The sequence below is a fragment of the Aplidium turbinatum genome, chromosome 2 (assembly GCF_918807975.1).
Source record: "Aplidium turbinatum chromosome 2, kaAplTurb1.1, whole genome shotgun sequence".
Taxonomy (NCBI): domain Eukaryota; kingdom Metazoa; phylum Chordata; class Ascidiacea; order Aplousobranchia; family Polyclinidae; genus Aplidium; species Aplidium turbinatum.
Window position 1 is genome coordinate 51363885 of NC_137473.1, and position 144179 is coordinate 51508063.

General features: G+C 39.2%; 4 protein-coding genes across 6 annotated transcripts; 2 read left to right on the forward strand and 2 right to left on the reverse strand.

Moving 5' to 3' along the window:
* The first annotated feature begins 13908 nt into the window (after positions 1-13908).
* LOC145764391 (uncharacterized) lies at positions 13909-41132 on the forward strand. Its single transcript, XM_082576008.1, has 23 exons — positions 13909-15420; positions 19802-19913; positions 24535-24624; positions 26654-26825; positions 27115-27251; positions 27949-28052; positions 29183-29344; positions 30189-30323; positions 30756-31013; positions 31267-31385; positions 32250-32282; positions 33165-33358; positions 34048-34274; positions 34906-35011; positions 35349-35542; positions 36165-36243; positions 36583-36715; positions 36923-37001; positions 37372-37539; positions 38102-38300; positions 38521-38792; positions 39083-39134; positions 39302-41132. Exons 1-23 carry the CDS (start codon positions 13909-13911, stop codon positions 39817-39819), a joined length of 5055 nt encoding a protein of 1684 aa, XP_082432134.1. The 3' UTR covers positions 39820-41132.
* Positions 41133-42657: 1525 nt separating this feature from the next.
* Positions 42658-58653, reverse strand: LOC145765244 (uncharacterized). 3 transcript variants are annotated; one of them, XM_082577033.1, is made up of 20 exons: positions 58542-58641; positions 55196-55290; positions 54270-54406; positions 53867-53970; positions 53643-53766; positions 52899-53081; positions 52255-52386; positions 51871-51947; positions 51229-51454; positions 50834-50992; positions 50271-50474; positions 49728-49825; positions 48100-48278; positions 47559-47730; positions 47250-47378; positions 46552-46716; positions 45675-45832; positions 44315-44401; positions 43213-43372; positions 42658-42871 (listed from the first exon to the last, which is right to left on the reverse strand). In XM_082577033.1, exons 1-20 carry the CDS (start codon positions 58590-58592, stop codon positions 42749-42751), a joined length of 2763 nt encoding a protein of 920 aa, XP_082433159.1. In that variant the 5' UTR covers positions 58593-58641; the 3' UTR covers positions 42658-42748. The 3 variants fall into 3 exon arrangements, with proteins under 3 accessions (XP_082433159.1, XP_082433161.1, XP_082433160.1); XM_082577035.1 differs by lacking the exons at positions 55196-55290; positions 58542-58641 and having other exon boundaries at positions 54286-54350; XM_082577034.1 differs by lacking the exons at positions 42658-42871; positions 43213-43372; positions 44315-44401 and adding an exon at positions 44409-44739 and having other exon boundaries at positions 58542-58653.
* A 27383-nt stretch (positions 58654-86036) lies between these two features.
* Positions 86037-93262, reverse strand: LOC145765251 (L-rhamnose-binding lectin CSL3-like). The gene is made up of 5 exons (XM_082577043.1): positions 93181-93262; positions 92472-92595; positions 89891-90139; positions 89412-89584; positions 86037-86626 (listed from the first exon to the last, which is right to left on the reverse strand). Exons 1-5 carry the CDS (start codon positions 93224-93226, stop codon positions 86622-86624), a joined length of 597 nt encoding a protein of 198 aa, XP_082433169.1. The 5' UTR covers positions 93227-93262; the 3' UTR covers positions 86037-86621.
* A 17412-nt stretch (positions 93263-110674) lies between these two features.
* LOC145765250 (uncharacterized) lies at positions 110675-118188 on the forward strand. Its single transcript, XM_082577042.1, has 5 exons — positions 110675-110854; positions 113230-113309; positions 116315-116469; positions 117088-117139; positions 117807-118188. Exons 1-5 carry the CDS (start codon positions 110777-110779, stop codon positions 118063-118065), a joined length of 624 nt encoding a protein of 207 aa, XP_082433168.1. The 5' UTR covers positions 110675-110776; the 3' UTR covers positions 118066-118188.
* The last annotated feature ends 25991 nt before the right edge of the window (positions 118189-144179 follow it).

The following is a 144179-nucleotide window of genomic DNA, read 5'->3' on the forward strand; positions in this document are numbered from 1 at the left end:
CCAGTTATAAAATCAAATTAAAATTAGTGGTACATTTATTAGTTTTCTTTATCCTAATTTAAAAGCGATTTTCAAAACCTTAAAGTGAAAGCTGAAACATAAAACCTTGTTTGTTTTGATTGTTGAAAATAAGTTTGGAAAATCCAAAATACGGATTCAAAATGGTGACAAGCGGATCTATTGCAGATCATGAAAACACTTGAGATTCTTCAAAGTTGCCGCGTTTGGTAATGGCTCCAGCCAAACTCAGAGGTCTAGGCTTAGATTTGGGTAGGGCAAGGATGGATGGTCATTTTATTTTTGTTTGGATGCGAAATGTACATAAAACAAAAACGTACAGTGTGCATCCAATGAGAGAGTGCGAAAGACTGTAGCTCTGGAGGCGTAGGAGGTTGTCGAGTCTGCACTCTCTCATTCAAATAGCAACGCTTAAATTCGTCCAGTAAAATGATTGAACAAGTATTATTGTCGTAAATTAGGTTGTATTAGTTACAGAAAAAGTGGTTATAAAATATTATTGACATACAATGGCACTGAAGGAGAAAACAATCTGAAAAAGTGTTTGCTGAACATGAGTTTTAATATCTACCGTACATTTTGGGCACTTTATTTTTTCATTCATTGTTTACATTGCTCAAGAATAAATTAGATTCATCTTAGTTGATTTGAATTATTTTATAAAAGTTTTTGTGTTGGTACCGACACCGTACGGTACCGTACTGGTATTCTTTAGGCTAAAAATAGGCAGTGGCTATTTGACCGGCGCCGGTCTTTGAATCTGAAACACTATTTGACCGGTCATGACGTCACTTTATAGGCACTTCTTTCTTTTTCTCTTTCAAAGCAAAAGACGAGAAGAGTGCGTATATAACTTGTAAACTTGACGATTATCTTCAACTGATTGGATGGCGCGTGGGTTACGTCTCTGGTTGGTGTTCCAGAGGGTATGAGTTCGATACTTCGCGGAAGCGTTTTTTTTTTTAATTTTTAACTAAATTTTGACCCGAAGTGACTCAATCGTTAGGCTGCTGCATTTTCGTAGTCAATTTTTATTTTCGGAAGCCTACAGCCCAATTTTTTATGTCTTTTCAACTATGAGTAATAAAGTCAGAGTTTTTTAATTTTCTTGAATTTGAGAATTTCTCTGGATAATTTTCCGATCGTCATAAGAGGATGTGACCGTGTTTGCCGAACGACGCAAAAATGTAATGCGTCGTTCGGAAAAACGATGTTTTCCGAACACGATGTTTTCCGTGATCGGAAAACACGGTCATATCCTCTTATGACGATCGGAAAATTATCCAGAGAAATTCTCAAATTCAAGAAAATTAAAAAACTCTGACTTTATTACTCATAGTTGAAAAGACATAAAAAATTGGGCTGTAGGCTTCCGAAAATAAAAATTGACCACAAAAATGCAGCAGCCTAACGATTGAGTCACTTCGGGTTAAAATTTAGTTAAAAATTAAAAAAAAAATGCTTCCGCGAAGTATCGAACTCATATCCTCTGGAACACCAACCAGAGATGTAACCCACGCGCCATCCAATCAGTTGAAGATAATCGTCAAGTTTACAAGTTATATACGCACTCTTCTCGTCTTTTGCTTTGAAAGAGAAAAAGAAAGAAGTGCCTATAGAGTGACGTCATGACCGGTCAAATAGTGTTTCTGATTCAAAGACCGGCGCCGGTCAAATAGCCACTGCCCTAAAAATACTGGTATTGAATTAGTTTATCATTAAGAGTTATTAAAATAAAGCAACCATAAGACCACTAATCAGGTTTTTAATTTTTGTTGTGTTATTGTAATTTTAATACTCACGACAATACCACCAAATTATTACTTGCTTAAGAATAGGAGCTATGAATATATCTTTTTAACAAAAAAAAGAGTAGCTTTTAACTGTTTAAGTTAAGGCAGTGGCTGTTTAAAACTGTTTAAACTCTTTAAGGCAGTGGCTATTTGACTGGCGCCGGTCTTTTAATCTAAAACACTATTTGACCTGCATGACGTAACGTATTTTTTTCTTTTACTTTCTCTACCAAAGCAAAAGACCAGAAAACAAATGAAAAAAATGCATGTACAATTGTACATAACTTCTAAATTCAACAGTTTTTTTAACTGAATCAGTGGCGTGCACGATATTTGTCCGCCTGATATTCCCAAGGATATGAGTTCGATACTAACCGGAAGCGCTTTTTGTGAAAGAAAAAATAAATTACACCATGCTGGTCAAATTGTGTTTTAGATTGAAAGATTGGTGCCGGTCAAATAGTCACTGCCTTTAAATTAACAAAAACTATTTTAAGAGGTCCATCAAAAACAGTGGCTATTCTTATATGTTGTGCATATAGTCTCTGAGGCCTCATCAATGCAGAAGGTACGGTATCGTACACTGGTGGGTATGACCATGGAACTATAAATCGGCAACCTTGCCAAAGTGTTCAAAAACTGCAAGCAGTGAGTGATGCACAGTGCAACAGCAAAGTGTTTCCAACAAAGTGCTCAGTCAGCATAGCCTAAACCAAGAGCGTCCATAACTGCAGCAGTAGGTAGCCTACACTGGGTATGACTATAGGGCTATAATTCTGCAATCTGCATGGCCATTTTCCAATTACAAATATAACTGTAAAGACTAATAAAGCAATAAAGTATATTTTAGTTTTCACATTATATTTGCTCAACGCTCTATTAAACTTCAAAAGTTGTGCAGGCACTCTAAACTGCTTAGCTATACAAATACTATAGGTGAAGTTAAAGTACCATGCTATTAAATGTGTTTGTGTTCAGTAGAGAGAAATGGCTATGATGCGTAAGTGTAACCAAATATATGATAACCAATTATATATGCATTGAAACAAACCAAGTAAATTGCATAATTTGGTTAATTTTATTTGTTTTATGTATGCATATATGGTTGTTGATCTGCCAGTGCAACTGTATATATGCTTGACAGCTTAAACAATTGTGGCTTGCGCAAACTTGGTTGCAGTTAAACAAATTTCTATTCCACTATTTTGCTTTTAATCAATTCAAACATCCTTAGAAAACGTTCTAAAAGCAAGAGAATTATTGGATTCGTTGCTATAGAGTTCCTGGAACTTAATATGTTTGCCTGTGCCAGTGAATCATGTTCTTTATTTTTGAATGCAGGATAGAATAACTTTTAGGTGTAACTGTAATAGAAATCTGATTTCAGGTTTGTGTATCGCAGTTTTTTCCTGCCCCTGATTGACTTCTCATCAATTTAGGTATGTGCATTTTTGATTGCATTGTATGTTATATGTGGGTCTGCTACTATTCGGTGAGTCCGATTCGGTGAGTTCCTAAACTCTAACCCTTAACCCCCTAACCCTAAAACGGCAATGATAATTAGGCTACGGTACCAAATAATTCAAAAAAAAAAAAATTGAAAAAATCACCAAATAGGGATCGGACTCACCGAAACGGGCCATTCCGGTTATTTGTAGGGGTGCAACCTAATTCGTACCATGAACAATTTGTACCGTCAGTTCGTACCTTGAAAACATCAACAGAAAAAAATTTAAAAAAGCCGAAGTCGCTGATCGCAGTTTCCGCGAGGCTAGGGTATCGGTAGTTGGGGTATCGGAGTATCGGTATCCGCAAACAAACAAATTGAAAAGTTTGAGAGAAAAAAATAGAACATCGCTGATCGCAGTTTTAACAAACATTTTAAAATTTCTGGTAATGATCCTAAGAATTTGCCGAAGTCGCTAATCGGAGTTTCCGCAACTATTTTAAAAAGGGTTTAGGGTTAAGGTGTTTCCGCAAACAAACAAACTGAAAAGATCGAGAGAAAAAAATAGAACAAAGCCGAAGTCGCTGATTGCAGTTTCCGTTTTTCGCAAACATTCTAAAATTTCCGGTAATGATCTTAAGAGTTTGCCGAAGTCGCTGATCGCAGTTTCCACAAACATTTTAAAAGGGTTAGGGTTGATCGGAGTTTCTGCAAACATTTTAAAAGGGTTAGGGTTGATCGGAGTTTCCGCAAACATTTTAAAATTTCTGGTAATGATCCTAAGAGTTTTTGTTTGTTTGCGGAAAACTTTAAAATGTTTGCGGAAACTGCGATCAGCAACTTCGGCTTTTTTTAATTTTCTCTCGATCTTTTCAAGGTACGAACTGACGGTACGAATTGTTCATGGTACGAATTAGATTGCATCCATTTGTAGCATGGATGCCTTTTCTGTAATATTGTAAATGTTGTAGAATAATTTTTTAGCAATGAATTTTTACTTGCTTACAAAATAGGGTTTCATCGGTTGAAATATAAATATTTTTGTGTTGTCTACTTAAATGCTGGACCTTTTGATGCTGACACAATCTGTCAAGGTGGAATAAAGCACAGATTTGTCACTACTTCATCTGGACAGCAAACCCTATTTTAGATGTGCTCAGCCAATAAAAGGCTTAAAATCTTGACAAATTTTTATTCTGTTGATAGTCGTTATACATTAGTTTATTTTGAATTACTTGTATATATCTATTTCCTTTTCTTCGTTGTTATCATGTATTCTACAGCAGTCTCAGACTTTTATATGCTAATATGTCGAAATGAGTCCTTGGTGTAATGACGTTTGACCTAATTGATGGTACTGCTATTTTGCATTCATCAAATGCTGGCATTTGCACAACAATCTAACCTCTTAGTGTTATTTATTAAGTAAGAATCGATTTCGCTATAGTAATAGCATCTTCAGCTACACTAATTGACACTTGTCACTGTTTTGCATCTGGATACACGATGCTGTATTAATCACTTTAGGATACAACAGTATATTTTTAAGACCCTTGGTAAATAAAATTGTAAAAATTTTATTCTCAGCTCATCCCTTTTCATCTTGCTGTCTATTTTATCTGCTGGTTTCAGTTTAATCACGGAAATCGACTTGCCCCTAAAGCCCCCTATGCTTCTGCGACTTCCCCTCCCTTTGCTGACTATGCTTCTGCTGTAACAACCAATTGAAACCTCAGGCTGATAACTACTGCTCAAAATGCTTCAATGGCAATATTGAGTGTAAAGTTGTTGTGGGCCTAATGGATGCCTTGGATGGTTGTTGAGGAAAGATAATTGTAGGGAAAGCTCTATCAAAAGGACACTAGACAATGCACCAATACGGTACTGTGATGTGAACTTTGAGAAGGTCTTTCCTTAAATCCTTTCAATGCACTCCAGGCAACCTACCATATTGTTTTTGAATTGGAGAATAAGCTAGGCCTATTACAAACTTTAACAATAACATGTTACCTTCAGAGACTTTAACCTGGAGTAAATTTTACATAAAATTATATTTGCACGCAAACAATACAGAAAAATTCATGCACTTCACAGTAGAAAGAGCAGTTTCAAAAATAAATTTTAAGTAAGCTCAATAGCTCTGTTGGTTAGCGTGTGACTTCTGGAACAAAGAAACTTCAAAAACAAGCTGCGCTGGTTCGACTCTCGGTTTGTGCGCTTGAGCAACGCACGTTAAGGATTGCTCTCCATTCAGCGGCTTTTACTGGATGGAATAATTCCCCGGCAACAAGACTTCAACAATGGGAAACTTCACTCTGTCAATCTCGGTGACCGGGCCTGGGTCAGTGATTCAAAGCCTCTACAAGTATGCGAAACTACCAGGATTAAGCTCTGCAAGAAGCTTTCCCAGTCCAAGGATAAAGATTCAATCAATCGAGTTATATTTAGGATTAGGTTTCATGTCATTTAACTTCTCAGAAGAAGGTTTAACGCTATGTGTTAGTAAGAATCTTCTGTAGCCTACTGACGAAGTCATTGTTGTGTGGCAAAAGCTGTGCAATACCCTTGTATCAATTTATTGTGATAACCTACTCTATATTTTCGGTACAGTGTTGCACATGCGAGTAATTACGTGCACAATTTAAACTGACCGCTTTGTCGTGTTTTACGATGAAACCAAAACCAGAAAAAAACTGTTTACGGCTGCCTGCAACATTTGTAACGTGTTTTAGTACAGTAGCAAACAATATTTGAACTTTAAATGCCATTAAAAAAAATGATGTCCACGCAATACAAGGCAATTTTACGCAAAAAGTAATTTTCAGGGTATTTTTTTTTTTTTTTTTTTAGAAAAGAATTTCAAAAAAATTATACCAGAGGCCTTAGAATGTCCTATTGTACGGTCGGTACGGTATCCTAAAATCAGAGTTTAATCTGAAATTAGAATTAATCCCCTCCCCGTATATATCATATATCTTTTTGAAATGATAGTTTTGAGATTCCAAATTGCCAAAGTGTGAACACTGAATTTCAGTTACTACAAAAACTCTTAGTTTCACTTAACAATTACAATTTTTTCCTGGTTTACCACTGTTGCCTGATGCTCTTTACATTTTCGGCAAAAGTTTTAATTCTTACTCCATTATTTGCATGGTAACAATACTGTAGTACCAATATATACACATAGAAGACTATACTTTTTAACTACTGCCCAAACTATCAATTTATACTAATAATTTTGACTGTTATCAAGCATAGTGGATTGACTTCCAATCACATTTTAAGCTTGCATGTTGGCCTGTGTATATAGGTTGCCATGTGTCGAACATTGGCTGCAATCGACAACACAATTTGTCGAAATAAGATTATTGCATATACCAAAGTTTTGTTTTCTGAGTTTAATTAACCAAAATCATTTAATATTTAGCTTCTTCTAATGACCCTGTCCTGTGGAGTGACCGCTCAATTGGTTTTAGACAAACAAGCTTTGCGTGTGAGTATTACATTAATTCAACAAGTTTTAGGAAAGCTGCCCAAAAGAATCTGATCTTTTTTTATGTTTTGGCCGATTGGAAATTTGTTTCTATTACCCATACAAATAATCGGCAATTGGTTTATGACAGAATAGATTATATTATTATCGGATATTCATGTATCTGTGTTTTAAAAGTCGGTATAACGTAATTGTTATAATCATCATCACCTAAATCCCCAGTAGTAGGGGTGGCCAATTCTTTCCTTGCAGGGATTGCTTTCACTCCTATTCTCCATCTCATTTTATCCATCGCATCCTTTTCCTTCAGTGCAACTAAATTTTTTTAACAGGTGGCAAGACAGAATAGTGTGTATCATAATCATTACTGCGTATCATAACGCACGAAAAATCTTTTTCAACAAACTATTTTGTTGTGATGTTAAACTTCACTTATGTATTATTGATGTAAAAACCGACACTATAAAATGTGATTAACTAATTGCGATAAATTCGTTGTGATAAATGTTATAACCAGTGAGAGTTTATTTGTTTCTTTTTGCTGTTATTTTTGCCTACATTTGAATTTTTGTGTCAGATCTATTGATATTAATCTAGTTCTTAAATGGGTTTGGCTATCCCTGTTCTTAGCCTTGGTCTATAAAGGAAGAATTCAGCTAGCTAAATTCCTCCTCTATGCATTGCTTCGACGTGTACACAGATTTGCCAGTTACGAAACGTCATGTTGCTAATCTGCTGACTCATCAGTGGAGATGAACCAAATTTTGTCGAAAATCGCGTTTGCATATTGAAATATCAACTAATGAATATCTTTCACTCGCTTTTATTCATTTTAAACGTTTGTACAGTTAGTACAGTATTACCAATCTTTCATTTGCCCAAGAAGATTTGAATTACTGTAGTTATATTTGGCTATGCCTGCCATGGCACTCATTTGTCACTCTCTTCCGTGTTTGGCATGCGTTAAGGCAGAAAATAAATTAAGCGATCGGTTAATGATCGTACAAGTTGTGCGTACAATTTATTGGTTCAGTCAGTTTTGCCTTGTCATTATTTGCTCTTTTTATTGTTTTTTTTAATCAAAGTGTGCATTGTAGTTTCTTGACCCGGCAAACGCTTTACATTATTGGTTTAATTTTGTGACATGCTTTTTGTTTTATTTTTGAGCTAAAGTTATTCTGATAAACAGTCTCAGTCTATTTTTAGTAAAAATTATCAAATAATGTTTGGCTTGCCTTTCTTCATATCGAGTAATGTCTTATTCCTCCTCAAGCCATAGCTTGGTTGCACGTACGCGTGCTTGCATTAAATTTTAGTAGGCCTATGTCGAATTGGTAACTGGATGGGGGTCGCTTACTGCAGAGTGCAGCCTACAATTTCTTCTTTATTTTTCTTAATGTTGCCAATGCAAATACAATGCGCAAGGATGGCGTGTACTTTGCGTGTTTGCCGGCGTGCGCTCCTTTCAACTCTATACATTGGTTACGTTGTGTGTGTGCACTCTTTCGATGCGCACAAAGAGTGTGGAGTTCTTTGTTTCTTTTTAGCTCTTCGTCATCGCTTGACAACGGGCAACGGTTGTCTGGATGAAGTTTTAAAATGAATGGCGCAAGGCTATTCACGTGACAACCAAACACCACGTGTTCACGTTATGCCATCTGGCGACTGGTTGTAATTAAACCAGCGCTTTACCAGTGACTCGTTGCTTTTTTTCCTTTGTTTCCAATTCCAAGCCAACAAATCGCTCGAAAGATGGCTGGATTTGCACACTATTTTACAAATGTGTTTGAATTGTCTCAAAAAGTTTGGTAGTTAATCAACGCATTTATTTCACCAGCACTTTCATTTCTGTGCGAACTACATCGTTTTACAATATATATTAGATGATTGGTACACGGTCTCATTCAATGTTTAATTAATACGTATCTGGGCAAAACTGTGTGTGAAATTGTGTTAAAATTACCACTTTGTGCCATTGGTAGAGGTATGTGGCTCTTCAAGTTAGATTTGTAGTCAAGCTTGTTCTGTCGCGCATGCGGCTCAAATGACACATCGATTTATAAGCATCGCTTTGTGGACGATATTAATGAGTAATTTCTTGATTGGGCCGTTCAATAGCCTTTTAATTAAAAATGAAAAGGTCTAACCAGGCTGGTGGTGAACATGAAACTTGGCAATGTTAGTAGAGCTGTTCGAAAAAAATGTTTTGATTTCACTATTCTGAAACAAAAGCGATTTCGTTTTGTTCGTTGTGAATTCGACACTATTGGTCTGTTACTGCATTTAGATTCACGAGTGTTCGATGACTGTTTCATTTAGATTCACAATTTGTTGTGTTGATTTCATTATATTTTGAATTTATTAACTTTATTGCGAAAAATTTCGTTTTAAACAGCCCGAAATGTTAACTGTCATTTACAATGAGCTGCTCGTTCAGAACAGAGTACAGAGATTCGCATGAAACATTGCGTGCAGCCTTATATATATCGCATCACTTCTGAAAGTGTAGCATTTTATTTTATTTTAGAGGGCTGCTTGCAATGTTCATTTCCATGAATTAGCTCACCACACCGTCGGCTTGAAATTGATTGTTTTGCTCGTTTAAATCACAAGGCACAAATACGCTGACGATATTGTACTTTCAAGAATGTTGTTTGACTACGGTAATTTTATTATCCTCCTGGACATTGAACATAGCTATACTGTAGTTGGCAGAACACTTTTTTATCTGATCTTATAAGTAAATTGGTTGACAAGAAAGGCTGTCTTCGTTGCTTATTAACCATGAAACGTATCATTAAGTGTCTTCTCTCGGTTGTCCCAGCCAGCAAATCAGTCTTTTTCACAATGATTCAACGTCAGAAGACGTTAAATCCATATTTTTTTTTTGAATGCTTGAATCATCAAGCAATTTAAACTTAATGCATAAAAGATGCATGCAACTTAACTATAAAAGTTTTCCAAGTTATCGTTTTGGTAGCATCAGTTTGGAATTTAATCTTTCCTTTGCTTTTCCAAGAAAAATTCAAGACAGATGTATGCAGAATTGCAGAAAAATATATATAACTACAGAAAAAATTTAGTCGTAAGTTCGTCTTTTCAGAAACATGGTTATCGACTATACTTTTGCGGTTACTTACATCGTATCAAATAGTTATTTTCCTACTGCCACTAATTTCAACAGAGTGCTGTCAGCTGGGCCGTTTTTAGAAGATAAGAAGCCTGGTACTAATTAGAAAGAAAGTCTCTAAAACTTGCAATTGCATCACAGAGAAAAGAGTGACGCAGTGTTCGCCTTCAACACTTCAAAAAGCAAGTTAGGTCCGAAATGTTCAGCGTCATAGAGCTTTCTTGCAGCAGCAGGTCCCCCTAAAAAGTTTTGGGCCAGTAAAATCATGCCTGGTTCTAAAGTATGCATTGAACCCCGCCTGTCAATGCAGCTGGCTGCCAATATCAAACATCTTCGCCATTTCACAAAGTTTAAAGGTTGAAAATGGCCTATTTTACCATTTATTGAATTAGACTTTAAAAGAAAAAAAGAGTATATATATAGTACTATTTGCTCTTGCATAAACCCTAATAAACTAGTAGATTTACTGGTTGCGTTGACTTGAAATAGTTATACCAAATGATAACCAACAATACAAAACTCCATGATGCTATGTAAGCTAGGCCAACAAAGAGTTGATTAGTGGTGCAGAACTTGAAAATTGCGAGAAGTTTGCACATAGCTCGAAGATGCAAGTTTTTTTGTCTGACTCTTTTCAGGAGCTAACCTCTGCATAAAATAAACCTAAATGTGGTAAAGTATTTGTAGTAGAAGAAAAACCAAATTTAAATTTGGCTAATCAGAAGAGTTCAAATTAACGAAGGAGTTTTAAGTCATAAACGAATTCCTTTTGGCGACATAAGACGTGATCGAGGGATTTTATAAAGATTGCTTCCTGTGCTGCAAGGTGGAACGAAGAACGGCCTTGAACAAGAATTGAAAAGATTTCGAGTCTAAAGTTCAAAGCACATTTCTTTTATTCAGCAGGTGTTGCCCAATTGCAGTCACTAACTAAATTTTTGTCATTTACAGTTTTTGCATGCGCGATTTGGTTGGGTTTTGGTTGTATTGTTTCGGTAATTATTTTTGTGACATTGTTTGGTTCGTTCCATAAAATTACTTTTTAGACTCTGTGAAAAGTTTAATGACAAGATCCGTTGTAGCCTAGGTCATGTCTTGGATTAGGCGTAATGTACAGTCTGTAAATTAGTGATAGTTGCTATTATTGCTGGTGGCGGTTTTAATGAAAACAATCACTTCATCCAAATGTTATTAGCTAAGAAAACATTTGCATACCAAGCACATTTATCCAAACCCACTGTTAAAGCTGTGGCAAACTTCAAAGCGAACTCGGAAGGATCAAAAACATTTGGTGGACAAACTTAGCAAAGAAAATACAACTCTCAGGCAACACTGGAAACATCAAAGAGTTCTACACCATGTTAAAATTTGTATACGGCCCATCTTATCAAACCCTTAGCCCTTTGTGTAGTTCTGATGGCCACACCCTTATAACGGATAAAACATTCATTCTGAATCGATGGTCAGAACACTTCCAATCCCTGTTTCATACTGACCGCATAGTTGAGGACACAGTTATCTGTCGTATTTCTCCCTGACCAATTAGAATTGAGCTGGACAATGTCATCAAGTTAGAAGAAACAATCAAAGCGATAAATCAGTTAAAATGTGGAATTGTTGTTTTTGCCTTGCCACAAGCGTCTGTACTGCAAAGTGGTCAAAAGACTTTGGCTGAAACAATTACAAGTGCTTCATTGAAATAATCATCAGCTCAGAAACACGTGTGCGCTCAGGCTAAGTCTGGCTGGTGTTTCGTTGTTTTTAGAAGAAAAAAGTTGGATAGGCAAACAAGACGATCGATATGTATATATCTTGCTCAACTGTTATGTTGGCAGTAGTTTCATGCTTTTACTAACACGGAAATGCTTTTCCGCTCTAGAAACGCTGTGGTTTTAAGTTTTACTCATAAATTAACGTGGATAGACAGGTTAATTTGCAATGAAATCCTTTACTTGGTTACAAGCGATGCGTCAGGAAATGCGAACCAAGAAAGGTGAATTTACATGCGCGTAATTTTCCAGCTAAGGCGTGAAGTGGGCGTTTTCACTTTTTACGTAAGAGCCCATGTTAAGTGTAACCGGCTGATGAAATTTCTTGAAACTGTACTTCTGCCCTAACATCCAGTTAAGAATCAAACTACTGTATGTTTGGTTGGGTAATGTCACATTGCAGCAGCGTAAAAAGTAGTTTTGATTAATCGTAGCTGGATGTGTAAAAGGTCTTTTGTTTCAAAGGCGACTTAGCGTTTTTCTTTTTCCTAGCAAACTCAGTTTGTTACATAACAACTTCTATTCGGCATTTGATTTATTTTGTTTGGCAAATCATTTTGCTCCTTGAGGTGTTGATAGCAACACGTGCTGTTTTCGGTTGCTAATCGATTCGATTAAGCAACCGAACCGCAGGGTTAGAATTACTAAGTGTCTGAGTAACGCCAGAACTTTTGTGGCTTCATTTCGTGATTGAGTTAGGCAGACCTTTCACTGCTCTTCGAAAATAAAATACCTATGCATAAGCACACGGTGTATTTTCAAGGCTCAGCGTTAGATATTTATAGGGTGAGATCTCGGTTAACGTTCAAGCATTGGTCAGTTTGTAGTAGTGGATTTTTCGCTATTGCCATATTACGTTTGTGTTTTGTAGTTTCCCATTCAAATTGAAAAGAGCTTGGGTTTTTTTGTTGTATTGAGCAAAATTTTCTTGAACTTTATAAGAAACGCAAAAAAGGCAATCAGATATCAAAATATTAAGCCTATTCAAAGAGTCATGATGACTATTATATTCACAGTTAGTATTACAGACAAATCTTAGTTGAATGCAAAGTCAACAAACCAGAAGTGGTGGCAAAATAACCAGATGAGACCAAGACCATATCAGAAAGTGCCATTGGTCTGCTTTGTGTTCACATGCCAAGCTGCCAGGAGCAAATTTTCGCATTCTAACGTGTATGTAATGTTTACAGACGTGATTTTTTAGTTGACACAATGTAGTCTGAAATAAAAGATGTTAAGTAATTTGAGATTTTGTCCAAACGGCGGCATTGTATAACACCACCATCTTCCCTTTCATTATTGCTTTTTCTGCCGCTTAGGCTATTCCTTTTTGAACTTTTGCCAGCGTCCTGTTGTCACGTCAGCTTGTAGTCTATTGTTCAGTGGAAGACTTGGTTACTTGAGCAAGCATAGGTGGTGGAATTAAAAATTATTGCGATAAAAGTTTGAAAGCATACGATAAAAGTTAAGAAAGCGCTCGCATTCAATCAGTTTTTTTTTTAGGTTGTTTGCTAACCAGAAAGCAACTTTTTCCACAAGGGATTAATGGTCGTAGTTGCATTAACACTTTTGAAAGGTAAATTGATTTGTTACAAGCACAGAAATCACGTGTTTTTTGAACGATTGTGGCTGTTCTTAGAATTCAGCTGACTTTATAAGGACGAAGTTATGATATTGTGCTACAATTCTCACAAAGAACATCGACAAACTTGTAAAAAATGGTTATCAGAGATATTTCTGAGTATATCTCTTAAAAACCTGTGACTGGAGTATGACAAGGTTCTATAGAATTCTTTTCAATTGTGTCTCAGAACATTAGCATATAAGACTTGTTTTGTTTTTTTTATTAGATAAGATTCACTATTATTTTTGTGGTGGCCATAGTAGGTTGTGTACTGCATCTAAGCAATTAGATCTAGTTAAGTGAATTATAACGTGGTTTGTGCAACTTATGTGCGGCTAATGACAAGAAGCAAGCATTCCAGTTATTTATTAACCACATTGGTCTGGATGTCATTGGCGGCTCGACCTCTACGCCACTTAATCCAACTCGTTGTGCGAGCAGAGAACGCGGTAGCCAGTAAGTAACATTGAATAGCTCGTTGAAGGTTGCTACGCAGTTGGACGTCTCTGTTCGAGTAAGTTTGCTGTTGTCTGTGCACGCTGCAGCTGCGCCTGTTCTCACCTAGAAAGGAAAGGTGCTTCTGGAATGCTGTACTAGTCAGAATTCAAGAACAGAAGAACTTTGTTAAGTTAACATGCCAGGACTGAAAGAAACTAAGGTCGCCATGTGTTCGAAAGAGAACGCTAAAAATGATCAAAGTGAACTAAAACAGAGTTGTGTATCAGATACGGGAGATCATGTAGAAGCATTAGATAAAGAACTAACCAACGGTCATTCAAGTATTGAGAGTGTAGTTAACAGCAACGGAGATGCTTTGTCAAATTTGGGTTTACTACGTACAGAAAATCAAGGACCTTTTGAGAACAGCATTGCCGTTTCTTCGTCACCTGAAGATATTCTTTCCGACGTATGCTCTATGCTTGGCACTTCTTCCTACTCATTATCACGTCGATCAGACCACTTATTGGGAGATGATGCTAGAATGACGAATTTACGGAAGCAGCTATCACTTGTAATGACTGGTACGTACAACTCAGTGGTAAATACTTCTAGTACTAATCCTCACAACTTTAAATGGCCGTCTACCTGTTCTAACGGGATCGACGCATTGAAAAGCCCGACCTTCTCAATGGCCGACATTGCTGTTGTAGTTCCTTCGAATATATCAGCTCAAGAAATACCGAATACCCATTCCTATTATGATTCAGTAGACGGTGAACCACTTGATGAGGAAGGCAAAGTAAGCAATATTGAAAGCGAAACAGTTCAGTCGAATAAACAGTCAACTGACTTGTTCTTAAAGAATCGGTTGGAAAGTGGCTCGTCGCCAAAAAACAAAAGAAATAAATCACATGTGACCAAGCCATCATCTGTAGAGAAAAAAGTCAAATCGCCAAGTAGTAAAGAGTCCTTTTTCACCAATTCTCAAGCAACAGAAAAAGACGATTTTTCTCAGTCCAATGATACGAAACATGGCAATAATGAACTAACTGATAAACGCCTGCAGAGCAATGAAACTAATAAGTCGATTGATTCAGCAATAGCGCTTACGTCAAGTCAAGCGAAAACAAGTAATGCTTCCTCTGCATCTGTTGAATTAGCACAGAATAAATTAACGAAAGATAGTCCTGCTGGATTTGACAGCGCTGCGAAAATCGCTGCTGCTGAGCAACAGATGGCTTGCAATGCTAACAACGGCGTAAACTCGAATCAGCTGCATGATTTGGCCGATGGCGTAATTGACGAGTTTTCGCTTCCAGACTATGCGGATGATTCCGAATGGCAGTATGTTGGCCGAAACAAACCGAAACGTCGTCAGAATCAAACTCAAAAAACACCTGCTCCGTCCAACACCCGACAAGTTCGTTATTCTGCAGCACCAAATTTTCAGCGAAAGAAAGCGTTTCCAGAAAGAAAGTGGGCTCAGAACAGAACCTCCCAAACCCCAAAACCGCGTACTTTGATCAGTCGTCCAACTGTGCGGCCGGCACTGACACAACAGTCTACACATAATGTTAAATCCGCCTATCCCTTGCGTACTTCCACCACTAATGTTAATTCCTTAGTCAAAACCTATACTGCAAAGTCCGCCACTGATATAGAAGGAGTATCTGCTGTTTCAACCAGTGACACATCATTAATACAGGTAATGCCTACATGGTTAAATATTCTTCTTCGGTGGCTGACTGCCTCAGCTCATCATTTTTATTACGTTTGAGCTCTTGCAAAATAGATCAGCCAAGTTGTCCTTGGGTGTTTCTATGTCTGCAGTTGAGTAATTATTCCTATGTTTTGGATTGTAAATATTTCAAGCTCACTTTATTACTACGTTTATTGTATGCTATTATGAAGAGAGAGAAAATAGTCCACTTTACATAAATAGTTTTAATTTTTTTTAAATCTTATCCATTTGTCAAGACTAATCTGGCAATTTGTCGCGTGACCACGAGTATATGCGTGTCGATCCTACTCGTGTTGCACAATTGCAAGCTTTAAAATAATGCATGGATTTACATGAAAAGTACCTGAGTTTCAAATTTCATGGAACTTTCTCTTGGGATCGCTTTGCTATTGATCTTGGAGTAGCAAGTTGTCCCTCTTTGCGCTAATGTTACGCCAGTTGATGTTGAATCAGCAATGTTATTCAATCGAAGTTTCAGCGGTCTGATGTATTTGAACGTAATGTGGACGAATAGTCACACAGGCCGATCGTCCTATGGAGGACCACTTGCCATCTGTTCACAGCCGCAATATTTATACATTGCAATCGATGTAATGATTATTGCTGACATGCGTTGGCAAAGCAATGCGAAAGGAACGTCGTAAATTGTGTCAGCCGCACATGTGTTAGTGCAGTAATGAAATGCGCAGTATATATTGTGTGTTTACTTTTATTAGGTGCGTTTTAGCACATTAAAACCGGGTAACTACCTTCTCCCTACGGTCGAAACCTCAGCCTGTTTCATTTTAAGAACATCCAACGGTATTAAAATAGAAGATTCGACTTCAGACTTAATAGACAAATTCAAGTCTATTTTTTTAAACTTTGAAATGGACTTATTAGATAAGTTACTTCTTTTGTTATCTATTTTATTTGTGTCATCTTTCATGTCGTTATATATCATGTCAACCGTCAGTTAGCCACTGCCTTTTGTCTTGGTCAATGGAGATTAGATCTGAAAATTGAATGAGGCTGTTCAGTGTTCACCAGGCATTTAGTCAAGGGACTTTTACTTGCTTAATCGGACTGCAAGTCCATGCCAATGCCATAATTTCTACAAACTTTTCTGGAAATCTGCCTTATATTTCTGAACTTTTCATGCCGAAGTATAACTTTATAAGGATTATGTATAACCGCACGTTTTGGTGAGCGCAATAAAATGCTACAAATCCTTGATGTATAAATGACTGGCGGTGTTTGGGTCAGAGTTATCACTAGGGCAACCAATTTTTTGACCTAAAAACTTGAAATTTTGACTTTATAATTTACAAATTTTGACATAACTTTGCCCAATAACTTTCTGCGTTGCAACCCAAATGCGAAATACAAAGCACATTAGAAATCAAACCGTTAGGTAAGGATATCTTCTTTTTCTAATGAAATAAAAGAAAAATGTGGAAGACTCAACGACACCACAGCTAACGAACATGTAATGAAAGTAACTCGAAAAACTGCAAAAGATAAATATGGAGTGTCTTTAAATATAAATCGAATCTACTAAGAGAATTCTGCAGTATTATACTTCAACATCAAGTAATCGCCTTATTACGTCAGAATAGCAACAGAAATTGCAACAAAAAATCAGTATCTGTGTAGCTTTAATAAAATATCAATGAAGAGAAGAAAAACTAAGTTAAATAAAAAATTTGACCTAACCATGAAATTTAACTTTTTTTTATAATACTTAATAACTTTGAAACCTCTCTTCGTGTCAGCCTGAAATTTAGTTTATGGACGTTTTATAAACTTTGAACAAAGCAGAAAAATTTTGACTTTATATTGACTTTTGGTTGCCCTACTGTAGTTATCACAAATATCTCGACTGCTTTCAGAATAGCGTCTTGTTTCAGTGACTGCTCCATAGCGAACTGCTGCGGTCGTTAGAGTACTACTTTGGCTTAGCCGTTGGTTTTTGTCGTTTAACTTTTGTTTAAGTTTTAAAAGGTTTTTTTTCTTCAAAACCACTACGTCTTCGCTCCATGTGAGCATGCAATGGAATCTTTCTAATGAATAATATATGGCATGGCTGCTATGTAGCGAGAGTGGCCTGCCTGTGATTTGCCTTACAATAAATCGCTCAATTAGCTCTGTTTTTACTTTTCTATTTTGGAACAGCTCCAACGGTTTTTCTTGGCTTACGAGTTGATTTTCCGGCCTAACTTTTTATTGCATTTGATAAATGGATGAGACCCAGTTAACAAAATACATCCATTTTATATTGATCCAACGTCTTGCAGCTTTGAATCAATGCAACAGACGAAATTTTCTTTTCTTGCGCTAAAATTATGATTTAGCGCCGTATAGTAGAGTTTGTCAACTTTTCGGTTACTGGATATTCGTTATGACGTTTTATTTGAGCACTTAACCGGATGCGTACTGATACCGGATGCTCAAATATTGTAGTAGCATGCCTTTTGTGGAATACACAATTACACATCTGATTGCAACTTATTCTAACAAAAAGCTCTTAGGTTTATTTCCATATCTTTAAAATAATAACTTAGGGTTACTTGATGGTTTAACTGAAGTGTTTTTTGACCTACGTCCTACTTTGCGTACCATTATTTAAGCAAACAAAAATGGAATTGTTAGTGAGATCATAATTGCGCAATGGTACAATGCGCATAGCTAGCCGTGATGATTGTTTTGCTCCCTATGCAATTGACTTAAGTGATTAACTGATTAGTGACTGTAAATTGTTTACGCTACAAAGCTTGTTTCAATTCAATGTATTTAAAATATATATGTGTTTTGTACTGTTCGTCGTCACATTACGTTATCTATTGAAAGGAGACCTTTTTCCAGTTGCAAAATATTGAGTTTCTAGCTTTCACATTGAGCCTATGCTACGCTGACTCCAGTCGTGTGCTACTCAAACTGTATCACAGGGAACAATATTATTCTGAAAGTTTGTTGAACAAAACAACTTCCCTGTGCTGACAAATGGAATAGGCCATTTATGACATGTGAAATAGTACAAGTAGTCGTTGTTAGTTTCAGTTGGCTGCTTTTGTGTTGTGTTATGCATGTTGTCTAGCCTCTTTAACAGATTTATGACGATGTTAAAATACGTTGAAGTGACATAAAAATGCAGGCTTTGCTTTATGAGGGTGGTTTGTTTGGCTTCATTGAGACTGAAGAAGGGACAGCACAGTTATTTTGTGAAATGTACAACAGTTATTGTGCTTTTAGAAGTCTAAAAGTGGCTGATTATTTGTAAACTGTTGGTGCTAATTCTAATGCAATTGACTGATGAATGGGGATGCATGAAATGATATTTTATTGCGTATTTCATTGTATGGATTTTAAACCTTAATTTAATGTAGAAATGTCCAGACTTTTGGATAGCAACCTACAAATTTTTGACAACATTAAAAAATCCTGAAAATGAAAGCAACTCGTGTTCTGTGAGCCAAAGAGTGGTACACCGGACAGTCCACATGCACGAAATCATGATGCAAGTAAAACATTGTCAAAAATATCGACGTCTCAAAAGCGAACAGGCGTGCGTTTTCGACCTTCTTTGTTCTCCAACGCTTCCTTTTGCTGTGTGTTGTGTGTGTGCGTGCTCGCATCATCGGCCTGGCTTTCCCGTTCTGTAACTACGCTCTGTCCAAGCGATAGTTTGTAAAACAAGGTTCAGAACGGTGTTTGGATGGCGTGATGGGTGTCTTATTCATTGTGTAAGATTTGAAATATTTTGAAACAGTTGGCATAGAAGGTTACCCTCAAACTGGAAGTTAAGATTATGGTTGATTCTGCTCAAGTAAGTAAAAGGTTATGTGACGTATGCAGCAGTTTGACATGTTTCTCTATTCAAAGGTTTGAACTAATCCTCTAAATGTCTTTAATGTGTGTAACCATGTTTTGTGGTGACTTAATTTATTCCCCTGTACTTTACAGTACAAGTTGGTATGATTTTACAGAGTACAACATACGATCAGCTTCTGTAGTACTGTGTACGGTATTAGTTAGGCTTTGTCACTCATTTGTCATTTTGTGTGATTTGATCTGTTTGTCTTTTGATATAAAAATCCCATGTTTTTCAATTAGCTTAGTGTTTGTTGAACACTTGTCATAACTACTTGGCATTTATCTCCATGTGGTTTATTGGGTGTGTGCAGTGTGCACTTATGTTGTAAATTATATCAAAGTTATGCATTTTTCAAGCGTATTACCTGATTTGGTGTAGTTAAACCAGGTATATATGTTATATAGAAAACAATGCAACAGATTACACATACGGGTTTTTCCACTAGTTACCACTTACCACCCATAACTTATCAGAGTTAAATCTTGTTTTTAGAATGACAATGTGAGCTCTCCTTGTGACACAGTAGTACAACCCGGACTTCAACAATCTTTAGCAGATAAAACTATAAACCATTCAATGCAACAACATCAAGGATCCAACACAGGTATTCAATTTAAACAATTTTAAAGTATCTCTAAAGGTAGAGGCCCCATACTCAGTTACTGAGCTTTGGGGAATGAGAAGATAAGGTTCTCATTATACTCAGCCTCGGCACTAACGAGAGTAAGGTGGCCAGTTCTTTTCTCTCGGCCCCTTTTCCTTCAGCAACTATGCTCATCCAATTTAGTACGCCCTGGGTAGATGACAGATGTGAGACATGTTTAGCAACAACTACCTTGAGCCGGAGTCAAATCAGCTTTGCATAATGGAAAGCCGATGTCTTGTATGCTGTGCCATCCCACTGCAAAGTACTGCAACAATATTTGTCACAGAATTGTTGCTTTCATGAATCACTATGGGCAAATATAAGCGTATTCATGAAATAAGTGCTTTAAATATGTTTTCAAGTGACTTTTACTCTTATATGAAGTATAGACTTAACATCTTAACTTAACAAGTGTATTGTAAAGCAAGGTAACACTTGGTCAAATACTTCATTCCAAGCGCTGGGAAATGAAATATGTGGTCTCATTGCACTAGACTTCCGATGCAATTAGAGTGAAATGGCCAGCAGGTTTTTTCTGTTGGCCACTTTTTTCAGTAACTACATCCAGTCATCCACTCAACTTATTAGATCAGGGGTAGAGATGAGCATTGCTTTTTTAAGAACCAGCCTAAGCCAGAAATTAAACATGGATTGCATTGGAAATGAACCTCTTGAATATTAGTCTGTTTTTGGAAGCCTTTGTTGCAAGCTTATCTTACCTATTTTTCTTGATTCCTAGATTGGGATGTTAAACTGTTTACATCTGGAGAGCAGCTTGCAAAGCTTTCCAGGGGCATAACTAAAAAAACCACGGAGGGCAAGAATTTATGAAAAGACTTTTCTGATCATTGTTTCTGGGCAGGCCACACCCTCAACATGAAGATTAGTTCATGGCCTGTATGATTAAAATTGGTTGATGGCATTTTAAGCAATATATTAGGGTGGCCCTTAAAAATCATTTTTCTGAAATTTACTGCTCCTAACCCTTAAAAAGTTTCGTCCTTACAAAAAATGAGATCTTGCAAAAAAATTTTAAATTTGAAGATAATTTAAAGGGTGCACAAGACCCCTCAAGTTCCGCATCCCCCTAAAAATGCAAAATTTGGATATCTCAAAAACCGCTTGAGTTAGAGATGTGCTTTTGGTGTCTAAAGATGCAGAAGACAAGGTTTTCTATATGCTTTCTGAACATTGAATATGCCCATCTTGAGTAGAAAAGCAGTAATTTTGAAAAAACTACTTTTTAGGGGTTTTGCATGTAAGATTCATAGTTAAACAATAGTGCAGACCAAAAACCACAATTTTACAATTTACCTTTCTAACCTGTTAAACTGTGATGTTACAAGTAAACAAATAGCATTGTTTAAAGCAGTGATTCCCAACCGCGGCTCTTAGAGCCGCATGCGGCTCCAAGCTAGCCTTCTTGCGGCTCTCATTGACCCCTGAAAATCCCACAAGACATATAAAAAATCTATTTATAATAATTAAGGCGATTATTTTTTGACTTGTCAAAATAGTTTACGAAGTCAAAATTGTTTACAAACTGTGCATTGTCGTTGAGTCGTAGAGGTTGGACTGTCAGTGAACTTTTCATTTTACATCTTACATCAGGGGTTCTTTACCAGGGGTACGTGTACCGTTTGGGGGTACGAAGTACCAAAGCAGGGGGTACGACATGTGAAATTATAAATCAAATCCTATTGCAGTTAATGTGGCTACTGCTCCTGATAATTTACAATTGGAGTTGCTACTTGAATTTTGGAGTCGAATTCTAGAGGAAAAGTATCTCAACTTGAAAACCAATGCCCAGAAAAACGCCTCTGTATTTGGATCAACTTACGCATATGAAGCACTTTTCAGCAAAATGATCAGAATCAAAAATAAATATCGCAATCGGTTGACCGATGAGCACCTCAAGCAGCTACTGCATCCTCTGCAATTGCGCCTCGCTTTGACAAACTTGGCTCAAAGCCAATGCCAAGTTGGACATTAAATTGATTTGTGATATTTTTCTTGTTAGTGTCGCTATTCGTTGGTACATGCTTTCATGCTTTAAAATTTTCGCTATATTTACTTGAGTGTTTTCATGCGGCTCCATACGCACTCTGAAGTTTGAAATTCGGCCCCGACACCAAAAAAGGTTGGGAACCACTGGACTTTAAAGTGACTAGAAATCCAGCGACCTGGGCATCAGATACACAATGTTCATAACCTTTAACAACCTGTAAGTACTGTTTTCATGTCCCTAAGTCTAGCTGAGTTCCGAGCTAATGTAAAACTTCATAAAATTCATGTAAAACTTAAAGCTGAGTTCCGAGCTAATGTTCCTGCGGTTGTCAACTGGGATGGAAAGCTTCTCAGAGACTTAACAACCAAACAGCATGTCGACCGCTTGCCGATTATTGTAACTGGTAATGGGGTTTCTCAGCTGTTGCAAGTAGCAAAATAGCCAAACGGAACGGGATCAAAACAAGCAAAAGCTGCTGTAGAGGCTCTCAATGAATGGGGCCTAATAGAACAAGTGATTGTATTATCATTTGACACTACTGCTTCCAACACAGGGCGAAAGCTTGGCTCATGTGTCCTCATTGAACAAGAGCTGCGAAAAGATCTATTTTATCTAGCATGCTGCCATCATATTCATGAGCTGCTACTACAAACAGCTTTTACCACAATCATGGGAAGCACTGTTTCACTAGATGTTCTGGTATTTAAAAGATTTCAAACACGCTGGGAGTTGATAGGCAAGACGAGGTTCACCACAATAGCTGAAAACAAAGAAATAGCTGATACAGTCATCGATGTGGCTTTATAATAGCTTGGGCTGAAAAATCTTTGAAGGAAAGAAAAGATTTACGTGATGATGATGATAACAGAGAATTTATAGAGCTCTCATTAATTTTTATGGGAGCTATTCCTCCGAGAGGTGTTCATTTTATAATTCCTGGCCCAATGCATCATGCTAGATGGATGTCGAAGATTTTGTACTCATTAAAAGTTTGGATGTTTTATGACCAGTTTAAACTTGCAAAAAGAGAAAGGACTGGGCTCTTGCAGATGTGTATTTTTGCTACAAAATTGTACCTTAAGGCATAGATAGAATCTCCTGCCGCAGCCCCGAATAACGATCTAAATCTTTGAAGTCTTTTAAAACATATTCCAGCATTAACACTGCAGTGTCGAATGCTGTATTATCCACGTTTTCCTCCCACCTGTGGTATCTGTCTGAAGAACTAGCTGCCCTTGCCTTTTTTGATTGTTCTGTATCGGCCCAAACCTAAAGACTCATGGTTAAAGCAATACAAGAGCGGGAAGAAACTGAGGATGCCCCTTAACGACGGACAATCAATTCTGCAATGACTGATCGACTGGAGTTGTCTGACCAGGTCATTAAGAGGTCATTGTCACTGTTCAAAAAACTGGACATATCAACTGAGTTTATGGAACAGGATACAGAAACCTGGGCAATCTGTGATGGTTACTGTGAGGCATCAAACATAGTAGACACTCTAACTGTCACAGATGACCACGCTGAGCGAGGTGTAGCTCTCATAGAGGAATAATAACCAAAGCCTCACTCACAATGAATAACAGGTTCAGTATCTGATGCAGGTGGTTGCAGACCTTCGGAAACGATTTCCAAACTGCAATAAAGCCACTTTAGCTGACAAGCATGTGTTGGCAAACAATTAACAATGCGAACAGAAAAAATATGTGATTTTTATGCCAAGGCAATGCGAAAAGCTGGTTAATTTTGCCGTCAGTGACTGATATTCTGATAAAGCCCAATAATTTGTCATAATGCTAAGCTTATGCTTTGTATCATATAGTTTATTGCGCATTGTTTTCCTATTTTTGATTACAAGAAGTGCTTTTGTAGCCTTTTTCAAAAACAAATTATCGAATCTCAGAATTTACATGCATTTTCTCGCAAGGACCACCTTACCCGACCTTGTTATTTGTGTAAGGACCACCCTACTACCCTACAACACATGTTTGCAATGTTCTATTTGTTTACTTGTAACATCACAATTTAACAGGTTAGAAAGGTAAATTGTAAAATTGTGGTTTTTGGTCTGCACTATTGTTTAACTATGAATCTTACATGCAAAACCCCTAAAAAGTAGTTTTTTCAAAATTACTGCTTTTCTACTCAAGATGGGCATAATCAATGTTCAGAAAGCATATAGAAAACCTTGTCTTCTGCATCTTTAGACACCAAAAGCACATCTTTAGCTCAAGCGGTTTCCGAGATATCCAAAATTTGCATTTTTAGGGGGATGCGGAACTTGAGGGGTCGTGTGCACCCTCTAAATTATCTTCAAATTTAAAATTTTTTTACAAGACCTCATTTTTTGTAAGGAGGACGAAACTTTTTAAGGGTTAGGAGCAGTAAATTTCAGAAAAATAATTTTTAAGGGCCACCCTACAATATATATTTAATTAAAGAGAGACCTATTTTCCTGAACAAATGAAGCAATGCATTACTAATTGTTTGAGGATTTAGTCAAGTGAATATTTTAACTTATTTACATTTGCTTAAAAGTTATGCTAAAATATGTTTTTTGTTCATTGTTAGATGGTGATAACATGAACAGTGCCATGAACAATTCTAGCGAGACTGTTTCAAAATCGACATATCCAAATGCTTCCGTTGAACTTTCTAAAGGTATGTATGTGCTCATTGGCCTTCAGTTTTTATTTCGAAGCTTTGCAGTGGACCACAAAATGTCATATTCATGGTTAGTCTGGACTTTCCTGTGTTACTAAGGCGCCTCTGCATAACGTTAGAAACCTAGTCATGATTGAAAAGCAAGTTTTGCGATTGTTGTGACCGTGACCCGACAGTTTATCGAAAGACAATTTATCGAACGACAGTTCATCGAACGACAGTTTATCGAACGACAGTTTATCGAAAGACAGTTTATCGAACGACAATTCATCGAAACGACAGTTTATCGAAACGACAGTTCATCGAAACGACAGTTCATCGAAACGACAGTTCATCGAAACGACAGTTCATCGAAACGACAGCTCATCGAACGACAGTTTATCGAAACGACAGTTTATCGAACGACAATTCATCGAAGAGGCTAGAGGCTAGGAGTTAGGGGCTAGGGGCTAGAGGTTAAGAGTTAAGGTTAGAATTAGGGGTTAGTGGTTGGGAGTTGGAGTTTAAGGGTTAGGGGTAGGGGTTAAGGGTAGGGGTAGGGGTTAAGGGTAGGGTTAGGGGTTGGGGGTTAAGGGGTAGGGTTAAGGTTAGGGATTAGTGGTTAGGAGTTAGGGGTTGGGGTTAGGGGTAGGGTTACGGTTAGGGGTTAGGGGTTAGTGGTTAGTGGTTGGGGGTTAGGGTTAGGTTTTGGGGGTTAGGTTTTCGATTAACTGTTGTTCCAGGCCCCTAGCCAGCAGGGAGCCAGGGAGGCCTCGCCCCCCTTAAAAACAAATCCGCCCCCCCCCCCCCCTGGCAAAATCCAAACATTCAAGAGCAACAGCTACATTTATAATGATTTTGCCCATTTAAATTTTTTCGGCCCCCTTAAAAAAAGTTGGCCCCCCTTGCTCTGCGGTCTGGCTACGGCCCTGTGTCGTTCGATAAATTGTCGTTCGATAAACTGTCGTTCGATAAACTGTCGTTTCGATAAACTGTCGTTTCGATAAACTGTCGTTCGATGAATTGTCGTTCGATAAACTGTCGTTTCGATAAACTGTCGTTCGATGAACTGTCGTTCGATAAACTGTCGTAGTACCTGTTGTGACATGAATGCTCTGCTGCTAGTCATCATTTGACATATAAATAACTAACACTATTTTTTTGTTTAAAGTGTGAAACATCACCACGACATCATGCATCTTATCAGGATTGTCATCCCTTTACTACTTCATCCTTTGTCTGTTATTTCCACGTTTATGTTAGCCTTTGTTAGGCATCTATATTTCCTTTTCCTCTCCGCCTTTTGATCTAGTAGTGGTGCTTTCTCATAAAATTTTTTCATCTTTGTATACATGCTCATCTCTTATAAAATCTTACTTCAATTGCTGAGAAAGTTTAATCCACAAAGAAAGTTGTTACATCACCAATCCCATTGCTGTATAAATATTTAATCGCCTTTGGTTAGTTCAGTCGCTTTTTGTAAGTTATTAAAATCAATGGTTTCGGATGTACATCTTTTACACAGCGATACCTGCACGAGCTGATGTCTTTTTTTCCCATTGTACTTTTAACCGTTATTGTTTGTCAAAAGGCTTGGCAATTATTAATAGGAATTACCCAGCAGACTGACTTCTCTCTCACTCAGAAAGGGATAGCCAGTGATGCTAGTCAATGACAATTTGTATGTCGTTTTTTAATACCGTCAGTTTGGCTGTACAATTGAAGTGTTTTCACTTTAGAAACATAATTTCACTCAGCAATGCAGGCACCATAAACCTGCAATACTTTGAGTTTGTCAATCAATCAAGTTTATTTTAGGTGTAGGTTGAATTTAGACAGAAATGTAAAAAAGTAAGTTTGGTGAGTTTCAAGTAAACCTGAAGTCGTTCATAGTCGGTCTCTATAAACTTTTTGACCCAGTGGTTGTGTCTCAAAGATGAAATGTGCCAGACTTAACCAAGGGTGGCACGTCGCTAATGAAAGACTGTCTCAATAACAGCATATTGTCTGTGTTCAGTATTTGCACAATGTATTTTCGTATTTTAAGTTGACGAGAACGGAAACATAGCTGGTCCAACTTCAACAGAACAAACCACAGAAAAAGTTAACATGACGGCAGCAGCTGATAGTCTACCAGCTCCTGTATCAGCTCTACCCAAGCTGGAAGGCGAAGAGCTGATTAAACAGCTAAAACATCAGTTAGAATATTACTTCTCAAGGTATGGGCATTTCAAAGTTCTTTCTGTGTTTTTAAGAAAACCATGCATTGCTTCTGCAATTGAAAAAAAACTGCTAATCAAGATAATCAGATAGTTTGCTAATCAGATAATTTGCTAACTGAGTTGTTTTTTCTATTTCTGTATGTAGCCGTGAACATTGACAACTCTCGTGATTTGCAAGCTGTGTTGAAAAACTTAAAATAGCTGTAAAGATTCGCATAACAAAGCACATTTGTCACATGACATGACTACAAGTTTAAATGTCTTTACGACCGTTTTCGCTTGACAGGGAGAATCTCGCCCAAGATCCATATCTGGTGTCACAAATGGACAGCCAACAATATGTTTCAATCTGGACCATTGCCAACTTCAACGCTATTAAGAAACTCACATCTGACGTCAGCATGGTTGTAGAAGCATTGAGAGGTATTAGCAACACAACATATTAACTATCGGCGTCAAGATGGGAGTGATGATATAGTTCGATAAATATATTGTCTCATGCGATCAGAGATACCATGCAAAGTTAATTAAATTCTTGTTTGGCTGAAGTACATTTTCAGCATGAGTTTTACATGATTTTATTTTCTGAAATATTGTCGTATGAAAATCTAAATTTCATTACTTAACTAACCGGATTTAATTTGTTTGTTTTTTTATTCAACTCAATATGAACGTCGTATCAGTTCGGGATTTTTAACCCTGGCACACGCCCCATCGGCCTAACACTACCTAGACAGGCATGGGTGCGCCTCAACCGTCTCCGTACGGGCGTCGGGCTTTTCTGCTCAACCATGCACCAATGGGGAATGGCCTCTTCCTCCTCCTGTGAATGTGGTGCCGAGGAACAGATCGCAGACCACATCATCAACGACTGCTCCATCTTGAAGCCACCTAATGGAGTGGAAGGTCTGCGTGTCATGGATGATGAAACCAAAGACTGGCTGCTCTCTAGTAGCCTTCCAGCGTAGTCCGGGAACATCGTGAATCTGGGATGGTAAAAGGATAGACCCTCGGCCCCAGAGGCTCACACGACGACGACGAACCCTGAATGAACAGACCTTTTTGCTCATTTGCTACGTTGAAGCTTAAAATTAGCGTTTTATCATCATATTTTTTCCAGACTCGACGTTGGTGCAGGTGGACGAGGCAGGAGAGCGAGTGCGGCCCAATCAAAGTCGATGCATTGTCATTCTTCGTGAGATACCGGAGGGCGTGAAGCGTTCGGTGGGTTGTGGGACTATGAAACTATCCATCCAGAAAATCAGTCTTTTTTACTTTGTTTTTACTACTCTGGACGTCAAAAGTGTAAAAAAGGCAAATTTTATAGTTGGGCATTAGGATGTTTCATTTTTTCACGATTTTTGAAATAAAAAGTGCTTGAGTTCTAATCAGAGCGGACTTTCGGGAGTCACATACAGCCGATGCAAATATTTTGTTGGATCAGACGGCTTTAAGAGGGTGCGCAGCCCCCCCCCCCCAAAGTAGCTCCGTTGCAGATAAGGTAGCCAAATGTATTAAGCGCAGATTGGAAGTTAACCATTCCGCACAAGCTGACACCTTAGTACCTTACACGTCTTTTTATCTCCTTCTGTTTCCGAGACATCGCATACTTCCGGAAAATTTTCCCACGCTTTAGTATTTCAAACTTTGGAAGGGCTGTGCACCCTTTAAAAGTCATTCGATCGAAAACATATTTTGGATTGGCTGTATGTGATCAAAATCGGATCTGATTAGATCCCAAGCATTTTTAATTTTAAAAATCGTGAAAAAATGAAACACCCTACTGGGCATGTATGCGAATGGTCCTGCTTGAATCGTAGCATTTGTCATTAGTATATTGATTTAGTCGTTTATGCTTCACAGCTCCACTGCTTCACAGAAGTTTTTTCTGTGCTTTTCTACGTATTTCAATTGGTATTCAGTAAAGCCGCTTGGCAGTTTAGTTAGCAACGGTTATTTACCCACCCAGCAAATCACGTTGTTTTACATGGCACAATTTTGTCTCATTTTTGTAAAATAGAGACTAATTTGCAGGCAAAGGGTATGGTTTTACAGCTAGTGAACAACGTTCGGTAGACCTTCATGATTTCTACGTTAAATCGTAGTTGTATTTGATATTTTTATACTGTCCAGGCTTAAAAAAGCTGTTCAAAGTGATTATTTTAAGAAACATTGCATGAAAATTTGGTGTTTTTTTTTTACTGAGTTTGAATGAGTTTTTCACGGATCGTGAACAAGTCTTTCACGGATCGTGAATGAATTTTTGACGGATTGTGAATGAGTTTTTCATGGATCGTGAACAAGTTATTGTGTCATCATGAACAAATCTTATGAAATCTTGCAATTGATTTTAGCAAATTGAGGCTCTCTTTGTTGGTGCTCAAAGCAAGTTTTCTTCGTGCGAGTTTGAAGGCAACGGCAACTGGTTTGTGCTTTTTGAGACCGAGAATGACGCCCAAGTGGCGTACCGTCATTTGAGAGAGACCACCCGAGAGTTCATGGGAAAGCCGATCATGGTAAATCCACATTCGTCGTGAAGTATTTACTCGTTCTTTGTCGTAACTAGGCTGTTTGCCCGGTCGTTGAAGATCCAGACCAAGCTGACGAGAAGGCAAGATACCAATCTTCATCGTGTCTATCTTCAGGCATGCCTTCATGTGTTAGGCCAAAGACACAGCCGCATGCTCTTTAGCAGTGTCGAACCTGCGCCCCTTCGAACGTTGTACCAGGATTTTAAACAGTAGAAAATTTTATCGTTAACCAAGTTGAATAGGGTGTATCTTTGATTTCTAGATGTTGTTTGAATTAGTTGTCATAAAAACACCTTATGTCGCTTGAGAGTCATTAATCTGCCCTGTGCATTCCTACTGTACCTTTAAGTCATGGCGACCTATATTCACATGCTATGCCAATGTGCAAGCTTGAACCCTGGCAGGCTATGCTTAAAACAAGTCAGAATCGCTAGTGTAAAGATAATAGTTTGAGTAGCAGTTGACAAATATAGGCTTTGTGTATTTTGAGCTGCGTTTGTACTATTATTACCATACGAATAATGGACTAGATTTTGGTATTTGCTCTTGAAATCCGAAGAGCATCTGGCAACAGGAAAGATTTGTCTTTTTTAAACGTAAAATTAAAAGTTTTGCAGTGATTTGAGATTCAGTGATCACACTTTGGTAATTTGGATTCTCAAAACTCTTTTCAAAGAGATATAAGTTCAAAATCAAAACTATATCGGCCTCCAGTCATTACTATTGTTTCGCACATTGGCAACGCCTGTGTATATAGGTCGCTATGGTTCAAGCGTTCGGTGTCTGGTTTCCAGAATTAATTTTAGTTCACTTTTGTTTCCACTTTCAGGCGCGCATCAAATCGAAAACCCACCACCTGAACACGTACAGCTGCCAATCGCTGTCTCAAAGCCAAGATGTACGTAAGGTCAACATGGAACAGCAGTTGCCCACTGTCACAGCTGCTCCCCAAGTCCCACAACAGGTAAATTGTGTATTTTTACTCCGAGACACTCTGTCCAACCGACAGAACTTGACCCAAAGAATTCGGCAATCGACGTGTAAACACTGAAAACAAACGTGTTGTATTTTGAAGCAGGATGTTTTCAAACATCCGCTGGCCTATTGACCAGTGCAACTTAACCAAGGATGTCCGCAAATGGATAAATTTTGTTTTATCACTAGACGAGTTAGTCAAATGCGGAAGAGTTTTCATTTCAGTTTTCAGTTGCAACTTTTGTGTCTTGTCTTTGAATGCTTAGGACCTTTATGGAAACAGAAAATGTGTAGTTCTGTTTTTGCCCATTGAAAAGTAACGCTGAACTTCTCGGTTATTTCACTTTGAATGCGTTTGGCAGAACTCGGAGCAAAATTTCCATCGAAACTCAATCATGCATTTTGCGTTTAAATCTTTTAGGTTGCTTCCACCCCACTGGAATATTTGCACCCACAACAGGTTCTCTTCTGCCCCCAGCCCCATTTTTCCACCACTGCACATCCTGGGACTCATGTTGCTGCTCCCCCATTTATAGCTCGTGTGGCCGCCCCTAACCCTGCCACTGTCCCCACTAGTGGCCACGCCCAGGTCTCCCCTGTTGCACTGAACCCTCCGTTCAACAACTTCATGATGCCATGGCAAGCGACCGGCATCTACTCCGACCCATCTGTAGTGATGGTAAGTGTGTTGGAATGGAATAAATCTGAAGTGCTCGCCATAGACTATCACCAAATGATTTGAATCGGTACAATCGAATTTCTTCATCAATTGAATTTTAGTCATCCCTGATAATCTCATGTCAGAGTTTCACTCAACAATTTTCTGAAATAAACTTTGTTGTTCTGTATTCTTTAGTATATACTATTATACTTTGTCGTAATTCAATGTGAAGTTGCAATTAAGAAGTATAAATAATTAAATATCATTCCAGAGTTCCCAATTTGCCGCTACCCCTTTTCTCCAACCGACCTACAAACCAGGACAGGTTCCCCAACATCACTATCCCCACAGCTCATCCAGTCACAAATCCATGAACTCTAGTGGACACAGGTATGCTTGCATTTTCTTGCTTTGATTTCCTAAAAAAGATAATAACAATAAGTCCCCCTGTGTATGAATCCCTTCATAGCTGGGCGGCCTATGTACACAGCTCATACCAATGTACAAGCTTGAAGTTTGACTGTGGGGCGATCTGATGTATATTTTGATTCCAAGTTACTTTTGTGCTGTTACCGTACACGGTTCGCATCTTGACAAGGCTTCTGTACATAGGTCGCTGTGCTTCATAGATGTCAATCATTACTTGCATGTAACATCTTGGTAGGTACTTTAACATGCCGATATCCAATTCAACCATGAACCATCAGATGTTACGTTGTCTGTCCAATTGTGACCATTCCAGCATTCAGCCAGAGAGTTGATTATTACTTTGAACTTTGTTTGGTAATTACAGAAGAAAAAAGAGCAATAGCAGTGGTGGGAAGTTGCGTTTTTCCTTTGCTCCGAGAAACGCAACCTTGATGACGTCATGAGCAGCGTAGCTTCTTATTGGTTGATAGTTCGCGGTTGAATTGGATATCGGCATGTTAAAGTGCTTATCAACATCTTTGTGCAGTCATACGATAACGTTCATGTCTGCCATGTTTACGTTTCCAGATTTTGGGTTCTCACTACGCATTCTAAGGTTGTCTTTGTGAACAAGAGCCGATTTACATTTTGAAAATGACAAATGACAACTTCCATTTTTGCTACAACGCTCCTGATATGGTCCCCCAGTTTTGCTTGTGTTGATCTTTTCTAATCTCAGTTCGCTTTCAATAATGCATCACTTACATTTTATGGAATGTCTTGCTTGTCACATTTGCTGCGCAAACTTTTCAATGGGTTTCTTTACTTTTCTATTTCTTTGTGTAGGTTCACCGACTTTCACAGGGGAGTGAACCAAAGGTACATTTAATATAAATTAACAAGAAACTAACATTTTCCCTCTTCAACCTTCCGCCCACTAAATCGAAGCAACTATCTTTCGCTGGTATTCTTGCTACAGCCGACTGTCGTTTCTCAGTCTGTTCTCACAGAACGTTATGCATGTGCATTGTGCAGTCAGACCTTGTTGAATCACACAAATCTGGTAAAACTATTTGATTGCAATGTGGATCATCTTGTTTTTACTTTGGTGATGCTAAACATCGTTAATGCCTCATTATTTTGGTCGGATAGGCAAGGTCTGGCTGTGTTTTATCCCTTTTTGCTTTCCTATTCAGCGATTTTCTTATATAAGCAAGCTTATTATACAACAGTAGGTGTGTTTATTTTTAATAATTCTCTTCGATTTGTAGATAAACTCAGGGCTGTGGAGTCCGGCGAAAAATATACGACTCCGATTCCTCGATTTATAACTGACTCCGGCTTCAGTGTTGCCATATTATTGAGAGTTGCCAGATTTGTTTTTAATTTTTGTCCTTTTTCATTTAAAAAAAATTTAATTTCTATTAAGCTTTGATCGAAATTGAAACGGCAACTTTCACAAAACTTACAAGAACAAACACTTTCATGTTCTGGAAACGTTTTGAAGAGCAATACGGAGAAAAAGAAACAAAATTTAAAAAAAAAGATTGCGCACGAAATTTATTGTTGTTTATCGTTTTGTATCAATGCGGAATCGCCCTTTTTTCAACGACTTCGGACACGCCAAAATCCCTCCGACTCTACAGCCCTGGATAAGTTTGTGTGATGAGCTTCCCTTGCCTCACCTTTGGTGCATTGTGCATGGGTGCCTTCAACAATGACCGGCCAACAACGTACATTTTAAACCGATGTTTCTTGCAGGAATTCGTACAGCCAACGTAAGTTGTCTGGAGGCCATCACCCTGCTCAACCTCAGCAGCAACAGCAGCAGCATGGCGCCTCCGCTCAAACAATGCCCCAGTCGCGGTATATTCTATCCACTGACCCTAACCCACCGAATCTCGTTTCCGACATGATCGGTCAATATGTCCAGTCCGACCAGGCCCCCACGCATGGTATGTAAAATTCACTAATTTTTGTTTATTTTTTTTATCCATTACTACATGACGTTGTAATTTTTAAATACAAGTATAAGACTTAAACTGACTGGAATGGCGGTGATCGAATACCCTTGTGGCATGAAATAGTGGTGCGATACTGACGAGCCCAGCCTCGTGGGCGGAACACGTGTCTATTGCTGTCAATTCTTGCTTCAATCGGCTGCCGAGAAACATTTGAACAGAAAGTCGTTTCTACTCTGATTTTGTATTTTTCTCGTGATCCACAGTTGACTGCCACTGACAAGCATCATCGCAAGTATCGCCTAATGGGCAGTGGTCACTTCGCCTTACAAGCTAGCAAGTTGCTATTTTCGTTTTAACGTCACTCGATTCCCACTGACGCATAAATACATCTCTCTCTGACTTGAAAAGTTGTGGTAATGAATATAGGCCTGCTGGCTTTGCCTTTTTATTTTTGTATATTTGCAACTTCTGACAGATTTTATTTTTATGTTGGAACTGTACTGCAGCAAGGAAGTTACCTTTTTTGGCGGCAAAAGCTGTTTTCGTAAAATTATATTAGATTACCGAACATGATCGATTTTGAATGTCATCATTCTCTTTTTACACCGAAGAGCCTGCTGAACAAGAGGTGATGTCACCATTCTTTATTGTTCTGATTGTTTTAAGCTGTTCTTTTTCAGTCGCTCACTCCATACAAAGCCACCACCCAACTCACTATCTACCAGCTGTTCCTGCACCTTTCGTCACTCCCAACGCCAATGACCCGAATCTCGTTGCTATCTCTCAGCAGCAGATGAGCGTCATACCTCACGGCAATCTTCACAGTCGTACCGCGCCACGACGCCCACCTTCACAGTCATTGCACCATCCCTCCAATAGATCACAAGCACATCCTATTCCTCATCAGGTATAAGAAAATGGTTCTGCTTAATTTCAAACCAGTCTCTGAAGCATAAGCAGATGAAACCAAGCAACTACACGGCAGTTAACCTCCTACTGTACACAGAAGTCAAGTAGTGATCGCAAACGTTTCCCGCTATACAGCATGTGATGTACCTTATTTCCTTTGCAATGTTAGTTCTTTTTTGTATGTTTCTTCAATCTTATTTTATTTTATATAAGTATAGATCAGTTGTTCACATACCTGATAAGGTTAACATGTTAGGTAACCGAAAATCTTTTCAATTTTTAGCCTAATTCTTTATATTGCGTTAAATGTCTTGTAATTGCTGGTTTTATCTGCTTGTGGTTTAACAACAAAATTTCAAAATTGTACTTCTCTAAATATCCGTTTATTGAGTAGGCCTAATGGGCCGAACCCGGTCAGCAACAGTTGCTCTAGTTCCCTCATTCACCAGACGTATACCATGTACCGGTGTCGACTGCTGCGTTATATCATCTTGAAATTGCGTTGTTTCAATGTATACGAAAGGTGTGTTGCACCTTTTTCTCCGCATACCTCTTTATGGTGTGAAAAATCTCAATCAACAAAGACCTTTCCAAACGGAACAATTAACGTTGCATCGATGGCTTTGCAGGGCAACAACAGTGTCGCTTCAAGCGGGAACAGGAGCAGGTATTCACATTCCTCTCGTTCATCTGCACACTACCAGCCGGATGTTGGTCCGCGCTTTTTTCAGAAAGGTACGTACTTGACTCTGGTTTCTGTCTTGACCTTGTGAAAGACCTCTGCAGGATCTCTAAACGTTTGTATTCAAACCTCATTCTAAGGAAGAAGAAGTGCCAGATACAATATGCTGTGCAGCAACACTTTCGTGCATAGGAAAAGATGTCAAAGCTGTTTTAGGTTGAAAACGTGCACGGAACAGTTGGTCCAGCGGGAAGGTTGTTTTGGCAGTAGCATTACCCCAAGTCACCAAACCTTTTCATGTCGATTTAACGTTTCTAGACGTCTTTTTTGTTGATTCAACGTCTGCAGAGCAACTTGATTGATGTGTGTCTGATGGTAATCTTTTTCCAGGCATGAACCAACAGCAACAACCTCAAGGCTCCGATTCCGGGTCATACAGTTACCAAACTAGTGGCACGTACACACAAAAACCACCCACATCGTCCACCAGTGACCCACCGTTGCATGGCAGCAGCCAAGAGTACAGGTTATCCTACAACAGCAAGCCGGCCGGCTCCTATCCCATGAACGAACAACATTCTTCGGTATGTGATTTCACTATGCTGATGATTTTATTGCCAAAAAATATATATTTTAATTGTTTAACTATCAAAGTGTCTTTTGTTTGAAGTAGGCGTGGGTAAGATTAAGAAACAAGATATTTTATTGCGAAACCGATTTTAAGGTTGCAAGTGTTTTTGGGGGTCAGTACATTTTTCTTTAGTTCTAACGTCGGACGACACTATGTCGTGCCTAGGAAGGTAAAATTGGCAAAAAGGGTATTTTTGATGTGAGGTCTACGCGGCTAATACAACGTTCAAGGGCTGATAGAACGAAAAGCAACACAGATTGCTCAATAAGCACAGCTTGAAGGTCACGTTTATCATCGTCGGGTTTTGCTTTTGAACGTGCAAGTTTTGTGGAGCATTTCTACACTTGCAGATTATTACTATTATTACGTAAGGTTACGTTATTGTATAGCCACCTTATAGTGTGGTCATGATTATTATTGTTTACACACCAGTTCATTCGTTGCCGATGCGCGGAGTAACATCCAATCGATCAACAGGTGTAAACAACTAGTAGCACTGTTTTGATGGTGGAATTATCTTTCTGTTTTGCTTTGATCACTTGTGGTCGGCATAACAATAAATTACGTTGTTTTAGCAGAGACCAAGAAGTCCTCAGTCTACCGTTGAGAAAGGTTACTCCTCTCCAGATGGCCAACGCCCGCATGGCACAACGGGTGAGTGGTGTTTGCAGGCTGTGAGACTTTATCTGATTGGTTGCTGCAGTTACGTTTGTTTAGCCTTCATGGGCACTAGTTCGATTCTCACTGCAGACGCTTTTTTATGTGTTGAAACATGTGTTTTACCAGCAATAATAAAAGGCTCAGTACCAAATTTTACTTGTCACTGATCAATTAAACATAACAAAATGTATAATCGCAAAAAAAATATCTTGCCTTGTGCGGAAATTTCAATTGTTGATCTAGATTCTAGGCTAAGATATAAAGTAAACCTGCGTACTCAGTAAACGTAACTTCGATGTGTGGATTGTAATTGCTCAATTTGTTTCTCATCAGACGAAGCCTTTTCCAACGTGAGTGGCGATCCGAACAATAATTATGTCAAACGTAACAATCTAATGAGAGCCAACAGCAACAACGGACAATCAACGACTGCATCTAACACTGCTGCAGCTACTGGCGACCAACGGTAAGTTACTGTTGTTGAGAATACGAATATAGCAACGAGAACGTTTTTCATTGCTCGAAGCTGCAGTGCTTTTCGTTTGACTTTCTTAAAACCTTGTAAAGCTCTTAAAGAGAGTCGGACAAAAATTTGAGTTTGCTGATTCAGCGTCCGTAGAATTTGAATCATTTTGAGAAGGACTGACTTTTTAAGCTGCTGCTTCCTCTGCAGGGGCCTCCAAGGTGGAATGGAACAGCGAAGGAACTCGAGACCACGCCGGTCTCGAAGGAACGACGATGACCGCTCTTCTGTGAGTATCTTACGCTTTCTATTGTCGATTCTGCTGACAATTTTGTGACTTGACAATTTTTTAAATTGTCTCAAATGTCAGATGCGGAAATAGGCTGTACCGTACATTGTACATAATGTACAAGATGCGTGTAACCTCAATCTGACTTTCTGGAGTATTAGTGCAAATCTCGCCATGTTCATCGCAAATTGAAATTTATATGCAATCATACAAATGTTAAAACTTTATAAAACCATCCTTTTTTTCATTTTTAGTTGCCTTTTATCAGTTGCTGAATAGTGAATATATTTTGTTAAACTTACTGTTGCATAGCTTTTTATCCCGGTTGCACGCGTCGTTCTTATTCACATCGATTTTCGCTTTTGTGCAGTTCACCACACCACCTCTTATGGCACCTGGCAACCCTTCCTTTAACCTAGAAAGCAACTCATTCCCACCACTACCGGGCGCACCAGAAACAAGTACGCCGACAAACGGACAGAGCGGTGAGCTCCGTCCAGTAGCCGCAGATGTGGTAAAAGGATTGGATACCACCAAGGTATGATGACTAAGTGGATTTGTTAGCAACGAATAACTTATGTGGTAATTTTACGGCATTGTAATGTATGTGAGCGATCCGGGTAAGAAAGACATTGTAGCTTTTGTAAAGTTGCGGTAAATAATGTGTTGCATGATATTGTTTAGGAAAATGTGAGAAAAGCATTTTATTTATTTTATTACCTGGAAACATGTTTTTCCACCATAATACCATTTTTGCGAGAGCTTTGAATTTGAAATCTTGTGGTGGTTAAAATTCAGAGCTAGGTTTTCTTATCGAATATTCTTGCAGTTATGTGCTCTCTGGACGTAGTTGATTCAACTAACGTAGGCTTTGTGTGAACAGAACAAGATTGTACAATGTACATCGTTATTCGTTTTGAACAAACATGCAAATGTGGCGCGGATAATAGGAACAGTTCCCCAGTTGTGGTTGTTGCTTTCAAAGAAAGCAGTACTGATTTGTCGATAAGATTTATAAATAAACAACTTTTATGATTCGTTTAATTTTTGTATTTTTTGTTTAAAATCTGTTGGCTTCCAATTATAAAATTGTTTTACAGCCCTCCGTTCAAGAAACTATTCCTTCTGTCCCCCCACCAAAGAAGTATTCCGAAGTGTCTAGTGCCTCCCCTGTTACCAAGAACCCCCCACAAGTGAAACCTCACCCGGTAACAACAGACCCTGCCAAGGTGGTAAAAAAACCCGAAAGCAAACCCAAGGCCCCCTCGGCGGTTAATACTCAGCCTGTGGCTGATAAACGTAAGTTACATTTTGCATTTGTTAGTCGTGAGGTCGGTTGCCTTATTGATTCGAATAGTAATGAGCTGCCTGTTCTTCAGCATTCTTTTTGTGGTATTAATACCACTTATCCTATAAGCATTTTAAAAGAAAGCTTGTTCGGTCTGAAGTTAAAACTTTGTGTAACGTGAAAAGAACCTGCCAAGCTTGACTGATGCCACGCTCTTTGCTTCCATTCTAGACCCACCTCTGGTGAACAAGAAACCAACACATCACGCTAAAGCAAGCCATGCAGAAAAAGAACACGGTGAAGTAACGAAACCGGCCCAGGCGCCCCGGGCCAGCACCACTCCCGCCACCCACACAACAACAACTCCTCCGACAACAAAGAAGTCAACTCGCGCCACGCCTGCCCCTGTTGCGCGGAAAGACTCTAGAAAGAGCGCACCCCCCTCCACTGTACAGAAATCGGAATCTTCCAACGCCAAGGTTGAAACAAACGCTGACGCAAAGGTAACACCTTGTTAAGGGCAATTATCTTGAACAAACTGTGTATGGTTTTAGTTTTAATACAATTTGAGTAGAGAGGTTACTTTTTTTAACCAAAAACAGATATAAGTGGGCAGCAACAAGCTCAGTCATGTCTGTTTATAGTTGGTTTTGTCAAACAAAAACGTTATCAAAGGTTCCGGTGATAAAGAATTCGTGATATTCAATTGCTGTGCTGAGTTACGAGTTGCAGTAAGTTGTCACTGAATAACGAAGAAACAACGTAATAAATTGCAAATTAAATCGATTTTCAGGCGAAAGAAACAGCTGACCCAGAGCATGCACACGGAGAAGACGATTCTGCAGGTATATATCATCATGTGTTACGGTATGTTAAAACCTCGAGACTGCTTTGCTTGTTTGGCCAAGGGTTTCGTTGAAAAAATGGTCTCGATTATGCAAAGTTCCATTTGAAATGGTTTAGTTTTATATATGAGCATTCAAGATGTGATAGCGTTTTTTTTATTTTTCAGATGCCAGTGATCGTAAACCCACATACGCGGAAATGCTGAAAATTAAAAATGCCGCTGCTGCAGCTCAAATGAACGGCAAAGCCATGTCTGATTCCGGCAAATCGGATTCAGGCGACGACCGAAAATCTGGCAATGATGCCCCGGAAACAGACGCTAGAGTTCCCGCAGAAACAAAATCCGAACACGTGGTTCAGCAGAAGCGACATGAAGGCAACTCGGAAGCTCCAGACAAGCGCGAGGGAGCGATGAGCGGAAATTCCCGTCGCGGCGATCACGAGCCATTCCGTCGCGGCTCTTTTCACCGCTACAGCCACCGTGACAGAAACGATGACTACCGAGGAAACCGACCTCGCGACTGGAATGGCGAGAGAGGCAACGGATCGCGGGAATACAGAAATCGTGGCGGCGGTAACTTCAGGGGTCGCCACGGGGGGGGCTACCGGGATCCAAGAGATCGATTTTTTCGTCCCGCTAGTGGCCGACAAATGCCGAACGGACAAGTGGCATCTGAAAGATGATGACGGCAGCAAGCTTATTGACGTCACCATCTCGCAACCTATGACGTCACCATCTCACAACCTATGCATTGCATAAAGACTTTGTTCGACTCTGCTAACTTGCCAAGCGCAGTTGAAACTGTGACCTCTTCCCGTTCTGTTGGCATTTAACTGCTATGCAAAGAAACCTCCAAGCTAAACTGACCGATGGCTGCGTTTGTCAGCAAGGTCCAATTCAAAGAAAATCGCTTCAATTTCTCCAGGCCCAGTTGGAGTTTCTCAGAGAGCAGCTCTTTAAAAACTTCTACTGCCCAGCTGCATTATAGCAGGCAGTAAAATCCGCCATTGACGGATTTTTACTGTCCGGAATGTGGTTGCGTCTGGGAAGAAGTTTAAACAAACCTGTCAACATTCCTTCCACTTAAATCCGTGATACAACGTCTGCAGACGTTGTATCGATGCAAAATGGACGGATAGTGTTGGATGGAACAATGTTTCTGTTTTGAGTGAAATTGGATTTAAGGTGAAGCCCCTGTCCTTGAAACGATTAATCCCAACTGCTCTTTGCCACCGCACCTCAATCAGCAGATGTCAAAGGTGAACACCCCTCATTTGCGACAATTAACGTAAATCCACGCAATTGATGACCCCCCTCTCCAATTCAGCTTTGATTTTGGTTGATCTATCACGAATTAAAATTTTCCTCAGTTTTTCAAAAGACATGAATTCAACATCAATTGATCGTCACTAAATGTTGGTCTTTACGTGAAACTTGTCGATTTTGTTAAAAACTTGACAACACTATGGTTGCAACCGGCATCTGCTGTGCCGGGCATCTGTTTGGGCGATATTTCATTCGTCTCTTCGTATCGTGTGGGCGCTGCTTATTTGTTTTGTTAGAATAATATCTTGTTAATATTTTGTTGGTTTTTCCCCTTTCTGTTGGCTCTACTTTGGCATTCTGTTGCTGACTCGAGGCTAGATTGTTGTGGTGCTAATTGGACAACAAGGTCTGGTGCTTGTCAGCATACAAGCACATTTACACGCTTTTTACGTGCATATTATGTTGAAGTGATGTGAAAAGTGGTAAGGTTGCCAGCTTTGAGAGCACGATCCTTCATTTCTGTTGCTCGATCAAAGATTTTTGTCTTTGAATTTCCTTCACACCATGATATGCTGGGTAGCAATAATCTTCAGAAAAATCGCGGTTATTTATCCAAGCACAGTCTCAATTTAGCGACAATCATTTAATATTTTATATTAATCGAACATCTGCTAAAGATAATTGTAGGTCGGGCTACACTTTATTGGACGTTCAGTGATTTAAAAATAAACACTGCGTCTGGTCGGGAAATGTTCATGGACGAAAACTTCGATTTGGACAAAATGAATTCGTTGGCTTTTTGGTCTTCACCTGGAGATTTTCTTCAAAGAAGTTGTTGTCACGTGATGTCAAAACATCCCAACCGTGACGGATATTTTAGCCGTTTCGTTTATTTTCCTCTTAAAAAATATCTTATAAAAACAGCGAAACCTTTTATTTTGTTACGTTATTTTTGTTTTATTATTTTTGTAGTAATTTAATTTCGCGCGGGGACCTCAGTCGCAACCCGACAACAAACCAATCCTTTTTTACATTGATTTAACGTCTGTTGACGTTGAACCAATGTAAAAACGGTTGCTTTGCTGTCGGGCAAAATTGAATGTTTAGTTCTGACGTTGAGGATTCGTAATTTGCGACACGATCCTCCGCCTAGCACCAGCAAACACAATTAGTCGGGCCAAAAAAGAGAATTAATTTCGTTTGCTGGATAGAGAACAATGAATTGATGATCAACCAAAGGGCTCACAACAATGCAACGAAACGTGATTTAGGAATCTTTAAACCTCAACAAACACCGTTGGAAAATGTGGCAATATTGTTTCCAAAACGGTACGTATTTGTGGCATTGTGTGAATCAGCTATTGTAGGTCGTCAGTCTGTGGAGGCCTTTTCTTGACACCGAGCGCAATGCGACGAAAGTATATAACTGTTTTTTCGTTGCTGGAAATTTGGTTCTCTGCGTTCAACTATGTCCTCGCAATAACCATCCGTTTTCTGATTTGCAGTTGGCATAGTAATTTTTCATTTTTGAAATGAAAAACGTTTACAAAAAAAAACTACTTGTTTTTTACGCATATTTTACTTTCGTTCTCCACCGTTGTTTCAAGCGTTCATCATGGCTTCCGGGAAAGTTGAAAATCTGCAGCTATCTGTCAAGTGAGTTTGTTTCGCTGATGCAGCCACCATCTTGATGTTTTGTTGCCCCAGTCGGTTTTGAAAACCGATGTCGGATAACCGCAGGCATTGCTTGTCATGTCGATTGGCTTTTCGTATTGTTATTAATTGTTTAGCTTTTGAATCCCTACGTCATAATGCTCGTTGCCACAAGCAACGATCGGATGAACTCATTGACAGCGATATTGCGTCATCAACCTGTCGTTGCTCGGGCAACGATTTGACTGGTTATTGGCAACCCAGGATAAACTCCCATTTGATTCGAAACGGCCAGCTCGAAGAAATGCTTCAAGCCTTATCGCGTATGTACCATCAGAATCCTTTTGCCAACTCGAATTTCGATTTGTTTCTCAACTGTGCTCACCAACTATCTCAGCACTGTTAAATCGATTTAAATTTTTTGTCGATAAGGAAAACCCACAAGCCTTCGCCCTGGCCACTACAGGCCGGTGTCCTATTTATTATCTTCTCTGCTTTCTGCTGTTGCATCTGTGTTGAAGTTTTCGACCTTGCATGGTCGTTTCATTTCCACAGCTTTGCTTCCTGCTTGGCAAGTCTCAGACTTGCCACCAGGGCCGCTAAACATTTCGTTCATTCGATCGTGACGAATTTACAATGTGCAGAAATAAAACATCGGAGAAAAAGTGTTGTGTATATTTCGTCAAGTAACATTTAATTGGCGTTGAGAGCAAACAGTACGTCATCAATACTGACGTTGAGCCGGATCCTGGCGTAGATGTCGTGTCTTCCCATCTCGAGCAGAACAATGTGGGAGGAAGATAAGTGGTTGCACACCTGCATCAGAAATACAAGTCAGCAAAAGGTGGTTTCAGTTTGTTTTTTTATTTCTGACCATCACACCGACAAACAATATATGCCAAACATAGCAAGGTCTAGAAAAAGTAGCAGCGACAAAACGCGGATGTTATAACCTGCATGATACCAAAGCAATCAGTTTAAAATATGGCACGTCGCAACACCTTATGTGGTCACGATAACAAATGCAGTCTGACAGTTTAGTTATGTATATGAGCAGCACTATATTCAGTTAGTCGCCCCCTGATATGTTGTTCGAGCAAGCCCAGAACGAAGAAACTATTCATTCACCAAACATTTCACCCTATTCGCAGCCATACCTGTAGAAGTGATGTCACAGTGATGGGTGGTAGTCCTTCAATTTTAGCCAACACGGTATGATGCTCTATGACCTGGCCCACTGTCGCTTCTTCCAAACCAGATCGGCGAAATTCCGCCACGATGGCGCGTAAAATTAGCTTTTCGTGAACTGAAGAATTGCTGAAACAAAAGTCTTTGTGTAAGGCAACATTGTAGGTCAGGTAACGGAATGGTGATATCGGTTCGATACCAGTTAAGAGCGTGGCTACATCTCTGACAAGCCAATTAAAGATGGGCTGCCTTGCATTTCCATTCACTTAATTTAATCTGAAAACCACAGCACATCAGGGATGGTAAAACAATAAAAACGCACAGAAAGATGAAAGAGTTTAGAGATGCTATCCTATTGCCTGGGTGGTTATGAAAAGTTGTTTCGAATGTATGACTGAACCAAGAGTAAATGCTTGGTCTAGCCATGGCTTGATACGTCACATTGGCTCTGGTTCAATGACTAACGTTTGGCTGTGAACGAGACAATACCTGGCCACATTCAAAATGGTTATGGTGGTCTAGCATAAAGGTTTAATTTCTGTGGAGGGAAAGCGGAAAAGCTAATCTCTGTGTCCATGTTGTTGCATGTTTCCAAGACACAGCTGTGTGCTCACAATGACCGTCAAACCACAAAACCATCATACGACCATCAATCGCACTCAGCATGAAAACGATAGACATGTTTGATATTTCGGTGCAAATGGTTGGAAGGTCCGGTCAATGTGATCGAGCAAATATCAAGAGCTCGAAATGTTCAAACTAAACTTATGTTCAGTCAACGTTGGGAAATGTTTTCATCTTCAGTGCTGATGATGAAAACAGTTTAGTTTTCGAAATGTTTGCTGCACACGAGATTAGTTTCAGCATGTTGGGCTCTTTATTTTTTTTATGGGATGTTCACTGTTCAGTTCAATGCTATTAGGAAAAAAAATATCAGGAATTTCAAAGTTTTTGCCAAACTCTGTTGCGATTTTGGATACGCGACAATGAAGCGAGTAGCCCACCAGGGGCACGATGAACAAGCAACTAGAGCTCGTTATTCATTGTCAAAACCAACACAATTGTACTCACCTGATCATCATAATCATTGGCGATGAAAACATCTCCTGCAGGGCCAGATGGACGTGGTCAATGGTGGCTCGATCCAGCTTGGTCTCTCTGGAATATAGAACTTAACTGTAACAAATCTTGATGACATATCAGACTCGTTTCAAGTGTACGGCTGCCTGGCTGGAGTGATGAAACCCTGGTAAGACGCTCGCCGGTTCGACACCACTCAAGAGCATGCAGCTTTGTATGGGCACTAATTACAAGCCTAAAGGTGAACACGAAGATTGACTTCCTTGAATTCCTGTCCACTTCATCAAAATCTTTAACCACAGCTTGATCCAATTGATTACGTAAATTCAAAAAGGGCTCAATTCCACTTTTTTTCAAATTGCACTTTTTGTGTTTTTCCGATTCCTTTCGGTGTCTTCTTAGTCATATCTGAAATTCTGCCAAAAAGTTTTAAGTCAAAACATGAAAAATACCCCCTCAATGTTTCCATTGATTTCAAGAAGGGCCCAACTCTACCAATTGGGCTGTCAGTTTGTAGGGACCCGTGATGAATATCCTTTGTTTTCAACCATGTGAAAATGTTTTTCTCCTATAATATTTGCGTTCCTTAAAAAACTCACTTGTGAACAAAAATCTGCAAGTTGAACAAATCAGGCCGAGGCGTATAACCAAAATACATAACACGTTCAATCACTGGCACGATATCTTGAAGAAGCATGATAGCATATGACAGCCTTGAATACACGCGTGCTCCATGGTGGAAGCGAAGAAGACTCTGACTATGAGGAGCAAATATTTGATTTTGAAACGCCTTGGACATTGCTGCATTATAGTTTTGCCTTGTTCTGTGTATTTTAGTCAATCTTTTTGTGCTCTGTGCCTATTTTCTCATTAATAAAACCAGTTGAAAAAAAGTTTGCAACACATGCATTCCCGTGGGGTTGCAAAAGGGCCGTATTTTGGGGGATTAACTTCTCCATAGTTTCTCCGCAGAATCATCACCGAGTGACAGTTTCAGGCATAATACTTCTTCTCAGCATAATAGGCTAATCAATATCGAAGTACCACCACAAAAATAAATGACCGAAATGTTTAAAACGCATATATCTCGAAAACAACTTTGTGGAAATTGGGCCTTCTTGAATTCACGTATTCAATTGTTTCAGAGCATTAACAACATGTCTCATATATCTTAGCCGTAAAGCAAGCAATAGCCTGTCAAATACATCATAACAGTAGCCACGATAATGTTAACATCTACTCCATTAATTTCACATCGTCTATTTCGCCAGATGACGTGGAAACGAAGAAAATAGCAACCTGTGTACCCTGGGCAGTGGACACTCCGATACTTTTAAAACAGATTCCTCACCGTCTTTCTTTATCGGCAATCTCAACGGCCCTTCTGCAAACGTCCAGGCAACGTCTAGCATCGCCTGATATGGCCGCGACTTTCCTCGCCACCAGCTGGACCGCGTCAGGCTCGAATACAGGGATGCCCCGCAAACGTGAACTGACAATCTCCTGGAGCTGAGCGATAAAAGGAAATTCTTGTTTATTAAAAAATTATCAGCTACACAGCCGAATGGTGAGAACCAAAGTACGGCACTCGAGATGGCGCCGGTTCGACACCGCTCATGAGCATGTGCTTGTGTCTTTGGGCTAGACATTTAAAGGCATGCCTGAAGGTGGACACGAAGATTAACTTCTCTTCCCGTGCACATGATATAAAACTTCAACTACTGGACGTCAGCCTGGATACGACAAAAATTCAATTGACAGCCGCCTCACTATGAGTTGGCCATGGTGAAAAGCGAAATATAGCGAGATGTTATATGCAGTCAATTTGCTCTACATTTTTAAAGATATTTTGACATACTCTGACAACAATAATTCTTTCAAAAGCATTCAACAAACAGCTTTCGCACTAATTTTGGAAGATTGACTAAATCCATTTAAAAATGTGTTGCTTTGACATAATTTGCTTTGCTGAATGAACAATCGGCTGCGTAGCCGAGTAGTGAGAACGTCTGCGCGACGTTCGAAAGGACGTGGGTTCGACACCGCTCCAGAGCACGCGGCTGTGTCTCGGCAAAGACACTTAATGGCAAGCCAAAATAAGGGGAGCAGCTGACTCGAAGACTATATGTCACTTCGCTGCTTCCTGTCGTCTGTTGTATCGCATCTGTGATCGCAGTGTACTGTATGTTATCGCAATGGGCGCAAATAAAAACATGATTAAAATCAACCTGTTTGTAATTATACGGCGAGAAGGAAAGCCTTGTTAAACCAAGTCTGCTCGAAACGCGATTCATCATGATACGCTCTGGTAAGTCCATTGTGTTGGCAATGGCAATCACAATCAATCGAGCGTGACGGTAAGACGGCCAGTCAAACAAATGGTACATGACATCCTGAAATAAAAATAATAAGTACAAAACCAAATTATTTTGTCAAACTGAAAGGCAGTCCCTCAAATTCAATCACAAAGCGATTCTGCTGAACACAGTGGGGGGACAAAGAACTGTAACGCATTCCACACAGGGCGTCTGAAGACAAATCGAAGACCTGAGTTAAAGAACTACAGTAGTTAAGTCCAAAATATCACGATAAAGGAAGTTAAAGTTGTTTCAATGTTGTTAAATCTTTTATTTCCACACAAACACTAGCGTGTCTTATAGCGAAATTATGTCGTTGTTTAAATCAAATTTTGCACGGAGACAGCCATTGACAGTAAACAACACACTTTTGGTGATAACGCAATTTCCACAAAAATGTGACTCAGGTAGTTCTACAACTCAGGTCTTGAATTGCTTGATATCAAAAAGCACACAACTCATGCAAAAAAAATTCCAGTGCTGAAAAAGGCGAAGTCAGACTTAAAATCAAGCGAAAGTACCAAATCCTTCCCAAAAACAACTATTTCAATGTTTGAGTGGTAACTCGCCTGCTTTCTGGTCCATAGCAAGTCGAGTTCGTCCACAACCAGCACGGTGCTTCTTCGACATTTTGTGCTGAAATGTTTCGTCAGTATCTGTGCAGCATGTTCCGAAGTGGCTTTGGTGGCTTTCAGTTGCTGAAAGAGATTGCGCATAGTTTAACTATCTTTGGACTTACGAAGAAAAATAATACATTACCGAAATGAAAAACAACTTTTAGTTAAAATCGACCGACAAATAAGAGGTGTTTGAAGAAACGTAAAATCACTCAAGAAAGATAAAATGTGTGCTGAAAAGATTCTACATAAATAGCCAACCTGCAGTATACTGACATAGGCCTGATGTGGCCCTGTGAGTTTCATTCCATTGATTTCAACGTAATCGAAATCTTCGATGAGACCTTCCTCCACAGATTGCCTCAGGGAAGACAAAACCTCCATGACTGTGGCTGTTTTGCCTGTCCCAGGAACACCGCTAACGTACAGGCAACTGCAATACATACCGCGTTTACCAACATGATTCTCAGATAAGAACTGCACGTACAGCTTTTCTACAAAAGCGGATCACGTATTGCAAAATCTTCATTTTTAACAACTTCATAACGATAACTTTTAACAACATTTTAAGGGAAAAGAACAATATATCTACATTAACGTCACATCAAAACATGCAAACAATTCAAACGAAACGTGGCCCGACAGCTTATTTCAGCAACAGAAGGCTTTGGAAATTATGGGACTTGTGATTTTGGGAAATTATTTCTGGAGAAAAAATTCCTGGCAAAAATGACAATCTCCTTGTCGTCCCATAAGTAATCATTCGGTTGGTCGGAAGTGACGCAGTAAAGAAACTACCTACCCCCCGGATGCCGATGACAACCTCCGCTCGATGAAGGAGTAGATGGATTGGAATTGGTCTTCCCGGCAAGGAAGGGAATCAGGAACAGCAGAAACATGGAGATTCCCACAAGCTCTTTCGAAATCGTTGGACCGACATTTGGCAGGCGCGCCCCTCTCTGGAATGAAGGCTTTTCGGTTCTGCGCAAGATATTAGTCGAAAAGTTAATTTGTGTTAGAACTTGAATATTGCGAAAGGTTTTTTCATAGCTCGAAGCTGCAGCTATTTTTGTCTGACTCTCTTCAGAAGCTTGCCGTGGACTATTTATAAACAGAAGGAAAGAAGAAAACAGAAAGTAAATTTTGGCTAATCAACATAGAGTAATTTCAGATAAACGAAAAAGATTTAAAACATAGACGAGTTCGTTTCAGGGCATTAAAAAAGATAAATATCTCACCACACTTAGGTTTACTTTATTCTCACTGTCACGATTTCTTTCTATCTCTTACCAGGGAAAAGACTTGGAAAGGTTCAATGACGTAGTTTAATGGGTTAAACCGAAAAGCAGTCAATTAAATTCACGGATAGTTCTACTAGTGAAATGATATATATATATGAAAACGCTTGAAGGACTCCAACGAATGGTTCACCACTTCCAGCAATCAATCAAAGTAACAGTAAACAGCAATAGATTCCAACGCTTTCGGCTTTTGATCGAGTTTAATGTGATCCACTCACAGCTTCTCATACGATTCTAATTTCAATCAGAAATTATATTAGCATCAACTTTGCTTTACAGTACTCGTATTCAATACTTCAACTCTCGATCAACAATAATCTTTGCGTCTATGAACAACTGCTACTACTACAACAATGATCTCTCATCACCAACTCATCACAATAACCAACTCATCATAATACAACTCCCATCATAATAATGTTTACGCAAATTACACCACTATTTATAGCAGGTTTAAAGAAGCTTCTAGATATTCACGTAAGAGTAGAAGGTTCTAGAAAACACGTTACATAATAAAGATTTCGCAATCACAGATCTACTGGTAAACATCCTTATGACGTCATGACAAACGTCACTCGGCAATTGTGAAAAACAACAAAACAATCCAGATTTGTTCTGAATGAATGTCCCGAATGCTCTGGACACACATTACATAATAGAGACCTGCAATCAAAGGTTACTTCAGGTCAATAACCGATGATAACCTATAGCATAAGAATTTTACAATCAAAACAACACGCTCGTTGAAGACACAAAGCAGTCCATCGCGAGGCCTTGCACATTGATTGTGACACTCACGACAAGCACCTAAAAAGAATCACACAAAAGGAACTCCATTTTCGAGCTATGAATAAAGATCTTCTCTTAATATTCAAGATATTAGCCCTCCATTGAATGCTACGTCACCAATCCATAGGTGAACAACTTTTCCCAGCAAACAGAAAGAGTTCGTAAGAACACGTTACAACTGAGCATGCAAACGGACGGGAGCGCAGAGAAAGTGAGAGAAAATGGCGTGTGCATATCACACGCCGGTGTATCGGGCCCATGACTACAGGCTATTTCAAAATAAAAGACGAACCATAAACATAGGCTACACATCTTCTGTTGTTAGAACATATTCTCTTACCTTTGTTTTAACAGGAACTTGGACATCCCCATTTCTTTTCCTAGGGGCACGAGAAGCAGAAGTTGCCTTTTTTGAAAACGCAATTTTACTTTTTCTTTCTGAACAAAAAAAGAAAATGACAATTCTATTAGTTATTTCCACGTTTTAAGCTTCTATTTTTACTAAGCCAATATTAGACTTTCTATTGCAAAAGAAGTTTCCAAACTGCAAAACTAATCGTTTCTCCAACGGTTTTCTTCCAACCGCTTCAGTGTAAAATGTTAACTCATACCGCCACATCCGGATGCGAGTTATAGAACTGAACTACTGAAAGGCAACTTCAGAGAGAGCAAACGAGCTCAATACCTTCATCACAAAAAGTACTTTCGCCTAAACAAAAAATTGCAACAGCAATGCACTCAGCCATTGCAACAGCCACTTTTACACAGTAATTTTTTCATCTTTTTATATGAAAGTGCCAAATGACAAGTTTTCTAGTTTAGTTCCAAAGCAACATGCATTGTCATGTTGCTGCAGTGGCTTACAAATGCAATGATGACGTACTAGGGGTAGGTTGAACCGCTTTCTTCGTTGGTCTGACTTCAAAATCGCTATCACTGCTTTCTTGATCCATTATTTTACCATAAGCAACATCCCTGTCTTTGATGTCGTCGTCAAAATCCGATTCATCGTCTGTACTTTCGTCGCTAGATGACAGTGGTGATTTATGACGCAACAATCGGATGGGGGATTTCGACGATTTTATGACTGCAAAATAATGTACAATGCATATTCACTATCGAAAGGTACTTTTCCCATATACTTTCTACTGTTGCAGTTTAACGGCACAAGAAAACTGGTTACATTATGGCAAACAAAAATACAACATAAACTTACTTCCCTGTCAGTTATTAGACGAAACTAACATATATTTGCGCAGTGTGCGATGCATATATAGGACTACAATACCGCTTCCCCTACTGACCTACATTGTATTAACATATGATTTACAGTTAAAATACTTTCCATCCATTCTAATCTAAACAAACTCTGATAAAAATCTAATTTAAACAAAAAAACAAAGAATGATAGTGCAATAATAAGTTGTAGACTTAAAGATCTGTTACCTTTTTTTCGATGTGATAACCGAAGAGAGCGACGGACACTGTCTTTCAATTTGTCTATTTCTGCTTCCAAGACTTGATGAAGCTCCTTTTCAACGCTAGGTGGCAGTGACGATTTATTACGAGTATGCTTGGTTGATTTCGAGTGTCGGCTATTCCCAACTGGTAAAACACGTGTTCAAAATAATGTGACAAAAATACACATGCAAGGTATCGGAACTTATAAGAAAACTATCTTTGATGTGGTGAAAGTTTTCGAGTATTAAAAATACCCCAATCAATCAAGGCCTGTTTGCTGAAGATGCACATACTTCATATCAGAGAAAGATACTCAACACAGCTTCAAAGTCTAATTATTTTGCTAATTTCTAACAGAACAGTTAGAGACGCAAATCTACCTTTCTTGATGGACAAACGGAGGGATGAACGGACTGTGTCTGTGATGTTGTTTTCTTTCTCACAGCTGCTCTTCTTATCAAATTGTGCCTTTGGTGTGGTAGACTGAGACTTGGTTGTTTCAAGATTTATGTTGAGAGTATTGTTGTCAGTCCGAAGAGCTTTTGTTTTACCAACATCAGCTTTCTCAGTCGTCGAAGATACCATCACTTTAGAGGTGGTGGAAATCTAAACAATGACACTGAAAATTCTTTGTATTCGAAGTGACGTCATAAAAACTTTGGTATTAATTTAACTTCTCATGAGAAAGACTTCTTCCAGGATTGAAATCAAACAAAGTAGAGTTTCGGTAAGCTAATTAAAAAGGTATGGCTTTTGAAAATTTTTATTTAAAAACAGGAACTAGTGTTATGTTTGAGAAGTGGAAAGAATAAGCTGGAAAAACAACTACAAGAAAACCAAGGGCGTCCCATCACTACTTTGATGTATATCATCATCAATCCATGAAAAAGTTATGAAGAGTGTTCTATTTTGACAATTCGCCAAAGCAGAGAACTTGAATGGCATTACTAGAGAAAGATGCTTGCCAGGCTAGGCACAATGGCACATCTAACGCAAATATGGGTAAAGTGAGAATGAATCACCTTAGATGCTCGATCGGTTGCTCCATGAATTTTCTTTTTTCGTAAAACTTTGTTTTGCAAAATAGAATCACTCGAATCTACAAAACGAAATAGTTCCTTTGTCAAAATAATAATTTAGCGTCTGGTCAAAAAGTTTCAACAAATTTAGAATGTTATCCATACATAAACAGATGCTATTCAACAACTGTATAATCGTGTTTGCTACTTATGCAGTGTAAAATAAAGCAAAGCATAAAAACGAAAATTTTGAGCAACTTGATTGCTACACGAGATCCCGTAGCCTTAAACAACGATGTTTATGAAAGTAGTAAAGGAAATTTCTTGAAAACACCATGACGTCTGAGGCACAATGTGCATAAAAACTACAGTTGTCCAAAATGTCACCTGAGTTATCACTCCCAGAATCCAATATATCGCGGGCAACAGCGCTGGCATCGTACCTCCGAACACTTGATGCGGCAACAGGGGAGGTTATAATGGCCTTGGTGATGCAGTCAGTGTGCTTAGTGGATTTGTCTAGAATGAAACATGGTGTCCTTGTATTGTTGCTAAGTACATGTTGTGTCCCAGACAGCAAATTAATCGTTTTTTAATGTAAAATTGCTGTCTGGGGTGACCAAGCTGTGCAGCAGATTAAATTACCATCATCACGGACTTGTTTGCACAGTACAAATACAAATAGTACGTCTGTAACGGTAGCTATTACATACACTGGACCAAAATGAACCAACTTAGCTAAGATTCCAAGATTTAATGAGAAAAACAAAGCAAATTAAATTGGACAAGCCCAAGACATGACATAGTGTCGTTTTACAACACACACCATAAATGATTTTATCCCTACATGAGGCGACGACGTGCCTATTTCTGCATTGCCCATTTTATTAGTAGGTAAACAACAGAAAATAAACAATCTGGATCTACTCTACCCCACACAGAAAAATTCGTCATTTTTACATTGATTCAACGTCTGCAGAAGTGTAAATGATGGATTTTCCTGCCTGGACATCACTGAGTTAAAGACTAACTGGAAACTGGAATTTTTTTTTTGGTTGTTGACAACGTTGATGCAATAGATCTTTGAGACACTTCGGTTTTGGGCTTTTGCTCTGCTGGTTGAGAGTTAACTTTCTCGTCACTGGCGGAAGAAAGTTCCATGAAATAGCGACCGTTAAAACTTTTTCGATAAAAATACTGTTCTTGCCCGTTTTCTGAAAAATAAAATAAAAACAGAAATGAAAAGTGATTGTTGTTTTTTATAACCACTTGAAACTGTTATTGATGATTTGATTCTCCAGAGTAGTTTAATGCAAATCGTGCAATAAATGACGTAAGTTCTCATTTTCTTAAACTTCTAATACAAATCTCAACATTTAAAAAAAAACATATTTGACGGCGCCTTGCTTCATTTTTGCTTTACAAGTCACGTTATCTTGTTTCAATAGCGCCACATATAAACAAATAAACAGAGTACATGAAAAGCAAAAGCAATGCATTGTAAGTTACAGGCTCTGTTGGTTGGAATATCGTGCAATCAGGATGGTACGGTAGCGAAAGACCATAAGCGGTAATCTAGTCATCCACAAACCCCGTAACAATGAATCTAACACATTCGTACACACAGGCAGGCATACTACTTCAGTAAATAAAAAGGGTTTAGCTACTGACATTAAAAAAACAACAACGGCTGTTGGTTTGAATCTCCATCCTCAGACTGAGAAAACCAAGAATAAAGATTCAAAAATTTACAAAATTATTAATGTTATTTTTACCTTCATGATCGCGTGTAGCTGTATCATTCGATTTTCCATATTCAGGTAAATAACTAATAGAACAGGTATCTACTATTGTTTCTGCATCGATTTCATTTCCAGCCTTTGCTGTGCATAAAAACACCTGTGAAAAAATAACAACCGAAGCTTTGAAATTGACTTTCAAAATTATTTTAAAAAGCAATAATGACATCATTTTGTAGCAAAAATTGAATTCTCCTAACCTCATTGTGCAAGGAGTTGCCGGGCAACATGCTTCGTGCAATTTCATTTTGCTTGAAAAACCAAGTGACAATAGCAAATTTGTTACTAGTCATCACATCTGTACCTGTAACATATGTTCCACTTTATCGACTTTGTAATGTTTAATAACAATTTTAACTTGAGATTTAATAAAACCTGTACATTTACTTACATCTATAATACATCAAGAATAAAAAAGAATACACATGATGGCTGATGGGACTAAATCGAACGACATGTTCAAAGACATTTTAGAATCTAACTAATATAATGTTTAAACAATTAAAACCATGGGAAAGTAAGAAAAGTTTCTAAAAATTTATTTAAACATGTTTGTAAACAAACAGCATGTTACTGCACAGTTGCGATTAAATTAAGAGTTACCAGTATCGAAAAACACCTTGACTCTGCCAATGTAATAACCATCAAAGGCTTCACAGGCCACCAACACTCCATCTCCAACTGATACGACTTTGCTGTGACTCGAGTCAACCTCAGTAAGTATCAGGGAACGAAAGAACCTACAAAATAGTGCACTTAAGAATAAGTAGATTTTGAATAAAAAAAAAACACTCAATAATCATCATCATCGGGTTTTGTTTTTTAACATGCAGGTCTTGCGAGGCATTTCTACACTTGTAAGCCCCACTCCAGTTGCACGAATGGTAGCTTGCACATATTGGCTCTCCACTTCTCATGGTTACAAGGGTCGGATCCCAATAAATTCCATTCACTAAGATCTTTTAGTGTTATCGCATTCCAAGTTAATCTCATAATCACTAGGCTAACTAAATTCCCAATTACACAAAAATGACAGAAACATTACATAACCTCATCAATCTTGTATTGTACAATAACAGGGTACGTATCATCAAAAATTGAACTTAATCCAGCAATTCTGTATCTAATTTAAGCTGCGAAATGAGGAGCAGTGAAAAATGCACAAACTTTTGCAAACCAATAATATGTAAACGTTACAAAGGACCAAAAAGTTTTATCAATCGGTAGTCATTGATAAAAGATTGAATAGGTTTATATATAACATCTGATATGGACAAAATACAATGTTCAGCACCAGATTTTACTAGCAGCTAAGAATAACTGCTTTAATAATATCAGATAGTAATGTTTGAGAATTGCCAACAAGTTGCAATCAGCAATCACATCGAAGTCACATCCTTGTCCAAAGAATGTAACAATAATTTGAAATAAAACACTAGAAGCAGCATGTACTGATTATATCAGCAGTTTTTTCTTGACTTTCAGCTGACAGGGACAAAGTTTTGTTAAAGTGTATTGAGCGAACATACCGAACACAGAGTGAGCTTGTTTTGATGCAACTTTTACATTCTTCTATATCTGAAGACTTTTTCACTTCGGATTGAGGATCCCAATTGTAGAGAATCTGAAATAGTATTGATAAGAGTATATATAATTTAGAATCATGTCAAATAGATTTCGTTACTACAAAACTAAGCCGCAGGTGCTTGTTAGATTTACACTACTTTCAAATATTAGTAATTATATGTTTCAGCCTCCAGCCTATGTGAAATTAATGTAGTCCAGAGCTTCTCAAATCTTTTTAGCCACATGCCGCATTGCACCTGTCGTGAGTTTTGGGCTGCCGCATTAAAACTAACATTCATTCTTGAAATTCAGCGTAAGCTTTGAGATGTACATTTTAGAGCTCAGATGAACTTCAGATAGTGTTCCCACATATCGCCTGCACTTTGGGCACCGCTAATGAAGGCCATTACTCAATTATACACGCCATGAATCCATGATTATCACATATATATACTATCATATGACCTTGCTTTGTACTTTTTTCTTTTTGAAAGCAGATTGTGCATCTATTACTGCCTATCGACGCTCATAGGCGTCGAAATAGGGTGGGCCGGGTGGGCGACGCCCACCCTGCCGTGAAACGAGGGTGGGCAAAATATGTTTCGCCCACCCTGTTTTCATGACACTTATTGAAGTGTTCGTTACAATTATTTCCGTTTTTCTTAAACGCTGGACTATCCAACCAACTGCAGCGCAACTTCTTGTTTTACGCTATGTCTCTCGCTAGGTATCCGACAGAACAAAGCAATTTCGCAACAACGCTGCGTGGAAAAAATGCGGTCCTCACTGCATTGTTGTTGCTACGGCAACTGCCACAGCTGGCAATTCATGGTGAGAGAAAGCCACGTTCGATTTTTTCTCCGAATTTGCGTCGGCAATTTGATTTTTTCTCGGAATGGTCCCACTTTGGTTACGTTACAATGAAACTTCAGTTCCCGGTCAGCGTAAGGGAATGTGAATAAGACATCATAATGAACATGACAATAAAATAACCGATACAAACTAAAGACGTACTAAAACAGTCGCTTTTGCTAATCAAAATCCGGCTAATCCGAAGGCGCCACTTTAAAGATAACAGGTCACGAGTCACGCGCTTTTTAGGTCGCAACGGAAAACATAAAAGAAGTTTGTTTAGTTTAGCAGCGCTCATAAGATCGCAAGATGCAAGAAAGAAAACATCCAACCTATTAAAGCTTAATTGCTGCAGCGACGCTAAACGCAGTCTTTGTGAGAAAGACTAACCACACTTTTCGAAATTAGCGTCGGCAATTGCCGAGGTGATTGTAAGGACCACAAGATTACAAGAAAAAACTAATTTTCTTAAGACTACACCAGACTAAGAGATTGATTCAATCTTACTATTGCTGGATGTTTTATTTGGGTTACTTCCTACTTCGCCGGCGCTTAGACACGTGCCCAGCTGGGAGATTCTTTTATAAAAAAAAATGTCACCCTATTTGCATTGATTTAACTCCAGTAGACGTCAAATTATTGTAAGCAACTACTCCTTGTTGCGCCTCGCTTTCCGTTATCTCGTCCAGCTGATAGAGCATCTAATGATACCGATTCTGACTATAGTTCATCAAACAGACTTTGTGTTGCTCGCAGTGTCCCAATTGTGCCGAAATTATGTTGGTTTATAAGCTTACATATATCGAGGCGATCTTCTCGCAGGGAGCTATTAATATGTTACCTGTACCTGGTTGAGCAATTAACGTTATTTTATGATAATTCAACGTTGCTAGATGTCGAATTATTGTAAAACAAACGTAAATTTCTTATTGGGCATTGTTGTTACGCAATATTACCCGCCGGAAAAATTATATCGATTTGTGCTGACTCGAACGTTGAATCAACCCAAAATTAACTTACTTTCCCCTCCCCGTTAGTTTTTTAACGTGAATTACCGTAACAGCGTGCGCATCTTGTTGCTCGCTTTATCGCTACTTTTGGTATTATTACATCACAACAAATCAAACAATGCGTTCGTAATAGACTACTCTAGTATATTTTTCGCTTCTCGTTTTACTTGTTTTAGTACAATCTTTTCCTAATAAATATTCACAGTAATTGCCGAGGCAATTTCAAATTTTGCCGTTTGGCCTCGGCAACGTTTTTGCCGAAGTAAAAATAATTATGCTCATTTCGAAGACTGAACCATTGCGAATTTGCAAACATACACATTCAATGAAATCTGTTTGAAAACTCTCGCCCACCCAGAATTCCTCTCTTCTAAGAAAAAATCGACGCCTATGTCGACGCTTATTTAGAAATGTTTGAATTAATTAGAAAGTCTGCTTCAATTGGTGCTGAGATTCAAGTTTAATTAATATTTACCTTTGAGCTGTTTCAGCAATGCAGTTATTTTACAAATAAATTAAAAAAGTCTGAGCCAGTAGCGGATCTAGAACAAAATTTTGGGGGCACCAAAGTTATTTATAAGGCAAAGTGGACAATGTAGAATTTGTGGTCAAAAAATAAAACAGTGTGGTAAGGGTCAGAGGGGCTTTCTCCTAGTAAATTGTAATAAATTTAACTTTGTTTGGTGCCACCTTTGAGAATTTGTAGGTCCCATTATGATTTTTGATAAAAATATATATATAGACACTTTGTATTTGATAAAATTCATTAAAACTGGAATTCTGTAGAAAATAGAGTTACAAGGTTTGGTTTAAACTTGAAATATCTTTTTAATTCTTTTTTACCACCATGAAAAATTTCAACAATTCACTTGTTGAATTTGTTATTATTAAAGGTTTGTATATTGTTGCACAATCTCATAAAAATTTGCTGAGGTTGCCCTACCTTACTAACATTTCACAAGGCACCTTTCACCTCATATCTCATTCACTGAAATAAATCAATATAATTGTTAACTAGTTGAGTACCTAAACAATGTATTTACTTCAGAATAGTGCAATATTTTATTAGTTTTTGGGGGCTTGCAATAATTTTCTAGCTCTTAAATCCACTGTTGAAACCCTGCGTGCTTAGCATCAGATTAAGTTAATGAATTAGGATTGTACAAATAAAAAACAAAATGGAAAAAGAGAAAAACTACATGTTTTTTTCTCAATGTTGAGTTGGCACATAATCAAGTGCTCCTCTCGATCCGATACTTGTCAGAGCTACTAAAGCTGAGGAGGCTGCACTCTTTTTCAGCTTTTCCATAAGAATTCTGCACGAGCAGAGAAGTTTAAAATTACAAAACTACTTTTAAAGTAGGTAGATTGAATGTTGTAAGGTACAATAGCTAATACATGTACTGCATGATACAGTACCATCTGGTGAAAATAATGAGATACAAACCTTCACATCAAAATCTTCGTCGTTGATGGCATCATATGACACTGTAGTCATCTTTATATTTAAAACATATGTAATGTCAAATTTATGAATAAAAACTGCCTTATTTTGTCATTACTAAGACCTAGCAACACAATGTTAGTTTAAATTCAAAATCCATCAATCAAATTTATTTTCCATCCAGTAGGCTTAAATACAGCCAAGTTACAAATAGTAAAGAAATAGTCACCAACAGTTTCTATAGAACGAAAAGGAGAAAGCAAAAGACCACCACGAGTCATAAAGTCATCTGCCACCTTCAATACAGAGAAGAAATTAAAAAACAACACATATATACAGTAGGGTGGAGTGAAAACAAAAACAGTAGTGCAAAATTAGAATGCAATCTGATGACATCTTGATCTGCCACCAGCCACTTGAAAATTTACTATTTCCTTCTACATTAGGGTGGATCAATTTAAGAGGGTGGAAAACTTTTTTCCTCATTTTGCTTAGCTTGGTTAGCCATAACTTGCCATTGGGTATATAGAACACTGTGCTAAAATTATATTTCAATCGAACAAACTTTTGATCTGCAACCAGGCTGTTACGTACCAACTAAAAACGCAAAAATACATGCAAATGTATTTGAATTTGACATTAGCATAGAGGTTCATTACAATGCCATGGAAATGATAATATGCATCAAACTTCCTCGCTTTAGATGAACTAGTCACGTTTCGATTCAAACTTGGGCATTTCTTATCGTGATTCAATGCGTGAGCGTATTAATCCATCTCGCAAATTAACCCCGCACACCGCTGCTGAAGCTTCTGTCGCCAACTTGAAGCACCTTTCCACCACCTGTGTGTGACACGGAAATCGAGGGAATAAAAGTTCTGGAGTGTCCTTAGCTGCAATCATGTCTCACAGTTTTTTGTCCCTCATGTTTCTTGTTACAGGAGGCTTGGTGAGATTGAGAGCCTGCCAGTCAACCATATCGTAGGATTCGTTGGCGTCAAACTTTAAAGGGCGGAATGCAGAATCGTCGCACTGTTCTCTATTCGCGATGGCTTGATCGAGCTTTTGTTCTCTTACGTTAATATTCTGTTACGCATTGAATCACGACAAGAAATGCCCAAGTTCGAATCGAAACGTGACTATTTCATCTAAAGTGAGGAAGTTTGATGCATATTATCATTTCCGTTGCATTGCAATAAGTCTCTATGCTAACGTCAAATCCAAATACATATGTATAATATTTTTGCATTTTTAGTCGATAAGTAATGGCCTGGTTGCAGATCAAAAATTTGTTCGATCGAAATATACTTTTAGCACAGTGTTCTATATACTCAATGGCAAGTTTTGGCTAACCAAGCTAAGCAAAATAAGGAAAAAAGTTTTACATCCCCCTAAATTGATCCACCCTAATGTAGAAGGAAATAGTAAATTTTCAAGTGGCTGGTGGCAGATCAAAAATTTGTTCGATCGAAATAAACTTTTTACAGAGTGTTCTAATCACCCAATGGCAAGTTTTCCAACCCCAAGCTAAGCAAAATGAGGAAAAAACTTTTTCACCCACCTAAATCGATCCACCCTAATATACAGGCCTCGAAATTCAAAGCCGGACATGTCCGCCGTCACAGCATATGATGTCTGCGGGAAGTACCATCTAGATCGGTCATATTTGTCCGCCAAGAAATAACACAGAAACTAGCGATACAAATCATCACTGCATAGCATGAGCAATTGTTGTTGTGAGAATATAATTTCCCGCGCGTTCTAGCGCGCATCTAGAAAATGTAAATACTGTATCCCATAGCTTTCATTCAAGCTGAAAATCTTTCAATTTTTACGTTGCTTCAACAATTGATGACATTGAATCAGCGTAACAAAGGTGAATTCTTCATTCGTCAATACTTCACACAATCATATCTTCGGTACCCGGTCATTTGGTCGACAGACTTGACTTGACTTAGTGTGTCATTGGTATCTGATAAAGAATAGTTGATATGGACACCCAAACACTTAATGTTTTCAATAAAGAGAATCGATTCCTCGCCAATACAGATTTTAGGCATGGCAGACAGGTCGAAACTTTTAGGTTTGAACAACATACCAAATGACTTTCTACAATTAAAAGTAATGTCATCTTCAGCAAACTCCTTGCAGATTTCAACCAATTCACATAAACCAACAACATTGGAACAAAAGCAACACAGGTCATCAGCAAACATAATGTGATTCAAAAATGGATTCCTTATATAGCAACCAGGTTTTGAAGTATTCAACTTTTTGACAAATCATCAACATACCGTATAGAGAAAAAAGATAAAAACTCAAAACCCTTCACTGTCTTGCAGTAATGCAGTCTTGCACCATTTGTAGCATGGAAGAGAGAGAGAGAAAAACCTTTTATTTTGTCTGTTGCGACAATAGTACGGTACAATTATACACAATACGAACAAAATAGTACCATAGCTATCTAAATACCACAACAGACAGGAAGCAGCGAAAGACTATATCAGTCATCGAGTCAGCTGCTTCCCAGTTCTTAATGTGACAAATGTCAAGCATTGGCAAATTACGTTGAAACAAGATAGGCTGATGTTCAGTAATATTAATGAAAGAAAAGAAATCATGTGCTGCTGCGATCCTCAAGTGAAGTCCTGAGGTTTTATTCAAATATAAACTTTATTCCGGGTGATTAAAAATAGGAAAAACTTTTGAAATGAATAGGCTAAACTCTTGTAGCAAGGGCGTTTAAACTTCAGTGCAACCAAGAAAAGTTGAAGCCAATAAATAGTACAAGGCTACAAGTAAAAACATTTTCAGTAACAATATTACAATATAAAAATAATCACAGTTTAAAAAAGGTATATATAGGCCTATTGTTCTGTCATAAAAGAAATGGCTGAGTGACTCTCAGTGTGACCTGTTAGGCTGAATGAAACTAGCGCAATGTGACCGTATAATTTGACAAACAAATTGAATAGAATGTAAATGAGAAATAATTGAATGTAACCGAATAACACAATAGGTCAATAATGTTTTCTTCAGATGAAATTTAACAAATCAAATCCAGGCGACGTATTATTACAAAGTTTGAGCCCAAAATAACAATTTATGACACTTTTTGTCACTTTTCCACTGACATAAAGCAACAAAATTTAAATTCAATTAAAAAAATCAAACACTTCGCATTGAAATAAAAGCAAGAAAAAAAACAATTTTTGTCGATTTAGGCTAATATGGAATATGGAAATATAGAATATATGGCTAATAATATGGCTAATATGGAAGGTTGAGAGAGGTGACTTCCTACATTTCACCTGAATGGTTATGGAGGTGACTTCCCACATTTCCCTGACCTTGCTATGTTGACGTGCATTGTTTTCACTGAAATGGTCAGAAATTAAAACAACTGAACTGACCCCTGCATGGATACATGACCATTGTGCTATTGCTGTACTGTAGGCCTAAACCCTAATCTAATTAATGTTGTCTATCTAATTCTAATCTAATCAATGTTGTCCAACTAATTCTAATCTAATCAATGTGCAACAATTGCCATTTCACTCTCTCCAATCTTAAATATCGCTGCATGAAATAATTTAGTTTGGTGCATAACTTCATTCAGTTTTCACAAAACTACTTTGCAAAAACAAAACTACAGTACGTATTTCAGGTTAACTGGTCCGATTTCGATTTCGCGGGAAAACTATGAAACTGGCAACTCTGCACAGCTGACTTTTGCATGCTTAAAAGCATTAGACCATGACTTAGTGCAAAATCAAGGTAGTCGGATTAGATGCGTCGGACCACTCGGCATGCTACAACTCAGTATGTGCTTCAACTCAGCAAGTCCATTTCAGCTACTGCCCAAATCAGCAAGTAAAATGTTTATTTAGCATCGGACTTGCTTGGTTATCGCTTCCTATACTGAATTTGCTCAGCCTACCCTACTTGTTACATGTCAAGTAGGCTATATGCTTAATCGCTCAGTGTTTACTTGTTTCGGTTTATTATTTACCAATTTTAGCCACTTGCTAAAATGTTCCTAGCTCAGTTGTGTTTAGCTCAACTGCAATGTGCTGAGTTTACAACTGCTGAGTTGCAGGAGACTCCAAAATCAAGTCAAGTCCATTTTGCAAAAGTTTTATTTGTAAAAATTGTAGATAGAGAGGGACAAACAATTTATTAGAATACTTTCCAGTCAGATTCTAGTACCTTTACAATAAGCTTAGATCACAATAACAAACAAATAATAACATTGAGAAACGCATAAGTAGCCCTAGGTCGCTCAGTGGTGAATAATTCAATCTGATTAGCTTTGAGCAGCGAAAGACCATTCGGTTATAGGCCTGCAGGTTGGTTGGTTGGTTTTGAATCTTTATCCTTGGACTGACAAAGCCTTGATTGGTTATTCCTGGTAGTTTCGCATACTTGTAGAGGCTCTTGACGCAAGGCCGGTTACCGAGACTGGCAGAGTGAAGTTTTCGGATTGTTGAATTGAAGTGTACTTGTTGCCGGGAAATTATTCCATTCACTAGGTAGGCCTACTGCTGAATGGAGAGCAGTCCTGCAAGTGCGTTACTCAAGCGCACACCCCGAAAGTCGAACCAGCGCCGCGTGATCTTGAGCCGGGCGCTAACCCACTGAGCTAACGGGGCAGCCTAGTCAGCTGCTCTCAAGAGAATGACAGTTATTGTTTGATCGATATGATTGAGAGAATTTTTATCTTCTGACTGAGAAAGCTTTCTTTGATAGCTTAATCCTGGCAATTTTGCTTAGCCACTTTACACAATAGCCTAAATCAGCCACAAAACTGGTGAAGATGTTCTAATTCAAACCAGAACCCTCTTGAAAAACATCATCAAGCGACAAATGCAAAAAAATGTTGTCGAGCGCTATCAACTCTTGCTACAACACTTTATCAATCGTGTTGCTAATAACAGTAACCACTGTTCCAGACAATTGTTCACCAAATCAAGCGTCATATAAAACCGTTCAGGTCTACTGAATCTTAGCGTAGCCTATTACGTAATGGAATATTCCTAAAAAATGAGCAGATTGCATTATCGCTTGCAAGACCTGTAAAACATTACAGCTGCAGCATAACATTACATCATCGTTAAATCTTTAATTACTTGAACAGGTGTAAGCCAAACACAGGTGTAAGCCAAACTTGAACAGGTGTAAGCCAAACTTGAACAGGTGCTTGAATAACTCATCATTGGTTATCATTATTACGTCACAGTAGCTGCCTACGTGCGTTTGAGATATTGCAATGCAGGCTTGCCAGATTGGCCCTTTTTAGAGGTAGTTGCTGGCATGGGCTCTATCCAAGGGGGGGTGAGGGGGGTGATCACCCCCCCACTAATTGGAGTGGGGGGGTGATCAATGCAAAATCACCCCCCCACTCATTTGGCTTTGAAAAGGTTTTGTGCTATTTTATTAATCAAATTTTGAAAAATATATTTTCGCTGTTGGCACATTTTGAATTTTTTATCAATATGAATATATATTTCATTTCAATATGATTTTTTGGTTTGGCAACCCTGAACTACAAGCCAGGCGTTTACATTGTGTTTTAACTTAGCTTGCTTGGTAGCCACTTTAACAAGAAAAAATTCTGCCACTGCAAATGACTAGAATGACACCGCCAACCAATCAGAACATGTTATAAGAGGCTACCGTCCAATTGTGACTTCCTCGCACTTAGCCAGAGAGTTAATCTTTGCTTTGAAATTTATTTGGTAATTACAGAAGAAAAAAGAGCAATAGCAGTCGAACCCACGTCAATGAAATGACTACTTTCTAACCCTAACCCCTAAAAAGCCAACCAGTTGCCAACTTAGTCGGCAGCAGTGGCCGAGTGGTTAGCGCGTTGGGCTCGCAGTCGAGAGCCTGCATGTTCGACTCCACCCCCCCGCCCTTTTTCACGTCACGAAAAACGTAGTTTATGATTGGTTCGAGTTTTCATTTGCAGTGCGAGAAATATTTCTTGTTAAGTGACTACCAGTTTGCTTACCCAAAAATGCCCTTTCCGAAACATACTTTGTGAAACGATTTGGAAACCCTATGTTTCGATCAGAAAGGAGCTGATGCTGCAATGGGGGGTCTGGGGGGCGTAGCCCCCCAGAAGTTGAAATGACTAGCCTATGACGATTTTAGCCCACTGTCCAAAAATCACCCCCCCGAATTCTAAAAGTGGATAGAGCCCCTGGTTGCTGGCCCCCAAAAAATTTGTTTGGCCCCTTGGCCCTTTGCTTTCAATATTTGGCTCTTTTTGAAAGCAGTTGGCACATACTATCAAACTAGCTATTTAAATAAATGTCTTTCGGAAATTGAGACTGAAAAGTGTTATTACGATTTTTTAGACAGTGTTTAGCTGACAATGTTTATGCCAATGCCAAAGATTCGAGTGGAAACACTGTAGAAGATAAAGATTTGGAATTGTTCTTGTAGAATGTAGACTGTGTTGTTGCAATGCTGTAACGTTATTGACGTTGTTAACGTTATTATGTTTTATGAGCATTGTTATTAACATTATTGAACAATTTGGCTCTTTTTTACCCAGTTTGGCCCTTTTTTCGACATTGTTTGGCTCTTTTTCTCAAAAGCTGTCTGACAACCCTGTTGCAATGTATTCTCGTCATTCTTAAAATTGTTACTTGAGAGTTGATCGTATATTTAACTGTTTTGCTTAGTGCTTGCCAGCAGGACGAAATTTCCGTCTTTATCCAAGCAATTTGCATTGTAGTGACAAGTTTAGTGGTGTATCGCGCGTTGCACCCCAATTTCGACAGCCAGTGAGGCTAATTTTACAGAAATACACTTTTTGAATAGACGTTTTCAAAAGAGTGTTTCTTTCGGTCATTGCATACAGACGAACGGATCCGAAAATCTTATGTTACAATTTTCCCCACGAAGAGATTATGGTTTACCGTTAATTGTGAGTTGTGACCAACCACCGAACGGCAGTAAACACGAGAACGTCTCCTCCACAGTCAGTATCAATATCTGCCAGAAGTTGCTTAAACTTGCGATGATCAAGGGCATTTGCACAAATCCTATTTACTGTTTATCTTACGATTTCTATCACATTAGACATCTTCAGTGACTTAATAATGATAGCCTACCGTACCATATTTTCTTCGTGTAAAATGCAGTGGTGTCACATCGCAGGGGTAACCTCATTCTCTTCACGCCATGTGCGAGTCCATGAAGACCTTGATTCTTCCCTAGTCGGCTGCGTAGCCGAGTAGTGAGAACGTCTGCGCGACGTTCGAAAGGACGTGGGTTCGACACCGCTCCAGATCACGCGGCTGTGTCTCGGCAAAGACACTTAATGGCAAGCCAAAAATAAATGGAGCAGCTGACTCGAAGGCTATATGTCACTTCGCTGCTTCTGTCGTCAGTCGTCATTTTTTGATTCACAGGCAGAGTATCGCATCTGTGATCGCAGTGTAGGCTACTGTAGGCCTATGTTATCGCAATGGGCACTAATAAGAACATGATTATTAAAAAATTATTAATCCCTGTAACATGAAAAGGACACTCATCTGTTGCAACTGTACACAGCTTTTACGGGACCAAATCTGCTTCTAGAAGACTTGAACTACACTCATGAAACATATAGGCTAGCCTTTTGTTGTGCTGAGAACGGAACACAAAGTATTAAAGTCTGGGGTAACTCCCCTGATGAACACAGCTAGTTGCTCTGTAACCGTAGTGTGATGAAAGTAGCCTACGTTATTATCAGGCATTTTTTTGCTAACACGTAGGCCTAAGCAGGCCCGGATTTAGGGGAGCAGAGGGTGCAGGTGCCCCGCCCCCCCCCCGACTTTTGAAGGGCCTTCCTACTTGAAAAAAATGTGATTTTATGTTTGTTTGTTTTTTTCTTTCAGCCTTTGAAGTTTCTGCAAAATGCTGTGCAGTGCAATGCTGGATTAATGCTACTGTAGACGTACAGGTGGTTTTTCGAAAAAAAAAATTGCGCGGCCTACCGATCTCAAAGTGCCCCAGGCCTCCCATCAGCTAAATCCGGCTTTGGGCCTAAGTGCTCTTTTTTGCTATGAGATAAACGCATCAAGATGTGTTCTCCTCACGACCAGCACTCTTGATAACGCACCATGGCCGATCTTCATAGCAAAAGTTTATTTATAAGTTAGTCCACAACCTGAATAGGCTATCGAGTTGAAACTGTGGTAGCCTATAAACTCAACAGTTTGTGACACAAAACCTGTGAAGTAGGCTAGGCCTGTATTTATGCGAATAGGCCTAATATCAAGACAGTGTAGGCCTATAACTGCCGCATTAAATCGTAGTAGCTTATCCGACACGGGATAGAAAAATCTTTATTTGCACACACAACTCTGGTTAAAGTAATTTGAAACATTATAGGTTACAAATTATTTTGAAACAAACTCAAAAGTCAAAAAATATTCACACAATTAAATAACCCATATAGTCTTATATTCAATAATTAAATAATCTATGGTCTCATTAGAAGACTATGGTCTCATAATTATTTTACTTTTTTATTAATAACAATAATAATTTATTTCGCACCAGTTGGGTGCAAAATAGCGTTATTAAAAAGTCTCCACAGGCTAATTGAGGATTTTCAGCCAAAAGTCGCAGTTCTTTTGGGCTGTGGCCTGGCTTCTATTTTAGTATTGAAAAGTTTAAAAGTGTTATGTAACAAGTTTTGCCAAGTTGCTAAACAAACAGAGATGTACGTATACGCCGCAAATTCTACGCCGCATACTTGCGGCGTAGACTTTTTGTTTGCGCTAACGCTTGCGGCCACATTATTTTGGATAGTTTGTGCTTGAGGCTACGCCGTAAAGTTTTCGCGGTTTTTTAGTGCATAGCGTCAACGCATACTTTTTAATGTATTTTTTTCGCTACAACACGCCAATACCTTCCAGCGCTGCAGTTGAAAGAATGTTTTCAATGGGCAAAGACATATTGGAACCAAAACACAGCAAAATGTCAGATAAACACTTTCAGATGCTTGTGTTTCTTTGTGGAAATTCAAAATAAAACTTGTTTGTTTCGAGTGGTTTATACCGTGTGAATGCTTGGCACCTAGCAAACAAAATTAGTTTGCGCTAGTGTATGCACTGACGCTGACGCCGCCAACTTTTTTTACAAGTTGCGTTGACGCATACGGCGTATGGTTTTTCGAACGTTTGCGTTAACGCTGACGGCGTCAATATTTTTTGTATGCGCGTACATCACTGTAAACAAATACGACTGTATTTTAAACAACATTGATGATACAAACGAATTTATTTCCATACGAGTCAGTTTAATCATAAACAGCTAAACATCGATTTCGATCGGCTAGCAGCTAGATCATCTTCAGTTCAACTTACAGCACAAATAATATCAAATGATGAAGGTACGAAAGAGTGGAAAAGGGTTTCACTCTTGCTCGGTTAAAGAATTGATGGATTTGTTTCTAAATCTTGCGTTTTTAATCTGCAAACTTTTTTGTGTAGGTAGTTGTCAGGTTAGCCTACCTCATGGTCATGGATATCATTTGATGTGGATAATTCATTTTGTCGCTATATATGCAAGAACAGGCCCCTTACGGGATAGGCTATGCAGATTTGTTCTTTTTGTTGCAATTTAACTAATAATTTTGAGTGTTGTTGATGTTTTCTGGTTAGGCTTATGACGGTACAATTTTATACCATAGGCTACTCTTTCGTGGCACTTTTCATTTTATTTCGCTTTTGGTTGTTAGTCATTTCCATGGGCTCCGTTAGAGGGGGGGCCGGGGGGTGATTACCCCCCCCCCACCAATCGGAGTGGGGGGTTAACTAATGCAAAATTACCCCCCCCCCCCCCCCCCAATAATGTAGAGATAAAAATTTCATTTTTAATATATTTTTTACTTTTGTGTTTTATTTTTATGTTTTTATTTTTTTTGCACAACTTTTGAGGTTTTTGCTTGGAAACTCCGACTCGCAAGACAACGCCAAGTCAGCTATGGCCAAACTATGAATCCTGTCAAAAATATACGCATCACAATGCGCTGTGTGTGACGTCATAGTTTCTCACTGCTACAAACTGTTTAATTTCGCTTTTACCACTCACGAACGAAACCCACTGCAGTTACACTGTTTCAATGTCTTTATACTTTTAGTTGTTGTAAAAGTTAATGCATTTTAGCTTTTATTTTTTTGTGAATTGAATGTAGGTCTAGACGAGGGTTGCACAACCTTTTTGCTATTGCCGGCCGCATTCAGATTAATTCTACAAAGCACGGCCGCTAGTGAGTTTTAAATGATTTTTTTTTAATTTGCGTTATTAAAGAGAAGAATTTATTCGTTAATATCTACTAAACTTATCATACTTATACCTAATAGCGCCATAACACTTTTTGAAATGAATTTATTCCGTCTGCGACATTGCAACAAGTGACTCCCTTGATTTTGCATACGAGCAGATAAAATTGCTAAGTTGAGAACCTCTCGAGATACAGTCTTAGTTGAGACTCCAGGTTTCCGTCCAACAATCGCGTTCGGTAAGCTACTCGTTTTTCAGGTAGGCTACTTCATTTGTGAAAAGGCAGACTCGCACACGTAGCCTAAGGGCTTCCGAAAAGAACAAGAGTTTCTCTTGCCAATTCTCGGAACATTGGATAATCAAGTGCACTTTTCCACATTTTCTACACAGATTTTCCTCGACTTGCCTAATTTTGCGTAGGCTAATTGTGTGACATATGACGACGAAAATGCTGCTTTGCATTATCTCCTTTAACAGTTTTAACTACTTGACTGCATATTAGACACATCATAGCATGCGCTGCCGTCTCGATCATGAAATAATCCCACTCCCATTTGGAACTGAATACCCTTTTCTCCTCTGCTAGTGTTCTTTTTTTTTTTAAGGACATAATGCAATGTATAGGCTAATGTTACAATGAAATTGGGTCGAGGAAAAAGTTTTGTCTCTAAACGATTTTAACAATACAGTCTAGCCTACAAAAAGTTACGATGAAAATGTTTTTCAAGCTCTAAAATTTGAAGGTATCCAGTGGTTCTAGATATCCTTGTAGCCTGTAATATTTAAAATACATTTCAATTTTTTAATGAAATAATTTTTTCATTTCAACCGGGGACATAGTGAGTATCGGGCTCACTATATCCACTATCTACGGTTTTAGATCCACTATATCCACTATTTATATCCACTATCTACGGATTGATCAAAAACTTCATTATTTTTCAAGTACACAAAAAGTGATCTTGAAAGTGATCTTGATCTTCAAGATCACCTATTCTTGGTGATCTTGATCTTGATCTTCAAAATCACCAATACTGGTGATCTTGCCCATCTCTGGCTGCACCTATATACTCCAGAAATTGTTTCATATTGACACTTGCCAATGAGAGAATTACCTTTGAAATCTTCTCGTCACGTTTTTTAAACGTTGAGTTTTTACCACAATTGTGCAGGCTAGTTTATCATGTTTATGTTATGATTAACCTTCAACGTTTCACTCTTGCTACGCCAAATATTGATGGAAATGACCAGGGGCTCCGGACACTTCCTGAGAGTGGGGGGGTAATTTAAGCAGAGCGGAACGATGTTTTGACATCGACAGGGGGCTTATTGGATTATCGCATCACATATACTTCTGGGAGGTCGCTTCCCAGACCCTCCTTCGCATTACTGAAAGCTTCAGTTTCTTATACAGCGTCTTAGGCGACATATTTCGCGCCAAAGGCGCAAAATTTTTGCCTTTCAGCACGATTTAAGGTCGAAAAATTATTTCAACAAATCTAAAATCGCGAGCAAAAGCTCTTTAATATTTGCCACATTTTTTGAGGTTTTTAGACAAATTTGACTGGAAGAGGGGACGTAGGCCTACGCAAAAATTATTCTCTGTATTCTTCCTTGGTTCAAGTCTTCCAAACTTTGCGCTTCAGACGCTAAATGGTTAGATTTAAAAGATCAAAAGCGTTAAGGTCCAAGCTTTCTATAACTTAATTTACAATTGCATGAATACAACACGATAACCTGTGCCATAACATCCACAGTGAAAGAAAAAGTTTCGGCATCTAGGGTCTAGGCCAACGGTGTTTAACCTGCGGCCGTATGGCCGCATGCGGCGTCGATGAATAATTATGCGGCCGTTAACACGTAGCCTAATTTCATAAGCATGTGTTGGCGACCGTGTTCTAAATTGTTGAAATCGGGGATATAGTGAGCCTGTACCAATCAGGCCCACCCGGTAGATCCGCCCTTGGTCCTCTGGCCAAGTAGTTGAATCAACTATTTTGCAGCTGTTAATAAATGACAAATCTGTAGAATTCAACAAGCGATCTTGGATGGAATTTCTTAAGTGATGATAGAAGATGCGGAGAATGATTAGCGGTTTTTTTCTGCAATTTTTTACATGCAATTCCACACCTTTGAACTCTAAGTTTTCTTTAGCATCCTTGGCAATGCGATAATGTTGCCCGGGTTCGTTCATGCGTGTTTCAAATAATTTTGCAAGATTATTAATTTTGTTATCTACATCCCAAATAGTAGGCTACATGCTCTGTTTTGCAGTTCGAGGCTTAGGCTACTTTGGATAATTCTTTCGAGGATTCGTATATCAAAGCCAAGTCCAACAAGAAATCCGTGGATGTTATCTTCGACAAGAGTCCTTGATATTTCGCAGGTTCTCGGAAATCTCTTGTGTCGCTACTAGCTACCTTTTTGAAATGTTCGACAAGTGCTGGAAAATCATTCCAGACGGCATTAACTGTGCGGAAACTCGAGGCTACCCAACGTGTGTCCAATAGGCTACCCTTTTGATTTTCAACAATTGCACTTCAACAGCCGCTGCACATTCACCCAATTTTCTGCTTTTGTTAGGAGTATAGCGTGGTAAAGGCTATAGCGCTTGTCCATAAAAGATCGAAATCGATTCACATTACTGAATGATCAGTAAGATCGATCTTACAACACCACGAACCGATAGTTCCAATCTAAATGGTTTGCACAATACCACACCACAATGTTTGAAAATTCATCACGAAGCAGTTTTGCCACACCATTTTTGCGACCTAACATCACAGCCGCGCCATCACATACAACACCAATCAAACAAGAAGATAAATATGTTGTTGACATGCCATATGATGTTAGGCAGCTCTTCAGGGAATCAAAGATGCCATTCGCTGTAAGACTAGCGAGCTCAACAAGATCCACAAATACATTCACAGGTTCGCTTCCGTCAAGACTGGTACGAAAATATATTATCATAGTGGATGCGCGATTTTACGTGGTCGACTCAAGAAGAATTATAGATATACTTTTACTGAATAGGGCAAAGCATAATAAGAGTATAAAATATTTGAGCTTCCGGAACGCCGTTCCGGACAAGCCAACTTTTTGATCGAGCTTCCAGAGCGGCGCTCCGGACCGTTCCGGCTGAAATCCAGCCCTGGTTACATCTAAACTAACTAATAGGAGAACACGCAACCTCTAGCACATTCACCCATTCATCATCATCAGCCTAAATCAATTCATTTTATCCCGGGATTTTATCACATTAGAAGTTGTTTTCTTGCAACCCAGCATTTACAAGTCTCATACGCTGTAACAATTTCTCAACATCTGCTTCTCAGCCAGTAAAAGTGGCTGTTTTTACATCATTTCAATGACTAGCAGCAACGTTGTCACTTGTCAGTCGTTGAAATGATGTAAAAATGGCAACTTTTACTAGTTGGGTTATCGCCTATCTTCAGCAAGTTATATTTAAATCTACATATTTTTACGAATATAAACCCACAACTAAATTTTACACTTTAATCTATTGCTTGGTGGAAGCGCACAAGCGGATCTTGGAGCTAAAATTATTTTGTACTAGTTCTTAGGTGCACTGCAACGAAAATACATGGCTTTTGTATTTGTAGATCTTTCTGAAATAAAACGTTTTTCAACAACTTTTCTATTTTTTGTGTTACCATTAACTAAAAAAAACTTTTTTAAATTGAATGATTCTGATTGGTCAAAATTTTTGATGACGTCTTTGGCCGGCAACGCCGTATCCAAGGTCTACCGTTTTGCATGCAAACACAAGGAACAAATCGCGTAGGCTACCGAAACAACGAACAATTTTGTGCTAAGGGAGTTTTTACGCCCATAAAAGGGTGGCTTCTTGTATGGCTCCCGGTTGTACTAACCGGGGAATCGTCAAAGAGGTATTCTTTCATCGTTTACCTCTGAATAATGACGACAAGCTAAAGAAATGGATCTCGGCGATGAAACTCAAAGACCCACCTGTAAACAAGCACTGCCGTGTGTGCAGCAATCATTTTCTGACCAGCGATTACCAACGTGATCTACAGGCAGAGCTACAAGGCATCAAGTCCAGACACATGCTCATCCCTGAAGCTGTTCCTTCTGTTTTTGATTTTTCAAGATATGTGGAAGCCACTGTCAATGCAGTACCCACAAAACTCGATCGACCTAGGTACAAGACTTCTTTATTAAGGCACATCTTTTCGAAGCTGACCTGAGTTATGCATTGGCGAGTTATGTTGGTTTTGGCAAACACAGAGTCATTCTCCTGGCAACATTCGCCTTCGATTATTGTCGGCATGGTGGCACAATTACCACACAATAGGCCTACACCAATGCAAATTTTCCATCCGACTGTTGTTATTTAAAATAGTAAAGTTATGGATAATCATTACACAGGACAACTATTTGAAACCGACTTTTTGGGGCATAAACAAAAAAAATTGGTTTTAGGGTAAATTTGGGTCGCTGAGTTCAACAATGAAGTCCGTTTTCGCGTATCAAATCTGTTTTTTTCACTGCAGCCATCGCACTTTTTACACTTTAAACTGTGATGGCTGCAGTGAATAAACTAGATTTGATACACGAAAACGGACTTTATTTTCGGATTCTCCACCCTCGAAAACTCCCAAAACCCTTCTTATTTTTGTTGCACCAAAAATTGTGTTGACCTGTGCTATCTTTTCAGATAAATTGTAGGCTATACACGGAATAGGAAGAGAGTGCATAAGTAGGCTAATCTAAATCGCTCAAAATGAATGTGAAATTAAATTAATAAAAATCACTGTACTGTGAGTAGGCTACCGGTTACTGCTAATTTAAAGACAGAACGCAAATTGAAAGAAATAGCGCTCATTTCTACGCACCACTTTAATGCTGAGCTTCAAAAGGAATAACTGCTATATTTTGACACAATCAAGAGTTGAAACTCAATTTTCCGACATGAAAACGGACTTTGTGAGCAGGCAGCCAACTCATAATACTGATTTTAAGAATCTCGTTTTTTTTTCCAGGATCCCGGAAATGGGTTAAATCTTTCACAGTTTTCCTGAATTCTTCTAAAACCGGGTTTTGAAAACTTTAGATCAAGGGTCTCTTGTAAATTTTACCCTGCATGAGCTTGTTACTGTGAGCGTATTTGCAATTTGCAGGTCGCTGCAGCAGACCTGTTGTTTTGACCGGTAGACACTTCACATAGGCCACTTTTATGAACCAGCTGACTGCAGTCATTGTAACTATTCTCGTTCTCAGCCAGAGAGTTGATTTTAGCTTTTGAACTTTACTTGAAAATTACAGAAGAAAAAAGAATAATGGCAATTGTGAGAATCGAACCCACGTCGTCGAAATGACTATTTCCCTAACCCTAACCCTCAAACTGCTAGGCCACGCTGCCGAAGGCGAAACGTTTACTTAATTTACGTACTGCAATGACTGCAATCAGCTGATTCAAATCTTTCCTTCTGATTGGTTAATAAACCTCATCTGCTGCAGACACCTGCGTATTTCAAATACCGCTTACCGTGGACACTTGAGTAGGATTGCTATCGTGGAGGCCTGAGGGTTGATATTTTGGTAGGATAGGTCATCCTTCGTCAACTACTCTCCAGGTAGTTAACGGTGGTTGAAGGTGGTTTTTGCACAAACTTTCAATGTTTTTTTACAACGCGTGAAAATTTTCTAATCCTCTTCCAGGATTTATCACCAAATCTGTGGCAAGCACTAACAGGTTTAGTAGTCCATAACTATTATACTGTATAATAAACTGGGTATGTCCGCCCGGTTAGCTCAGTGGTTACACGCCCGGCTCAAGATCACGCGGCGCTGGTTCGGCTCTCGGAGTGTGCGCTTGAGCAACGCATTTCAGGACTGTTCTCCATTTAGTGGCACCTAGTGAGTGGAATAATTCCCCGGCAACAATACTTCAACAATCGGAAAACTTCACTCTGTCAATCTCGGTAGCAGGCCCTGCGTCAAAAGCCTCTACAAGTATGCGAAACTACCAGGAATAACATATCAAGGCTTTCTCAGTCCGAGGATAAAGATTCAAAAACCAAAAAAAAAAGCAGGGTACACTTTTAATTTTTCCAATAAATCTCTCAAGTCTAGCAGCCTTCCAGTGTAGTCCGGGAACATCGTGAATCTGGGGTGGTAAAAGAATAGACCCTCGGCCCCAGAAGCTCAGACGACGACGACGACGAAGTCGATGTTTAAATATTCTTACCCAACATTGTCCACATCTCTCAATATTACTACCCTATCCGTTTGTAGCACCTGACCTACGGGACACTGAATAATTTCGGGATTTTGTGGGCACATAATCATCCTTTGGATTCCTGAAGCATCTGCGTTGAAAATAAAATCACAATTAATGAATTTAAAATATAATTACCACCACTTTTAGAGGGGCACCGAAAAAATATCTTTCGATGAAAAATATCTGTTTTATACACAATGTGGCTATTAAAGTACAGTATAAGCCATGCGACGTTGATGATGGCGTATGAGCGATCTTTCCAGGCTAGATTGGAAGGCAGGAAATCTTCAACCACTCAGCAGTTTCGTCGTCCAGGACCCTCAGACCATGCGCACCGTGTGGAGGCCGGTGGGTTAGGCAGTGGTGGATGACATGGTCTGCGGTCTGTTCCGTGGCACCACACTCGCATTCTGATGAAAGAGCCAGGCCCCACTTGTGCATGTCCGAACGAAAGCGGCCGACGCCAGTTCGCAGGCGGTTAAGCCTGACCCACGCAAGCCTTGCGAGGGACATCCCTGATGGACGGGGATCGGCGTCGGGTATGAAGTCACGAAGCGTGGAGGTGTGATTTTGCCACTCCGTGTTCCACATGTGGTTCGTCCAGTGTGCCGCACTTAAACCAAGTTCTTCTGCGTTCTTAAGGAGTTGTTGTGCGGCAGGCACAAAGGGGCGTCTTGATTTCAGCCGCTGCTTTATAGGTGGTGGTCTCTTGAATGCTGCATGGAGGAGATGGTCGGGATCCAAAGCGCGGCGAGCGAGAGAAATCGTGGCTCCTTTACGGCGTAGCTCAGCGGGTTGGATGCCTGCTAGGATGGGTAGGCAGTCCGTTGGAGTGGGACGCAGGCATCCAGTCACAGTACGCAGTGCGTCGTTGATGGCGGTATCAATCTGGTGGGTGTGACAACTACGACACCAGACCGGCGCGCAGTACTCAGCGGTGGAAGGAACAAGGGCTAGGGTAGCTGTACGAAGAGTTTTAGCACCAGCTCCCCAGCCGGAACCCGCCAATCGCCTCAAAAGTGCGACGCGTGTAGATAGTTTTTTGCGCAGTGACTTCAAGTGCCGGCGGTACGTGAGTGACCTGTCCAGGGTTATGCAGAGGTATGTAGGTTCGACACAGTAGGGCAGGCGTTCCCCATCAATCTTGATGTTTATCTCACGCTGTGCCTCCCTGTTGTTAAGGTGGAAGGCCGCCGACACTGTCTTTGACTTGCTGAGCTGTAGCTTCCATTTCTGGAGGTATGCTGATAGTATTTGCATGTCTTGGCTGAGGTTCCTCTCCACTGACTGCCAGTTTCCTGCTGAGTGTAGGAGTGCCAGGTCGTCTTCGTGAGCATATTTCCTGGAGATGGTGGGAGGCAAGTCGTAGGTGTATATATTGAACAGGAGAGGAGCCAAGACTGAGCCCTGTGGGACGCCGTTTTTAAGCCGGCGTAGTCTGCTTCGACAACCGCTACCGGTTGTGAGGGTAAAACTGCGGTTTTGCACAAGTTCCATCATCATATGAACCATGTGTCTGTCAGGGAGCAGACGGAGTAACTTGCAGGTAAGGCCGCTATGCCATACGGTATCATAGGCAGCCGTGAGATCAACAAACACGGCGCCAGCCTTCTTCTTAGCCGAGAAGCTGTCCTCAATGTCTTGGGTCATAAGTGTGACCTGATCTACGGTTGATCGTCCGTGTCGGAAACCAACTTATTCACAGGGGAGCTGCGGGTCTATTATTGGTTCGACACGGGCGTAAATGAGTCTCTCGAGGATCTTGAAGGGGATGCAGAGCAGTGAGATTGGACGGTAACTCTTCGGGTCTCCTGGGGGCTTCTTCGGCTTAGGAACTGCAACCACAAGGGCTCTTCTCCAGATTCTGGGAATTTTCAGGTGGCGCAAACAGCAGGAAAGGAAATCTTGTAACCAGGACTTCAAGGAGGCAGAAGCATGGAGTATCAACTCCGGGCATAGGTGGTCAGGCCCCGGGGCTTTACCTGGCTTTATGTGCTGGAGGGCGGCGGAAAATTCTTCCGGGGTGAACTCACCCGAGATGTTGTCCCCGTCTGGGGTTGTTACCCTCCAGAGGTCCGTCATTTCTTGCAAGACGGATCTATCTGATTCACGGTCTCTCGATCTGTATTTCCCGTTCTCCACAAGTTGTGAGGCGATGGAATTTGATGAAACGGGACATTGTTGACGAGAGGCACGTGATCTGCCAGTTAGGTTGTTCAGTGTACACCATGCTATGCGGCTGGAGTGCGTGAAGTCGATTGATTCAACGGCTTCTGTCCAGCGCTCCTTCCTCTTTAAGTCCAGCCTTGCCAGCAGAGCTGTGGCTGAGCTGTTGGTGTCATTGCCCTGAGGGGCGTGGAGGAAGTCGGAGTAGAGGCTTTCGCACTCCTTTTCCCAGCACGGTATGTAGGTCTTTCGTCGGCCGCGGGGGATAGATTGTTTTGCCGCTAATGTTATTGCATCACAAAAGTCCTGGTAGGCTTCTTCCACGTTGTTGGTGTGAGGGGATGGGAGATACTGTGTGGCTTCATTGGTGAGGAGGCTATAGTACTCCCAGTTAGCCATTCTGAAGTTTCCTCGCTTAACAGGCTTGCTCGGGACAGGCATTATGAGCGTTGGAGCCGTGATAATCGAGGGTCGATGTTGGGAACTGGGGAACTTCTCTAGCACACGTCTGTCCGGTTGGCAATTATCGTGGTCATCACTTGCGAAAGCCAGATCGGGGTTTGTACCAGTGTTCCAGCGTCCGGAGAAAAAGCTCGCTGCGCCCTTGGGATCGTGCAGTAAGGTGTTATTGGCTGACCATGAGGCCAGGCTTTCTCCGTCGGTGTTGGTGGTGTTGTATCCCCAGTCAACGTGGTGGCAATTAAAATCGCCAGCATAGAGGCTGGGTTGGAGGAACACTGGGATGGCTGTTGGTGTTAAGCGTGAGGGTGGTGGCTTATAGACATTGATGATGTGATAGCCTGATATGTCTATGCATAACCACTCCATCTCCGATTGGGCACTGGACTGGTCTATTGGCGTCCAGCTCAGTTGCTCATGGACAAACGTGGCGAGGCCGTGTTTCCTGCTAATGGTTGCGCCTGCGAATGTGAAGTTGGGTAATACCAACTTATCCAAAGATGTGCAGTGGATCTCCTGGAGGAGAATAACGAGGGCCTGATGTTTTGTGGCCAGATACTCGATGATGCTGAGCTTGCTGGCCGTAATGCCCTCGGTGTTCAGCTGCAGTACGGTGGGTCGTCGGTACTTTTCGACAGAGGAGCTGCCGCGCCCTGAGGGCGTTTCCCTATCCACCCTGCGCTGAACCTGAGCCTGTTTTGCTCGAGTGTGACAAGCTTCGCTTCGCATATCTTTTTTCTTAAAGATTTTGCTGTTTTGGTACAACTTTGAGAATTGATATTGTCATTTGTAAATGTATGCATTCAAGGTGTTTACTTATTCTATTGTTGGGATTTAGGGATCACAAAATACACTTTTAGTGACCTTGTTTGCATTGAGTATTAAGTGAGATTGCAAAATAGAAATATTCAAGACAAAAATATTCAAAACACTCAGGAAAATGAAATATCTTCTGACAGGTGTCAAACCCACAATAATATTCAAAACACAATTTTATTTTATTGAACTACTGTATCGATTCAAATCTAAAATAAGTTTCCTGTTGAGCTGCAAACAACTCACCGACGCCTAGCATATCACTGATGAAATAGTCAAAAACAGAAACAATTGCATAGTGTCTTTAATAGTTAGCAACAACCTTAAACCTTGAAAACAAGACAACAATATGTGTTTTGAAAAATGGTTTTAACTGATTGTTTGCTTTTAGCTTAATTTTTCACGGAAACTCACGAGTTTTTGAAATTCCACCGCACACTAAAACTAAAATATAAAATAGGGTAACAAGAAAAAAGTTAAAACACAATTAAAAATTCAAAGTAGGCTGCTTATTGAGGTAATTGATCGGTCCACATCAATGGTTATCAATCGTGGGGGGTTTGTGTACTACGTGTTTCTCAAACTGCACGTCCCACGCACTGGTGCGTCGTTTAAAATTTTAAAGGATATCGCACAAAGATTTGGTTTCTTGACTAAAAAAATCATATAAATGAGTTAAAACTTTTTAATAAGGCTATGTTGACTTTGTTCAACCATCCCTGGTTCAACCTGATTCTTTTGAAAGAACGGAATGGTGAGCAATGCTTAACTTAGAATTGCAAATGTTACTCAGGAGTCTATCAGCACTCACAGTTATGAATTCTTAAGTCACAATTGAATACCTGAAAATGAGAATGGCCCAAGTCCAAGTGATACTATTTCGAGAAAATAAAAAAAAACTTTACAATTTTTTTGTTTGTTAAAGATATCAAAGCCTGGTTAATGTGGGTAGTTACTCATGGGAATAGACAAAAAAAAAGCTGTATTGTGTGTTGCTGTGCGTTATAGTTTATGCGGTGCAGATCGTCAAACTCACTGGATTTAGACCCTTCTTATATTCAGGACCTCACAAATTTGAAATGCACTGCGCTTTGCTTGGATGTATTGATAGATAGCACCTTGTCCACTGGCGTAGTAACCCCCTGCAATACCTGCAGTCGCAGGGGGACCCACACCTATAGAGCCCCACGTTTAAGGGCTCCCTCTCGAGGTTGAAGACCTTTTTTGTTTTGAAAAACAACTTTTTGGGACAAAAAACGGAGCGTTTCTTAGCTGAAGATGCAGTGACAAAAGCCACGCAGGGGAGGGGGCGCTTTCGCTAGGTACGCTACTGACCTTGCCCCATTGTCATATCAAAATACATTCATCATGAAAGAAATCTGAGACTTTTATTATGTACAGTAAAAGCAGTTTTTCAGTTCATTGCGTAAGATAAAAGCAGTTTGTGTAAAAAGTAACTCTCTAGTTTTCATAGTCTGAGTTTTGTGCATTAAAGAATGCATCGTCCGTTGTAACGAGTTGGTCTATCATGTCTCTTGTTTCTTGGCGCAAGTATTTTTTCAGTTTGATAACATCTTGCTTCTTCACAGCCTTAATCGGTACTTGGCTAGTAAAGTAACTTATAGCACTGACTAGCTTCTAAGGTAGGAAGAGCGTTAGGCTTATGGATCCGAAATTTAGTTCGAACGAGTCCCATCATATTCTTTGAAACGTCAATTTATGAAAGAATGGCCTAAGCATAAGAATGTATATTGCCTAAGAATGTAAGATATAAAAAAAATTATTATGAAAGAATGGCCGAAGTCCTGGACTTGGGCCATTCTGCTAATCATACAAATTTATTTGCCTTCGATAGCACGTTTCAAAGCGTGGATTTGGACCTTTCATTTGCTGATAAGGTAGCGCTAGGCGTTAGTATTACGATGGTAGGTATAACTCATTTTGCCAAAAATGTGGACTTGGGCCCTTCTCATTTTCAGGTATTCAATTATTCTACGGCAAAACTCTTTGTCCGAATTTGGTGGATAAAGTTTATTTCCATTTATTTTCTTTCAAATGAAAGTCGTTTCGACTAGAAAAATTGTTTTAAAAGTAGCCTAGGCTATAATTAATAGCAAGTAACTTAGTTCATCTAAAGCCAAATTCTTGCACAAGTCGTATTGTATAGAAAAGTAAAAATTCTCAAGAACTTATCAAAAATCTCAAAAACTTTTCTGTGTTAACCATAATACAGCCAGAGCCAGGCTTCAACAAACCTAGAAATTTAAAGTCGTCGGCCATACGTTCACATTATGATCCCGGTGTTGCAGTAGTGCACATTTTTTAACTAGAAGGAAGGATGCAGCGCCCTTTTTCTAACGCCACATTTAAAATAGCCGATAAGTATATGTGCTAGTTCTGAGAAACTGACACGTGGCGGGAATTAGGGTGGAGCAATACGAAACTATGAAACAAGACAAATTTTCAATTTTAAGATATTGCAAACCCAAGTAGCAAAATCATCTCCAGACCATGGGCGCCGATCGCTCTCTAAAGTTGGTGGGGACATTTACTAGAAAAGGTAGGAAGGGGCAACGAGCAAAACGAGCTAGAAAGATCGGGGGTATGTTCTAACAAACAAACAAATAATAGCCTAGGCCTACAGTAGGTACAAGTCAAACGCGATGTATATATATTTTAATTGTCAGTGTCAGCATTGGACAGAAGACGTCCAAACACTCGGCAACAAGTCTCCGGCGAATTAAAAACGAAGTCCTTGGAGAGGTCATGGAGGTTGATCGAATTCCAAACTTTGGTGTGCAATGGCAGATCATTCCATGATTTAGCCGTTTCTGTGTCATGGTAGATTGTAACCAAGTTTTGACATGTCGCAAAATTGAAAATGACCGTTCAGCTGAACACGAGCTGGCTGGTGATATGCAGTGGCGTAGCTAGGGGGGCGGACCGCCCGAGTGGCACGTCTGGGGGGCGGCACTTTCAGACAGGACGTTTTGTTTTTTTGTTGATAATGCAAAAGTACACGGAAAATAAAAGCAAACAGAATGGCAACGTTCAAAACAGTGGCGTAGCCAAGGGGGAGGAGGGGTTTGGGGGTTACAACCCCCCCTTTGGCACGCATGTGACGTCACGATATTGAGAATGATGCTTTCAGTCTCTATGTCTCTAAAACAAAGTTTGCCTAATTTTAAACGAAACTCCATTAAAAGAGCGAGTTTTGCCAATACCAAACATTCAAATATCTCAGCCAGAAATTAGCAACAAGAAAACATAGAGACTTAGCTTTATTAAGTTACCGAAAAATTCCCAAGAAAACATGATCTTATCCTTTTATTATGCCACCGGACAGCACCATTTTAAAGGAATATTTATACTAGTGGATTTATGCTCACATTTTTGTTGAAAATGCTCTCAGAATGCACCAAATCCAAAGTAACTTTTTAAAATTTTGTGGGGGAGGCCCCCCAGACCCCCGCCGCTGGGTGTCGTTTTTGGTGAGGACGCCGTCGGGCTTTGCCCGCCGGCCCTTAAACCTCCCCCCCTTTCAAAATTACTGGCTACGCTACTGATTCAAAACATACAATAATTCCACTTCAAGTCAATTTAAAAAAATATCATTTTCACATGCTTTTTCTTGAAGGGGCGTCAAAATCTGAATCCGCCCCGGGCGGCACATTCCCTAGCTACGCCACTGGTGATATGAGATAGCATCTTCTTGAATATCATTCGAAAATCTTCCAACGACTTTCCGTTGTCCTGCTTTCGAAAGAAGCATAGGCTAGTTCTTGTGCCAGAGACTCTGTGTCAGAGAACTCAGGATAATCGTCTACCACATGTAATTGTAGCTTTCCACTAAAGAGTGATTCTTCCAGAATTTTGTAGTGCTCAAGATCGGTCGACTTGATATAGTCAGTAGGGTGGCTCGTTTTTGAACTTTTTTTTTGAATTCTCTTGGGGTAGTGGGGAAATGGTGCCAATGAGTGAGAAAACGCTCATGACAGAATTTGAGATTCGTAACAAATTGTCTTCAGCCTTCTCATGGGGCCCAAAAATGGGGTCAAAAACGTAATTTTTTTTTAAAATATTTTTAGTTTGGGTAGATACAATATTGTTTAGATATATCTAATTAACCTAAGAAGAAAAATCGGAGTCATTTAAACTATTCCTTCAGCTTCCTCACAGCTTCTGAAAATTTTCATTTTGCTAAAAATTTTGCATTTATGCGTGTGGTTACATAATACATGATTGCGTTGGACATTTTGCCAACTATAAAACGTCATTGTATTTCTCTTTATAGACCTATCCTGAGCTGTTGCGTCATTTTTTAATGAAATTGGGTTAATTTGGTAGAAAAAGTGACCTCTTTTATTTGAATTTACGTCACTGACGAAGTTTGTAGTTATGCAACCACAAACAAAAATGCGAAATTTTTAGAAAAATGGAAATTTTCAGAAGCTGTGAGGAAGCTGAAGGAATAGTTTAAATGACTCCAATTTTTCTTCTTAGGTTAATTAGATATATCTAAACAATATTGTATCTACCCAAACTAAAAATATTTTTGAAAAAAATTACGTTTTTGACCCCATTTTTTGATTTTTGAGCCCCATGAAGAGGCTGAAGACAATTTGTTACGAATCTTAAATTTTGTCATGATTGTTTTCTCACTCATTGGCACCATTTCCCCACTACCCCAAGAGAATTTAAAAAAAAAGTTCAAAAACGAGCCACCCAGTCAGTAAGTCAGTAAGTACACAGTCAGTAAGATTTCGCTGCGACCTGTCAATGACTGCAAAAGATTCTGACCGATATTTCGTCTCTGGTGTTTGAAGTTGAGGAGGGAAACGATTATGCGGGGAAAGTTTCCCCGCATAATAAAACATTTCTACTACGGTCGGGGTTTCCTCGCATAAAACAAAAATGCTGTCCACTCCTTTCAATACATTTTAAAATTGTGACATTTGGTTAATATTTTCCCTTTTAAGTTATAAAAAATAATGTAAAAAGATGGTGGGGACATGTAAAAAGATGGTGGGGACATGTCCCCGCTGTCCTATAGGGATCGGCGCCCATGCTCCAGACCAGTTGTTTCTGAATTGCAATGTCACAGTGAGTTCCCATTTATTTTTAAATCTTTATTCTCGAACTGAGAAAGCCTCTGCTCGGTTATTCTTAGCAGTTATAAGATAAATATGAGGAATAAACTAAAGGCCTCTTTATCACCTTTGTCAGTCTCACCAAAGCTTTCAACATAGTGATTAGAAATATGACATGACAAGCACAAGGCAAGCAATCATCCTTTGCTTTGAAAACACAAGGTTTCTCAATAAACGTTTCTCAAGTTTTATGAAGCTGCACGTGATTAGGCTCATGTCCTGTATTTTGTGTCAATTTGCTATTTAAAAACGCAATGGTTGGTTTTGAATCTTTATCCTCGGACTGACAAAGCTTTGATAGGTTATTTCTGATAGTTTCGCATACTTGTAGAGGCTCTTGACGCAGAGCCGGTTACCGAGATTGGCAGAGTGAAGTTTTCCGATTGTTGAAATGTATTTGCAGGGGAATTATTCCATTCACTAGGTGCCGTTGAACGGAGAACAGTCCTGAAATGCGTTGCTCAAGCGCACACCCCGAGAGTCAAACCAGCGCCGCGTGATCTTGAGCTGGGCGCGTAACCGCTGAGCTAACGGGGAGGACAATACTTTCTTCGTATAACTGTTTGAATGAGAGAGTGCAGACTCGACGACCTCCTACGCCTTCAGGGCTATGGTCTTTCGCACTCTCTCATTAGATGCACGCTGTACGTTTTTGTGTTATGTACGTTTCGCATCCAAACAAAAATAAAATGACCATCCATCCGTATTAAAGCTACATTAGCCGCTATAGACAGCAGCAAAAGTATTGGGTAATATTTCTGTGATGTTCTTGATCAATACTTCCAAATAATAACAATCCCTCAGCATTAGGCCTCTTTGCATTACCGAATCAAGAGTTTGGGTGGATAATTGCTCACGATTGTTTTTCCAAAAAGGAGATGGAAATGTTTGATTGTGGGGGTAGGTTTCTTAGTGTTGTCTTGACTGCGTATGCAAGATGTCCGTCTGTAACTTAATTATAAAGATAGGTTTCATACGCTCTACTACAATGACACAGGTGGTGGGATGATGCAGCAGATAAGGCGTTATCTATCCACTCATAGAGGCCTGGTTCGACATCCGGCTTAAACTGGTTGTTGAAAAACACCTCTGTGTAATAAATTAGGAAGTTCATTTGAGGTATAGAGTTTAAAAATAGCGAATAAAAGGTTGCTAGAAGCTGGCGACTCTCCAACAAATTGAAGGAGAGCGTAGTTGCTGTAGGAAAGGAACTGGCCTCTCTACTCTATAGTTGGTGCTGAAGGCTTAGTGTGATGAGTTTTATATTCTCATTCTCCGAAATTGATTAACCTATATTTATCTTTAACACTGGCATACTGACTTTGCTATATCTCAAGCCATTTCTGTTGGTCTGTTTGTTTAGTTTGCAAGTCAAAGACGATGCTGGCTCAAGTCATCATTGTCAAAACTACTATTATAAAGTATAAGCCGTCCTGATACCTAATACGTAACAAAACGAGATTTTAACCTTCAACCACTACAATGTAAAAACAAACACACATTAAACTTGTTTGCGTGCACCGCTAAAACAACTATAAATATTAGCTACAGCCCATGCCTGCTTTCTATTTTGCCGCAGAAACATGTTAACATAGTATGATTTTAGTGTAATGTAACCTCACACAACATTTTGAAATCTTTACGAGACGGATTGCAATCTTTTGTGTAAAGTTACAACCCTCTCTACTGCCATTTAGCCTACCCTACAGTATGAGGTGTTGCGACCATGCTACATTTTAAACTGATTGTTCTGCTTTAGCATCATGCACGTTATAACGTCCGCGTTTTGTCGCTTCCACCTTTTTCTAGACCTCTGCTATGTTTGGCATATATTGTTTTTTCTTTGTGAGTGTCAGAAATAAAAACATACTGAACTATATAAAAAAGTTCTTTATTGTCAGACGTAAGTAGGCCTATATAAGCATTGATGTAGGCTATAGTGCTGACGGAGAGTGCTAATGCTCCGAAACTTCTACACTGAAAATCTGAAGAAAAAAAACTGACTATAACTGTTGGCCTACTGGTGAGATTTTGGTTACTTTATTAACGATGAAGTCTAGCAGAGCTTCAGTAGCTGTGAAGTTGCAACTACACTTTTGCTTATGAGCCCAATCAGGGATATCTATAACTACGGGATTGGAAACTCCATGGAACTGAAAACACTTTTATGCACCAGTAGGGTCACTGTTCTTTGCGTCGCTGTTATAAAGGTTTACATAAGATGACCTTAAATAATAGCAAGTAGTAGTAGTAGTAGTAGTTATTAAAATCCCTGGCCCAATTGTTTTCTAGTCTTGAACTTTTTGGAACTTAGGTATAACCTCAACAACTTGTAACACAAAACAAGTACAATAAAGTACATGTGAAATATATTTCTGTGTATAATATCAAGACTCTCTGCAACTGTGACATTGTGACATAATCACTGCAAATCGTAATAGCTTAGCCTCACGACACTCGTGATAGAAAACTCTTGATTTGTACACACAACTCTGGTGATTTTAACTTATAACATCACAAATTATTTTCAACAAACTAAAACGTCAAAAAAAATGTCACACCATCTAATAACTTATACAGTCTCATAGCTAGTTTACTTTTGTATTAAAAGGAAATCTAACTTTTACCAAGTTGCAAAAAATACATTTGGGTATCAAACGATAAATTTTGGATGATGTGACAAAATTAAGAAAGCTATATAAAAAAGGAACTTTTGACACGGGTGATTGATTATAACATCAGGATAAATTACACAGTTTTAGTAGGCCTATCAATTGGAAATTTTAAAAATGGAACTTGAGTAGTTTTTAAAGCTACGTATAGTTCTTTCATTGGCAAACGCCAATATGGAACAATTTCTGGAGTATATAGGTGCAGCACATTTAGGAATAGGCCTTGATGATAACTTTCTTTCAGTTGAAGAGAAACTTTTCTTGACTAAGCTGTAATAAAGAGTAAACTGTTTAGATCTGACGTAATTAAAAGAGTTGTTTGTGATATATACATCTGTTTGTATTATCCACCCCGTTAGCTCAGTGGTTGCGCGCCCGGCTCAAGATCACGCGGTGCTGGTTCGACTCTCGGAGTGTGCGTTTGAGCAACGCATTTCAGGACAGGAGATTCAGCAGTAGGCTACCTAATGAATGGAATAATTCCCCTACAACAACACTTCAACAATCGGAAAACTTCACTCTGCCAATCTCGGTAACCGGCGCTGGGTCAAGAGCCTCTACAAGTATGCGAAACTACCAGGAATAATCTATCAAGGCTTTGTCAGTCCGAAGATAAAGATTCAACACCAACCAACCATATAACGGTTTTTGAAACATAATTTTTGTTTTATGAAGATGCAAGATTTTTCTCCGTTTGCATATTTTGAAATCTCAGCATTTTTTTTTGTTGTGCACTAAAAATAAAAATAAAGTATATGAGTGTATATGCTAAATCATCAGGCTAAGGTTAGCTTTAAAATGACAAAGAAAGCTATGCTAACTTGTTCATCAGGCTTTTAAACCAACATCTGAATTGTAGACGACTATTGCTTTACAGATTCAGCCAACCTTGAGTAGAATGCTGGGTTGCAAGAACCAGGCGCGGATCTAGGATTTTTTTGGGGGGGGGGCTAGAAAATTAAAAAATGAATTAAAAAGTAAAAAAAAGATAAAACAGATATGAACAATCAGTGGCGTAGCCAGGAATTTGGGGGTTCGACGGCCGGCGAGCGAAGCCCCACGGCGTGTTCGCCAAAGGCGACACCCAGCGACGGGGGGTCTGGGGTCCTCCCCCCAGAAAATTTTGAAAAATTACTTTGAATTTGGTGCATTCTGAGAGCATTTTCAACAAAAATATGAGTAAATAAATATTCCTGTAAAATGGTGCTGTTCGGTGGCATAGCAAAAGGATAAGATCATGTTTTCTTCGGCGTTTTTTCGGTAATAAAGCTAAGTCTCTATGTTTTCTTGTTGCTAATTCCTGGCTGAGATGTTTGAATGTTTGGTATTGGCAAAACTCGCTCTTTAATGGAGTTTCGTTTAAAATTAGGCAAACTTTGTTTTAGAGACATAGAGACTGAAAGCATCATTCTCAATATCGTGACGTCACACGCATGCCAAAAGGGGGGGGTTGTAAGTCCGCTGTGGGACTAATATCAGCTGTTTAGAAGCATATCAAACCATTCAACAATTTTTCACAAAATTTCGGGGGGGCCCGGGCCCCTTGGCCCCCCCCATAGATCCGCGCCTGGCAAGAACTGTTTGGTAATTTCAATGTATGGTGCCAATAAGGAAAAAAGTTAAAGACCATTAGGTCAGTATGTGTTTGTTTGTTGTGTGATGGTCAGAAAACAATGAACAAAACATTGGCTGAAACGTTATTTTCAATGAATCCGCGAAAAATAGATATTGACTTACTATCGCATTGGTTGTTTTAAGGTCCTGCGAAGTGTAGTTTAAAAATTAGCTTACATAGTTATGAATCATTTATGAAAAAATGCTTGGGAACATTTTGCTCGCAGCTAGTGTCGTACTCACGGGGAGAACCACTTGGAAACTGTTTCAAAAAAACAAAACTTGAAAGCAATGCTGCAACTATGTAGCATCACGTGTGCAGGTCATGCAGTAGCGTTGGCAGGGGGGGGTGTCTCAGGCCCTGGTACTTTTTGACCAGGGCCCGAGATAATTTTAGGGGCTTGTAACCTTTTCAAGGAGCCCTGGAACATGAAGAAACTACAGCACATTGTTTACTGAAAAGTTTGGGTGTTCATCAGGACAATTATCGTTTCTAGCACTAGTTGCTACGTTCATCTGATGAAATTGAAAGTAAAATTAACAACAAACAAGATGGTTTATTGCTTCACTGACGTTTCGCACCCTGTAGGCATTGTTTAGGTAAAGTGCGTTTTTCTTACCAAAAATCTTGATTTGGAGCCCAAAGACCCCATTGGTATCGGATCCAAAATATCGTCTCAACGGTCATGTGCCTAATTTCAAATTAATTTGTAATTTGTATGTCATTTTTGTTGGCCATCGCAAGATTAAGTCCTAACTTTCATGGCTATATTTTGGTGTCAGAAAAATATATTTTGTGCACGGATTGAAACTTTTAAATACATCTGCAAAACGCCTTGTTGTTTCAACGTTTTTATGTCTACAAACAAAATGTGTAGGACTACCGTAACTGACCAAAATAACTTTTCCAATATTGTACTATGATGCTTTTTTTGCTCACTGGACCTTGTGTAATGTGTAGCCCTGTAGGCTTCTTACTTTTTTCATATTTTTTATGTTGTTAGCAAATTTAAAAAAAAAAAATGCAGCCATTTCACCATTTATCGGTCACTTGATTGGTAGGATGGTAGTTTTAGGTATATTTACTATTTTTACAAAAGGTTTTTGTCTAAAGCGATTATCTTCGTAGAGTACGTAGCCTAGTTCATACCTAACTCGAGGATTAGACGGAATATCAGCTGAATGATCACTAATGATCACTTACAGAAAATATCGCAAAGCCAAAATGCCTTGTCGGTCAATTGACAGGTAGGCCTATGGTAGTTCTAGGATGAAAAATATTTATTTGAAACATAAACTTTTCCCAAGCAAGTCAGGAAGAAAACCATTAGCCAATTTCAGATTGTTTTTTTTTTTTGACGATTGTGAAAGGTGAATGCTTAAGTAGTCTAATAAGGACTAAGCTAAAAAGATTAACAAAAACTGATAAAAAATTACTTACGTTTGCATGCATACTGCACAGCTACGTATTTGGTTGTTCCTACACAAGGGTCGCCAAATACAGAGTTACTGGCATGAATTTCGCAGGACTGCTCCCCCTTACAGTTTGCACTCATTTTTATTCCAGAACCCCGAGCGTAACAATGCGTCTTAAGAATGGGCTTCTTCGGGCATCTGTAATGAAATATTCCAACGGTTGCCCTTGCAGTTGTAACAGCTACTCATTTCTTGAAACCTAAGCCACACATAACTGACTGCAAATAAGAGCATGCGGTCATGCGTTTAAGTCTTGTAGGCTACTTGTGCAAAATAAGGTGGAATTATTTCAGGTAGGCCTACCCTGTGTGTACGATCTTTTCGATATTTTTTTAAGACACAAATCATTTTAAAATTGTATTGGGCACTAAAGAGTTAGGATTTCCACTTTGTACATGCAGTAAACCAATAAGCTACAGAACTTTCGACTTCTTATAGACTTACATTTTTTTTGTATTACCTCGACCATAGAACCCCCTGAAGTCGTGTATCACTAGACCCTTTGGACAGGTGAGAGTTTTTTTTTTACCCTCGCATATGTACGCTTGTCGTCTTGGGTAGAAACAGGAATATTTCACCTCCACGAAATTAGTAGTACACAAAGCGACATCTTTCAAGCGATTTGCCGGAAGAGAACAAGAACGTTCTGTATCACATGCTCCTCTTACTCTTTGTAAAAGTTGTTTGTCGTTTCTAAAATGTAGCCAGAAAATTGCTATAGGCCTATAGGCCGACAACATATTAGGCTAAATATTGTAATAGCTATATAAAAAACAATCTTTATCAGATTTATATTCATTCCGTAGCTTTTCAGCGTAATCAATCAAAGTAAATAATGCTCACTCAAACAGCCTAGTTAATTAATGACAATTAAATTGACAAGTTTCAATGTGAATCGTGAAAATGCTTTTGGTGAAGGTGAGAACACTTAAGGTAAATTTTCAAAGTTTTGGCCTGCTGAAAGGCTGCACCACACTACAAGCTATACAAACTTTCAAGAAATAAATTGTTGAAACCTTTCTGTAGTTGTAAATAAATAAAAAATTGAAATGGTAGGTTAACTTAAATCTTAAACCAAAAAAACTTTTATCCCAATCCTATTTTAATTTGATGAGTTTGATTACATAGCCTACGAAGTGTGCATCTTGATCAAAATAATTAAAACTTCTAAAATTGTCTAAAAAGTGAACAACACAAGATTATATTTGTTCCACCTTGCAATAGCTTAGTGAAAGCAATCTTTATAAAAACTCTTGATCCTGCCGCCAAAAGGAATCGGGTTACGCTTAAAAGCTTCTTCGTTAATTTGAATTCTTCTGATTAGCCAAACTGACATTTCGAAATTCTTCTACCATAATAATTCATCATATATTTAGGTTTATTTTATTCCAACGTTAGCTCCTAAAGAGAGTCAGCGCTGCGAAAGTATGTGCATTGTGCAACCTTCTTCTCGCAATTTTAAAATCATCATCATTATGTTCCTTCCTTTCGTCGAGGGTTGGAGACAATGAGGAGCAAAAGTTCTCTGTTGTGAAATTTTTCTACTGCAGTTTTGTAATTAAGTCCTGACCAATCTTCAATATCATTTGTCCAAATTCTTCGTGGTCTGCCCCTATTTCGTTTGCCGTTTATTTTTCATTCTAGTAGTTGTCTTTGAATAGAATTATTGCGAATCATGTGGCCAAGATACTCAATTTTCTTGATTTAATTCTTTGTAGAATTTCTATGTTGGTTTGTATTTTAGATAGAACATCTTTGTTTGTGATTTTATCCTTCCATAAAATTTTAATCACTCTTCTATAAATCCACATTTCAAATGCCTCAAGTTGTTTAACCATTCGTGATGTGCCCTTTGATATGTCTGAGGTTTTTTTTTGCAGACATACAGTAGCATTGTCGATACCTTTGTAAACATTACCGATATATTATTTTTGCATATTTTTCAGAACCTTCTGGTGATCCCAAACAAGGGTTACCCAGGCTGTAAGGGTTTTAGAGATTAGAGATTAACTGCATTTGATGTAATTTGCTCTGCTTGGCTTTTTGTTTGGCATTGAGCACCTTTTTGTAGTATTAATAGTATTTATTGATTGTTCTGAATTCAGTGGCGTAGCCAGAAAAAAACTTGGGGGGGGGGGAAATATTTAATGAGTTGAAGAGAACGACAAAGTGTTTGATTTGAGCCATCGCTACCTGATGTGTAGTGGCGGATTCTGGTGGGTTGAGCAAGGGAAGCAATAAAGCTGGTGGGGTGTTAGAGTGTGCCGAAGGCACGCGTATTCTAGGGGGGTCCGGGGGCATGCTCCCCCGGCAAATTTTTGCAAAATTACACTCAAATAAAGGATTATAGCGCTTTCTGGAAACACTTTTAAGGTAATATTTGTATGAAATTTATTAGCATATAAACAGCTATTAACTTATTAAAGGTAGCTCTTACACACGAACAGGCAAAAACTGCGGCTAAAATTAGAGAACACCAAAAACTCAGCTACACAAAAACCCAACGAAGTAACCCATTCTGAAATTGCTTCAACAAATTAGTTAAAAGAAACGTAAGTCGCTTAAATTTTGCGCGATTTACGATTTGCAAAATTTATTGGTGTCTTTCTGTGTGTCTAAAATAAGTCCTTGGGGGTGTTAATAGCCAGATCTCTTGGAAAACGTTACATGTTTCTACAAATTTTATTATATTTTCAACAAAGGGCTCAACTTTGGAATCTAAACTTTGAAAATTTGGGGGGGCATGGCCCCTTTCGCCCCCCCCCCCTGGCTACGCCTATGTCTGAATTTTGTCCAGATGTAGATAAAATTACAGCATGTTTTTATTCCTGAAGAGGACATCATGTGATGTTGAAAACGTTCGATTTGAGATTTGATTTTAATGTAGGTTTTGTGTTCTGTAAATGTGAAAATAAACCTAAATGTATTAAATCTGGTTGCATTATTCGGCTTCGTGTGCTTATAGCAATATTCTTCCACTGGATTCTTCCAATAAACACCCAATTCAATGTTTAAATATTCTTACTTGGCATAATTAAAACTGCTTCTCGTTATTACTCTATGCGTTCGTAGCACCTGGCCTTTGGGACAGCTGATACTTTTGGCCATTTGTGGGCAAATAATCGTCGAGTGGTAAGTGATCGATATGCCTGCGTTGAAGATAGAATCACAAATGATAAATTTGGAATAACCTAAGCCGCTATGTTTATTAAGGTACCCAAAGAATATCTTTGCATGAAAACAAATCGTTTATCTATAAAAATATAAGCCAGGGAATTTGGAGGGAGATTTTTGGGTTTGGACGGAAATTTCAAAATTTTTTTCAAAGATTTTAGAATGTCTGTTGTATTTTAAAACCAGGGTTAAAGTTGAAATTAGAATTAAACCTCCCCCCTATTTTAGAGTCGCCCAAACAAGTAGGATAAACTATACGTCATACGACGTTAAACAAACTAAAAATAAAAAATCCGTTATGCATGGAAGCGATTTGTCTTGTTTTACACAATATTAAGAATCATTATCATTTCAAAATGTAAGTTTTCAAGGTGTTCACTTATTCTACATGTATTATTGGGGTTTAGGGATAATACAAAACATATTTTTCGTGACCTTGTTCGCATTGAAGATTAAGTAAGATTGAGAAAAACAAGACAAGACATAATTTTAACTTATTGAACTACAGCATATTGATAAAGAACTAAAATAATTTTTATGTTGCAATGCGAAGAACTCACCGACACCAATCAAGGAAGAAATAGCCAGAAACAGAAGCAACTTCATATTGTCTTTGATATTTAGAAAGAAATCTTAAACCTTGAGAACAAAATCAAATTTGTTTTTTTAAGATGATTTTAACTGATATAATGGTTCGGAGGTTCGGAGGCAAACTAAAATTAAATATATAAAAACATAAGAAAAAAGAAATAAGACAACACAATTAAAACTTTAAAGTATCACTAGAAAAATAGCGCGGCTTAGCCTATATCATCATCATTTTCAGCCTGTGAGAGCCCACTGCAGAGCGTAAGCCTTCCCCTTTTCATGCCAATTTACATGATTATGTGGTAGTTGGTACCAATTGGTTGTATTGTATTGTTTGTCAATGTCGTCCCTCCATCTTACTTTTGGTTTTCCTTTTTTTCTTTTGGTTTCTCGTGGTGTCCAAAAGAAAGTAAGGAAAACCAAAAGTAAGATGGAGGAACGACATATATAGCCTATATAGTTTATATAAATGCGCGTCGGTTTTTTGCTTTAAATGAATAAAACATTATTTCTCACGATTTTCCTTTTCAAAACTCGTTGATTTAGTTCAGGGGTCACCAAACTTTTTTCTCTGAGGGCCGGATTGCTGCGAGATTAACAGCTGCGGACCGGATGCAAATTACGAAAAGATATACATCTATTTACAATCTCCATTGACTTGAATTGAGCACAATAAATAACAAAGTCAGCGGTGGAATAGCAGAGTTGTGATGAAAATCGAAAGGTTGCTGGAAAAGTTATCCCCTGCTGTGATACACTACAGGGCATCGTGCTCTTGAAAAAACATTACATCTTTCCAAATTTGGCCTAGGCTCTCCCCATTAGTGGTGACCAATGATAAAGGTGCAATGTGATGGTAGCTCAACAGCAACGTCAGTCTTTTACAAAAAGTTTGATAACTTTTTTCCTTAACAGTTGTAGTGCAGCTGATATTTACGCAGCACGTGGCGGGCCAGATGAAATCAGTTTGCAGGCCGGTTCCGGCCCGCGGGCCTTAGTTTGGTGACCTCTGATTTAGTTGATTAAGTTTTATTTCCAATTAACTTTTTTGAAATGAAAGCCGTACTGAGCACAAAAATTGTTTCCAAAATACATAAACATCAACAACCTACTTAGTATCAAATCTTTGCACAAATTGTAGCCTATTGTAGGCTACACAAATTTTCAAACAACCCCCAAGAAAAATTTTCTGCTAAAGTTAATGCAGCCAAATCTCAACAAACCTAGAAATTTAGAATGCTTGATCATGAGCTCAAGTTATGAGCCTGGTGTTGCGGTGGCGCACATTCTTTAATTAGAAGGGAGGATGCAGTGCCTTTTTTCCAACGCATGTTTAAAACAATGTTTAACAAAGTGTGAATGTTCCAGTTCTGCGAAACTGACACAGGTGGCGGGAAGGGCGTGGCAATTCAAAAATACGAAATCCACCCCGTTAGCTCAGTGATTAAGCGCCCTACTTTAGATAAAGTGGCGCTGGTTCAGCTATCGGGGTATGCGCTTGGGCAACGCATTTCAGAAATACTAAACACTCAGCAGCACTTAGTGAATGGAATAATTTACAGACCACAAGGCTTCAACAAACGTCTGAAACTTTACTTTGTCATTTTCGGTGACTGACCCTGCGTCAGTGGTTCAAAGCCTCTATAAGTATGCGACACTGCCCGGAATAACCTATCAAAGACCTTGTCAGTCCGAGAATAACGATTTAAAGTCAACCAACAAATGTACAATTTCAAGATATTGCAAACCAACTCACAAAATACTTTTCACATCAGATGTTTTTGAATCTAAACTATGTCACATTAAGTGCCACGTTATTTTTACCTTTGGTTGGTTTGGTTTTTAAATATTTAGCAAAATAACGTGAATACTACGTAATTGATATGTGCATGACAACAGTACAACAGTAGCGTAACCAAGAGGGGCAACAGGAGGCAATTCGTTCCCTGTAAAAATTTTTTCGTCCCTCTTGCCCTTCTGTAAAAATACAGCTAATAAGATGTTAATTAGGGAGGAGAGTTTTCGATTAGAATTCCTTATCTCATAGTGCAGTGCAGTTGCTCGCCCAATTAAACCAGATTCGGTCAAATACATCCATTTTCCTTAATCCAGTTAATAACAATATGTCACAATTGACGTGTTTTGTCTTGATTCATCGTGTTCGTTCTATAGAAAGTATCATTTGTGTCGCTTTTCCTTTAACCACAGTAGGCTATATAACCACACCAGAATCAGCAAGTTCAATCCGTATGGCCAGGATTGTAGTCAGAAAGGGCAATTATTCCTCTCTTCCAAGCAAAAAAAAAAGTTTTTGTATAGGCTATGCAACCGCCTAACAGACTTGCAAGCTATAGAAAAATTGCAAAACAAAGTTTGTTGAAAAAATATGTCTTTCTTTGATTTAAGTGGCATGTAGTCATGTAACACTTTAGCTATTAACAGTAGTCAGAACTCAAAAGAGGTAGAGACAGATTATGCAATTTTGTTGTTTGACGTTTTGCTTACCAGTTGCCTACTGCAATGTCGAAAGTTTCTTTCTGCGTACGACGCAGTGAACGCACATCTCCAATCGAATACGATTATTACATAACTATACTGTGTTGTATTTAGTGAAGAATTTATTGACATCGGCTACTGAAGCCCACCATTGAACCAACCATTTCCGGGCCTATAGGCTACTCCACTTATAGCTGTTTGGGTTTTATGTAACTCCAACAAACTTTTCGTCCTTTGTTACAGTATTATTTTTTAGCAAAGTTTGTTATTGTTGTTGACTTTTGGCTTGGCAGAAAATACTCTCAGAATGCGCAATTTCAAGGGTTTTTTTCAAAGTTTTCTGGGGAGTGGCCCCCTACACTTCCCGCTTGGATCTGTTATAATAGGATACTTAGACTATTTGTTTTTTACGAAATTCTGTGCTAGATGCGCTAGCCCTGCGTATGACTAGTCCAAAAGCTTTCCAAAGGCAGAAAGTTGATCTTTCATCGTCAATGAATGTTACACTAACGAAATCATATCGCCCTGTTTATGACGTCACTGAAAGTGTTGTCCCTCTTTCACTTTTCCTTCTCCTCCTGTAAAAGCAATCTGGTTATGCCACTGAACGACAACGACACCATTCGTTGTCGGAAGATCACATTGAAATCACAATGACAAAATATCGTCCGTATTTCGTCCGTATTTCGTTCTAACGTGCAGGTGCAAAAAAATAGTGTTTTGACCGCCTCATTGTAGTATCATGGCTTCGTAACAAAAATAGTACACTTGGGCTAATACAGTAGACCAGTGGTTCTCAACCTAATTGCATTCACGGAACTCTTTGGTACCCTCGAAACAGGCTTGGAGCACTAACAAAATTATCTGACATTTTGGTATACCGTGTCTCTTATGACGGAAAAAGCGACACACTGAAAAGAATTCGTTGAAATTGCGACGCGCTTATGACGATTAATGACATTGACGAAGCTATGTTATGAGTTTATACATGTTGGCATACAAGATCAAAAATCAGAAATCTTTATGCTGATTTAATGTTTTTCTAACAACTGTACTAAATTTGATTTGCAGAACATATTTCTAGTTCTTTCAGTATTTTCGTGCTATTTTGCTTGTAGTGCTTTTATGCCAAACGTATTTCATGTCTACCAAAATAGGTAGGACTATATACCAATTCAATGGTTGGTTAGTTCTTATCAGGGCCGTTGAGTGGATACGGTAGCTTTGGCCAGGAACAAATAAGATCCTAGAGCCCTAAATTGAGGCACTTCTAAGAAAAACGCACTACATTCAAAGAACATGCCGTAGTGTTTCAAGTTCCAGATATATTGGAGTGGTTGCTGGCACCTAAATTCATCCCGGGCCTAGGTCCAAAAGTACCACCTAGGCCCTCCTGTCAACGCTGCTGGTTGTTATACACTACTTTGATAGGCCGTTTGGTTTCAGGTAGGGTCATCTTATTGCTGTTTTGATACCGATTTTACTTTTTAGAGTCATAAAGTGGAGTCAACTCAAGTGAGTCAACTGCAGAAATGCAGCTGGCAATATTATTGCGTACGAAGCTGCTACAGCAGAAGCTAGCATATACTGTACTTCTGCGGACAAACACTGTGCTACAGTCACCGTCTAAAAATTTTAATGTAAGCTCATTTTAATAGAAACGCCACAACATTTTCAGTTAATTCCATTTTAGGAGGAAATCAAATATCTTTTGCAACCTGACTAGTCATTGAATTAATTTGTAAAACTTGCACAACGTGGCTGTTGTGTTGGAGGTTTGATTTGTACCTTTTTTACGAAACGATAGCTCAATGTAGAAGCATATGGCTCAGTAAACGACTGAAGAAAAATTAAGATCAACAAACCATGATTCAGATCTCGGCATGCGTAATTGAACAGTGAAACAGCGCTTGTGGATAGCTTTCAGGCCACTGTTTCCCAACTCTTTTCGAGTAGAATAAAAGTAGGGATTATAGCGTATTACCCTCAATATTGCACTTGGTAAAATAACTCAAGCCTTATATTCATGTTTATATCGTTTTATGCATCATCTTTTAAAAATTTTTAGATAACATGCAAGAAAAAATATCGGTTTCAGTGTGACGGTTGCGAGTTACGACTGCATTCTACTGTGAGGTGGACAACGACATATATTTTTAACGTGGTTGTGGTGCCGTGTTACTTCCGAATAATCGCATATATTACCTCCCCAGGGTAATTAACTCTCAGGTTGGGAACCACTGTTTTAAAGATAGGCTACACTCGTCAACATACGTTGCGGCGATATGGTACCCATCGACATCCCTTTACCTTTTTCTAGAACTCTGCTCTATTGACGGGAAGCCACTTTCACATGACGAATTTCTGCCAGATCTCAATGGCACCGCCAACCAATCAGAACATGTTATAAGAAGCTAGCGTCCAGTTGTGACCCTTCTAGCACTCAGCCGGAGAAGTGACCCTTGCTTTGAAATTTGTTTGGTAATTACAGAAGAAAAAAAGCCTAATGGTCGGTGTGGGAATCGAACTTAGGTTGTTGAAATGAGTACTCCCTAGCCTTTACCCTAACAATGAAGGCAAGCAGCTAACGATGAAAGCATCACTTAATTTGCTTTGTATCCTCTGCTTTTCACACTTTTCACGTCAAGGAAAACGTCGTTTATGATTGGTTGATTGATTCTTGAATTCAGTGACTGTGGCAGAATTTTCAGTTCAGTTCAGTTGTTTTTATTTCTGACCATCATATCAAAACAATACACGTCAACATAGCAAAGGTCGAGAAAAGGGTAGAAGTCATGTTAGTCATAGAAGTCATTTTGTCATGTTAAAGTGGTTACCATGTAATGTTGACGCTTATAGTTTTCACTGTGATGGTCAGAAATAAAAACCTCTGCACTGAATTGTTTTTTTGAAATATATTTCCAGTCCTTTCAGTATATTCGTGTTATTTTGCTTGTTGTGCTTTTATGCTAAAACGTCTTTCATGCCTTTCAAAATAGGTAGGACTATATGCCAACTTAATGGCTGGTTAGTTCTTTCTTCTTATCAGGGCCGTTGAGTAGATACGGTAACTTCGGTCAGGGACAAGTAAGATCCTAGAGCCCTATATTGAGGCACTTCTAAGAAAACGCACTACATCCAAAGAGCATACCGCACTGTTTCAAGTTCTAGATATATTGGAATGGTTACTGGCACCTAAATTCATCTCGGGATCGGGTCCAAAAGTACCACCTACGCCTCCCTTTCAACGCTGCTGGTTATTATACACCGTTTTGAAAGGGCGTTTGGTTCCAGGTCAGGTTATCGTATAATCTAAGGTTTGCCGATTAATCTACAATTATGCCATTGTTTTTTGATACCGATTTTACATTTTAGAGTCATAAAATGGAATCAACTCATATGAGTCAACTACAGAAATGCAGCTAGCAATATTATAGCATACGAAGCTGATACAACAGAAGCTAGCATGTACTGTACTTCTGCGGAAACACACTGTGCTACAGTAATCGTCTAAAAGCTTTAATGGAAGCTCATGGAATTTCCGCTTTGGGAGGAAATCCAATATTTTTTGCAACCTGATTAGTCATTGATTTAAATTGTAAAACTTGCACAACGTGGCTGTTGTGTTGGAGGTTTTGATTTCACCTTTTTTATGAAACGATAGCTCAATGTAGAAGCATATGGCTCAGCAAACGACTAATTAAACGGCCATAATTTAGATCTCGGAATGCGCAATGGAACAGTGAAACAGCGCTTGCTGTGGATAGCTTTCAGGCCAGTGTTTCCCAACTATTTTTGAGTAGAATAAAAGTAAGGATTATAGCGTATTATCCTCAATATTTCACTTGGTAAAATAACTCAAGCAATTTATTCATGTTAAGGCTATATCGTTTTATGCATCACTTTTTCCAAAGTTTTTAGAAGTGTACGGTAATCACTGTAAGAAAAAATATCGTTTTCAGAGTGACTTCTTCTTCTTCGTTTGAACCTTGTTCTTCGCCACTTCAAGGGTCGAGGGGCTCTGCCTTTTACCACCCTTGGGCAGTGGCGGCGACGCGGTTTAAATGTTTGGGCAGGCGTCGAGCAGCCATTGAATTGATTCGTCATCCAGTTCACGCAGTCCACGCACACCATTTGGCGCATGGTAGATGGCGCAGTTACAGATGGTGTGGTCTGCGGTTTGTTCCTCCATGCCACACTCACAGATCGCGGATGGAGCCATCCCCCATTTGTGCATGTTGAAGCGAAATAGTCCGACGCCAGTACGAAGGCGGTTGAGCCGCACCCAGGCCTTCCTGGGCAAATGCATTCCGGTTGGATGGTGGCTGGTGTCGGAGATGAAACTTTGGAGTCTTGAGGAGTTCTTCTTCCACTCCGAGCTCCATTGGTGGTCCGCCCAGGTTGCCGCACTGATGGATTGGTCTTCAGCACTTTTCATCAGGAGTTGTGCGGCACGTACAAATGGGTGTCTCGATTTCAGTCGCCGAGGTTTCTCGTTCACAGACTCGTAGAGACTTGAGTAGAGTAAGTGGTTGGGGTTCGTAGCTCGACGAGAGAGAGACAGGATGGCTTCTTCACGACGAAGCTCAGCTGGTTGGATGCCTGCAAGGACAGGGAGATTTTCCGATGGTGTAGGTCGCAGGCATCCTGTCACGATACGCAGGGCGTCGTTTATGGCAGTGTCGATTTGATGGCAGTGGGCACTGCGGCTCCAGACAGGTGCACAGTATTCTGCTGGAGCGTGAACTAGCGCGATGGTGGCAATGCGCAGGGTATCAACTCCGGCTCCCCAGCCAGAGCCGGCCAGACGCCTTAGCAAAGCTGTGCGTGTTGAGATCTTTTTGCGTAGTGACTCCAAATGTTGACGGTAAGTGAGCGACCTGTCCAGGACTACCCCTAGATATTTAGGGTTTGGGCAGAAGGGCAGGGTTTTTCCATTGGTGCTGATCTTGAGCTCACGCTTTGCTTCCCGGTTGTTTAAGTGGAAGGCTGTCGTCACTGTTTTGGTTTCGCTGAGCTTCAGTCTCCATCTCTGGAGGTATGCCGAAAGTGTCGACATGTCCTGGTTTAGAGTCCCTTCTAATGTTTCCCAATGATTCGACAAGTGTAGAATGGCCAAATCATCGGCATAGGCATACTTTGCGGATACCGTGATTGGCAAGTCGTGGGTGTAGATGTTAAACAGAAGGGGGGCCAGGACAGATCCCTGAGGGACGCCATTTTTAAGGCGTCGTAACCTGCTTGGTTTACCACTTCCGGTGGTGAGAGTAAAGCTTCTGTTGTAAACGAGCTCCATGATCATGCGGACCATGTGCCTGTCCGGGAGCAGGCGGAGCAGTTTGCAGGTGAGGCCTTGGTGCCATACAGTGTCGTATGCAGCTGTGAGGTCGAGAAACACAGCACCAGCCTTCTTCTTTGCCTCAAAGCAGTCTTCGATGTCTTGAGTCAAGAGAGTGACTTGGTCCACAGTAGATCTTCCATGTCGAAAACCAGCTTGCTCCCGGGGCAAGAGTGGGTCTATAATTGGTTCGACTCGAGTGTAGATAAGACGTTCGAAGATTTTAAAAGGGATGCAGAGAAGAGATATAGGTCGATAGCTCTTCGGATCCTCTTGTGGCTTATGAGGCTTAGGGATCGCGACTACTTTGGCTCGTCTCCAAATTTTGGGGATCTTGAGTTGGCATAAGCAGGAAGACAGGAATTTTCGCAGCCAAGACTTCATGGCGGTGCCAGCATGGAGTACAAGTTCGGGGCAGATGTTATCGGGACCAGGGGCCTTACGGGTCTTAGTAGATTGTAGGGCAGCGGTGAACTCATCCGACGTAAACTCATCAGAGATGCTTTCCTCGTCTGGTGTTGGGATTTTCCAGAGATCAGACGTTTCCCTCTTTACAAGTTTGGAGAACTTGCGATCGCCTATTTTGTAGGTCCCATTTTTCACCAGTTCTGATGCGATGTTATTGGCAGTAACGGGGCATTGGCGGGAGGGGCGTGCTGAACGACCTGTAAGGTTATTGACAGTACTCCATGCTATCCGGCTAGAGTGTGTAAAGTCGATAGTGTTGACGGTGTTTTTCCATCTCTCAAGCCTCCTTGAGTCTAGCCGATCGAGCAGTTTTGTTGCGGCTGAGGTAGAGGCAGCACCTGGTGAGGCACGAACATAAGAGCGGTATAAATTTTCGCACTCTGAATCCCAGCACGGCGTGTAGTTCTTTCGGCGGCCGCGAGGGATAGCTTGTTTAGCTGCGGATTTGATAGCACGGCAGAAGTCTTGGTAGGCCTCATCCACGTTGGCGGTAGAAGGTGATGGTAGTTCCGCCACATTTTGATTGGTTATGAGGCTGTAGCGATTCCAATTGGCCTTTCTAAAGTTCCATCGCTTCACTGGGGCACTTGGGATGGGAGGTTGCAGAGTGACGGTTGCAAGTTAGGACTGCATCCTACTTACTGTGAGGTGGACAACAACATATATTTTAACGTGGTTGTGGTGCCGTGTTACCCTCGAAAAATTGCATATTACCTTCCTGCGGTTATTAACCCCCGGGTTGGGAACCACTCTTTTAGGGATAAGCTACACTCGTCAACGTACGTTGTGGTAGCCTACCTATCGACATTCTTTTACTTTTTTCTAGAACTTTGCTCTGTTCACGGGAAGCCACTTTCACATAACAAATTTCTGCCAGATCTTAATGACACCACCAAGCAATCAGAACATGTTTTTAGAGGCTATCGTCCATCTGTGACTCTTCCAGCACTCAGCCAGAGAGTTGATCCTTGCTTTGAACTTTGCTTGGTAATTACAGAAGAAAAAAAAGTAATGGTCGGTGTGGGAATCGAACTCAGGTTATTGTAATGACTACTCTCTAGAACCCTAGCCCTTACCCCAACAACTAAAGCAAGCAAATAACGATGGAAGCATCACTTTATTTGTTTTGTATCCTCTGCTTTTTGCGCTTTTCATGTCAAGGAAAAATGACTGGTTGATTGGTTTTTGATTTCAGTGGCTGCGGTAGAATTTTGTCATGTTAAAATTGTTAGGCCTACCATGTTGACGCATATGGTTTTCGCTATGATGGTCAGAAATAAAAACCACTGTACTGAATTGGTTTTGTGGAATATATTCCTAGTCCTTTCAGTATATTCGTGTTATTTTGCTTGTAGTGCTTTTATGCCAAACGTCTTTCGTGTCTTCCAAAATAGGTAGTAGCCTACTATATGCCAACTTTAATGGCTATGGTTACGGTAGTTCTTTCTTCTTATCAGGGCCGTTGAGTGGATACGGTAACTTCAGTCAGGGACAAGTAAGATCCTAGAGCCCTAAATTGAGGCACTTCTAAGAAAACGCACTACATCCAAAGAGCATACCGCACTGTTTCAAGTTCCAGACATCTTGGAATGGTTGCTGGCACCTAAAGAATGGTTGCTGGCACCTAAATTCATCCCGGGATCGGGTCCAAAAGTACCACCTAGGCCTCCCTGTCAACGCTGCTGGTTATTATGCACCGTTTTGAAAGGCCGTTTGCAGAGATGTACGTATACGCCGTAAATTCTACACCGCATACTTGCGGCGTAGACTTTTTGTTTACGCTAACGCTTGCGGCCACATTTTTTTGGATAGTTTGCTCTTGAGGCTACGCCGTAAAGTTTTCGCGGTTTTATAGCGCATAGTGTCAACGCATAGGCTACTTTTTAATGTCTTTTTTTCGCTACAACACGCCAATACCTTCCAACGCTGCAGTTGAAAGAATGTTTTCAATGGGCAAAGACATATTGGAACCAAAACACAGCAAAATGTCAAATGAACACTTTCAGATGCTTGTGTTTCTTCGTGGAAATTCAAAATAAAACTTGTTTGTTTCGAGTGGTTTATACCGTGTGAATGTTTGGCACCTAGCAAACAAAATTAGTTTACGCTAGTGTATGCGCTGACGCTGACGCCGCCAACTTTTTTTACAAGTTACGTTGACGCATACGGCGTATGGTTTTTCGAACGTTTGCGTTAACGCTGACGGCGTCAATATTTTTTGTATGCGCGTACATCACTGGCCGTTTGGTTCCAGGTCAAGTTATCTTATAATCTAAGTTTTGCCGATTAATCTACAATTATGCCATTGTTTTTTTGATACCGATTTTACATTTTAGAGTCATAAAATGGAGTCAACTCAAGTGAGGCAACTGCAGAAATGCAGCTAGCAATATTATTGCATACGAAGCTGATACAACAGAGCTAGCATGTACTTCTGCGGAAACACACTGTGCTACAGTAATCGTCTAAAAGCTTTAATGGAAGCTTATTTTAATAGAAACGCCACAACATTTTCAGTTAATTCCGCTTTGGAAGGAAATCAAATATCTTTTGCAACCTGACTAGTCATTGAATTAATTTGTAAAACTTGCACAACGTGGCTGTGTTTAAGGTTTTGATTTGTACCTTTTTCATGAAATGTTAGCTCAATGTAGAAGCATACGGCTCAGTAAACGACTTGAGGAATACTAAGATTAAACGGCCATGATTCAAATCTCGGCATACGCAGTTGAACAGTAAAACAAGATGTGGATAGCTTTTAGGCATACCATGTTCCAGGCGCGGATCTAGGAGCTTTTTATGGGGGGGGGCCAGAAAATTTGAAAATAAAATAAAAAGTAAGAAAAAGATGAAACAGATATGAACTATCAGTGGTGTAGCCAGGAATTGGGGGGTTTTGACGGCCGTCGGGCTTTGCCCGACGGCGTGTTTGCCAAAGACGATACCCAGCGGCGGGGGGTCTGGGGGGCTTCCCCCAGAAAATTTTGAAAATTTACTTTGAATTTGGTGCATTCTGAGAGCATTTTCAACAAAAATATGGGTATTAATATTCCTGTAAAATGGTGCTGTCCGGTGGCATTGCAAAAGGATAAGATCATGTTTTCTTCGGCATTTTTTCGGTAATAAAGCTAAGTCTCTATGTTTTCTTGTTGCTAATTCCTGGCTGAGATGTTTGAATGATTGGTATTGGCAAAACTCGCTCTTTTTAATGCAGTTTCGCTTAAAATTAGGCAAACTTTGTTTTAGAGACATGGGGACTGAAAGCATCATTCTCAATATCGTGACATCACACGCGTGCCAAAGGGGGGGGGGGGGTTGTAAGTCCGCTGTGGGACTAATATCAGCTGTTTAAAAGCATATCAAACCATATAACAATTTCTCACAAAATTTCGGGGGGGGCCGGGCCCCTTGGGCCCCCCCATGGATCCGCGCCTGCGGCATGTTCAAAAAAAACTTCTCTGTGCCTACTTTGGAAACCAGACTTGGATTATCCGAAGTTCAATATCTTTACAAGAATGCATAAGCAGCAAAGTTGTATCGGAAGATATCACGCATTCACGCGTATCCTTCTAATAAGGCTCCAGTCCAAACACGATAAACGACTTCTACTTGACAGCACGAATAGGCTATTTAATTCTGATTTCGTTATTTTCAATTTGAGAAATTTCGGGTGTGATTCAGCAAAATATAATGTATGTTATAAGCAGTGGCGTATTTAGAAAGTTTGTTAGGGGGAGGCCAAGACATTGTGTCAGTCAGCCGCGTGGCGGCTGACTCGGCAGCTGTATACCAAAATGTCATATGATGCGTCAGAAAGGGGGGAGAGGGTTAGCTGAAACCGTCACATAGGGGGGAAGGGGTCTAAAATCAAGACCGATTCCGCAGAATTAAGTTACTGTTGCAATCAATGAACTAACCAGTAACCACAGATATCAAACACTTCAGAACATAAACAATAAGTTAGTCCTTTCGACCTCGAATACCTTTTTAACATTCTCGGCGATTCGCAATGACAATTTAGCCTACAGTTTAATGCGATGGCTGCGCTTGGCAAATATATCAATGACTGCATCATACTCGAGTAGGCCTACATTATCCTTGTTTAAATACATCGGAGCTAGACCATCCAAACGTGGCTCGGTCATAGTCGTGCGGTAATAATTTTTCAGGTAGGCTACTTTAGTGAACTGAAACATCGCTCATTGGAGGCAGTTGTAACTGGAAGCGAAGCAAAGATTCGAAGTAATTCATGGATAATCGGATAAGTGCCGAGTTGTTCATCAGCTTGACACGCATCCACAAGAGTCGCAGGTCGTTTATCTACAGAAACTGCAAGCCAATTCGCTCTCCATTTTCGCAATTCAACAGTAGCTGCAAAGCAATTGCTTGGTTCAACATCCAGCATTTGTTTGTTTGTTTGTCATATCTTTACCCTGCATTGCGGGAAAGCGGACTTGAGCGCTATGCATCGGTGTACGCCTTACGACGTACCGGTACACCTGACCCACGCTGCAGCCGACGGCAATGTCTGTTTCCGGTTGTCTACTCTACTTATGACTTAAATTTGGTATTACCCATTACTCGAAATCGATCACTGGGTAGAGGCAATTATCGTAAAGTTTCTTGCCCAGAGAAACAACAGAAAGTGCGAGTGGCTGGAGCCGAACATGCAGGCTCTCGACTGCGAGCCCAACGCGCTAACCACTCGGCCACTGCCTAACCACTCTACCATGAAATGGTAGCAGTCGAAAATCTCCTCGATCGGGCAGTCTTCATCTTCATGAATCAATGAAGGTAGAAATGTGCTGACTTTAAAAGCTAGCGAGCAGTGTTCATTAAATCTCTCATGAATTTGTGCCATGCAATTGTCAAGGAAGAAAAACTGTTGAGGAATTAAATTGCAAAAGTAGGCTATACCCCCGCGCTAGGACGAATCATCGAAGCAATTATGTCTTGCGCTAAAACTTTTTTTGCAAAATTTGTATTTTTTTTTACCTGATCATTAGGGGGAGGCCATCGATCTTTATCCTCCCCCCTAAATACGCTACTGGTTATAAGTCTTCGAAGTTTATGTAGCCTACAGTCTTTATGATCAACATTCTAAGTCGGTCTTAATTCTCAATCGCGCCACTTAGTGCTAGTAGAGATGTGATTTATGTTTTTCAAAATTTTTGATTCTTTTCTAATATTGCAACATTAGTTTGTGTCAACTAGTTCAAGGATTTATATTTTTTGTTTATTGTTTCGGCCAACAAAACTTAAGTTTGCACACTTGTTCTCTTCGAGTAGTTCTTCTCCGACTCGAACATTTCCTCAGCGTATTTCCTTTACCATCACCCGACCTATCTGGTAAGATTAAGAACAATTGAGGCTTGCCAATAAAATATTTTGTGCTTGATTGATTCGATGGAGGCAATAGTAGGCCTACGTTACACAGCCCAATGTTTCACCACTAAATCAGGGTTGCCTAGTCCAGTGTTTACAAACAAGCCATTCGACAATATAGAGACATTTTCACACTTCCAGGCGACATAAAGGCTGTGAAGATGGCCTGGCAGTTAAAGACTGAAAATCGTGATGTTCTAAAAGTTACAATCCGACTGCAAGGAATAATTTGCTAAACGTGATGCAATTTCTTTAGGTCGTCATGATTGTAAAACAAAAACACGAGCGAGGTCGTTATTACAATGTCAGAATGCGGTTAGACCGAGGCTAAGCATGATGAAACCGTAGATCAGGGCTACTCAACTGGCGGACCGCGGTCCGAATTCGGACCTTCTGGGTGTTGATGGTGGACCTTGAGCTTTTGGAAGAATAACCTCATTGCCACGTTTCAGGGCTTCTTTAAACAGATTTCTACTGGGAGGAAGCAAATTTTACTGTGATTATCCTAGTTGCTGGGGAGCTTCACCCCCCAGAATCCCCAACACATTCTCAGAAATCTAAGTCGGTACATTTTACCTAAAAAAATGGTTTGGTACGGTCACAGATAGTTTAACTTTCGTGGTTGCGAGTGAAATAACTTATTCACCGGACCACTAAAAATATTCAACTTATCAAACCGGACCTTAGTTAACATAAGTTGAGTAACCCTGCCGTAAATCAATCAAAGCATGGACTTCTAAATTCTAGTATTTAGAAGTCCATGATCAAAGTTATAATTACGTCACAATGTGTTAATGTAGCGATTGTTTGAAACACAAATGATTGATAGCGCATTGGAGATCATAATGCAGTGTTTACTTTGGCTTTAGAATCGTTTATTCATAACCATTGACCATCACGTGATTGTGATGATGTCAACTTTTTGCTACTTGGACACAATGGACTCCAGTGCTTTCTTGCTGGTGACTTTAAGGCAAAAAACAAAGCGAAACAACGTGTTACAACGTAGATTCAACGTTAAGTTCTTGAAATTTGTTCAGCGGATATGCCAATACAAGCATAGCATTTAACTTGTCCACTCACAAAGAAGTCAAAACCGTTCTATTGACTTTTTTACAAGGGCCGCTTTTGACGCTAATAAGGCTAGGCTTAAGTATTTCAATAGCGTCTCTTGTCAAGACAAAAGGACTCGAGTAAGCTCTCTTTCGTGAAAAGTAAGTTGAGAATTATTCTCTCAGCCAAAACATAGCAAACTTAATCCAAACAATTTGACTAAATCCTCTTTAAAATCTCAACTTGACACTTTTCAAAATTTTATGATTCAAGGTAAAATAACATTCTGATTCAAAAAATGTCAAATTATATTCAAAAGAAAAGATTGATTTGTGTTGATATAGCTACAGTTGGTATAGCTATAGTAGGCTAGGACAATAGTAGACAAGAAAAGTGAAAGCAAGTTTTTTGTTCGTTGTCCAAAAATAATGTATTTTAGGTTGTATTTTAAGTATTTTAGGCTGGCATAAGCCTGTAGCTACCTTTACATAGAATTAGAACCAGATTTGAGTTTAAGGTTTGTTGGCTATCCAAGTTATTAATTGAGACAAGTTTATACCGCAGAACAGACTCCACAGCTCGTCGAAAACGTCTTCTCAAAAAAGCCAATAAAAGTAAGTCAGTAGCCTATGGTAATGAACTATATTAGATTGATTTTAGGCAATGTGAAAATAAACGGTGGTACGTTAGTAGGCTATCTGTTGTGACTTGAATCTGATCTGTGAGGTGTTTTCCCAGCAATCTCTCTTCAATTGCATGAGGTCAAAGTCTTTTTTAAGACACGCCAGTGTGTCAGAAAGAGCGCCTAGAAGGCAGGTTTTGACGTGTTAGAATTAGATCGAAGGAGCAATTTCAAAAACAGAAATCTTGAACAGTGAAGCAGAGTTTGAATAGGACTTCAATTCAAGCACTTGTTTAAGCAGTCAAGATTTTAGAAAAAACTAGAAATATTTACAAATCACATGGTCGAGTTTAGTTTAAAAAGCACTTAGACATTGAACAACTACTGCTTGATCCTATACGGCAAATCAACCGTTTTTACATGGATTCAACGTCTGCATACGTAATTTGTGATACAGTTAGGCCATTACAAAAGGTTAATTGCCAACAAAAAAGCTTAAATATTTTGAAATAAAGGCGATATAAATTCACATACGAACTTAATTTAGAAACATAAAAAGGTATATAGAATTTTGCAACAGCAATTTAGTGTTGTCACCAATGTTAATAATATACATTAGTATAGCTTGTAAAACAGAAATGTAGACCTTCTTGCACGTCAGATTAATTCCTCCCACCTGTGGTTAAAATGTACATTGAGCTTAGCCTGAACTGCATTTGAGAAACGTAACTGCTTTATTTTTAGTCTGATTTGACATCGTTAGACGTCAAACTGACTTGCAGTGGATCTTTTTTACAAGAAAAAGCATTTATAAACTGTTTTGGATGCAGAGAAACTAATGCGATTTGGAGTAAACATACCTATCACTGAAGATATGAAACCTCATCCACAAAAGCAAAATCATGCAACAAAATCCGTTATGTTTACACTGATTCAACGTCTACAGACAAAAAGAAAGCTACAAGCTGTCAGCGACAGAAAGTTGGATCTGCATAGCAGCATGGCCCACAATAGGAAAATGGTGGATAGTTTAATTATATTCTGCTTCATGATATCTCCGTTTTCATAAGCTGATATTTCAAGCTCATCAAGACATGCATTATTTAAATATAGATTAGCAGTGATTAAAGCCTGAATTCTGATTGATATTAAATGCTTTTGCAGCTTTTATTGCGAAAAAGCTATGTGGGAGGAAGAGAATTTGTGGCCTACGAATTCTTTTATTTGTAGTTGCAGTTCAATATTTCGCTTTATGGTTGTTAGATGAAGCATGGGTAGGTTTGTCCAAGTTTATATGAGTTTAGGCAAAGAATTTCAAATAAAAATTGTGATCAATGCTTGGTCTGGGTTACAAAATTTAAAGTTGAAAAAAAACATGAAACATAAAATGTTGACTTCACACCAAAAAGATGCCAATCTCTGCACTCAGCAACCAGCCTAACTATTCAAACAGCGTTTTAGTGTTTATACAATCGATATGTCTAGGAAGCATGTTTTCAGCTGTTTGAGGCATTGTTTTCCAAAGTGGATAGCACGCGCTTTAACAATGACATATTGTATTCGCATATTGAAAAGGTATTTAAAACTTTTGTTGAGTTGTAGGTTCGCCTAAGAAACGTGGCGAGAAAGCTGTAGTTTAAAGAAGCTTAATTTCAAGCCGAACAGGCCTACATTCAATGTGGTACCCTACTTGTATGTTTGTGACAAGAGTAATTTACTTATAAATAGTTATACGGTACAGTTGCATAAAGTTCCACACATAAAAAAGTTTGTTACAATTTTGAATCAAACTATTTATGCAATATTTTCTCCAGTGACCGACCTTGTCCAGAATAACAAATAAAAAAAACTCCCTTTCACGAAAATCTTTTAATCTGGTGCAGATCTTCACGCATCTGATCTTCTTCAGATCTTCACGCTTCTTTAACACATGGCTGCCTAGTTGCGTGAAGATCTGCACCAGTTAAAATGACTGGTTGGTTTGTCACTCTAACAAAATGTAGTAGTTGTGGACTTGTAATGATTAAAAACCCAAATTAAAAACAAATTGTGATAATCTTATGTTGTAATGATGATGTCGATTTGTTTCCAATTGCAGTTTTTAGATATTTTGTTTAATCGGTTTAAACTATTTACAAGCTTTTGCTTCTCTGGAAAGAAAGAATTTGTGTTTTTTCCGTACGATACTCAACCTATCTGTCGGCCTATGGGTATGAATGAAGTACAAAAGAAAAATATTCCAAAGATTGTCGTCAGTACTCATGCAGATAAAGCAACTTTAGATGTAAGTAGTAGGCTATTGTATTTAGTGAATCATATTGGACTTGAACGCGCTTTAACATTCGCGCGTTGTCGCTTCTACCTTTTTGGTTGGTTTTGAATTTTTATCCTCGGACTGACAAGGCTTTTGTAGGTTATTCCTGGTAATTTCGCGTACTGGTATAGACTTGTGACGTAGGGCCGGTCACCGAGATTGACAAAGTGAAAATTCCGATTGTTGAAGTGTTGTTGCCAGGAATTATTCCATCCATAAGGTGCCGCTGACTGGAGAGCAGTCCTTAGAATGTGTTGCTCAAGCGCACACTCCGTGAGTCGAACCAGCACCACTTAATCTTGAAGCTTCTTCGTTCACGAAGCCACACGCTAACCAACTGAGCTATCTTCCAGATCCTTGCTATGTTTTGACAAATAATATATTTCTTATGTGAAGTGCGACCTACTGAGACAAAAGAGTGACTGCAGATCACCTAAAATGTCGTCCGTTAGACACCATTAGAGAGCAAACTGCCCTGTTTTGACTGCACAGATATTTTTAGAACCACTCCGAAGCATGCAGCGGTATAATTGCATACCAAAATAAAAATAATTACAAGATTATATATTTTTTTAACTGTTTCAAATGTGAGTTGTTCTGTAAGTTGTGACAATAAAATGCAGAATAAAATGAGAGTTACTATCAGGGGCTCCGGACACTTCCTGAGAGTGGGAGGGTAATTTAAGCAGGGGCGGGAACGATGTTTTGACATCGACAGGGGGCTTATTGGATTATCGCATCACATATACTTCTGGGAGGTTGCCACCCAGACCCTCTTTCGCATTACTGAAAGCTTCAGTTTCCTATACAGAGACTTAGGCGGCATGTTTCGCGCCAAAGGCGCAAAATTTTTGCCTTTTAGCACGATTTAAAATCGAAAAATTATTTCAATAAATCTAAAATCGCGAGCAAAAGCTCTTTAACATTTGCCACATTTTTTGAGTTTCAGCATCTAGGGTCTAGGCCAGGGCTACTGAACTAATTTTAGCCAAGGTCCATTTTAACAAGTTGAATATTTTGCGGTCCGATAAATATTTCACATGCAACCACGAAAATTAAACAACCAGTACGAGCAACGAAACACTTTTCAGGTAGTATGTAACACAACTTGGATTTTTGTCAGACACAAACAAAAAAATAAAAAAGGAAAAAATGTAGGCTATTGTGTTTCTTTGTTGTGTAGCTGTGTGGATCGCACATCAGAGAAGATGGCAAAGCGTTTGGGGGGTCTGGGGGCGAAGCCCCCCAGCTTCTTGGATAATCACAAAAAATTGCTTTTCCCTAATGGAAATCTGTTTTAAGAGGCCCTAAAATGTGGCAATGAAGTTATTCTTCCGGAAGCCCGAGGTCCACCTTCAACACCCAGAAGGTCCGGATTCGGACCGCGGTCCGCCAGTTGAGTAGCCCTGGTCTAGGCCTACTTTCAATCCAGAAAAAATAAAATAAAAGCTAAAATGCATCAACTTTTACAACAACCGAAAATATAAAGACATTGAAACAATGCAACTGTAGTGGTTTCGTTCGTGAGTGGTAAAAGCGAAATTAAACAGTTTGTAGCAGTGAGAAACTATGACGTCACACATAACGCATTGTGATGCGTATATTTTTGACAGGATACATTGGCCAATACTGCCATAGATGACTTGGCGTTGTCTTGCGAATCGGAGTTTCCAAGCAAAAACTTCAAAAGTTGTGCAACAAAATAAAAACATGAAAATAAAACACAAAAGTAAAAAATATATTGAAAATGAAATTTTTATCTCCACATTAGTGGGGGGGTAATTTTGCATTAGTTACCCCCCTCCCACTCCAATTGGTGGGTGGGTAATCACCCCCGCCCCCCCCCCCCTCTAACGGAGCCCATGGTTACTATTATAGCTACTGTATTTATATAGCGGATTATTTTGTTTGTGATATTGGGTGATATTGTTTTGTTGGGCATGATGCATGAAAGTTATTTTAAGTGTCAAATAAATTATAACGTACATTAAATCGTCGTCAATTTAAACACATTTATAGGCCTACTGCTTTATACCAATATTCCTTCAAGTAGTATAAAACTGTCGAAAACCAAGTAAAAAGAATCAATTTTAAAGAGAATCTTACGACGCTCTTACTTCAATGCGAAACAGCAGGCTGCGAAAGTTTTAAGATTGGCAGTGAATTAATTCATTCTAGCGCAACATATTTATGCTTTGACTGGGGCATTCTTATTGTCTTGTTACTGCGATTTGTTGTAGTAATGTAGTCCGTCATAAATACATCAAACCTATAAAAGAAAAAGTGTCTCTTCAGAAAGTGTTAGGGCAGCGTTAGTGATTTAATTTATATATTATTTGCTTTAGAGGCATAAAAAAGAATCTGAAAGCGAGCTCTACATGAAATACATCCTTGCCGTACAGGAGGCCCAATTATGGAAGAAAAGGTAAGAAGGATATTTTAAACTGCAATTTTCTGTCTTTTCAAGTTTTTTGACGCTAAATAAGGTTTTCAGGGATCGTTTCAACGTGCTTTTGAGATGTTTCAGAAATCGGTGACAGGGTTATATCAACTGCCTCTCGTACCACCCACTTGAAAGGCAGTGCTTTTTAGAGTCCCACTCAATTTTAGTTTGGCCAGACTTTTTGGGTATTTCAAAAGAAAAAATAGAAACACTGTAGCCTACTTAAATATTACTGGTATTCATTAAACACCATTGGAAACTTCCAGAATGGTATCATATCCTATGAAGCAAAATCAAGTGCTACCAACGAAGAACAAAAAACAATAACTAGTGCATCTGATAGCTCAGTTGGTTAACGCGTGACTTCGCAAACGAGGAAGCACCTAATGGGTGCAAAAATTCCCCAGTAACAACACTTCAACAATCGGAAATTTTACTCTGTCAATCTCGGTGATCGGGCCTGTGTCAGTGGTTCAAAGCCTCTACAAGTATGAAAAACTGCCATGATTACGCTCTTAAATAAGCTTTCCCCCTTCTGAGGATAAAGATTCAATCAAATCAATCAATATTTTTTATTCAGACTGCAGACAAAAATTTTATTGCTCATTGTTTCGTATCAACCTTGAGTCTGCCTTTTTGTTCAACGACTTTGACTCCAGACCAGTGGCTCCAAGAGGGGGGGGAAGTCGGGCCAGTTTCCCCACTAGCAAAACATTGTAAAGGAAAAACGAGTAGTTTTTCGTTTTTGCACTGTTGAAGGGGGCCCATTTTTAGTACTAAAGTAAAAATGTACCAACTAAATAATCAACAAATTCTTAAATGTAGTGCGTAATTCCAAGTATTTCTCAATCATTGTAAATGTCACTCTCGATGCTTCTCATCAAGAACAAATCATTTTCGTGTTAAGGTAGGCGATGTTGAACAAGCTGAAATGATTTCTGTATCACTGAACGGTTTCGATTGTATTGATAGTTTCAACTTGAAAATTGGCGCTGTTTTAGCTAAGCGGGAACTATTTTTGCTCGACAACTGAACCTTAACTTCAAAATCTGCGTTGGCCAGGCATAGGATGTTGTATCCAACATAAGTTATCTGGGAAAGTTAAAGGTATCATTCCAAGCACGATTAAAGAAAGTAAATCCTGTATATTTTTTGTTTATGGATGTTGTTGCTTAAATCTAGTTGGAATTCATAATGTTGCCTACAGACAGCGTTGTTCAAATGTCTTATCATTTTTGGAGTAGGCCTAATTAATTATCTGTAAGCTTGTGGCATCTTTAAAGTTATAGCTCAGTCAGAGGAAAGTTTCTGAAAAATCTAAAGAAAGCTGTCTCATCAACTTGCAAAGAAAATTGACCTCGAGAGGGTAATCAAGGCGTGGTGCAGTCAAACCCAATGCTTTACATCATCCTTTTGCAGTTGAAGCTCTAAAGACGTTTCTTAAATGCATCAAGTTGGAACCAACAAGAGCTTGATCGGAAGCTGAGTCAATGCTAAAGTAGCCTACAACTAGCAGTTTTAAATTTGTGACTGCTTTGCATTATGTGGATTACGGTCCTAAACAAGATTCACTGATGAATTTAATGAAATTATAGGAAGATGTAATCTAAGTAAGAGAAAGCTGAGAAGAGTAGTCTACTACTCGCAAGCTAAAGTTGCAGTGGCAATTATAAATTTAAAACAAAATGACTTTGTTTTCCTGAGGACAGAACGCTTTTATAACTCCACTTAACTAGCTGAATCATTCGAAGGAAATGTATTCTACCGTACATTGCAAAGGATTCGATAGTTGTTGGAATTGACAAATGTATGAACAAACTTAAACATATCGTCGATGAGTTTGAAGTTCCATGAAAATTTCATTGTGTGTCTGTTGTGCAGTTGCGGGCAAGTGGGACAAATTTAAACCATTTGTAGGCTACAACAATGACATTTTTCAAGACATTTTGGATGAGTTGGTACTTTTGACAGAAAGCCACACAGCAAACTTCAGCTGCAAACTAGAACGAACCTCCCCATAATCTTTGCACAAGGAATCATTGATTGCAACTTTCGAAAGGTTTTTCCCCGTTTTTCCAAACAGTTTTGTTATGATTTTTTTTTGTGTTCCGGTAGCTACCTCCAACGGTTGTGCTTTGAGAACGTGGTTTTAGCAATTACTGAAATCTGTAAAGAATTGTTTGCGCTCCAGCAGGCCTAATAGCCTATGCCTCAAAACCGATTGAAAAGCCTAACTATACATGTTGTGCATCAATTCAGACGTCGCAAAATTTTATCATTTGATGCTGTGATCCGTAGCTTTGCATTGCAAAAAGTCCAGAATGGGTTGAATTAAATCAGGGATGTCCAAAGTCCGGCCCGCGGGCCAACTCCGGCCCACGAGACGTTTTTGTATGGCCCGCACCTGTTGTTGTACAATGTGTTATTTTTGGTCTGTAGACACACAAAAATCATATAAATGCAATTTGCCGTTTTCAGAAAAATTATTGTGGCTGTTGGCCCGCGAACACTTATTATCAAATCTGGCTCGCGTGAGAAAAAGTTTGGACACTCCTGAATTAAATGCTTGGTTGAACTATTTTCATTGCTTGTCGGCCTATTGTGTGTTTACAAAGCTTTCTAGACAAAATAGTTTGCCTCAATGGCATTTTTGCTGCAAGTGTAATCCAGTGATTATACTGTATATTGATGAATTTTACATTGAACGAAGTTCTTTTCATGCTGAGGAAAGTAGGCTAATTTCAGTTGAACACGAACATGCAATGCAATATTTGCTAAAAAATATTATAGGGCCCATTTTTCGTGTTGTTTCCCGACTAGTGCTGACTTCTCTCGGAGGCCCTGCTCCAGAGAGTGCCCTGCTCCAAAATCCCTCCGGTTTCGACTTCGCCACTCCGATTCCACAACTCGGCTCGCCACTTGGCCACGTAGTCGACACTAACTAAGAAATTTGACTGAAATAAAAAGTATTCTATTTTTACTCTCAGATATTACTCCTCAACAAACGAAAAAGTATTTCAACTAACCAACATCGAATCTAGTTTAATGTTATTGGAAGCAAGGCTGCAAACAGAAAGACGAGAAATTGAACGACGTTTTAACAAGCAAACGAAAACAATGAAAGAACAAAAAAGGAAAATAGGTTGGATGTGTAGATTTAGTTTTAGATTAATTTACCTACAGTGTTTACATTTTTGTTGCTGCTTCATACACTCCAAGTAGCCAAATAACGAATCCACTCTTGCAGTGGTAAACGTTTGATGATCATGATAAGAAAATAAGATATTTAGGCTACTTTGCTGGACTTGGTTGCTTTTAGTTTGATAATAAAAGTTGTTAAACGATTTTACCCTACATCTTGAAACCATGAATCTTTCTTTTATTATCAAATTAACTTCCATAAATCAGCTTAGAGGTAAAGAGCTACCGGTACCAACACTTTTAAGCTACTTTGCTGCTTGCAGTCCAATTATTTTATGAGACAAAATTGCAAAATGTTCAAGCATCTGAGTTTAAATTGAAATTTAATATTGTTACTCTCCAAATTACGGTTGTAAGTACACTTAGCCAACTTACTGTTTTACGAAGTATAAAAATTAATCTAAAGCTGTTCGAAAATAGAAATGTTTAATTGTGAAAATCTGTTTTGCGGTTTTATTGCTGAATTGCCATAAAAAACCAAAAATTATGCCCCATTTTGCCTGGTCAAAGGACACTGTAACTATAAAAAACATTTAAATGGTTGTATTTATTCTTGCAGATAAACTGACTACAGCTAATCAAAAGCTCCTTGCAGGTCTCATGACTTTAAGGTAAGTTGTAGGCTACGTTACTGAAAGTAATTAAACTGTCTGAATACCGAAGTAAACGTTATATACGGCAGCCTACTAATAAATAAAAAAGCCAACGATGGCGATACTTAGTAGCGTTGACACAGTGACCCAAGTGAAATGTTCTCGATTTTCATTCCTGATTTTCATCCGAAATGATTTAGGGGCAGAAATGGTTCCAAGGATGGGAGAACTGGGAGAAAATACCGCGTAATCTTTTTTTCTGAATCATGTTTTTCATAATTTGGGCTCGGTACCGACAAATAAGTAAAACGACCTCCCACCCTCAACCCCCCCCCCCCAAAAAAAAAAAAAAACTAGGCACCTCTAACAATCAAGATTGATAGATTGTGACAATGCTTACTCATGTACTGTTTAAAAAAATTGTGTGTAAAAGAAATCGCAACCGCAATACATGCAAACGTATTATATTAAGCTTACGATTGGGCATTTGGACAGTGGGCACTACAAAATAGGCCTACACCATATTTTCTAACAGTTTTCTTGCTCCCTGGAACGATTCATGGCCTCAAAAATAATTTTGGTCTTGTGTCCAAAAGTAGGCTAACATCCGGACCTTGTCAAGGCTACTGCTTGTCGCCGACCATGTGTAGTGTTGTTAATTGCAAACTTTTGCATTTATTTTCAGCCAGAAGAATCCTAAATCTCTTGCAATGTTAGAAAATAAAAGTGATAGCAACAGAGATGAAATCGATGGAAAAGTTTCAAAACAAGTTCCAATTGCCAACCAACCTCAGCAACACCTTCACACCTCTAGCGATTATGACGACAAAAGAAAAACAAGCTTCAACATTCGCCAACAAAATGCGTCCGCAAGAACACACAGATCAAAAAGCCTGCCCTTAAATCGACATTCGCGTCATTACAAGACGAACACCGCCTGTTGACATTATAAGAACGCTGCAATTAAATAATTTTGTTACTTTTAAACTGCTTTATTTTTTATGGTACCGTAACTTTTTTTTATCTTTGCAGAATATGGAGATGTTATTTTTGCAATAAACTACATAAACAAATCATTGTCTAGTCAGAGTCTATACAGTCCATATAGTGTTTACTGTGGCTCTATATATCAGTGGTTTCTTTGTGACAACAGCTAATTAGTCTTGCGGCCAGTGCCGGATTTAGCACTAGACTGCAAAGGCTGAAGCCTATAGGGCCTCAAGGTCTAAGAGGCCTCAAAGTTGAAAATGTGGGTTATTGCGTATTATTATTTAAAAACGTTCAAGCATACCTTGTGTAACGTGAAATTTTCTGGCAACCAGTAGCCTCCTTATAAAAAAGTATTCATTAACAGGTCGTAATTCAATTCCAGATGTGCTTATTTTTTTTTATGGAAAGTAAATATAACACAGTTTAAAGGTTAAACCACATTTTTTTACTATTAATTAGCAAATGGCTTGGCTGTCAATAGTCATAAAGAAAACCATCTGCTAATTTTTAACAAACTGTCTTTTTTTGCACACCTCTTATAGTCCTCTTCTAGTTGTTGGAAAATTTGTAGGCTCCGTTATAGAAAAAATAAGACAAACCATAGGCCTACAGAAGAGTACGTTTTTTAGCCTATAACTTTATCTAATTATGTGCAAGCAAAACATTTAGGCTAGATGGCCTTCCTAAATGTAAAATAAATTCATTCAGCAATTTGTTAGCTTAGTGGTTGCCAGCTGCTGGGGAAAGAGAGTTAAAGGAACTAAATATGAATTGATTGATTGATTGATTGATTGATTGATTGATTGAATCTTTATCCTCGGACTGGGAAAGCTTCTTGAAGAGCTTAATCCTGGCAGTTTCGCATACTTGTAGAGGCTTTGAATCACTGACGCAGGCCCGGTCACCGAGATTGACAGAGTGAAGTTTCCGATTGTTGAAGTCTTGTTGCCGGGGAATTATTCCATCCATTAAATGCCGCTGAATGGAGAGCAGTCCTTAACGTGCGTTGCTCAAGCGCACACCCCAAGAGTCGAACCAGCGCCGCTTGATCTTGATGCTTCTTCGTTCCAGAAGTCACGCGCTAACCAACTGAGTTATCGGAATTAAGATCCATTTCTTCGTTTGAACCTTTTGTTTCCTTTGCCACTTCAAGGGTAAAGGGGCTTTGCTACTTATTATACCACCCTTGAGCAGTGGCGGTCATTCGGGCTAAATGTTTGGGCAGGTGTCAAGCAGCCGTTGGATTGATTGTTGATCCTATGGGGCGGACCATAAAAAGGGCAGCAAAAGTAAACCATAAAACGACACCAAGCCAGCAAATCAACTGCTGTTTACGCTGACGTCAATTACGATTGCTGGTGATGGGACAGCAGTGAGAAGACATCAGTTTGAGCATTGGTCTGTAAGTTTGAGTAGGTTATGATGCCTACAAAGTTCATATCAATCAGTATCCGTCTATGTATTGTAATTTATTTACAAATGCTTTATCCATTCATCAGCATAACACGAGATATCAAACAAGCAACAACTATTTTATAAATAGATCAAACACAAAATTTGGCAAAAAGTCCATGCACTCATGCAGGTAGCATATTGGCAGTGATGGGCATTATCGGCGATAATTTACCGGCGATAATTATCGGCGATAAATTTTATCGTCTATCGTTATCGCTAAATTATTTTTTTCAGTTATCGTTTATCGTTATAGCTAAAGGGAATATTTAATTATCGCCGATAAATTTTATTTCGGATCAACACACAAGTGGAAAGACCATGAAAAGTAATATTTTTACTCGCCACCTAGTTAATAAAACTAAAATTGAAACCAGTTCTTCTTCAGTGCCTGAAGTGTGTATGCGCAGGTCGTTATCAGGGGAGGGGGCACGCCCTTCTTGTGTTTTCTTTTTCTCGTTGAAAGTGTTAGTTTTTAGTAATTGTCGTAAAAAAAAGTGAAATCTCTCTCGTCTAAACATGAAACTTACTGTTTTAAGTGCATTAAATCTTTAAATGAGTAGATTAACTAAAATTGCAAGAACTTGCCATGAGACGTGCGGTTACGCCACAAGCTCAGTTTAAAAGACAAAATTCACACACAATAACAACACAAGATCGGTTATAACCTAAACTGTAAGATCGATTTTTTTCTAGCTTGGCGATATTACTTGAATTCAAAAATAATAACCAATTGCGTAAGTGCTATTTAACTTAAAAAGTTAACCCATTTGTGCCGAAAGTGAAAGCAGCCTACTTACAATTGTTCCAGACAATTGTTCACCTAATCAAACGTCATATAAAAACCGTTCAAGTCTACTGAATATTACGTCATGGAAATTCCTAAAACATGAGCCAAAATTGCACCATCGTCCGTAAGACTTGTGTCAAACCTGTTTAAACCTGTTTCAGTTGAAACCTGTTTAAACATGAAATGTTGCGTCGCGCTAACTGCTGGCGTGCCTTTGAGTTATCACAAATTTTTCTGATTCATTCTCGAAGTTGTTTGTTGGAAGTCGGTCGCACATTTAACTGGTTTATTTGGTGCTTGCTAGCTGGACAAATTCTCCGTCTTTTATCCAAGTAATCTGTATCGTAGTGACAGTTTTTAGATGTGTAAGGCGTTGCATCTCGATTTCGATAGCCGCGGGCTAATTTTACAGGAATACACTTATTGAATAGACGTTTCAAGGAGTGTATCTTTTTCGGTCACTACATGCAGACAAACGGATCCGGGAACTTTATGTTACAATTTTCCCACGAAGAGATTATGGTTTACCGCTGTGACCATAAAAAATAAAAGACGAGTTCTTGTTAGCTGGTGGGCCAAGAAGCACTTGAAGGCAAAAAAAAATAAAAAATAAAAGACGAGTTCTTGTTAGCTGGTGGGCCAAGAAGCACTTGAAGGCATAAAAAATAAAAGACGATTTTTGTTAGCTGGTAGGCCAAGAAGCACTTGAAGGCATAAAAATAAACGACGTGTTTGTTGTCAGCTAGTGCAGAAGAACTACTTAGAAGTACAAGAAATAATAAAAGAAGATTTGTTGGTTGGTAGTCTACACTCTTACAGAAGCAAAGAAAAGTAAAGACATTTCTTCTCAGTTTGGTACTGAAGAAAAATAACTTTGACATTCATTGGCAAGAAAGAAGATTAAAAGACAATCCATCTGTGCTTGTAGATTCAAGTGGAAGAATCCAAGCAAGTTTTGTGGACTTTAGGACTTCATACCCGTACAGCTACGGTATCGTGCATTTAAATTCTTTTTTGTATTTTTACGGTCTTTGCAGTTAAGTTTTTTATAACTACTGTTGTTCCAGACGGTTGTTCTCCTGGTCAAACGTCATGTAGAAACCGTTCAAGTCTACTGAATATTACGTCATGGAAATTCCTAAAACATGAGCCAAAATTGCACCATCGATCGTAAGACTTGTGTCAAACCTGTTGAAACCGGTTTAAACATGAAATATTGCGTCACACGAACTGCTCTCGTGCCTTTGAGTTATCACAAATTTTTCTGATTCATTCTCGAATTTGTTTGTTGGAAGTCGGTCGCACATTTAACTGGTTTATTTGGTGCTTGCTAGCTGGACAAATTCTCCGTCTTTTATCCAAGTAATCTGTATCGTAGTGACAGTTTTAAAGGTGTAGGCATTGCATCTCCATTTCGATAGCCGCGGGCTAATTTTACAGGAATACACTTATTGAATAGACGTTTCAAGAAGTGTTTCTTTTTCGGTCACTATATGCAGACAAACGGATCCGGGAACTTTATGTTACAATTTTCCCACGAAGAGATTATGGTTTACCGCTGTGACCAACTGTAGCCTAATAATTTTGTGTGTTTGTGTAACTTAATTTTTTTAATTGTTAATTTAGCCCCAACATTTAATATGTCTACACTCGGTGGCGACAGGGACTCGACCGCCGTAGACTCGACTGAGTTTAAGCCTGATGATGTTCTTTGCGGTCGGGCAGGCCATTCTGGGGAGGGACCCATTAACGATGAGGCTAAGTCAGTTCGAGAGGCCCGGCATCTTAGAAGGGATATTTTGACTGAAATTGGGGTACTTTCTGTAGCCCTAGGTTCTTTGAGTGATAAGCAGGAACTGTTAATTTTTAGATCTAAGTTATCTACTTTAGAAGAGGAATTACGGCATTTCCATGCTCTTTTGACTAAAATCTTTAACTCTGCAATCTTGGCAGAACTTCGTGATAGGGTAGATCCCGAATTTAACTCGTTAAAAAATAACTTTGAACAAAAAGAAAGTGAGTTCTCAGATATGTTGGATGCTGACATACATCCTGAGGATAGCGCCTCAAATGTAAGCACTAGGATGTCTAGGACTTCGTCTCGGATAGTGGCACAAATTAACCTGCAGCTAAGACGAGAGGAGCTCCAGATACAAGCTGAGGCCGAAGCGAGAGCTGCTGAGGCTGCCGCGAGAGCTGAGGCCATTCGAGCTGAGGCTGCCGCGAGAGCTGAGGCCGAAGCGAGAGCTGCTGAGGCTGCCGCGAGAGCTGAGGCCATACGAACTGAGGCTGCCGCGAGAGCTGAGGCCATTCGAGCTGAGGCTGCCGCGAGAGCTGAGGCCGAAGCGAGAGCAGCTGAGGCAGCCGCGAGAGCTGCTGAGTTCGCACTCAAAGACGCTCAGTCGAGGGCTGAACAACGTAAAGAGGTAGTTTTAGCTGAATATCGATCAGAGGTGGGCTCTCGGCGTAGCTCTAAGAAGGGCTCTTCTAGGCATTCCAGAAATGAACATCAATCGCAGTTTAATTTACATAACCTTTTCCAAACGCCCGTTCAACCTGTGAGTGGACCAGGGCAATCCACACGTTTTCCAGCTGTTTCAGGAGGTCTCGAAGCCGCGGCTAAGGCTCTTCCGAATGCTGTAGAGCCAAGGTCTGCGAATTACAACCGAACTCCTCCCCCAGAGCGTACAGGTCACGGGGCCGCCATTAGTAGTAATGCTTTGCCCCCTTCACAGTTTTCTGCGCCGCTAGGTTTTGATCGCCCAGCTACACGTAATTTGGGTGGTTGTGAGAGGCGTATCGCGTCTCCTGATTTTAACGTGTGTGAGGATCGTGATCGGGCTGTGCACGTGACTGAGCCCACTCAGCCCCTTAAGGGATATAGCTTGTCTTCTCCCGCTAAATCGAGTTCTCAACAGCAGGATTGCTTTTTTGAATACCAAAATAGTAGGACGTTTTTCGATAAGGCAGCCTTGATTGGTTACGATGGTAATAATATGCCATTTATCTTCTTTAAAAATCGTGTTACGGCCTTAATGGCAGCTTCGCCCTTTAAGGGGACTCGTTTGACTTTGTTACAAGCAGCTTGTGTTAGGACAGCTGCGCAAACGATTGCTAATTTGGTTTCTGACACCCCTGGCTTGTCAGAGGAAGACAGGATAGAAATGTCGTTAGCTCGCTTGTCCCAGCGTTTTGGGGTTCGTGGAGGTCTTTTTGCAGAACCGGAAATTAGAAAGTATCGCTATGGTAGCAAATTGACTTTGACCTCTTCCAGTGATCTGAAAGAGTTTAAAGATGAATTATCGCAGTGTTTGCTTTACGCGCAAGCTTATGGTCAGCGTGACAAATTGGAAGGACGTTTTGTTTTGGATTTGGCTAGGCGACTCCCGTTTGACGCTAAGCAGCGTTATCTTGACTTTTTAGGTGATCAGTATGGTGGCACTGATGAGTCTACTTTTCAGAGTTCGTTTGAATTTGTAGTACGGGAGGAAACGCGTAAGTCGACTGATTTTAGCATTATGCTAATGGGCGATTCTGGTGAGTTGCAGCAATTTAAAAAGTTTGGCAAAGGAAAATTGCCTTCATGTCCGGTTAGGCAGACGTCCGTAAAACCCCATGATGATGTGATGTCAGGGAGTTCGCAGTACTCGACTGTTGTTGGCGCACCGCACGGTGGTGAAGCCAGACGTAAAAACCTACCGGCATGCATTTGTTGTTCGTCACGTGGTCAAGTTCAATATCATTTTTTGTCTAATTGTAAAGAATTTTTGCGCTTGACACCTAAAGATCGGAGAGATGTCATTGTGAAAGCTGGCAAATGCTTGAATTGTTTGCGCCAGCATATGGTTAGGGATTGCGTTCATGCAAATAACTGTCGTAAGTGTGGGCCTAACAACGATAAGAAACACTATTTTCTTCTGCATGATTTTTATGTGACGTCACATGATTCTCTGGATTCGGTTGGGAAAGATGATGCTCGTGCCAGAGTTCCTGTGCGTAATGTTAAGATTGGAAATGTTAAAGCAGGCTTTAACCGCGTTACTGCTGCTCGTGTTTTGAATCCAATGACTGGCAAATCGAAGTTGGTGTATTGTCAGCATGATCCTGGTTCGCAGTTGACGTTTGTTTCGAGTGATTTGGTGTGTGAACTTGATCTTAAAGTGCCCCTGACAGGTTGGATCCAAGTATAGTAACTTTTTAAAGCATTTCCTTGCGCAGAATCATACTTAGCGAACTTTTTAACCTTAACCTCGTAGCTCGACTGGTTAGGGCGTAATTTACATCAAACGACGGCTCCGCAGCGCCACCACAGGCGAAACTCCATATTTTACTGCTCTGGGACGACTTTGGTGGTATTACGTCATTCTAAGTTGGCGTTCTTAGCGACGGATGAAACATACCGTACGATTCCTAGATGTAATTGCTGGATCACAGTTTGGTCGGAGTTGGTACAAGCGGTTGCTTTTTTCAAAGATCTGTTGTTTTTTACAGTTTAATAAAACTGTAGGCCTACTGGATACGTTCCTACAAAACCTAAAATATACTTGAAGTGAAAAATGAAGAAATTGTACGAATCATCATTCACATTTAATTCATCATCACTATTCAAAAATAAATATAAGTTCTCTCTCCCTCATAATGTGCCCTCAGCCCCTCAGTACGTACATAGCAGAGTCTATACATGTATGTAAAAGCCTAGTTTACCTGTGCAAGGGTACGTTTTTGTAAACGTTGTTGTTTAGAAGTGCTGAAATCATCATCAGCAACTGGTTGCATCTTTGCTTTTATAGATGGTAGCCTATGGCAGATTTCTTCAAAATGTAAAGTTTGCTCAAGCCCGTTTTTAATTGAGTGGTATTAACAATATCATCTTCATTCTTCAGTGAAGTGAAGAGAACATATACGACTAGTTTTGTATGGCCCATCCTACTTTCGAACACTTGAAACAAACTTCAACCATTTTCTTCTCAGCACCTTGTTTTGTGGGAAAGCGTGAAAACAAACCACACGGTCTTTGTCAATGACACTGTCACATATTTATTTATTTGCGTCAGACAAAGCTGTCCATATCGAAAACAAAACATCGAAATACTGTAATACACAAACTGCAAATGCACAAAGGTCACAGAGAGCCACCTTGGATGCCGTCGGTTTAAAAGCTCACTAAATAGGCTATCTACTGTTACAAATTTACATACAATGAGCGTTGGAAGAATTGAAAGCATTCAGAACGATAAAAACAATCAGATGACATCATGTCTGATATAAAGCGATTTGAGGAGTGTATGCAATTGGTTAATAAACAAAACATGTTTTTTCCTCAATAAAGCATCAAACGTAGTTACATTATTCATTACTTGATATTCACGGCCAGTGGCGTACGCAGGATTTTGTCAAGGGGGGGGGGCCATTGAGAGTAGCGTAGCCAGAAATTTTTAAAGGGGGCGTTTTCGCTTAAGACGACACCCAGCGGCGGGGGGTCTGGGGGGCCTCCCCCAGAAAATTTTGAAAAATTACTTTGAATTTGGTGCATTCTGAGAGCATTTTCAAGAAAAATGTGGGTATGAATATTCCCGTAAAATGGTGCTGTCAGGTGGCATAGCAAAAAGATAAGATCATGTTTTCTTGGGCATATTTCGGAAATAAAGCTAAGTCTCTATGTTTTCTTGTTAATTCCTGACTGAGATGTTTAAATGTTTAGTATTGGCAAAACTCGCTCTTGTAATGCAGTTTCGTTTAAATTAGGCAAGTTTTTTTAGACTGAAAGCATCATTCCCAAGCATAAAGAGACTGAAAGCATCATTCTCAATATCGTGACGCCACACGCGTGCCAAAGTGAGGTTGTAACCCCCCAACCCCCCCCCCCCCCTTGGTTACGCCACTGGTCATTGATATCTCAGACTACTTCATGATATCCCAGTATAGTTTTAGTTTAGACTTTATCCAATCCTCTCTCACTAATCACTATAATAGGCTTACAGAACACTATGCCACATTGGCATACCTGGGGTGGTGTAGGTGGATTGGGCCATGTATTTCGTATTGGCTTAGTCTATAAAACAACATTGTTACAGTAATTGCTTTGACAGAGCAATGCAAAACATATTAAATGCCTTAATCTACGTCGTTAACTACTAAAACATATTAAGGGGGGGGGGGGGGGCATGGCCCAATGGCCCCCCCCTGCGTACGCCACTGTTCACGGGCACTGACATAACGAGGCAAATTGTGCAATATTCTGAAAGAGTCATTGTAAGCAACACGTAATCGTTTTATACTAGAAGATCTAAACTTGTACCACAACTGGGATGAGTAAAACGACATACAATAAGAACGAAATAAACTGTTTTTTACAGCGGGTAAGCATTTAAGAAATTTGAAATTTTGCATTATTTGCAGCACAGTACTGAGAACGTACTTGCCTTGAAATATCATTTTCATCTGAGAACTATCAATATATACACCCAGGTATTTTACAGGGTCTGTGAACACAATTTCAAATTTACCTAGATGTAGCAGAGGAGCACGTAAAAGATAAAAGTTTTTTGGGGAGAATAACATACCAAATGACTTTTTAGAATTGAAAGTAATTTCATGTTCAACAGCATACTTGTGGCAAACATCTAACAAATTTTGTAAGCCACACAAACTAGGCGAGATGCAGCAAATGTCTTCAGCAAACATAATATGATTTAGACAAGAGTTGCCAACATAGCAACCAACTTTTGTTTTATTGAGATAAGAAAGCTGATCAATAGATATGGCAAAAAGATAGGGGCTTAACACCTCACCTTGTCAGAATCCGTTGGACACCGTAAATGATTGGGACAGGTGACCTCCCCACCTCACTTGCATGGTTTTTTTTTACTATAAAGGCACAAAGGTCACCAGTATTCCAATAAGCGAACAAAATAGATAGGCAGTAGGCATGTTACGTGTGATAAGAGTTTTAAACAATAAATGATGATTGACTTTGTCGAAGGCTTTTGAAGCATCCAAAAAGACAGAATATACAGGAGTGTCATGACTGATATAAGAGGACACTGCTTGTTTTAATAAAAAACACTTATGTCAGTACTATGACCAGACTTAAACCCAAATTGATTGTCACTGGTATTCAAGAAAGGCAATAGATGATTCAAATAAAACGTTCAAACAGTTTTGAGATTACTGTGGCTACAGCAACAAGTCTATAGTTACCTGAATCTTGAATGTCGCCATTCAAATTCTTTACAATCGGGACTAAGACAGTGTTCAAGCAAGAATTTGGTACAGTGCCATGACTAAGGCACATATTAAAAAGTACACTAATATAAAAACGAATAATCAGCATAAACAAGATGTTCAGCTGAAATGTTGTCAGCCCCAGCAGCGCGGTTTAATGGCAGTTTGACAAGCGAGGGACCAATTGTGTCTGTGTTGCAACGAAAATTGAAAAATTGTAATATTTATCCCTAGAAGACATACATGAGTTAACAAATTCTTTTTCAGTGTTGGTTTTGCTAGAATTTAGCAAGGAGCTGTAATGATGTTTTCACATCTCAGCAATTGCTTCAGGACCTATTGCTCCACCAACATTTACAGGAAGAGAACTCTTTTTGCAAGTAGACTTTTTTACTTTCTGCCAAAATGACTTATGTGAGCTGTCCAAATTGAGTGCTGAGGCAAGCACATTTGCTCTATGTTGTTCAGAGGCATGATTATAACGGCGAAAGGCTTTTTTAATCTCCTTTCGTTTGCTCTGCATCAACTCATATAGGTAACCATTTTGCTGTTTCCCATTTTTCACCTACATGATGTAACTTTCTCTGGCAGTAGCATGAGCTTGCTTAACATCATTATTCCAACCAGGAACAGAAAATATGTTACATTTCTTCTTTACATCAACAAAGATTTTATCAGAAGCTGCTTTGAGAGCATCAGTTATAAGAAAGAGTCTATTGAGGCAACATGAGAAGCATCTGAACAATGAGAATTATTGCATTTAATACTTTCAGTTGGCAATGAAATTTTGGATAGATATTTTTAAATACAGCAATACACATAAACAGCAATTTTTAATTAAAAGTAGCCTACTGTTTGTGAGATACTGTTGTTACACTGCAAATGGCTATAGCCAGATTAGGACAAATAAAAAAGTATCAAAATTGTAGCCCTATGAAACTGCAATTGGGTAAGTCTTTGTCAACTTGACCAGAAAAAAGGGAAAATGTAACCCATGGTCTCAGATTTTGATGAAACTTAGACACTTTGCAGAGCAAGTCATTCTGAGAAAAATGATACCAATCTCAGCAAAATCGGTTCAGCGATTTTCGGGATATGCCCACTTGAAAATGAGGTGTTTTTGCATTCGCTCAAGCATGAAATTAGTGAAAAGTTGGTACAACAAATTTTAAACGTAAATAAAACATACACCATTAATGTTACAAACTTCAAATTTTGTGAGAAGTTAAGTTTGGTTGAAGTCAACACATTTACAAACTTTCAACAATTTTGGTCATGGTTGAATGATTTTAAAGAGAAATTAATATTGTTGTGGAATTGAAATCAATCAACCGTGACGTAACTTCCAAGCACTATACTGAAAAAGGCCCCTCTTCAATTTTTTCGAGTAATACATCATATGAAAGGTCTTGACTTCCCCTATACAGTGAAACAAAGATATCTTTGTGTATTTGAGAAAATCTAGGCGTAGTAAGTCGAAATGTACCATATACACAAAGTGGCTAAATTGATTGTTTTTATAATTGTTCAACAGTGCTTTGCTTCCCTTTTTTCCAATTATGCACAAAATATATACATTAGTAAACGTAATAGGTAAGTTGAAAGCTTTGAATATCTTGCTTAGTCGATTAACCATACTATGACTACTGAAAATCAAAGCAAAGATTATTGAAATTCAATGTGTAAAATGTTTCACTTGAAATTGGTTTTTAATGATTGTATAGTTCAATCAATCAATCAATCAATTTTATTTTTTGCTGTTGGCGCAAACATGTTTAATGCCAGAAGGAAATAAAACCAAGAATACTAATAGAGAAGTGGCTCTTTTTACCTGGTCCAAAGATGCAATTTAATTAACAAAAAAGGTTATCGTGCTTTGAGAAATTTTAAGAAAAACATAACGATATATCACAAAATTCGTCAGCAAAAGCCAAAGGATAATTATATTGAACTCTCATTGCAGTTTTGAACCATGATAACTTTTGGTCTGCTTTTTAATTTATATTCCCAATTTAAATAATTGGTTAAACTGGATATTAATGTATATATAATATATTCCAAAGCATATGTGTGACAGAAATTAATTATTTATTAGCTGATCTCCAATGAGTTTGAATTTGTTGCAAACATTGCATGGAAAATTGATATTGAGCAGTTGCAAGGGTTGGACTGTCTACAACACACAAAACATGTTCAAAAGGAATCCAACATTCGTCTTTGCTTCTTGGCCAATGAAAAGATGGAGACGGTCCATTAGGGTGCAGAAAATTTACAAAGATGTCACCATTTTCTGTGTCAACTACCAAAGTTACTCCAACATAACCACTTTCCATCATACATGGCTGCTACAAAGTTTCCTTGATTGATGTTTTTGTTGCTGTACTTGGTATCAAAGTTGAAAGTGTAATTATATGTGAGTACATTGCTTATTCTTTTGATGCCAATTTTAGACTTGTCAACTGGTTCAAAGTAACGAAATCCTCTGGTTCCTTTTATTGTACTTGCTAGCTTCCACCTTTCTTCCAGACGTTTTCTTTCATTCGTCAAATCTTCCTTGAGAAGTTTCATGAAATGTATTGAAGGCAACTTTTCAGTGCAGTGATCCATCATTTCATCTAAAGTACCAATTTGATCATGTAGAGGTCTTCGTAAACTTTCCATAGCTGTTGAATGCTTCACTGTGCCCCCAGTGCCATCTCAAGGTGACTTACCATGACTTGTTGGCAAAGTTTCATCAAAATCTGAGACCTCTAAGTTTCATCAAAATCTGAGACCATGGGTTACATAGCTTGGTCAAGTTGACAAAGACTTAATTGAATTGAGATGCTGTTTGATAAAAATAAACTCAACCTATTTGATGGAAACCTGGTAGTAATAATAAGTTCACTTTTTTATTTCGGTAATTCTTAATTTGCACATGCTTTAGACCAACAAAGCCCCACACATTCACGTTTTGCAGTAGCCGTACTATACCTAACCAAGTCACCAGTCACCACAGATTGTATCTTTCCAGCTTACGGTGACGTCACAGCGATGTTGCCGTTTTTATTTTCGCAATAGAATGAGTGTCAGATTCGCCGATGTCAACGAAAGTTTGCAAGCGTGTAACTTAGTAGCCTGTTGATATTTTTTACAATTTTCTGGTCAGGGAAGTTTGTTAGTGTCACCTTTTTGGTATCTTAGGTAAATTTCGCAAATTTATTTACCTGTCAGAGGCACTTTAAACCGTACGATAAAGCGTCGTTTAAAATGGATACCCTGGCTGGTCAGAAAGCTACTTGTGCTGACCTTGTCAAACTCAACATCCAGTCGTTAGAGACAGATGAACTGTTTTGTGATATAACCTCGGTGGTTAACCCAGCTTGGGCTGATGATGTTAAAACTTTACCGCATAAACAAGATTTAAATGGTTTCCGTCATTTTCATGACGTGAATATGTTTCATTTGAATGATTGTAGTACTGTAGATGTACTGATTGGCAACGACAACGCTTATTTGATGTGTGCAAAAGAAGAGCGTGTTGGTGAAAATCGTAGTGAACCGCATGCTTTACTCACTCCTCTCGGTTGGTTGGCTTGTGGTGGTAAGTCACCCTTAGATGAAAGCGTTGCTAAAGTGTGCAGAGTGCAGACGTCTTCAGAGTCGGATGTCATCTCTGGCTTTCAGCGTAAAATTGAGTCTCGTGATATGGAAATAGCAGACCTGAATAAAGTCATTCAGGATTTGACGTTGCAAAATGAAACCTGTGAATTGTCTCGCAATGATAAGTTGGCTAGAGAACTTGTTGAACCGAATATTGAGTTGAAAGATGGTCGATTTGAGATACCTGTTCCGTTTAAGGAAGATATTGATCTACCTAACAATTTTGTGTTGGCGTCAGATAGAGTTGCTGCTTTAAGGAAGAAGGCTTTAAAACAACCTGAACTTCGTGATTTCCTTACTGACACCATGAAAGATCTTAAATCAAATGGCTATATTGAGCGTACTGGTGAAGCAGGAAATGTCAAGGGATTTGAATGGTATTTACAGTACCATACTTTGTTACGTCACAATTAAAAAAGCGCATTGTTTACGATGGCAAGTCTGAATTTCGAGGAACTTGTGTTAATGATGTAATGTTTTCGGGTCCTGACTTGTTAAACCCTCTGGTAGATGTCTTGGCTAGATTTCGGCTTGGTAGATTTGGTCTCATGGCTGATGTGACTAAATGCTTCTTTCAAATAGGGGAGATGTGGGACCAATGATACAAGGGGACCAATACAACACAGCTCGTTTTTGATCCCTACTAAAAATTAACTATTTTTTTGGTAGTTATTGGAACGAGATTACATAAACCTTCTTTGCCACGAGGTTTGAAAGTTAGGTTGTTGCAAATGCAGAAATGAGAGACAAAAGTATGTTTTTGGCAGGCAAAAGTAAAAAGTAGTACTTCTGGAAAACTTTCAATATTATGTTCAAGTGTGTATTATAGCAAATGCTAAGTTTTTCATGTACTAGGTAGGAAGGTATTCTACAAGATTGGTAGGCTTTATGAGAGATAATAAGTCGAGTTTTGTGAAACCATCGTTTAATTCAAAGTTTTTGAGATGGGGGAGCTTTGAGACACTGTCAATTGAGACCATGTCTCAAAGGTCCCTGTCTGAATTTGAAAGTATTTTTTGCAGAAAATGCCTATGTTAAAGCCATCTGAAGGCTTAAAAAGGAATTTTTTAAATGAAGCTTCAAATAATGCTTTGCATGACATTGTTTAATATAACTTATCTGTGAGAAAAGCTGCCAAAAAACATAAATTTGATCATACCACTCTTGGCAGATACTTGAAGGATGGATGAAAAATGAGCCATTTTCTGAAGTGTTGTCACACTTCAATAAATTTATGAATTTCTCCAAATCAATCTAGGTATTTCTGGAAACGTACAATGTGAGAATTCTGTAACTTCTGATGAGCATCACCAAACAGGAGAAACTGAGCCTTGTACCTCAGCTTCTTTACAAAAAAATGATTCGATTTTGTTATCTTCAATACGGCCATATCCAAAAGGAGTTGCAAAGGGAAGAAAGAGAAAATCACGAAAACGTAAATTAGTTGTGAACATCTTCAGAATCTAACACAAGCAGTGTTGTGGAAGTTCATCTAGAAACTGACGTTGAGAGTGTTTGCACCGATACCAGTGATGTTTCATGTGAAGAAAATGCATTGCAAAACATAATTCCTGATTGTCTTTCTACTGGAACCTATGTAGTGGCCAAAGTTCATGCAAATGCAGATGTTAAATTTAAACATTTCATCGGCCGGCTTGCACATGGACCTGATCAAGATAATGACTATGAAATGAAGTTTTTAAAACTAAATTGAGAAAACATCTGACAAAATGAAGGACTGTTTTGTGCTCCCAGAAAATAAAAATGTGGCTTATGTGTCTCATTGTGATATTGTATGTCTTGTGCCAGACCCAACCTCTGTTGCCAAAACGAAACGCTTGTCTGGTGTTTTGAAATTTGCAATAAACTTGTCACAATATCACATTGCTGTCTGTGACGACCCCTCCCCAGCCAACTGTTACTGTTTAAACAATTTTGTATTGAATCAGCTTGTTCGTTCTTCCATCTGTCCATGTTCGTTCTAGAAACTTCTTGTTCTTTGCTTTTACACAAAATGCAATCTTTCTTCAGAAAAAGTACAGTTTTCGTGTAAGTAGTAAACCTGTCTCATTGGTCCCATTGGTGTGTTGCAAAGGTCCCACCCAGGTGGGACCAATGATACAAAAAAGTGAACTTTTAAAAAGTGAAATAATTTTTTAATCTCTGGTCCAATCCGAAGCCTTAGCTATGCATAAATACAGTAAGAAGATGTGCTTCCCTCAAACGCTTAAGTAGCCCTGTACTGCGAAAATCACGCGCGACAACGGAAAAAATACTCATTTTGTTTCATTGGTCCCACATCTCCCCTAAAGTTACCTGAGTCGCAAAGGGATTTGTTTCGTATATTGTGGTTTGAAGATGATGACCTTGAAAATGGTAGGATGGTACCATTTCGTTTTTGTGTACACCCTTGGGGAATAAAGAGTAGCCCGCATATCGCTTGCTTGGCTATAAAGAAAATGATCGAGCAGAATCCCAGCAGTGCTGGTGAATTGACTCTCTGCAATATTGCAAATAATATGTACATGGATGATTTTATATTTTCGGCTGATAGCTTAGAGGAAGCTCAGCAAATCACTCATGAATCAATTGCTTTGTTTGATAGCCGTGGGTTTAAACTTGGTAAGTGGAGTGCTAACAAGGAGGCTATGATTGTCTTGTCAAATTTGGATAATGAGATGCTTTCACCTTTGATTCGTGACATTGACTTTCAGACTGAAAATATGACTTTGCCATCAGCGAAGACATTGGGTTGTGTGTGGCAAACCGAGTCTGACGAGATGCGTATCGCATGTTCCTTAAAGCCCTTAGCTAAACACACGCGCCGAAGTATGCTCAGTCAGCTTGGACAAAATTTTGATCCGCTAGGCTTTGGAGCGCCATTTTTTCTAAAAGCACGCCTTATACCTCAGCAATTGGCGATAGACAAGTTTGATTGGGACACCGAGGTCCCTGATAGCTTTGTTAAAGAGTGGGAGTCGTGGCTTCGCTCTTTGGACCTGCTTAAGGATTTTTCGTTACCGAGATGGTATTTTGCAAACTCTGGTGTGTGCAGTCCGGATGATATTGTTTCATATCAATTGCATGGGTTTAGTGATGCTTCGAATCAAGCTTTCTCTTCTGTTGTTTACTTACGTAGACTGGTTAACGGAGTTCCGAGTGTGTCTTTCGTTCTGGGTAAATCTACCATTGTTGTAAAAAATCAGTTTTCTTGGCCGATAGCTAGGAAAGAGCTTGTTGCCGCTTTGAATACAGCAAGACTCGTGAAGCAGGCCTACGAGGCATTGAAGATGCCCGACTGCCTTAAGTATTTTTGGTGTGATTCCCGTACTGTGTTGCAGTGGGTTAAAAACCCTGATTTACGTTTGAATAAGTTTATTACGCGTCGAGTTGAGCATATTTTATTGTTGTCTGGAGCCCAGGATTGGCGTTTTTGCCCTACCGATATGAACCCAGCTGATGTTGGCACAAGGCCAAATCTTATTACAAAGAAAGAATTTCGAGAGTTGTGGTTAAATGGTTCTAGTCTTCTCTACCAGTGTGAGGAAATTCCATCTGTAGAAAATGCCACTCCAGTAGGCTACCTGTCCATAGCCTATATCTTCGTGACGAAGAGGAGTCGCTTGACGTTGGACAGGGTGGTCTTCACAGATTGATCGAGGCCGCACCTTCTTTGTATGTTATGAAAAAGAGAATCGCTTATTTGGTTGCTTTTGTTGAATTTTTGTGCTGTAAAACGAGAAAGCGTAGCTTTGTGAAGCCAAAACTGGATGCATCTTATCTTAACAGTGCTTCAGAGTTGGCTGTGAAGTTTGTTCAAAAGAGCGTGTATGGCGATGTGGTACATTTAATGACCAAACGATCGCCGGATGCCCTTGAGGAAGTGATAAAGCGAGGTAGTGTTGGCACTTCGCAACGTGAGAAGGAACGCTTGAAAGAATTACGTTCACTTAAAAAGTACAGACCTTGTGTAGATGACGCTGGTGTAATCCGCATTGAAGGGCGCTTAAGTAATTCTCCCGAGATCTCTCTTGAAGCAAAGCATCCGATTGTTTTGCCTTCGAAGCACCCCTTCACTAGGCTTGTTGTACTGTCGCATCATAATGGAAATGCGCACTGTGGAGTACAGCACACTTTGTTGTCTACGCGACAGAAGTTTTGGATTGCTAATGGTAATGCCTCCGTGAAGAGGTATCTTAATGACTGTGGTGTATGCGCGATTGAGAAAGCTCGACCTATAAGGCAGCTCATGTCTGATTTACCTTTGTCTCGCACAACTGCGCATAGGAAACCCTTTTTTGATTGCGGCTTAGACTATCTTGGACCTTTAACCTTTGTTGAAGGTAGAAGTCACAAAAAAGCTTGGGGACTCTTGTTCACATGTATGGCATCTCGCGCTATTCATGTTGAGCTGGTTACGTCATTGTCGCTGAGTGATTTTTTACTTGCCTTTACAAGGTTTACAGATTTACGTGGGCAGGTTAATGCTATCTATTCCGACAATGGAAGTACCTTTCAGGCAGCATCTAAGAAGTTACCCGAGTTGATAGAATCAGCTGAATTTCACAACGCCCTGAGACAGAGAGAGATAAACTGGGAATTTATACCTCCGTATGCTCCGGCGCAAGGTGGCGCCTGGGAGGCAATGGTTAAACAATTTAAAATTGCATTTTTTCACATTTTGGACTCTTCAAGTCGTAAGCCCAATTTTATTGAACTGCTTACGTACACAGGCAGTGCCGTTCGGATCGTGAACGAACGCCCTTTGGTACCTTTGAGTGACGACCCTGGGGATTTTACTGTCATCACCCCTGCCTCACTTTTGACCCCATACTTAGACCCATACTGTGCTGTTGGGCAACCACATGATCGTGACCAATTAAGAAGGGATTATCGGTTCAATTTGTCACTTTCTCAGCAGTTTTGGAGTAAATGGATCGATTTTTACTTGCCAGGTCTTCAGGGCCGGAAAAAATGGCTAAAAATGGCCGAGAATTTGGAGCCTGGTCAACTTGTAGTGGTAGGTTCTCTCCAGGACATTGGTAAACGTGGGAAGTATCAACTTGGGAGGGTGCATGAGGTAGTTCCACAAATTAGGAAAGGGAAGCCTGTGGTTCGTAGAGCTAAAGTTGCCGTCTGCAACTATGATGAGAGTACGGGGAAAGTGAAAGTAGACTATGTGTTGAGGGATATTTCGTGCCTCGCCCCCGTAAAGAACACCTAAGTGTTAGGGTTTGAGCCTGGTTTTGTCTGCGGTGGCCGACACTTGTCTGAGCCCAGAACAGTCGGTTATTATCGCAACCATTGTATATAGCATCATTTTTGCGTGTACCTACTACCTATGGTACCAATTTCATGTATCGTCGTGTTTATTCTTATTGCTGTTCATTCTTTGCATGCTCTTTGTATTTGCGTATTAACTTAAACGTGAGTGATTCAAACAATTTGTGTATCATGTGTTTTTATTCATTGGCTCACAATTGTCGTCAATTCTTTTTTAGTTATGCCATGTCAGACTGTCATAACTAGGGGCCGCTATGTTCCAGACAATTGTTCACCTAATCAAACGTCATATAAAAACCGTTCAAGTCTACTGAATATTACGTCATGGAAATTCCTAAAACATGAGCCAAAATTGCACCATCGTCCGTAAGACTTGTGTCAAACCTGTTTAAACCTGTTTCAGTTGAAACCTGTTTAAACATGAAATGTTGCGTCGCGCTAACTGCTGGCGTGCCTTTGAGTTATCACAAATTTTTCTGATTCATTCTCGAAGTTGTTTGTTGGAAGTCGGTCGCACATTTAACTGGTTTATTTGGTGCTTGCTAGCTGGACAAATTCTCCGTCTTTTATCCAAGTAATCTGTATCGTAGTGACAGTTTTTAGAGGTGTAAGGCGTTGCATCTCGATTTCGATAGCCGCGGGCTAATTTTACAGGAATACACTTATTGAATAGACGTTTCAAGGAGTGTATCTTTTTCGGTCACTACATGCAGACAAACGGATCCGGGAACTTTATGTTACAATTTTTCCACGAAGAGATTATGGTTTACCGCTGTGACCAACAATATTTTTCGGAAAATTTAAATATTGCATAATTATGACCTAAAAAACATATCACAATTATTTTTTTCCTAATTGTGTTTGTACTTTTTGAGAAAAAAACCGTCCTATATATAGGACGCTGGGCAAATCCGTTATCAAATTTCACAAGTTTCTTGTGCGTAATGCGTAAGCGTTATTACGTTTTACTTATCGCTCAAAGTGATAAATGGGAAATGTCCTGTTCATGTCTTGTCATGTGACTCATGTCATTATTGTCATCGAGTATTTTATTGAAATGAAAGTTCAAAAAATATGAAGATGAAAATTAGCAAAATAACACAACATCACTGAAACAAGTCATTGCGGAATATGATATTGCTTGAAGCATTTGACATGCAGACCGACATCACATTTTTTGCATCTTGTAGTAGTTTTTGCTTGACAATAGGCGCATCGAATTGCGTGGTAAAATTATGCTAAATGCAGTATAACCTTTCTCATTTACCTATGCGCAGTGACGTTCGGTGGCTTAAACCGTTGGAAAAGCAACTTGAAAATATGCTGCAGCAAGGTAGTAGGCACGAAGGGTGTAACCGTCGGGCGAAGCCCGTAGGCGTGTTGCCGAAGGCAACACTTGCAGCGGGGGGTCTGGGGGGCCTCCCCCAGAAATTTTTGAAAAACACTTCCAATTTGGTGCGCTCTGAAAGCATTTCCAAAACAAATCAAAAATAAAAATCTGTCAATTGTGCTTCGCCTATGTCGTGATCATACATCCATTTAATGTTTAGAAGTCATGAACAATCTTAATTTTAACGTTGCAGGACCAAAATCCAGTGTTAGACATGGAATAGGCCTAATAGTTGTCTGAATATTTAATTCGTCATGAATGTTCATTCTCAGATATTCAGTTAGGCCTACACTACAAAAACAAACACTTAGGCCTAAACATAACAACCGCAAGCAATTTGTAGAAAAGCTGGATAAGTTTGCCTCCTGCGCATAGAAGCTTAACGAACTAAACATTGCATCCGCACCTGAACGTTCATTGGCGAAGTAACGTTATATCAACGCTGTAAAAAGGGAAAAGGCATGACTATGAAAGCTAGTAGGCTAAAGTACATGGCGAGGAGACATCAAAAAACAGCAACAATCTTTTTGCCTTTATGGTGCTGTGCTGTGTACCGTGACGAGAGACCATTCTCTGCGTATGACGAGATAGTCTAGCGATTGTACGCATTGACGTCACTGGGAAAGCAACTCTAACCATAACACATCTGATTGGCTAAGCAGCTGGTGACGTTTTGCAAAACAAGTGAGGATTGGATAAAACGAAGGCGTTTTTTGACGTTTTTGAACGTGGGGAAAGCAACTTTGAAAGTTGATTTCCCTGGAGCCTTAGTGGTTGTTTCTGACAGGAGCGTTTGCGTTAATTGGCATTTATAGGCAAGACATGCGGTTTGGTCAGGGCCGGATTTAGCTGATGGGGGCCCGGGGCACTATTAGATCGGGGGGCACCCATACAAAAAATTTTTTCGCGCCTACGGCGCGAAAAACGATCTCTACGTCTACAGTAGCATCAGTCCAGTACTGCACAGCATTTTGCAGAAACTTTAAAGGCCAAAAGGAAAAAATAACACAAAATCACATTTTAACCACATAGGGGGGCCTTTCAAAAGTCGGGGGACCCGGGGCAACTGCCCCCTCTGCCCCCCCCCTAAATCCGGGCCTGGGTTTGGTGAAGACTTAGACTACTTACAAGCGTTACGAGTAATTCTAGTCATGAACACAGTAAATTTCAAGTTAAAATAGACGTGATAAAAATAATAAGAAGTTAAACCCAGAATTCAGTCATTATATTTTGCATAGTTGTCGCTCAGGTAAGCACTGCTTTCCTTGCTTTCCCTCACCGATCGTCACTGCCTATGCGACATAGCTTACTTAAATCAAATATTTTTATTCCCACTAATAGCCTACTGTACAGTGCCTATATGTTGTAATTCTTATCTCAACAACTCAGCGTTCTGCCATTGATTTAATGATAGTGTTCACAAAGAAAACAAAAAAAATTATCAGTAAATTACGATAATTATGTTATTGTTCTGAAACAAACACGACTAATTTGACAAGCTTGATGGATTTCATAGTAGGCCTATGCACATTTTTACTACCAATAACGCTTAAGATTACTGATAAATTTTGTAAACAACCCTGCAGAAAGCAAAATACAAAGTTTGGAATTTTTGTATGGTATTTTCATTTGATTTAATTATTTTGCCTAAAAAAAAGATCAAATCGCAAAATTAACCTACAAAGCTACAGTGCAATGTTATGGAAATCAACTTGTTAGTTTCATATGCAATATATTATATATAACATGTTCAGTCGGAAACTTGAGCAATCTCTGCTTGCTTCTTGGAATTTTGTGTTTACGTTATCTTAAATAGGCCTATGCTTTTTTGGTGCGTAAACTACGTTGAAGCACGGGGAAGTTTTATTTTTTTCTCTTGTAATTGATAGATTGATTGGTTTATTTTTTTGTGCAATATCATAACAGCAAAATCATTAAATGATGCAGCACGCTATAACAAATGTACACTGCATCGTTGAAGTAAGTAAATCACAACGGGAAGCTGCAAACTGACCATGACGGACTTCAAGTCAAGCAGCCACCCTCAGCCAAGTCGATGATAAACATTTAGTAAACATTACACTAAAATATCAACACTAGCAGTAAAGAGTCAAGACAGAAACAAACTTGCATCCATGATATGTCAAAATTACAAGTTCCAATATTAGGTGTTGATAGTCAGCGATTAAAAGCTTAAAGAGTATCGGTCCACATTAGTAAATTACACTGCAATCAACTTTAACATTCTGCGATTAGATAGTTTTTGTAAAGTTTTTTAAATGAGTCAAAAGATTTTTTTTTAATATCTAGTGGGATTGAGTTCCATATTTTTACTCCACTATAGCCTACTTGATGCTTCGTTGAAGTTTTGTAGTAGGCTAGCATACAGAGGAACAAAGTAATTATCATTTTTGATTGAACATCTAGTTGAGCGATAATGAACATTTGATGTTTTTTTGAAGTAATTTGAAAAAGTAGGCTACGGGGTAAAGAATTATGGTTATATTAAAACATTAATTTAGCAATTTCTAGTTTGTAAATGTCTTTTATTTTTAGAACTTTTACCTGCTTGAAGTATGGTGTAACGTGTTCTGACCACAACTCTCCAGCAACTATTTTTATTGCTTTGTTTTGCAACTTTTGTAGTTTCTCGATAAATGCTTTGTATGTAGAGGGTAGAGCCCCAAATTGCTATTTCATTCATAATATGTGGGTGTGTGAGCAAACTCAGCGAATACCGTAATATAACTGCAGTGTAGCATTGAAAGGAAGAAAGTGTTTAAGTTTCGACAAAATACCAACAGATCTAGCAAGTTTAGATCTAAGAGCATCAATGTGAGGTTCGAATGAGAGCTGTTTATCAATTATTATTCCAAGATGCTTAGCGTGGTCGACGGTTTCTAGCTCAACAGCCCTATAGAAAACATGGACTTCATCAAATTTGTTGTAGCCTTTTTTAGGAGGAATTACTAATAGATTGGATTTAGAGGCATTTATGGTCAATTTGTTGGCATTAATCCAACCTTCTAGTAGTAGGCATACCCGTAGACTGCTGTCCTCCGGTTTGTTTTACGCACCCAGGGATGGGGGCGACTGGAGTGGCCTCTCCAGAGTGCTGGCCTGGGCGTCTGTATGGAGGTCTTGCGCTGCCCAAAAACACAACAGGACCCCCATCTCTGCCTCTCCGGCGTGGTCCGAGGGAACGCAAAGCGTGACACTCGGCGACGGTTTGGCTGCAGGAGTTTCCGGAAGGATGTCAGAGTTTGACAGTCGACCGCCTCACGTACTCCACTCCGGATTTTGTGTCTGGGTTGACTCCCGTAGCCTTTACCAGGACTGGATGTAGCCGCAAGACAGCGGAGGTTTTTGAATCAGGGTTTGCCTTCCCCTAGACGAACTGCCGTCCAAGGCTGACGGGCTCCATCTGCCCGGCTGTTGTTGTACTGTCTTTTGTCTGACCTCTCACCTGTCCGACATGGTTAGACCTGCCAGGGGCTACGAGCCCCGTCGGTATAGCCCACAGGATCCTTAAGGTACTCAAGCCTCCCCACCACGGCAAGGTAACAAGTACGGGAGAGGAATCCAACCTTCTACAGCAGCTAATACTAGACCTTTCCCGCAGATCTGTGCAATAAAGCGTGACGTTGAAAACAATCACGCTGGCTGCTTCATTTGGAGACCAACGTCATTCTGGCAGAATAATTTTTCCGCTTTCCGCCTAAAAAAGTTATCCGTGAATAAATGCGAAGTATAAAATGAGACCAGACATACATTCGAAAAATCTTAAATAAAACTATAATCCGCAACACATGCCACTTAAATTTTACATGCATCGGATTCAGTATTAAATTACCTTTCCAGGGATGTGCACCAATAGGTCGGCATTTGGAAGGAACTCCCAGCAGAACGCTTCAAAGATGGAGCATATATTTACGATAAACATTAAAATAATACGATTTTTGTATAATAGACACTACTCCAAACATCTTCAAATAAAACTATAATCCGCAACACGTGCCACTTAAATTTTACATGCATCGGATTCAGTATTAAATTATCTTTCCAGGGATGTGCATCAATAGGTCGGCATTTAGAAGGAACTCCCAGCAGAACGCTTCAAAGATGGAGCATATATTTACGATAAACATTAAAATAATACGATTTTTGTATAATAGACACTACTCCAAACATCTTCGAATAAAACTATAATCCGCAACACGTGCCACTTAAATTTTACATGCATCGGATTCAGTATTAAATTACCTTTCTAGGGATGTGCACCAATAGGTCGGCATTTGGAAGGAACTCCCAGCAGAACGCTTCAAAGATGGAGCATATATTTACGATAAACATTAAAATAATACGATTTTTGTATAATAGACACTACTCCAAACATCTTCGAATAAAACTATAATCCGCAACACGTGCCACTTAAATTTTACATGCATCGGATTCAGTATTAAATTACCTTTCCAGGGATGTGCACCAATAGGTCGGCATTTGGAAGGAACTCCCAGCAGAACGCTTCAAAGATGGAGCATATATTTACGATAAACATTAAAATAATACGATTTTTGTATAATAGACGCTACTCCAAACATCTTCGAATAAAACTATAATCCGCAACACGTGCCACTTAAATTTTACATGCATCGGATTCAGTATTAAATTACCTTTCTAGGGATGTGCACCAATAGGTCGGCATTTGGAAGGAACTCCCAGCAGAACGCTTCAAAGATGGAGCATATATTTACGATAAACATTAAAATAATACGATTTTTGTATAATAGACACTACTCCAAACATCTTCGAATAAAACTATAATCCGCAACACGTGCCACTTAAATTTTACATGCATCGGAATCAGTATTAAATTACCTTTCCAGGGATGTGCACCAATAGGTCGGCATTTGGAAGGAACTCCCAGCAGAACGCTTCAAAGATGCAGGAGGATATATTTGCGATAAACATTAAAATAATACGATTTTTGTATAATAGACGCTACTCCAAACATCTTCGAATAAAACTATAATCCGCAACACGTGCCACTTAAATTTTACATGCATCGGATTCAGTATTAAATTACCTTTCCAGGGATGTGCACCAATAGGTCGGCATTTGGAAGGAACTCCCAGCAGAACGCTTCAAAGATGGAGCATATATTTACGATAAACATTAAAATAATACGATTTTTGTATAATAGACACTACTCCAAACATCTTCGAATAAAACTGTAATCCGCAACACGTGCCACTTAAATTTTACATGCATCAGATTCAGTATTAAATTACCTTTCTAGGGATGTGCACCAATAGGTCGGCATTTGGAAGGAACTTCCAGCAGAACGCTTCAAAGATGGAGCATATATTTACGATAAACATTAAAATAATACGATTTTTGTATAATAGACACTACTCCAAACATCTTCAAATAAAACTATAATCCGCAACACGTGCCACTTAAATTTTACATGCATCGGATTCAGTATTAAATTATCTTTCCAGGGATGTGCATCAATAGGTCGGCATTTGGAAGGAACTCCCAGCAGAACGCTTCAAAGATGGAGCATATATTTACGATAAAAATTAAAATAATACGATTTTTGTATAATAGACACTACTCCAAACATCTTCGAATAAAACTATAATCCGCAACACGTGCCACTTAAATTTTACATGCATCGGATTTAGTATTAAATTACCTTTCCAGGGATGTGCACCAATAGGTCGGCATTTAGAAGGAACTCCCAGCAGAACGCTTCAAAGATGCAGGAAGATATATTTGCGATAAACATTAAAATAATACGATTTTTGTATAATAGACGCTACTCCAAACATCTTCGAATAAAACTATAATCCGCAACACGTGCTACTTAAATTTTACATGCATCGGATTCAGTATTAAATTACCTTTCTAGGGATGTGCACCAATAGGTCGGCATTTGGAAGGAACTCCCAGCAGAACGCTTCAAAGATGGAGCATATATTTACGATAAACATTAAAATAATACGATTTTTGTATAATAGACACTACTCCAAACATCTTCGAATAAAACTATAATCCGCAACACGTGCCACTTAAATTTTACATGCATCGGAATCAGTATTAAATTACCTTTCCAGGGATGTGCACCAATAGGTCGGCATTTAGAAGGAACTCCCAGCAGAACGCTTCAAAGATGCAGGAGGATATATTTACGATAAACATTAAAATAATACGATTTTTGTATAATAGACACTACTCCAAACATCTTCGAATAAAACTATAATCCGCAACACGTGCCACTT

Bases quoted from the DNA above. Each gene is read 5' to 3' on its own strand.
- LOC145765250 (XM_082577042.1), top strand. From the start codon at position 110,777: ATGGGTATGAATGAAGTACAAAAGAAAAATATTCCAAAGATTGTCGTC. The intron at 110,855-113,229 runs GTAAGTAGTAGG...TATTTGCTTTAG, and splicing joins CAGATAAAGCAACTTTAGAT to AGGCATAAAAAAGAATCTGA. The intron at 113,310-116,314 runs GTAAGAAGGATA...TTTTACTCTCAG, and splicing joins GCCCAATTATGGAAGAAAAG to ATATTACTCCTCAACAAACG.
- LOC145765244 (XM_082577033.1), bottom strand. From the start codon at position 58,592: ATGACTACAGTGTCATATGATGCCATCAACGACGAAGATTTTGATGTG. The intron at 47,379-47,558 runs GTTGGCTATTTA...AATCTCTTTCAG, and splicing joins CCTATGTCAGTATACTGCAG to CAACTGAAAGCCACCAAAGC. The intron at 45,833-46,551 runs GTTGATTTTAAT...TTTATCGCTCAG, and splicing joins CGCCGTATAATTACAAACAG to CTCCAGGAGATTGTCAGTTC.
- LOC145765251 (XM_082577043.1), bottom strand. From the start codon at position 93,226: ATGAAGTTGCTTCTGTTTCTGGCTATTTCTTCCTTGATTGGTGTCG. The intron at 92,596-93,180 runs GTGAGTTCTTCG...TCTTCAACGCAG, and splicing joins TTCTTCCTTGATTGGTGTCG to GCATATCGATCACTTACCAC. The intron at 90,140-92,471 runs GTAAGAATATTT...GCTACATTTTAG, and splicing joins AGCAGTTTTAATTATGCCAA to AAACGACAAACAACTTTTAC.
- LOC145764391 (XM_082576008.1), top strand. From the start codon at position 13,909: ATGCCAGGACTGAAAGAAACTAAGGTCGCCATGTGTTCGAAAGAGAAC. The intron at 31,386-32,249 runs GTATGCTTGCAT...TTCTTTGTGTAG, and splicing joins ATGAACTCTAGTGGACACAG to GTTCACCGACTTTCACAGGG. The intron at 34,275-34,905 runs GTATAAGAAAAT...ATGGCTTTGCAG, and splicing joins CACATCCTATTCCTCATCAG to GGCAACAACAGTGTCGCTTC.